The sequence below is a fragment of the Pinus tabuliformis genome, chromosome X (assembly GCF_031772625.1).
Source record: "Pinus tabuliformis cultivar Carrire ecotype Pingquan chromosome X, CPIR1, whole genome shotgun sequence".
Classification (NCBI taxonomy): domain Eukaryota; kingdom Viridiplantae; phylum Streptophyta; class Pinopsida; order Pinales; family Pinaceae; genus Pinus; species Pinus tabuliformis.
In genome coordinates, this window is record NC_142308.1 from 546,729,173 (window position 1) to 546,873,351 (window position 144,179).

The 144,179-nt window shown below is 38.5% G+C and overlaps 1 protein-coding gene and 2 pseudogenes across 3 annotated transcripts; 1 reads left to right on the forward strand and 2 right to left on the reverse strand.

Moving 5' to 3' along the window:
• LOC149141163 (U6 spliceosomal RNA) overlaps window positions 1–61 on the reverse strand; it is a 110-nt pseudogene extending 49 nt beyond the window's left edge.
• A 39,615-nt stretch (window positions 62–39,676) lies between these two features.
• LOC149141164 (nucleotide pyrophosphatase/phosphodiesterase-like) lies at window positions 39,677–118,635 on the reverse strand. Of its 3 annotated transcripts, none has more exons than XM_089447662.1 (13): window positions 118,542–118,635; window positions 116,430–116,664; window positions 111,601–111,692; window positions 110,909–110,981; window positions 110,598–110,720; window positions 98,633–98,725; window positions 82,971–83,103; window positions 58,217–58,298; window positions 57,847–57,979; window positions 57,408–57,613; window positions 57,141–57,266; window positions 40,826–41,135; window positions 39,677–40,396 (listed from the first exon to the last, which is right to left on the reverse strand). In XM_089447662.1, exons 2-13 carry the CDS (start codon window positions 116,616–116,618, stop codon window positions 40,088–40,090), a joined length of 1,869 nt encoding a protein of 622 aa, XP_089303788.1. In that variant the 5' UTR covers window positions 116,619–116,664; window positions 118,542–118,635; the 3' UTR covers window positions 39,677–40,087. The 3 variants fall into 3 exon arrangements, with proteins under 3 accessions (XP_089303788.1, XP_089303785.1, XP_089303787.1); XM_089447659.1 differs by lacking the exon at window positions 118,542–118,635 and adding an exon at window positions 117,024–117,121; XM_089447661.1 differs by lacking the exon at window positions 118,542–118,635 and adding an exon at window positions 116,765–117,017.
• Window positions 118,636–138,084: 19,449 nt separating this feature from the next.
• Window positions 138,085–138,972, forward strand: LOC149141165 (gibberellic acid methyltransferase 2-like; annotated as a pseudogene).
• Window positions 138,973–144,179: the final 5,207 nt, after the last annotated feature.

Below are 144,179 nucleotides of genomic sequence, written 5' to 3' on the forward strand. Positions count from 1 at the left end.
CCATGAAAATATTCTCTATATTGTTCAAACATTAGGCAAATTTTTAGCTAATTAGGTGAATATTATTTTCATAAAATTTCGAAAAGATAGCCAATTAGCAAAATTCCGCCCCCAAAAAAATTCTTGTTTTGAACATAGTCATAGATCTAGAAGATTTTTAATATCTAAAACCTTGGGCACACATCTAGAGTAAAATTGTGCACTAGCTGGTAATAAAGAACAATGTGGGTCATCTACATCTTCATCCAATCATTTATTTGGAGATGATGTAAATTCTAATAGTGTGTCAAAATCTATGAGTCAATTTGAATAATTGTATTAAATATTTTATGTACCTTTTCTCAATATGATGTTTGCATGGTAACTTGAAAGGAGTGCGTTACCTTGAATATCATATTACATGAAGTTATGAATCATTTCTATATTTGTTGGATTATTATTTTTAATTATAAAGAATATGTAACAAAACTTCCTAGCTCAATTGCCTTGAATATCAATAATGCTACAATAACTTTGAGAAATAATTTATGTTTCATTCAATGTAATTACTTCCAAGGCTTTTAGCCCCAAGGGTTAGCTCAAGTGGTCTAGAGTTAGACATGAATTTATTTGATATTGTTGCTAGTTGTTATTAATCATGACTTCGACTCTCATTAATTCCCTTGGGGTTAGGCCCCATAATTAGGGTCAATGGTTTACCTGATTTACCATCCATGAAATGTGGGGAAGTACTCTAGGGTTTCCCATGCCTTAATTCCAAGTAAGAAAGAAGTTCTGAGATTTTGATTAAAAGTAAAAAAAATGAAATTAGTGTTAAAATTTTAAATTATATGGTGATATTTCCATGCCATTACGTATTATCTTATGTTTGGAGTGATAAACAAGCCCTAACATAGTGAACATTTTTAGGGTTGATTTTATGATTTTTATTTAAATCAATGATGATTTTCCACACCATGGTCTAAAACGATGTTGCAATTTCAATCCCCCATTGAAAGGTGCGACTAATTTTATTGCAATTATACAAATTATTCATGTTCATGTTTTAAAGAAAATCTAATTATAAGTTCAAACAATGAGAGGTGCTATTGTTAGTAATGTTTTTCAATTTGATGGTTGATTTTTGAGGTTTTTCTTAGTAATGATATCATTTTTTAACCGATTTATAATGCCATGCTTGAAAAATATTGTAGTTTTAACCCTAAAAAAGGGTGCTACTAGTAGCACCACTTTTTGATACAGGGGTTCATTTTCATGTTTTTTGACATAGAAATGTGAGTTTCAAGGGCTAGAGTTATTGTTTTAAGGTCACAATTCTTGTTAAGTTGATAACGTTATTAAAAATGTATCCTTCACTCAAAACAAAATCATTGGTTAGGCATGTTAAGCCTTTTCTACTATATTATGCTTGGATTAGGCAATTTCATCAAAACTAGGGTGGTGATGACCAATGTCCTTGAGGGATAGAGGTATAGGTAAAGGCTAGACAAGAGGCAAAAGGTGATATTAATTATAAGGATCCTAATATAAGTGATGGTGGAACATTGTTTGTCATTTATGCTTGTAATTTAAATGTTCTTGCTCATTGATTCATTATGCTTTCTTTCAAAATTTCAATAATTCTTTTGAATCATGGCTCAAAATATTTAAAATATATTTTTCATTAAAATTTAAATATATTATGTATTTTTTAGTAGACTGAGTCACCGAAATAAAACTAGTCTAAGTCAATTCGGAGACCTAGTTGATCCCCAACTTATTCTAATTCTAGGTTCAAATTTTAAAACATTGGTGTGAACACACCAAACTAGATTGGGATGCTTTAATTAAAATAATAAACCTTAGAAAGCACCAAAGTATTGCCCTATTAGTGCATAATTGTTATAATTCTCCATTGAGGCTAATTTCTTTAAGTTTTTATTCCTGATTAATCCCTATGGAACACAACTTAGGTATGTGTGATACACAACTCAAGTTAATAATTCCCATTTGTCACACAAGTTGAGGTAACACACTAAAATCCCAATTTACCCTAGCCTAGCATGACCTTGTTCATAAGTGTTAGCCCTATCACATCATTATTTTCATCCTTTCACATGAATTTTCAAGGGCTTGTTGACAATATTTTTAATAAGAATACTCTTATCAATGTAATCTAGGTGTTTTTTGGGCATGAACCAACTTGGTCCAAGTTTTGGGTAAAAGACCCCGCAAAAGAAGGAGCGGACCACATGGAGCTAGTGAAGATACATTCATCACGCAGTATTTTATGGCTTTGGGGATGGAACAAAGCCCTTATTTTGTAACGGGTATCGGGTATTAGTCCTTGTTTTGTGGATCCATGGTATGTGGACCATGGTTTTTGTAAAGATGAAATGTATTTAAGGATGTACCTTAGCGAAGAAGAAGTAGAGCATAATAGAATATCATAAGTGATTGAGCCTTGTTTTGTCCGTAGTTCTGGGGAAGCTCTGCAGCTGAGTGCGCGGAGACCTTGAATATTCTACAATTGAGTGCGGATATCACCTACAGTTGGGTGCGCAAGTCAGAGAAGTGCATGTAGTTAAAGATATTTTTAATAAAGAAGAAAGTTTTTGCGAAGTGCTGCATCTATTTATGTGTTTATTATATATTGTTATGTATTTGGTTATGCATGCTTCTTACTGAATTATGCGATATAAGATTTATTTTTATTTGTTAGAGTTTATGGGTTTAATGCGAATTTGTTAAATTAATCATCTGTGTGAAGTTCTTATGCATGCGAAGTTATAAGATCAATATAAAATAGAAGTAAATACATGGCACCACTGCGCGGATATCCCTTCGGTTGCAAAAGCCTAGTTCTGCAACCTCCCATCACTACTTCGAGCGAGACTGCGATCTGCTTGCAGGTCATTGTCGAAAGGGCCAGTAGTTGAGGGTTTTGTTGGTGCGCAACACACTCTGAACCTGGTTCAAGCCCCCCTCAAAAAAACAAATGGTTCCGTTGTTGGGACCGGGATCTGCTTAAAGGGATATGATTTGGTGTCTGTTGAAGAAAGAACTCAAATAGTGGGTCTAATGGAAAGAAAGAGAATTTGTAGAAAAAAGAGAATAGAAACCCACATTTATCAATGGAGGCTTGGTTGCAGAGATATATCTTCAAAGATCAATACGAGATTTTATTTGGTTCGTTCCACATTGAATTTCTTGAGTGGATATCTAAGTTAGTTTATCATAAGTACTATTTAAAAGGCGATGAACCGAAGGAGTGGAATTCTGATTTCATATAGCAGCTCAAGAGAATCGATAATAGTATCCCAAGGGTTGTTTATTTATGGATCGATAGAATTGTGGGAGGATTTATCACTGAGTTCGTGATGGACGAGATCGTGTCATATAGCGAAGCTAAACAAATATAATTCAAAGGACCATGAGGTAAGTTCTTAAATTATTTGAAGCTCTGGATTAAGAAGTTATTGAGTGAAAAGGGGATTATGCGGATGCAATCAAATTAATGTTTGGGAAAAAAAGAAATAAGTTGAAACTAGGAGCTACGCGAAGTGGGAAGTGATATAGAACAGAGCCAAAGAACTATATTGAGGCTAAATATATCCCTCTGTTAAGATCTGAGACTAAAGAAGAAAGAAGTAACCCTACAACCCTGTGACATTCTCCTCCCCATACTGAAGGTGCATCGAATTTAGGAGTTGAGAAGAATCAGGGTGTACTTGGGATTCTCCATCCATCCACCCCCCTTACATCCCACCCTCCTCCCCATAATTCCCCTACACCTCCACCCCCTCCCCCTCCACCTATCCCCCTAAAAAGAAACATGTCCGACAACATTAAGTTGCCTATTTTTATAGGACCGGGATCAGAGGACCCTGACCAATTTTGGTTCATAGATGATGCAGTATGGACAACGAGACAAATTAATAATGATGATGTAAAGAAGGCGTATCTTGTTACGTTGTTTTAGGAGAGAGCGGTGACATGGTATATGAAACACTCTACGAGTAAGTCAAATTCTAGTTTTAATGAAATTAAGCAAGCATTGGTAGCAGAGTTTAAGAAGCCAAAATCAAAGTCGCAGTGTATCATGGAGCTAAAATAAATCAAACAAGCAGCGACTGAATCTGTGTGGGAGTTGTATCAGGGATTCAAGGTGTTGATGGTTCAAGTGAGCTTTGATATACCCCCGCAACAGCATAAGGAATGGTTCATAGCCACACTACTGCCACAGCAAAATATCATGACTCAATATGAAGCATTGGAGATTGTGATGAAGCTAGAAGCTTCACCGATTGGGGATACTCATGCAAGAGTACAGTAGATAGAGAGTGAGCTATCTAATATGATCTAGGAATTGTAGGATCTTAAGAAAGGAAAGGATGTTAGATCAGAATTATTGTGTACAAAATGCAAAGCATAGGGTCATTATAAGGATCAATGCCCCATGTTCAGAGATTATATTTTAAGTGGAGCTCCTAATCCAGTAAATCCAGGTCTGTGGTGTGAGATTTGTAGAACGAGAAGTCAACATCACTCTAAGGATTTTTACCTATTATAGAAGTATGTACAGACCCCAAAGAATTTTTTTTGTAACTTCTATAGATCATTAGGTCATGATGAGAGAAAATGTCAAAGTTATGACTTAATGATGGAGCGCATTGTTGATAGTTATAGACTGCAAGTTGAAGGACACGCACATGAAGAGACAAACCAACACGCTAGTCGAGGAGAATTTCAAGGACGAGGAGGAGGATTTTCTCAAGGACGTGGCCAGATCATCTGTTATAATTGTGGTCAAGCAACACACTTCACAAGAGACTGTCAGAAGCCCACGACAACCTGTAATTACTGTAAGTCTTTTGATCATGGGATAGAAGAATGTCTCTTCCTTATTGCGAAGATGCAGGAGAAAAGAAACCAGTAGCTTGTAGTAAATTTCCAAATGATGACAGTTGAGCCAAGAGAAGATTGACCGTGAATTGCCATTGTAACAAGAAGTGAAACCAAAACTAGGAATGATAAGGTCGATGGGAAAAAGGAAACTAAAGCTACATGGGTAAGGAAAACTACTGAAAAAGCTCCTACATTTGATATCTTGAAGGAAAAGAAAGAATTCATGGAGGCGAGGCAAATTTTTATGGATGATTGGGCCTCAGCCTCTACCACATAGCCAACTCAGAAGGATAACCGCAAGATAGTACCGGTTGCGACACAAGAGGTGGATCTAAATATCTTGAAGTATTTTCTACAAACCTTCATGAATTTGTTGAGGAATCAGAAGGTTGTGGAGGGATTACAGGAACTGATAGACTCTTATGCTTCTAAGGAGGTACGCAAAGCGAGATGTGCGTAGTGAATAATCTACATAGAAACAAGAAGATAACAGGGAAAGAAATGAGGCTTACAGTGCATATTGGGGAGTATGACATGGATCAGGTAATATTGAAACTAGGATCTGATGCCAATGTCTTGCTAAGGCAAACTTTGGAATCAATGGGTAAGTCAAAGCTACAATGGTCTACTATTCAATTGAAGATGGAAAATCAATAGAAAATCTTACCCCTAGGAAGGTTGTATAATGTCATAGTGGACATTGACGGAGTGCGCACCACCACTAACTTTGAAGTAATTGAGATAGTGGATGATAGTAATCCTTACCCCACATTGCTTGGATTAGATTGGGCGTTTGCTAAAATGGATATAAATAATCTGAATAAAAGGCAAATGATATTCAGAAGCAATAATATGAGGGTTATTGTTCCATTGGATCCATCAGAAGGGGTGAGGTATACAAAGCCTGTCAAAGAAGAATATAGCGCAGATGACATTGACAATATCTATCAGATCACATCGAAGGAAGAATAGTGGATTAATCCCACTATGGATGGAAAACTGACTTGGGAGCAAGATAATTCCTGCACTTTAGATTCCAAGGAGGAATTAGAAAATTGGCAAACATATTGCATGAAGTATCTATAAGGCAATGTGCAACGATCACTAAAGTAGTGCACTGCATGACAACTAAGGTATGTGACTTACCTTTATATGATGGTTTGGGTGACGTTAATATTTTCTTTAGAGATTATGAGAGACAGGTACCAGAAGATTAGAGATTGTTAGATTTGGATCAAGCATTAAGAGCTACTCTTGCTAGATGGTGGGGTACTCACAAGAAAAATATCGGATATTGGAAAAAATGTAGGAGATTGAGGTGGGTAAGATTTGGACAAGTAGAAACAGAGCTCACAGACAAGTATGATGGCCAAAATGATCCTAGATACCACATACAGCTTTGTATGGTAGCTTGGGGAGAAATTCCACAAGAATAATGGGTGCATGGCTTCCTTTGTACCTTGGAGACAATCCCTCAAAATTGGTATCTAGAAACTAATCTTCGACATGGTACTGCTAGCTGGGCAGAGATGGTTGATGGATTCATAATGACTTTCATATTTGAAGATGAATTTCGACATATATATGCAACTTTGAATGCAGGTAAGAAGAAGATTTTTGAAAATGAAGTTCCAGTTATCTGGCAACCTGATTGGGTTGCGCATATTCGTAATGTAATGGAATGTTATAATCTCTCTACAGAAGAGGATGAATATCCTCGCAACATTGACATTAAAGAGTCAGAAGGCCATCGCAAAGTAAATGGACCTGAGATAGAGATGCCTGATATAACAAAGCCATTGAAGACGAAGAAGGTGAATATAGGGTCAGAGGCTTAATCAAATTACGAAACAATAGGGGATTACTAGGATGAAGACATGGTCAAAAAAATAACAGATCTCTTGTATGAATATCAGGAATTGTTCCCCACTAAGGTCTCAAAAATGAAAGACATATTAGGAGATTTAGGATTTATGAGGATTCCTCTAAAGCGTGATGTGAAGCCTATTAAGCAGAGGCCTTATAGACTAAATCCAAAGTATAAGGAAAAGGTAAAATAAGAATTGGACAAGATGTTAGCAGTGGGGATAATTGAACCTGTCAAAGAGTCTGAATGGGTAAGTCCCATGGTAGTTCAGGATAAGAAGGCGAAAGGGGCAATTAGAATCTGTTTTGGCTTAAGGAATTTGAATTATGCATGCCTACATGACCCTTTTCCTACATCATTTACAGACGAAGTCTTGGACAATGTATGAGGAAAAGAGGCTTACTCCTTTACAAATGGCTTCTTAGGGTATCATCATATCAGAATTGCACCAGAAGGCAGACATAAGACAGCGGTTGCCATAGAATGGGGCTCCTATCATTATATAGTGATGACTTTTGGGTTGAAGAATGTGCTTGTTATGTTTTGTAGAGTTGTAATTATAGCTTTCAAGGAGTACATACACAAATTTCTGGAATTTTACTTCGACGATTGGACAGTATTTGAGCTAATAAAGAAGAATGTGGCAAGCTTAAGATTGATGTTGGATACATGTAGGTAGTATCAGATATCGTTGAACTTGAAGAAGTGAATATTTTGTGTGCCATTTGGAATATTGTTGGGACATGTGGTTTGTAAACAAGGATTGATGGTGGATCCGGCGAAGATCACAGTCATTGTGAACTTGTCAGCACCAAAAATAGTAAGACAACTGCGTACTACGCTAGGACACACTGGTTACTACAGGAATTTTATTAAAGGGTATGCGCAGATAACTGCACTAATGGAGAAGTTTCTAAAGAAGGATGTGACCTTCCAGTGGGATGAAGAATGCCAAAAGATCTTGGACGTGCTGAAAGAAAAGATGGTAACTATGTCGATTCTAGTTTTCCTAAATTGGAAGAAAGAGTTTCATGTGCATGTTGATGCATCTTGCATAGCTTTGGGAGTAGTACTAGCACAACCAGGAGCAGGGGATATTGATCATCCCATAGAATTTTCAAGTAGGAAGTTGTCTAAGGTAGAAAATAATTACAACACGACAGAAAGGGAGGGGTTAGCTATGGTGTATGCACTGCAGAAGTTCAGACATTACTTGTTGGGAGAACACTTTAAGATGTTCACATATCATTCCGCGCTGAAGTACTTGGTGAATAAGCCTATTTTAGGAGGGAAGATATGTCGATGGTTTTTATTATTCCAAGAATATGACTTCGAAGTTATAGTGAAGCCAAGAAGATTGAATGTTGGGCCTGATCATCTATCCAGGATAGAGACATGAGAAGAACCCACAAATATCAATGATAACTTGCCTGATGCACTGTTGTTCGCAATTAAAGTCGCAGATGATCACTTCACAGATATTATGCAGTTTTTCTCCACAGGTATGGCGCTCACAAATTACACTACTAAGCAAAAGACGGAATTGGTGGTTCGAGCAGCTGATTTCTCGTTGATTGCGGAACACTTGTATAAATGGGACCGGATGAAGTACTGAGAAGATACGTCCCTTAACATGAAAGATAGAGTATTCTGGTATAATCTCATGGGGGAATCACAAGTGGGAATTATGCAAGAAAATCCACTGCGCAGAAGATTTTGAGAGCCGAATTATGGTGACCTACAGTACATAAGGACATGAAATACTTTTGTCAAGCATGTGATGTATGTTAAAGGATAGGAAAGTCATCTAGAAGAGATGAAATTCCACTAATACCACAGGTGAATTTGCAAGATTTTGATAAATGGGCAATTGACTTTGTTAGACCTATCAGTCCATCAGGGAAAAGGACTGGTGCAAGATATATCATCACCGTGACTGATTATTTGACAAGATGGGTAGAGGCGAAGCCAGTAAAGGATTGTAGAACAGAAACCACTGCAAAGTTCATTTTCAAATATATATTGTCCATATTTGGTTGTCTGTAGATCTTGATGAGCGATCAGGCGACACATTTTTTGAATAAGACAATTGAAGCATTCACTAGGGAATTTTGGGTTTACCATTAGAAGAGCACTCCCTATCATCCTAAGGCAAATAGGAGAATGGAAGATTTCAATAATATTTTAGAGAATTCATTGACCAAGGTGTGCAACGTAAATAGAGATGAGTAGGACTTGAGGATTTCAGCGGTGTTGTGGGCATACAAAATGATATGCAAGAAATTAACAGGAAAGAAACCTTTTATGTTGGTATACAAACAAAAATAAATTATTCCTATGGAATACATTGTGTCGAGTCTGAGAATTGCAGCTGTCACAGATATGGAAAACCCCAACATGATGAAGGAAAGAATGTCGCAGATACTAGCTTTAGAAGAAGACAGATTCATAGCAGGATTCCATTAGCAGGTGCAGAAATAAAGGGAGAAATCCTCGCATGACAGGCATATCAAGAAGATGATATTCTGGGAAGGGGATCGTGTATTATTATATGACAGTAAGTTCGCGAAGTTGCCGGGGAAATTCAAAACACATTGGTTGGGGCCATTTATCATCAAGAACATTTCAGATGGTGGTGCTCTTCAGCTCATGAAGTTGAATGGTAAAATGATTCTAGGATGAGTGAATGGTATTAGATTGAATATATATAGGGACGACTATGTCCCTAGAGATTCGCACTAAAAAATTAAGGGAAGGAAGTCTTACTGCCACCTGCAATTGAAAGTGGGCACATGATTATAAACTACTTTGCAGGAAGATTACTGCGTGACACTCATGAGTATGATGAAGTCCGAGGGAGATGTGAAGAAGAGGTGACTGCACCAAAGGGGAAATCTAACGAAGTTAGCTAGAAATATGACCGTTGGAAGGAAAAAGGGCATCGTTAAAAATAAATTACCGTTGAGGGGCATGGGAGAAAAGAATTTATGAATCATAGTTAGTTGTAGATAGCCCATACATGCATTAAATGAGAAAAATTAAGCCAATCATGACCCTGGGAATTCAAAATTGTTATAAAAACCACATCCCGTGCAAAATTTTACACTTTTCTGCCTAGAGAGATCAGAAATTCTGCCTAAGTGTAGAAGATATATTGCATGTCTGACAGGAGTTGGGAAAAGTTGATTAGGATATTTACAAAGAAAGGGATAGATGGTATCATGGAGTCACAAGTAGAAAAGACCACAGGGGCGAATATACCCATTTCCATGATGCGCTTAAGGTCGCCAAGAAATATTCTTGTACAACCGCAAGCACAACCACAAGCATAGCCACAACAACAATCGCAACCGCAGAAAATTAAGGAGAAGAGACCAACTAATACCTTCGTAGCAGGATTGAGAACATCACCATGAAAGAAGATGCGGAATGAAATGTAGATGAAGAACGCAAAGGATAAAGGAAAAAATCCCATGCATAAAGGAAAGAAATTGGTGCAGCAGGAGGGACCTCAGTAAGTCCACGAAAGTGAGGAAGAAGTCAAGTTTCAGTGGAAGGACACAGAGGATGTGGAGATTCTCTCTGTGCTCCTAGTGTACATGCCACCGAGAAAGTTGGACGCAAATCCAGTTAGGGAGCCAAAGGAAGGGAAATTTGCTCCTATATGCCACTATTGCTAGAAGATGTGCCTTTTGAAGGAGAAGTGTTGGGGAAGATTCCCCAGCTCAAAATGGAACACTGAGATTTCAATGACCGAAGAAAATACCCATAGTTTTAGCCTAGTAGGTACCTGAATAAAGTCTAATACCCAGAGAGCGGAGTTACGAGATTGGAACCACAACAATGGGTTGTGGGTGTGCAGAGAGTAGGGATTTTGAACATGCTAAATTTTCCACACTTCGGTCGAAGCCCATTTAGTAAAATATGTGTGTGGAAGCTTCTCGCACTGGTACATGATGGTTGAATTTGGCTAGGGACGAGGATCCTGATTGATGAGATGATCATCTGGAGAATAACAGCACTGCCATATCAAGGAAAGGACCCAGTGGATGAATTCATGGGTAAAAACAAAGACAAGGAGATGGCCCAGATGATGAAGGAAAAGTTCGGATTATTGAAGAAATCCTGAATATTTGAGATAAACTCTATCGAGGATCAGGGTGTGTGCTTAGTCGCACATATCTTAGTGGGGAAGATCATGAGGAAGTGCATGCCCAATCAGGTGCCTGCAGCAATAGTATCATTAGCTTAGCAGTGCGAGAAAGGAGTCCAGTTCAACTAGGCTTCTTATCTATGTAAAGAGTTTTTGATGGATTGTAGGGAAGCACAAGAAGAAGGCAAGGCCTTCCACTATGCCTGGTTTCTAATTCTTATTGTGCTTGTTGCATGGAAGGAGCCGAAAGATTCTCAATTTCTGACTACTGAGGTAGATGTATATGAGGAAGTGAGGTATGCCTCCCTCTGGTTTACAAAGGAGCCGATGTGTGCAGGGGAAAACAAGATCTTCTTTGTAGTGATGGTGATGGGTCTGCATATGGTCGTGAATCAGTATCCCAGACTGTCACCAATATTGTATAAACAATATTTTCATATTGTGGAGTTCAAGGCATACTTTCACAGGGCATATGTGAAAGAGATGAAGGAAAAATAGAGGCATGGCATCCATTTCCATACCTGGTAACAGAAGATGATCTCCTCGCAGTAGTGCAGGAAGGGCCGGAAGAACGGATGACTCCACCCACTAGAGCAGTTGGAGAAGTTGGAACAAAAAAGGGTACCTCGCAGGGTGCAGGTACGAGTAGAAAAGATGTCGATGAAGAAACAGAGGAAACGGGGTGAGGATAGGAACATGGAGAACACCTCAACAATGCGAGGGTATCAGAAGACTCAAATTTCATTGTAAAAATGAGACCAAAAAAGAAGAAAAAGGGGGATGAGGGTAAGGGAGTGGTGTCGCTTGTCCTCACTAATGGGGACATCGACGAGATAGCGGAAAAGATCCAGGAGATCAACATGAAAACCTGGGACAAGATTGATGATCGTTGCAAAGCGATCTTGGTTGAGGTGAACAAGGGCATCGTGGAGATTAAGGTGTTGCCACAAGCAGTGAAGCGACTAGAGTAGGTAACCTAGTCATTGCAGCTAGAGAAAAGACTGGAAACAACTTTCAGATGTTAGGATGTTACACGTGCTAGTTGTAGCACTGAAGTTTGAAGCAGTAGCAAACAAAGAGAGAGCAAAAGCATGGCGTAGTGTCTAGATGAATTTTGTTGTGCTACCCCTCTAGGTGCTACATGAATTTCACCAAGGTATCATTGCATAATTACAGGAACGAGAGCAACGTATGTCACTGTTAAAATCAAAGGCGGAGTCAAAAAAAGAATTGATGAAGAAGGAACTGGAGAAATTGGCCAAGGATAGGGAGGAAGTAAGGAAGCAACTAGAACAGTTGGAGAAGGCCATTATTGAGACTTGCAGCATAGTTTCAGATGTGTAGGTTCATGAGGATGAAGCACTAGCAGAAAAGGTCATGAAGCTCGCTCTCGTGATCAAGGACTCAAAGGATACTATGGCTAAGTTGAAATCTGAACACGAAGTGCAATATCAGAGTTGTGAATAAGGTTGCAGCCAATGATGCCACTAAGGGTTTGGGAGAAGAGACAAAGGGACCTCAGCGTAGCATTGAAAGGAAAATTTGATACAGTGGCAGAATGGAAAACTACTTGATGATACAATGGAGATTCGGACCTCACTGCAGGAGGATCCAAATTTCTTGAATATTGAGGAGGAACTGTAGGCCAAGAAGAAGCGGTGCGATGATATCCTCGTAGTTGTGAAGACCTTACCAGTCTTACAGAGGCTTGCCAACATTACTAAAGGAAAGAACCTCCAGGCACAAATCGATGAGCTTCGAAGGAAAGCACATATCTTGCAAGAGAGGACTCGTTCCTGGCAAGAGGAAGCCCTACAACTTTTGCAGGCAGTGGATGAAAGGCTAAAGGAATTGAAAATAAGGGAAGAGGAAATACTACAAAAGACTATTGGCCCTACTACAGAAGCTTTGTTGAAGGAGGCACACCAAGAAGAAAATTGATGGCAGAAACAGTCCAGTAGTACAACGCAGTGTACAATGGAATCACATCAAAGATCAAGGGCACCGAAGCTGAATGACTCAGGACAAGTCACAAGTGAGTGTTGGGGGCATGTTGGGCACATCCCAACTTGGTCCAAGTTTTGGGTAAAAGACCCCGTAGAAGGAGCATACCGCGCGTAGCTGGCGAAGATATATTCATTGCATGGTCTTTTAGGGCTTTGGGGATGGGACAAAGCCTTTATTTTGTAACAGGTGTCGGGTATTAGTCTATCTTTTGTAGATTCATGGTATGTGGACCATGGCTTTTGTAAAGATGAAATGTATTTAAGGTTGTACCTTAGCAAAGATGAAGTAGAACATAATAGAATATCATAAGCAATTGAGCCTTGTTTTGTGTGTAGTTTTAGGGAAGGATCCGCAACTCATTGCGTGAAGACCTTGAAGAGTTTGTAGTTGAGTGTGCAGACCACATATAGCTAGGTGTGGAGGTTAGACAAGTGCATGTAATTAAATATCCTTTTAATAAAGAAGAAAGTTTTGGCAAAGTGTTGCATCTCTTTATGTGTTTATTGTCTATTTTTGTGTATCTAGTTATGCATGCTTCTCATTGAATTATGCGAAGAACTGTAAGATATATTGTTATTTGTTAGAGTTTATGGGTTTAATGTGAATAGGTTAAATTAATCATCTGTGTGAAGTTCTTATGCATTCAAATTTATAAGATCAATATAAAGTAGAAGTAAATACACGACGCCACAACATGGATATCCCTTCGGTTGCATAAGCCTGGTTTTGCAACCTCGCATAACTGCTTCGGGTGAGACTATGATCTGCTTGCATGTTGTTGCCAAAAGGGCTAGTAGTCAAGGGTTTTGTTGGTGCACAACACGCTCTGAACCTGGGTCAAGCCCCCTCAACCCAACAGTGTTTAACCTTAAAAATCATCATTTTGTATCATTGCACACCTCCCTTGGCCACTAGTTGGTGCACCCCACTATGAGGACCCATTTACCCTTTTTCACACCATTACACTGACACACATACGAAGTGATTGTCACTAATTTTATCAAATTTTGAGGTCCATTTGCACATATTATGAGGAGATAAAGTGGACATACTTCATAGATTTAAAGGGCGCACTCTATCTTTTGGATCTTTTATAGATTGACTTGTCAAAGATACACACATTCCTAGGGGGCACTTCTTCTCTCTTCAAGGGTAGGCTCGTGCATGGATATTTTAATGATGGTGGAGGTTGTTATGTGGACACAAGGCTCTTGTCTCTAAGGTGCACTTGTTTAAAAAATATTTATCGTTTATGTATAATCAAATGGTCAAAGAGGCACTCTTTTCAAGGGTGCACAACCCGACAGAAGAATTTTTTTGTTTTTCTTAGCCAAGGGGCTTTTATAAGAATGTCTTAACCATGACACATGACATTCAAAATTTTACTATCGAAGAGTTCCCTCATCTTGGAGCTATACAGATGACATTTTTCACATATTTTTGGAAATTCACCCAACCTCTTTGAATTTTCTTATTTATTATGATTTTATAGAGGTGGTTACACTTGAGGAGTGCCTTTGTTCATGGAGAAGACAAGTGTCTCTTTGCATGAGCTAGATTGAGGAAAAAGATGACCTGTGGAACCACATTCATCAAGTCATTTTATTTAATATTTTATATGGGCAATGTAATTCACACATTTTCCAACACTTTCTAGAATAAAGTAAAATATTATTTTATTTGTGAAAGAAATGAGTTGAAATCTATATAAGGATTTTCTCACTCCTCAATTTGGATGTTGGATTTGGGGAAACTCTCTCTCTTAGAGCTTAATGACAAATCTATTTGATGTGTTTGGAGAATCAACATTTATCTTGTGTTTGAGGATGTGTTATCATCTAAATTTTGCTTATGAATACATTTCCTTCAATATCCAAGGATTGGAGTTGATCATACATGGTTCATGATAGTTGTAGTATCCTCGAGTATTGGGTGTTGTCTATATTGTAACACCCTAAGCAATATTTTTACATTATAAGACAATAAGAAAAGAACACTTTTAGCTTGCACATTTCAGTTATATTGCATCTTTCCCATTTTTAGAACAACCTCTTTTTTGAGCTTTTTTATTATCCCAATTTTCCAATGGATCAGGCACTAATGTTTTAATTCATCTAACTGCCTAAGTCACCTTAAGGAGGTGGGGGTTATAAAAAAATTATTTATTTTACTCACTTAAAACCCCACTTCTAAGACCTACATCATTTTCTATTCATAGCAAGCACTATGAAAATATAAAATTTGTCCCATTCTAAATCTAGGAAACCAAGATATGCCCCTTAGAATCTTTTTGTTACAGCGCATTTCCAACATGTTTGTACATCTAACACATGCTAAATGATGTGGCAATCAATGTCATGTGTCATATTGAGGGTTCTACTTGTTAGCACCCAAGGCTACCTGACCCTGTCATGTCATCCCTTACCGTCCTCATGAATTACTTCCTTTTTATTTAATTATTTGGAATTTTTTTACCTTTTTCCCCATAATAGTTTAACATTATTAACTAGGCACAAGATGTTTGTATAAAACCCTTGTAAATATTATTTATATTTGTGGGAGAAATTCCTTATCAAACCATTCCCTCCCCAAATATTTATTCTTTTATAATTCCATGTCCATTTTAAATAGTCTGGTCAAATTCCAAACAAAATTAAGTAATAATTTGTTACCCATTTTTTCAGCTCCATTCATTTCATTATTTACTAATTACATCCAAGTCAAAATATTTTGACCACTTTCCCAAAATAATTAGTATTTTAATATTTCTTTTTGGCCACACCTTATGTGGAGCGGTGGAACTTACACTTTTTTTTATAAGATAACTTTCCATTATATCAAAATGAAATTGAGAGTTCAATCCCTACTTGTTAATGGTCTACCAGTAGGGAAACTAAACAACTAAGAAAACAATAGGGAATCAATATCAAAATAAACTTTATGTTTGAGACCTGAAGTCATAAACTGACAAAGTTGCATTCCATGTAAAATTGAAAATAAACTTTTTCTAGGAATTTTTATAATGAGTCTGATAGACAGGCTTCTTTATTCATAGCTACTATGCATAGATAAGTGAGAAAACCAATAAAAACGAGTAAGAAATTTCATAAGGATTAAGGAGAATTCAAGGCATACACATCAAATGGGTTGGAGTGCCCCTTGTTATATCTACTTGGGATAGGTCTAGGTGGTATCTTCTCTTCATTGTGCTTGAGGTGGAGTCTCATCTCCTTCTAATTTAGGACCACCTTTTCCAACATTAACAATATCTCTTCTTTTGCCTCAATTATTTCTATTATGATTTTTCCCAATAATGGTTTGAGCTTCCAGTAGAGGTAAATGGTGAGGAGACATTGCTTTTATCTTCCCCGGGTCAAGAAACTAGTCTAAAATATTTTTCATGACCTCAGAGTATGAGGTATAGGCCTTGTCTATTGCAACCGCCTCTTCAAACTCTTGCAACATGTCAAAAACCAGTTTTGATATTTGCTTGGCATATGCATGAGTTAAGGCTCCAGCTTGTGAATGAGCTCACAAGCCCCCTTGTCCTCCTGTACAAACACAACATCAATGAACACAAGTGCATTGTATGACCATTGTTGGTTTCCTAAGACACCATATTGCTGAAGAATACTAATGCCTAGAATTTGAATTCTTGGAAATAGAATTGTGCAAACATAGAAGGATGCCATAACCATCAACTTAGGAATATGCTCTCCCTCACTCACTATGAGGAGAGGCAGAGAGAGCTTGCTATCAACTTGGGAAGCCAGTGACCAAGGAAAGAGAAACAACAACACATATTGTGGAACTATATAGAATTCATGGTCTCAAGCAAATATTTTTGCTAGATGCTACAAATCCAAAAAAAAAACATGATCAAGAATGTAGCAGTGCTTCAGAAATGATCGTGGTGAAATGATGGCCATCGCCTTTCCCACTATCCTTCATATGAGCTCCATTAATCTCCTACAAGTTGGTCAGATCCTTAACTACTCTCACTTTCTTTCCTTAACTATCAGATCATTCCACATGTTGCAAGGACTAAATTAGTGCCAACGCATGCCACTCATTGTGATTGCACGGGGTGGAAATGCCCTATTCTCATTGCTCCTAACTCGATGTAGGGCATCCACATTGGCACCTCATTAGGGGAATTTTTTAGGTAAAAAAGGGGCCTCAAAACATAAAAATGTATCAACAAAATCAAATTTAACAATTCAAGATGATGATGTCATCCCCAAGGGTAAATATTTTTGGAGAGAAAAGAAGAAAACTATCCTTTTATTTGCATTTTCAACTTATCTCCTTATAGTTTTATTCAAATGTAAATTATAATAACCCATTGAATATGTAATTTAATTCCACATCCAATGGGTACTCACTCTGTATACTTTTGAGTAGACCCACATAGAAAAAAATGTAAAAACATAAACACATGTTTTTCTTACAAGAAATTCATGTACAAAATTTGTTCTGCACCCACCTTCCATGATAGTTAAACAATTTAATTGTTTGATACCATAAATTATTTGGTGATTGTATAGTACAACGAATGATTGACTAAATAGTACGACGGGGTGTTTCAACTATGACAATATTTCCCAATAATTAATTACACAATGAGGTATGATGGTTGGTGATAGCATGTGGATGGTATGGTGACTAGTAGTGGATGGTGAAATGACTTGATATTTTTTCCTTTAAATTTGAAAAGGAATAATTATGCTTTCATGGAATTTCAAAATATTTTGGTGGCCTTGTTTGAATCCTAGTAGGGGCACCCATAGTAAAATTCTACATTATCTATGGGATTTTGATAAGCATGAAAACTATGTTGGCATGGTGCAGGGCTATGTGATGGGTTGATTACATTTTTATTTTTGGTCACTTTCACATTTCTCAAGGAACTTCCCATATTTCAAGGCATTAGTCACACTCGCCAAGGCATTATGCATCTATTTATGAACACACGGACACCCTATACACATGCTTCATGGAAATCACTTGAACATTGTCCTTATTTATCACTTATCAGTGGACATTTACTTGATTTAGGGGATGACCTACACTTGGAAATATCATGGAAGTGGTTGGGTGTTTCCATGACTTGAAGGGGCCACTTGGAATGTGTCACTTATTTGAGACTCCTTTGATGATATGTAGTAACCTTGGAGCCTTGACATAAAGACTAAGTGAGTTGATTTAGAGGGTAAACCCCTTAGTATCTTGACATCATTTTATTTTTTATGGGTTTTATAACCGATAGCTTGACTTATATAGGCATCTCCCATGCTTCACGGATAGCCTTGACCTAAGGTATAACCATGGGATTTCATTTGAGCTAGTATGTGGGGTTATTAGAGCATTATTTGAGGCCTTTGTTGATTTGCCTTGAAGGAGGTTATTTCTCGACATCATCTTGTTGGCTAGGGGTTTTATGATCCATTCTTTGACTTAAAAAATCATTTTAATTTTTCATGGAAGTCCATTGAACAAAGGTGTAACCATAGGCATTTTTTGGGCCAAAATTTGGAGGATTTGGACCATTATTTTGCACATGTTGTAGTATTGTTTTTATAAAATAATCCCCCCATTTGAATGGTATACACATGTTCTTAAGGTTGTTGCATTAAACAAGGAAGGACATTGAATACTTGTTGACTTGGGAGGACACCTTACTACAAGTTTGCATGGGAATGTTGAATACCTTTGACTTGGAGATCAATTCACCATTGGACGGCCATATTTCATGGAGGATGTTGAGTATTTGCATAATTTTTGGAGCCTTTGGAGGCTATACATGCCACCGTGGACCGACATTTGTTCATTTTTTATGGATCATCCCCCTTTTGTGTGGTTTTCCTCATCCTTCATTGTACATGTGGCTTGACCACTTTATTTTAATGATGTGTTAGTTTACTTGATTTTAGGAGTTAGTTAGAATTAGCCTACTTAAGATATATCTAAGGAATTTTACCAAGTAATGATATCTTATTGTGAAGGAAGCTATATGTCACCATATAAATAGACAAGATCTTCCTCATTTTTATTCATTGTTGGATTTTGAGAGCACTCCTCTCCTTAGAGCTTAATGGAAATATCTTTATTATAGAATTTTTGGTGTTAAGGGCTTAATATCTATGTGGTGAATGTGTTTTACTTAAACATTTTTATATCTTCTATATCATTAAAGGAATCATTATAATTACTCAATATGACCACAAGGCTACTAAAGACTATCCATTTGAAGGGAATTTTTGTCACTTGGAAGGAGGACGTCTAGAGACTATTCTCATATGATGTCCTCTATTGATTTGGGGTAAGTTCTAATTCTCCTTGCTAGGCCATACTCCAAATTTATTTAGTAAGAGTTTTGATTCTATTTCACACCATAGAAATATTTTGGTTGTAAGATTTCCTCTTGGAGGAATCCCTTCTAGTGGAGCCATGATTTAATGATTTTCCTTGATTAGCCAAGGGGTTAACTTAACTTTTGAAGCAAGTTAATTTTGGCAACTCCATATCATTTTTGTAAGGTATGATCAACATCTTTTGAATATTTTTATTTTTCAACCTTACTTTGAAGTTTTACAACTGAAGAAAAAAATATAGCTTCCTCAATGGATAGCACAATGGTATGGTCTGATTGATTTCTCAAAAACCAAAGGTTTTTCCCATAAGCATCCATATGTAGGCTTCAAAGAGATTGCAAGATTCAACAAACATCGTGATTACATCATGCAATATCTACTTGCATTTATGGGATTTATCAACAACAAATCTCTCTTTCATAAGGACACTATGATGAAGTTTGTTGCACTTGGTTTGAAAATAAATTGCAAGGGGTTAGTTCAACAATTTTGGCAAAAGGAATATTTGCCTCATTTGCATATTTTCTAGAAGCGTTTTGTGCACATTGCGGCTATAATTATGAGTAATGGCATTCGTGATGGCCTACCTGTTCTTTGACATACATCACACGCCTTGCAATATGCTTTGACTCCTGATTAAGGGTTGGCCATCACAACCCGGTGCGTAGAATCTTCTGCACGGTTGCTCTCCCTGCATAATGTCCTCCCCCGGCGCCCCCATGAGCGTCCGCAAGGATGCTGCTTCATTCAAACTTAGGTACATATCGTCGCAATATCTCATTAGTCCCCATCTTGTATAGATGCCCAACAATGACAGAGAAATTTGTCGCACATACCACTAATTCCTTTTTTTGTTGGACAGAGTATCCTTCCGATGCAATACCTATTGTTAGGAAGTGTATTATATCCTCGAAATGACCATCCGCGACACGTACTGCAAATAGTTGCGCGTCAGGAAATCCTTCATCCAAGTTAGTAGGTTCCTCCCCTGTTTTGATGCGCGACAAATGGTTTGGTCCCGCGTTCAATCGTCCAGGCTTCACAACAACTTCAAAGTTGTACTCTTGGAACAATAAGAGTCATATGAAAATTCGCCCCCCCCCCCCCCAACACAGGCTTATTGACCAGGTACTTCAGCACAGAGTGATCTGTGTACATCTTAAAGTGGCCTCCTAGCAAGTAGTGTCGGTGCTTTTGGAGCGCATACACCATAGCTAGCCCCTCACCTTCAGTGGTAGAATAGTTCTTCTCTGCTTGGATAATTTGTGGCTTGAGAATGCGATAGGGTGGTCCAAGCCTTCTCCGCCATCATGTGTTAGTATTGACCCCAGCGCTATACATGACGCATCGACATGTACATGAAACTCTTTCTTCCAGTTCAGGAAGACTAGGATTGGTGCGGTAACCATCTTTTCTTTCAATATATCCAAGATTTTCTTATAGTCATCGTTCCAGCAGAACGTGACATCCTTCTTCAACAATTTTTCCATCGGCGTGGTGATCTGGGCATAGCTTTTGATAAACTTCCTGTAATATCTCATATGTCCCAAAGTAGCGCGCAGCTGTTTCACACTCCTCAGCGCTTCCAAGTTCAGTATCACTGCAATCTTCGCAGGGTCTACCATCAGTCCTTGTCTGCAAACCACATGCCCCAATAGGTTCCCAAAAGGAACGCAGAACAGACACTTCTTGAGATTGAGCGCGATCTGGTATCTTTGACAAGTATCCAGCATCAAATGCAAGCTTGCTACATGGCACTTGACCAACCCAAACATAGACCAGTCATCAAAATATGCCTCTAGGAACTTATGAATAAATTCCTTGAATGCCACAACAACCATGCGCGAGAAGATTGCAGGCACATTGTTCAATCCAAACGGCATTATAGTATATTGAAAGCAACCCCACTTAGTCACGAAGGTTGTCTTCCTCCTATCCTCCAGCACAATTTTGATTTGTTGGTACCCAGAGAACCCATCAGTGAAGGAATATGCTTCTTGGCCACCTACATTGTCCAACACTTCATCCGTGAACAAATTCGGGAAAGGATCATGCACACAAGCATCATTCACTTTTCTGAGATCCACACATATCCTTATCTCATCCTTCTGCTTCTTCTCTTGCACCACCATTGGGCTTACCCAATCGGATTCTTCCACAGGCTCAATGATGCCTGCTGCTAGCATTTTGTCTAGCTCTAAGCGAACCTTCTCCTTGTATTTCGGATTTAGGTGGTAAGGCCTCTGCTTAATTGTCTTTGCGTTGGGTTTTAACGTGATCTTCATCACTCCTAGATCTCTTGTTATTCCTTTCAAATATGTAAACTTGGTAGGGAATAAGTCCTGATATTCGCTGAGTAATTCAACGACCTTATCCACTGTCCCGTTGTCCCAGTAGTCTCCAATCTTTGCGAATTTGGGTTCTGCCTTCGTACCAATGTTCACTTGTTTTGTTTTCACCAGCGCAATTATATCAGGGTTCTCAATCGGCGGTCCTTGAACCTCGTTGTGGCCTTCTGTTTCTAGAATGTTAATCTTTCGCAGATCCTTGTCCTCCTCTTCAGCAATTACATTATAACATTCCAGTACGTGACTCAGCTGAGTAGCCCATTCATGCTTAATCAAGTCTAAAGGATCCTGTGGTGTCCTAAAGATGGTTGCTTTCACCTCTTGTAGTGCTTCATCAATACTGTCAAACCCATCCTCAAAACTGAATGTCATCATGAATCCTTCGCGCAGGATATCCCATTCACCTATCCCATGGCGGAGCTCTGTTTCTATATACCAATTCATTGGGATAACATCCAGGGTATGACAGAACAGGTGCACCCACTTAGGTTGTGGCTTTTCTCCATAAGCCTGCGTCCATTTGGCTAGATGCGCACACGGATCATTCTATCCATCGTACTTGTTTTTCAGTCACATCTTAGGCTTCCCAAATCATGTTCTCATCATCCTCCTACACTCGCACCAATTATCAAAGCATCCCTTGTGCGTACCCCACCATCTAGCGAGCATAGCGCGCAGTGCCCAGTCTAAGGCCTAGAAGCACTGCTTTTCTGGTACCTCTCTTTCAAATGCATCCAAAAAGATATCTACCTCATTTAGACCATCATAAGTAGGCAGATTTCTTACCTCCGACGACACACAGCGCAGCGACCGGGTCATCATGTTGCAATTCAGTGTAGTTACTTCATGTAACTAATTCTGCCAATGTTCTATTTCTTCATCAGAGTCCAAAGAGCAAGAACTCTTGTGATCCCACGTAATCCATCCATCCACAATGGTATTCACCCAATCTTGGTCTTGTGTTGTTATCTTATAGATATATTCCAGATCATCATCACTCTCATAATCACGGAGTGATTCCATATAACGCGATCCCTCAGTAGGATCGAGGGGTATTATTACGCGTAGTGGTTTCTTCTCAAAGATCATCTTTCTCTTCTTCAGATTGATTACCCCGTTCATATTAGTAGCCCAGTCAATTCCCAGGAGCGCAGGGTAGGGATTGTTGTCATCCATAGTCTCTATTACTTCAAAATCCGTCGGCACACTCGCTGCCTCAATATCCACGGTCACCCCCTACAGCCACCCCATGGGTATGATTTTCTACTAATTCGCCATCCTCAGCTGAATCGGAGACCATTGCAGCGCAGGTCTCCCCATTCATTCACAAGTTTGCTTTGGCAGAACATTCGCATCTAACCCCAGGTCCAAAATGACCTAATCCATTTCATACTCTCCTATTTGTGAAGTCAGTCTCATCTCTCGTCTCGTCCTTGTTTTATGCTTGTCAATCTTTCACACTACGCGCGGCTCACTTGGCACGGTTCCAGCGCATCTATTGATGAGTTCTTGTAGCCCTTTTATAGCCTTACTGTCACGCAGTAACTTCATACAGGTTTCCAGGAAAGTTGTGAGCATAGAGGGGTCCATCTCCAGCTCAGGCTTATCCTTTCTTTCTGAAGTGGAGGCCTCAGTGAAACTCTTCTTAGATTCCATGAAGGCTTCCTGAGCACACTCCAAATCAAACTCAGCCTCTTTCGTCGAGGTCTTGCAAACCCATGTACTATCTTCTGGTTGTTTCCGCTTGTCATCTCCTGTCATGATTCCACTTCGGAGCACTATATTTACATTTGGATCTTCCTCGCACGGCTCAGACCTCATCATCTGCAGGTTCTAAGTCAGGGGAGGTGGTAGCGCCCCTTTGTCACGTATCCTAGCTATCAGCGTAGGACAATATTTTGTTTCATGATCAAACAGCGTGCAATACTTGCATGACGGACGCGTTGGATTAGTGCAATCGCGGGCATAGTGTCCTGGTCCTCCGAAATTGTAGCAAATCAACTGTCCTCGACCTCTACCAGGTCCTCCTCCACCTCAGCCTCGTCTATGCCCCTGAAATCCTGTCCGTGCCATCCCTGCATTATGGTCAAGGGGCTACGTTTCGGCCTGAACCCTGTAGGTAGGAGTTCTATCCATCATCAATTCATAGCTCCTGCAAGTACGCTCATCATGTCCTACCGACCTACAAAAGTTGCAGAACAACTGTTGCGGTGCTTGCACATACTTCTATAGCAAGTGACAGTTATTCATGGCATGTTTTCCGGCTACCTAACAGATAGAGCACCATAAAGCAGGCGCCACGCTAGGTCCTGCTTGAGCTTCCGGTCTTAAAGGCATCGGTCCTCCTCCTGCAAGGTAATTTTCAAAGACCAAGCAATGGTCTTTGTCATGACCCTGACTCTTGCATTTCAAGCACCATACCTCCTCGCGTACCTCTGGCCGAACCGTCATGTCCTGCTTTAGGATTTGCATCTGAAGGCACAGATTCTTCAGCTGCACATGGATCTACTGGACTCCTAGATTAGGATCCTGCATCGGAGTCTCATGTAGTCTCATGGCAATCTCCAAGGCCTCTGCCTGAGTTGTTATATTTTGTTATGACAGCGCACTCCTTAAGTGTGGTAGTAGTGAAGCCACAAACCACTCATGATGTTGTCCATCTGTCAAGTACATGTTGGCTTCGCGGATCATACATTTCAGCCTCTCATCTAGTTCCCAAGGCGTCTCGCCTGGTTGCATTGCGATCTTTTTGAATCCCACAATCGACTGCGCTTCAGATTTAGGCCTACTAAATTCCCTATTTAGTGTTGCCTGGATGTCTTCTACTCTAGCATTCGGGTTATCATTAGAGTACTTAATATACCAGGTTAGCGCGCGATCTTGTAGAGTGTTGACCAGTGTTGCTTTCTTTATATGATCATCTGTAACACCTTGAGCTTCCCATACAGCCCTCACAACAAACCAGAATTGGTCCAGGTCCTCATTTCCCAAGCCTTTGAACAAAGGCAACTTCACTGTATTTTCCATACTGAATCATAGTGGAGGTGGTACGGGTGAAGTTGGAGGTGATGGTGGTGAAGTCAGAGGTGGTGTGGGCGGAGGTGGTATTTGCGGGAATCCTTGTCTTGTTGATTGAATAGCACTTTGTGGAGAAACCTTCGCTATCCCTTCTTCGTCCCTTCGCGAAGGTGAAATCAAGGGGCTATACTCCGGACCCTTGTTTCCTTCGTTTCTGTAAATTTTTCCGCTTCACGTAGTCCCGAACATCAAGGTCGTTGCATAATCCGTTTTTCGCACAACGGAATTTTAATCCAAGTATTCAAAGATTTTACGTACTTACCTCACGGTCCTTTGAAAAAACTTCGCTCTGCCTCGCTATAGTTGAGTAAGGTGTCGACCGCGAATTCAGTAACAAATCCTCCTATGATGTGATTGAGCCAATGATCAACAACGTGGGCAATCTTATCCTCCGATGCTTCCAACCTTCGCACTAGCTATGGGGTCCACACAATTGGACTGTCAAGTTTCCACCTTCCTTGGATATCTACTAGCTTCACAATCCACTTGTATAGCTCAATAGGGAAAGAACAGAAAAAAATTTCGTGGATCTCTGTATACAGGTATCGGTCCAACCACTGTTCCTTTGACAACCGCGGGTTTCTGTTCTCTTGTGCTGCGAACTCGTGGATCTTTCTATCCAACCCGTCTCCAATCTCCTTCTTAGTTGGATTCCAGTGATACAGCATCACACATCTCTTATGCAGATTCTGGTCCCCGCAACGGAACCATTTGTTGGCTTGAGGGGGCCTGACCTAGGTTCAGCATTAGTTAGCCAAACAAATCCCTACACTACTGGCCCTTTTGGCATCAGTCCGCGAAGCTCAGACCAAAGTCTCACTTGAAGCAGTATGGGGGGATGCTGGAACCAAGTTTCCGCACCCTTGAGATGGTTGTGATGTTGTTTTATCTCTTCTATCCTTGCCTTCGCGCAGGTGATCTCACTCTAGGGCTTGTAAGACAAACCCTCTGTTCTGGCTTTCAATACCTTCACGAAAGTACACAATCGACCTTCGCGTAGCTTTAACCTGTGGCTCAAGTACTTTCGCGCTACTATAGCAGCATGTCGTGCAGATCCCTCTATTATCCTAAGTGATTCACTTATCTTGTCAAATACTTAATGTTATCACTGTGTAAGCATATATTCGTGATTGCATTCAATTATTCAATGTAACTACAGTCATTCGTGCACCATATAAGCATAATAAAGGAAATTCATACACAAGATATTCAAACCTGTTAACAGAACAAATACACATAAATAGTAGAATAACTTCTTTTATTGATATCTTTCAAGTATTACAGGCTCTGTCCACCCTACACACACAGCTGCAGGGGTCCATGCACTCAACTGCAGACTTCTACTCTAGGCCTCTACGCACTCAGTTGCAGAGCCTCTACCTACACTACAACCCAAGACTTCGACTTCTTGCTCTAAGGTTATGACTCTTTACATCATATCTCTTTTTTAACTACTTAGAGCTTAGCTCTTTTAATACAATCCGATGGTCTGCGGACGGTGGGTAGATCTTTTACAACTGACATTACATTTTCAAAATAAGGGCGGACAACCCTATGACTCTTTAACACCTACGCGCTCCGTGACCACAAAATTCGGAGTCTTTACACTTCGATTACAAAATTTGACCAAAATATGGGCTTTTAGCCCCAAAACTACCCTTGGGGGATCCCGCACCCAAAACACACCATCAAAATAAATGACGCACATACCAACGGTGGAATCACGAGTTATGTTCCCACTAATGTCAATCCAAAAAAAATTCAGATTTATCTTGATCATGATATATTCACACGCCCATGTCCTACACCAGGCTCGGTTGAAGATGATAATTACACATTTTAGTTATCCCATAGTATAGACTACTAGATCTAATCAGAAAAAAGGCAAAGCATTTCAAGGAAAGTGCATCCCTTGGAAAGAGGTAATCTAAAAAAATTGGAGTTATGTTTTATTGCGTTGAGAGGTGCTCTACAACCCAGTGTATGGGAGATGTATAGGTGTTATATGTTAGATGCTAGATGTAAGATGTAAACATTTTTAAATTCAATTTTTTTACATTATAATTTTGTGTTTATCAATAAAATTACAAACAATATTTTAGATAAAATAAAATCATAATATACATATCACATTAAAATATATAACATATAAATAGTGGTTATAAATTAAGATTCACTTTATGATATAAGTAAAAATAATGATTCTGTAATGATATTGAGATTTAATTAATAAGCACATAAAAATTTAATACTTATAATATAACAAGCTTCTTAACCATGAATATTCACGCTTATTTTACCATGGATATTATTAACTTCTAAATATGATTTGATACAATACCAGGGACCAATACCCCATGAATCATTTCAAAATCAAAATATTTTATAATTTTTTATTCTAATTTAATTTATAAGATTTTAGCCCCATTGGTCGAGTTCCCGTTGCTAGTAAGGTCAAAATCTCCTCGATTTGATATAGATCCCTTCGGGTGGAGCTTTCTCTATTGGACGTAACTTACCCGTGAACCACACTTTATAAGATTTTTTAAATTAGAACTTAATACTTGCAATAAGCTTACAATGTAGCAAGATTCTTAACCATGGATATTCACCCCCAATTTACCATGGATATTATTAACCTGTAAATAATTTACCATGGATATTAAACCTGTAGGCTTTGTTACAATATCATGGGCCAATATCATAGTTTATTAATACCACTTTCCCAAAAACCATAACTCATTCAAAATAAAAATATTTTATAAATATTTTACTTTAATTTTATTTTATAACATTTTTTAAATTCTCCGAATTGAAACTTTTGTGATCCATATTGTGTATATTGAAATTTTTTTTTTAAGTATGGGGAGATATTGTAGTGGCGTAAATGTTTTGTAACATAAAGTAAAATTTTTTACTTATTAAAATAAAATAAAAATTAAATTAAATTAAAAAATAAAATAAAACAAAATAATTAATAATGATAATTATCAATAAAACATTTTTATTTGGTCAAATTATATAAAACTAAAAATATAGCTTATATGTAAATTAATAATTATAATAATAATTAATAATAAAATCAGTCTTCCCTGATCAGGGTGTGAGCTGGATCCAATGGGTACGTCTCAACCCACTGTCTAATATGAAGATCCCAAGGAAGTTTAAGGCCATCCTCCACATGCATGCAGCGCTTGGAGAGGTGTCGATGCGCATGCGAGGGCTAAATGTCGACCCGAAAGGTGGCAGGGGCATTAAGAAGGTCGTGAAGGTGTCCAAGGTTGGAGTGACCCCTGGCAGTTTCTTGCTCTTGAGTCTAGATTCTGTTAAGGTAGGCTTTTATATATATAGAAAGTCAATTATTCGACTTGTAGGTGCATCAAAATGGTTTGTGCCACCTCTGGTAAAGGAAGGAATGGTCAGGAAGCCCGCAGTCGCGGGAAACAGAGGAAAGTGACCCCTTCTCAGGCCAGTCAACCCAGCTCATCCGGGGGGACTATGCATGGGTGTAAATCGGCATCTAGGATTACCCAGGAAGCAACCCAAGTGTACTATTCGGGCAGTTCAACCTTGGTTAAACAGCTCATAGCTTAATGGGAAGAGGAGATTAAACAGAAAGAGGAAAGTTTGGAAATTGATTTGGATGAGTGGAAAACACTAGTTCCTGATCCTAGACATACTCACAGAAGATCCACCCAATACAAGAAAACGGTCCACTGATAATGATGATTAAGACCCTTCTGGCTAAAGCCCTGGAGCAGTTCCCAGCAAGCATACATATGTCATCCCATGGGCACCCGAATTATACCAAGGAGTTTTAAAAGATCCAATTTCAATTGCGACAGTAAAATGGACACCTCAACCACATCGAGCAGCACATCCCATGTATTCCTCACACAGAGCGGCTAGGCTCTACTGTGAAGGACATTGCTCCTATTGATTTAGTTGATGATGAGTAGAGTGATAGCGCGCCCCTGGTTGTATTTTTTGTATGCAGCGATTTCAAATTTCTAGGAATGTTGTTAGTTATGTTTATAGTTATCTAGATAGTAGGAAGAGCAAAGACACTCAAACATATATAGTGTGGCTAGTAAGACTTATTATTTTTTGTTTCTGGATGGCTTATCATGTTGTTAGGTGGCCAACAGACCTGGTTTCCCACTGGGCAGGTTGAGGCCACCTAATCATATGAAATGTGGATGTAACCTGCTCTTTTGATAGAAAATTAATGGAAAAGACCTACCAAGCATACAAAAAAAATAATAATAAAATCAGCGTAGATCCATCTTAACTCTTGATTTACCAAGCGACGAGAGGGATCAAATCTCTTGAGATGAAAACCTCTTTTAGAGTGAAAAGAAATTTGATCCCTCTTAGTTGTTGGTAGATCTGGAGTTAAGATGGATCTAGGCTAGTTAAATATACAGCTACACATCACAAAACAATTAAATTCAAAAAACATATGAGAGCCTGAGGTGATATTTTTTGTGGGGAAAATTGAATGATGAAAGTTGTTTTGTTTTTGTTTTTTGTTTTTTGTTTTATTTTTAGTATATTTTATCAAATCTTTAATAGAAAGAAATAAATAAATAAATTATTTATAACATCCTCGAAGCTAAAAATAGCTAACAAACAGATTTTTGCATTTCAACCCTTCTCTTATTCAACATAATGATGAATGCCCCCAACTTCTCAACTATGCCCTCACTAAATAAAGTATCCCAAGAGCTCGTTGTTAGGGTATTTGTGTATTTGTCCCTACTATCCTTGAAGGCTTCACATTCTAAAATAAAAATAAAAATTATGTTTCCACCTTTCTATAAGTGCAAGAAGTACATACTCTTTCTTCCCAAGTTTCTTTTTCTCTTTTCCAGCATCCAGTTTCACAATGGAGGTTGTGAGAGTTAGTTATTAACTGGGAAATGATAATTTTGGCTTTCCATGATATATTGGCCCCTATGTATGTTTTTTTTGTGATGATTGCAAGTGGGATTGAACTCTTCAATATAATATTTTTTCTTTCTCCCTATCCCTTTATCCCAAATACGCTTGTGGAACTTATCAATAACAAAAGTTTTTATCTCTTTACCATTTGTGGGACACATGTTTAGGTAAATATCCCATTTACTGAACCATTTGATATTTTTCCACATCCAAGTCTTCTTTCTTTTGCACAAAATGTCATTGAAGACAATCTTAGGTCATCTGTCCTCTACTCTTTTTAAATATCTTCTTAGTTGCACCATAGCAAGTGCTTCAATAGAGACATCCCCCATTTTAATCAGAATGATACTATAAGGGAATGAACTTTTAATTTTGAACTTGTTTGTAATCAAACGCTTTTGGATTTTCTCAATTTGTTTCCACTATAAGTCAAAGGTACTACTGGCCCACAGTGCACACCCATATAGAACAATCAGAATACTAAAAGCCCAAAAAGAGTTTGGGTGGGTTTTGATTCCCATAACTCTACCTCTTTGCACCTATTTTGAAAAGCATAAAACACTTTCCAACCTCTTAAAGTTCTCTTCTTTCTGCAACTTTCCCAACTTAGATTTTTATTGAAGTCAAATCCAAGGTATTTGTAATCTGCTACTTCTTCAAGAGTGCTACCTTCAAAGTAGAACTTATGTTGATTATGATTTCTTTTGTTAGAGAAAATCACCACTTTCATCTTGCTAATATTGACTTGCATCCCCATTTATATACAAAGTAAAAGAAATTGTTATGATTTTCTTTATATATTAAAAAAATTTGGTTTTTTTTTAAATATTTGGATATTTTTAAAAGTATATTTTAAAATTGTAAAAGATGAAAAAATATATATTTTTTTAAAAGAATCTCATATAAAATCTTTATTTATTAGATGTGTTAATAAAAATATCAACTTTTTGTTTTGTGTTTTAGATCTTGTAATTGTGTGTACTCTTTTGAATTTTGGATGTTGCTCATTTTTTTGTGTCAACTGCAATTTAGCATTTAATGCAACACAAATGGAGTTCAAATACAATTAATGTCATTCAAATATAATTAAGCACAAGTAATTACACAACTGTCATTCAGGTTGTAAACCACATTAGCAATGGACAAAACAAATTAATAATGAAATGAGAAGTATATGAACTCAACACATCGTAGAGTATTTGAAGCTCAATTATAACTTGCCAACAAACATTTTTTAAAATTTACTTAATCAAGTTGCATTGCACATGTTGTATAGTTCCTTTTGTAAGTTTCGAATCAAATCAAAATTGAGTTAATTGTATTTATTGGGTGCACTCACAATTGAACTTGATGCCCAAGAGTGATTGAGATAGTTGAGGTTGAAACTCAAACCATTGTAAATATCACTAATTGAGGTTGAAACTCAAACCAAAACCATCGAATGGAATGAAGATCATTCATGGTCGACCAAATACCACCAAATGGAATTCGTTAAGAGTACCCCACATGAAAATGCATGTTGTCTCTCCTTTTAGCTGACAAAGGGGTCAAATGATGATGGTCACCAGACTCCAAGTATTGGCAATAAAAACAACATCAAAATCACTAGATGGGCAAGACAGTTGTCATCAAAATCACCAAATGAGCATCAATAATTTGTAGATGTTAGACTTGGAGACTCAATTAGTTCCAGATGGGGTTCAATATCTTGAAATTGAGTCACACACAAGATATAGGATTGGGATGCTAATTGCTAGAAATATTGTGAACATTATGTTCACCTAGATGGTCATATGACCAAGCAAAGGAAAGGTGGATACTTTTGCATTGTAGCTTTTCTTTTGATTGAGTTGTCGGTATTTTCAAGGATTTTTCAAACTCGCAGTTGATTCACTTCTCTTGGTTATCTCTCATTATATTGGAGTTAAGCATCCATATTTTGTAGTGTTACAGACAATTATTCATTACAGCTCATCTTAGAAGTTTCAACATGAAATTTTGGAGATAATATTGGTGTTTACTTCGTTGTCGATATTATTGTTCAAACTTATGATTGAACAGGGGAATGTTATCATCTTACTGATATACAATCATAAAGTCCTAGCATACATGTACTTCACATTATAGGATATAGTTATCCTAAATGTTTCTAGATTCCTATCTTTTCTCCTACTTTATCTTTTGATGAAGTGTCAAGGTGAGAGCAATTGAGATGGTTTTTCCCATGTATTATATAATTGTATCATTGAAATTAATACAATTGAGAGAGCCAAGAATATGACTTGATGCCCTTTCCACCACTTCTCGTGTCTCATGCACTTTTCATCCTAACATAAAGTAGTTAGTATGGATGTGTATAAATTGGATATTAATGGACCATGGGGGTTTAATATATATTTCCTTTTGTTGAAAATATTGTAGCTTGGGAGGTACTTCCACAAGTCATGGTTACTTGAATTGTGAGGATTTTACCCACCAAAAGGAGTTGGCTAGGAAAACTACCCAAGCCTATGGGTTTTGAACCCAAAGTCATAGGCTTAGAACCCAAATAAATCATTTGTTTAGTCTAATTGTTGTGTAGGACACCTTGGATGGACAAAATGGGCTCTTGAGGCAACATTAAAGAGCCTATAAATTTGAAAGACCAATGGAGAAAATCTCACATGATAGCAACTCATCTTGTAAGAACACCAAGCCAAGAAGGAGTCATAGATGAACAAGTGGAGGATGATTTAGAGGTATTTTTTTTTGTTTTGGAAGTGAATCTTCGCTAGTGAAGGAGGTTGAGTTACTCCTCCAAAGTCTAGTTTAATAGAAGGTGGAAAGGAGGTTGATGTTAAGGGTCCTTGATGTTGTTGAGTTCTATCTAAGGTCCAGGACATGTAGAATGAGGACTATCGACTCTGATTTATTTCTTGAGAGAGGGTCGAAGCCCTACATTTCTATGGATGTAGGTTGAAAGGCCTCAAGTGACTATAGAAGGACCAAAAAGGCATTAGTTGATAAGACAAAGGGCCACAATTGTTTTAAGCTAGGCCGCAAGGAGGAAAGGAGGCTGAGAGACCTCAAGGGCCTGTGAAACAAGGTTGAAGTACCTTAGGCCTAAGAAGAGGCCAAGGTAGGGCTAAAAGGGTTGTTTTTCTAAGGAATATGGGTTGCTGAGTTGTAATGGTGAAGTTTGTTCACTAAAGGAGATGTGAACAACATGCTTAGAAGGTTGGATATGCAATGAATTTGAAGGAATAAATTGACTATGAGTAGTTGTTGGTACAAAGGAAGAAAGGATACTTTCTCTGTGGTTTTAAGAGGCAAAGGACAACTAGGGACATCAAGGGCAGGAGGGAAGAAAGGGTTGGAAGTGAGGGACTGCTATAGCATGTCAAGTATTTGTTATTTGTTGTTTTGGGAAGATTGAAGGTTAAAGGGAGCTTACCTCAAGCCCTAGTTGTATATTGTTGTATACTAGTCTTGTATTAGGTTTCATAAAGGGCCATGATCCTTGGTACGAGAGCCCTATGTTTGTTTTATTGAAGGACAAATAATAACAAGTTTTGGGCCATCTATAAATTTGTGTACTTTATTGTTTCACTATTGTTATATTTCTGTTGTGCAAAGTTGTTTTGGTTGAACACTCCTAGTGTGTTTGTGTTCTACTCTAGCCATAGACCAGACCTTGGGTGTAAGTGAAATTTCAGCACCCTTCATTGTGACTTGTGATATCCTCTAATTATTTTCATGTAAAGATCAAATACACGTTGTTGATGTAATTAATGACAATTCCCTAATTACCCAATCATATAGTTTAAATACAATCTTGCCATATTGTATGTATGGTATTTCAATACGATATTTCGTAAGTTGTAGGAAATGAGGGACCCCCTCTCGTATTGGTCATGTTTCAGTATGGAGACCTCGAAATGTAGTTGAAATGCCCCACACATTTCACTTTCTAGGAACCAAACCCCATGTTTTAGTGTTTGTACATCATGTTTTAGCATCCATACGACATGTGTGGGACAACATGGCATGCTTGTGTGACGCATGTGGGCTGAAAACAAATTATTTAAAAAAAAAATAGTAATTTATGAATGGGGCAACATAATATTCATCCCTAGAGCCCTAGTAATGTTATGCAATTAATGGTAATGTCAAGAATATGTTATGTAATTAATGATAATGTTAAATTATTAAAGTAAAAGGATAAACATGAAACATAAAGAAGTATTTTACTTATGTTTTTATGTTTCTATTAATTGACTCTCAATGTTTGAAAGTGTTTCCAACCTTATTGGGCTTCATATGGAGAAAGAAGAATTGTAGATATCACTCCAAATCTAGCAGACTTAAACAATTTTTACGATTTCAGGATTGAGTGGATTACAATGTTTCTATTGAATTTTGTCATGTATGAAGATATGGAACTAGCATTTAGTCAACGACACCAAGCCCTCTATGTACCTTAATCTTAGTGGCATTGATTGTTGAACTCCTCTAGCATGACCCTAGTAAATGTCATGGCCCTTTTAATAAATCCCCTCTTGTAAATATTGTAAATAATTGATGTACTTAAATTATGGAAATATAAGCACAATTAAATGGCTGAGAGATGGGACACAGATTTCAGAGCTTTGAAGAGGAGGTTGCTTGGGAAATTGGAGGAACATAATTATTTAACTATAGTCATGGGGATGAATGGTAGGATTTAATGGAGATGACTTGCATATTTATGAAATAGAGGAAGTGTATGGGCTTCCCCAACAGGGAGGACAAGCCCATGCTCCAATTGGGAAAAGTCCACAAGCAAAAGGATGAGATCATTTAAGGTAAGGGATTGTGTCGACAGGGAAACTATTGGAAGTAAGAAATCGAATTGACAATGTGGGAAAAAGAAGAGAACAACACACACTTGAGAGGGAAATTTTCTAGGGAAGCATATACTAAATGAAAAAGAGAAGACTCGTGTAGGAAAAACAGGGGCATGCAGAGAAAGGAGCAGGCAACGGTGTGAGAAGAAGCACAAGGGAAAGAGTTGGGAGAGGAATTACAAATAAGAAGAGCAAGCCTTCAAACAATAGTAGGGGAGGGGGCATCATGCCTTTGTTGGATCATGGAAAAGGTGAGCAAGGATTTGCTTGCAGAATGGTGAGGAGTAGTACATTTCTAATTTTGAGCATTGGAAGGATAAAGTGGACATCTCTCAGGTGAAGGGAAAAGGTCCTATGGATTCCCAGTTTGGGTGGAGACCATGTTCCTTTGGATTCCTTGCTACATAGTGTCCAGGGAGTCCTCTTATGCTTGGTCGCATGCTTAATAGTTACTTTCAGTGAGCTCTGGATTCCGGTTTAGGGTGGAGCCACTAGAAGTAGCGTTGTTTGGTTATTCTCAGTGAGCTCTGGACTCCTGGTTTAGGGTGGAGCCATTGAAGGCATTATCATTAGGGTGGAGTATGTATTTTCTTTGGATTACCTATTGCGGCTTGATTCCCTATATTAGCTAGTCGTTGGAGGTGGTATAGTCTCTGGATTCCCTATGTTCAATTGGCATTGATGTTATTTCCCTTGAGCACTCCTCAACCTCTGAATTTGGCTCGGGGGTGATTGACTATAAGAAATATCACAGTGCAGTCAATGTAAGGTTGGGTGGAGAGTTGAAGCCCAACCCTCAATTGTCGGACTTCTAATTATAAGATAAGTGCTTATTTGAGTTCTTGTGTATGTGAACCTTATATAAATACTATACAAATGCTTAATGTGTTGTTATATGTTAATTGTGGGGCATGCTTATTCTTGTATGAATCGCGAGGAATGTTGATTTATTGTGTGACTGATGAGGAATGTTGATTTGTTGTTTGTTTGTTGAGGAATGGCTAACTCTTGTGTTTATTAATGAGCTTGAATCTAGATTATTTTCCAGTAATGTTCCCAATTTTTAATTTTCATGTGAGGAGGTCAGCGGAGATCCTTGAGATGGTGGTAAGCATAGCACAATTTTGAAACTCAGGAATGGGAAGCAATTTTGATATGGGAGGCATGAGGACTTAGGAGAATAGGAGATTTCAGCCCTAGTGGAATGTGGGGGCCACGAAAAGGAGGCAATTCGACCCTTGGGGATAATTCGCACTTATGAAGGAAGAGATAGAAAAAAGGGGTTGTGAGTTAGTGGAAAATGGGGTCCACCAAGAGAGAGAGGACCAAGTTCTATAAATATGGCAAGGAGGCCTCCATTCGGTTTCTTTTGATATCTAAGTTTTGAACACAAGTTTCCTTGAGTTGTTTAGCCAAGTAAACCAGTGTTGTTTAGCACAAGGAATTCCCAAGCGAGAATTCCACCTCTACCTTCGGTGAACTTCAAGTATCACATTAGGAACTTAGTGGGGAGAGATTTGCTAGAGTTTGTGGGACATATCAGTTCTTGCTTCAGCTAGTTCGAACTTTCAAGAGGACGCAGGGGAAAAAATCGTACCACTGAGTTGAGGGAGTTTCAAGGGGAATTATGCCCACTGAACTTAGGAGAAATTTCATTGAGAGTGGACCAACATTTGTGGAGAATTTCGGGGCTGCAATTTACTGCCCCTGGGAGATCCAAGCTCACCATTTTAGAGCATGCACAGAAGTGTTACTGGGTAGAATTTGTGCGGTTGAATTCATCTTATTTGTGTCGGGTTTTGGAAGGAATTTCACTCACATCTTTCGGAGGAAATTTGCAAGGAAATCGTACAATTAATTGAGAAGGAATTTCTGATATATTCAGTAGTTTGAATTGTGGGGGGACACAAAAACTGTCAAGGAGGTCGTAGCACCAAATTTGAGTAATTCCGAGAAGTCGAATTAACCCAAATCATTTTTGGGTTTTGTTGAATTAGCCTCAAGTCTGTTCCTAATTTTGCAGAATTTTTGGAGGAGTTTTGGTGCCCCAAACCAGAAGAATCATTTGGCAGAGAGTTGGGAGGGGTGAGCTTAAATTTTGGATCTCAGGTGGTTAGTAAAACTAGGCCCAACCCTTTCTGGGTCTTTCTGGGTTTATTGAGGAGAGGCAAAGATAAATTTGGCATAATTTTCTGAGCAATCTAGAGGGCTCAAACAGGGGTCTCTTTCCAACCAATAGTGCAGACTTTCAGGGTAGTGCAGAGCATAAAGGAGGAGTCACTTCCCATCATCCGGGCACCTTGTTTTCTCACCTAGGGTTTGTCTACCTTGCCTTTGGCAAGCCCAAGTGCACTTGTTCTTGCCTATTGTACTCCTACCATGATATATAATAAAATGGCTCAATCTCTTTTGCAGTAAATTGTGATGTGCTAATATTTCTACAATGTTTTTTGTATCTTTTGTTGCATGTAAGAAACTTATGGCTATTATCACTTAATATTTCCATTAGAAATATTACAGGAATGGCTAACTCTTGGGTTTATTAATGAGCTTGAATCCAGTTTAATTTCTAGGGCATGAGAGATATGTAAATTTATGTTTACTTGGTCAAGTGCTTGCATCCACTGGAGTAGTGATAGTAGGCTTTGTGTTGTGGGATTCTTTGCAGTAAATCAAACTTTTCTTTTACGCATGACTATATTGGTTATAATGGATGGGATGAGTTTGAATTCCCATTCAAACTCAAGAGGGATGGTTGGGTTATTCTAAGTGTCGAAGGAGATCTTTGAGATATATATATATATATATATATATATATATATATCTTATAAGCTCAGGAGGGATTGGCATGGATTTGTCCAAGTGACGAGAGCGTCATTTGATATATATATATATATATATATATATATATATATATATATAAGCTTAGGATTCACATAATCCCAAGTATCGAGGGCATATGTCCCCTCTTAATAGCACACACACATGTGTGTGTGTGTGTTGGTAGACATGTAATTTGTTCTAAGTGCTGAGGGTATGACGGAGGGGTCGTTTCTGGTATGTGATGGGTGGAATTTCCGGTCTCGCCCTAGTGTGAATAGTTTGTGATGAGGTTGATGAACGGGATTAGGGCGGGGCGAGAGAGACAGCGAACTTTCCATCACGAGACAGGCAAGTCTCCATCTCGGTCTCGGCCTAGAACCAGGCCTCGAACCTTGGGGAACTCATGTGGCGACGGTGTGCATGGCAAGGGGAGAGGCCGAAGTTGGTGAGAAGCCCTCCCGTCAGAAATTGTGAAAGAGTTTGTTCCTCCCCAGGTTGTCTATTACATATATGTGCAGTGGACCGGGAATGGAGCATCGAGGCCAAGAATTATTATAATGTAAAGTGGCCACATGGCAGACTATGGGAATGGGCATGTACACCCCAAACAAAGAATGACATGGCATGTGTCGTTGGTTGCCACAAGAGCTAGGGACTTGGCATGTGATGTGGGTTGCCAAATGGGCACCACGTGGCTGCCATGTGGCAAATGGTTATTGGCTGAATATTTAAATGGCCATATCTACTGATTCGGGAGTCGACTTTCGATAAAAAGTAAATCATCAAAAAGCTATCGATGAATTGGACGTGATGGCGATGTTTATTCTGAGTTTTGAGAAAGTTGAAAAATTAGGAACTTTTAAGACCCAATTTCCATGACAGGACTGAGGAGGTCGAGTCAATGATAGTAATGCCCTCTTCTACCTTTAGGATGGCCTACAGGGTCCACGGGGGTGTTACAATAAAAGTGTACCCATCACTAAAAAAAATCTGGATTTGGCATGTTAAGCTTTTTCTAATCTTATTTTAAAGGTGATAATGATAACGAGGATCCCAATATAGGCAATGATTTCGACGACATGTAGGCATTTGTTGTAGCATATTTTTTTTGGGCCTTGGGCCTTGGCAATTGCTCACTTATTCATGAATTTTTATATGTATTCTAAATTATAATATTAAAACTTAAATGTTTTCTTTCAAATTTTCAATATAATTTTTTGAATGTGTGTTTCCCCATTTCCTGATTTTTTGGGGGTCACGTTTTCAGCGCATTCCCATTTCAGATACGCATTTCTATTTCCCAATACCATACAACTTATGATCTCTTTCAAGTGTTTGGGTAGGGAGTCTTCAAAAGACACATTTAGATGATCACCAAGATTTGGGTTTGTGGTTGATAATGTGTATCGCAAGTGAAAATATAGTTCCCTCTAAGTTCAACGAAAGGATCAAATCATGAAAGACCCTCTATAAGTTGTCCCTTGGTGTTTATCTATCTTTGTATGTGTCTTGGGTAATGGTTTACTTGTCCCTTCATGCCCTCTTTAAAATATAACAAGGATGAGATGCTTCTTGCCAAAACTTGTATCAATGCAAAACTTTTGCTTCCAACTTTGGTATACATTCAATCTTCTTTCAGATGCTTGCAAACCTATTGGGTTGTTATACAACCAATGTCTCTTAACCACAATTTGTTTTTCTTCCACTCTTCTCTCGTCATCCTTTGATTTGGGATCCATGACACCTAAATCATTGGTCTCATTGATACTATAGAGGTTTGGTCACTGTCTCTAGTTCCAAAACACTTGTTGCACTTGTCAAATGGCAAGGTGATTGGAGACAAAATTTGTCACCAATAATGCTTTAATGTTGCATGTCTAAACACAACAATTTTGTTATGCAAATAAAAGTCAGATACAAATGAATTAAGTGCTTATAAGCTCATAATTTTATAATGAAAAATGATAATGTTATGGTCATAGGTTCTAGGGTTATTTTGTTGTATCATTGGTCATTAATGTTTAATAAGAGCTAAAAATAGTTATTAGTATTAATAAGACCTAATTTGCAAAAGCAATTCAATTGGGTGTGCAAGTGCACCCAATACTTTTATGCTTTGATGTGTTTGTCACAAGTATCTCTTTATTTCTATTAACGGCTACTTTACACTATTATTTTCAGATCGATAACAGTAGCTTGCAGCAGTAACATTTGTTACACTACAATCTCTGGGTGCTTGCGTTTCTACAATCATTCAAGAGTTGGTTGTAGACATTATAATAGAACTACTACTTTCACTGGTATTAAGATAAATCGCATTTGAACAAATATTGTACAGTTTCAACTTTGAACATTATAAAATCTCCAATCTAGAGTAGAACTATTTCAAAATTCCAATATTCTTCCAAAGTGTTAGAAAACACTTCAATAAACAAACCTAGGTCGCTAGATAACTACATTCCAAAAGACAGCTTACACTCAAGAAAATATGCTAGAATGGATGTCTTTATTATCATTATAACATCTTATTACAATCTCTGCCCTTAGCCAACAGGACAATCCAGTTGAGAAGAACGGTGTACAACATCTTTTTTTCTTCTTTTGTGAACCCCAAAGTCTGGAAGCCACGCAAGGACAACAAACATATGCAAGCTGCCGAAACAAACTTGAGAATAACAACGGCTACTAACATCCATCAATTTATGTCTTCCATGTGAGAACATTATGATTGCTTTTCGAGTCTATTGAGCTAAAGTAGTAGATGGACAGTTACCAATGGAGTCACAACCAAGAATGTCTTTGTACTCTCTTGTAATCCAGAATTTATCATATACTTTCCCGTCTGAACTTCTCTTGTACTCAAACAACAATGCCGAATGGTTAAACGCAGTCAGCTTCACGAAGCCAAAATCATGATCTTTGAAGATGCTCCAAGTGGTGTTTAGAGAAGTATAGTCAGAAAGATGACTACCTCCGCCACCCGCAACTACATGAATTGTGGCATTAAAGGTTCCTGAATACTGAGACTTTTCTTCACTCACACAATAATTCTGCAATATTTGAACAGAAAAATGAAAGAAAGATAGTTTTTAGATATCTTCCATTTTATATTCAGACTGTAGTATAATTGAAGGAATCTGGATATGAACCATAAATAATTGGAGAGAACCTTAACAGAACCCATCCAGATAACAAATACATGTGAATGTCAAAAAAAACATACCCATCATCTTTATTAGTTCAAATTACACATACAAAACTCCATGGACTCAAGAACCAAAGTCTTGTAAGAATAAAAATGCATTTGAAAATCTAATGTTATGTCTGGAAAATTTTCTTGATAAAAATGTTCAGTAACTTCAGTTATCAGAGAAAAGAGGATGCACAAACAGAAATGATATAATTCCCGATTTCTAGAGACAAACTTTGCATCAACACAATATCAAATAACTCTACACATAAATGAGGGTTCGACTCACTTGATAAATGGGGCATGATCTCTCATAGTTGTGAACATGGCCAAAGAAAGCAATGTCAACCTTGTAATTCTGCCAAAGTTTTTGGTAAGTCTCTCTTCCCATTGGCTCTTCAAAAGCTCCATGAATGGCAAGCCATGAATTTGAGGAATAACCAAGAACTCGATGTGAAATGAAGATAAGCCATGGTTGCTTTTGTCTGTCAGCAGATGCTAAACATTCCTCAATAAATTTGTACTGTTCTGATCCTTCTTGCCAATCAAGTTCTGAATCTGCAATACAGAAATGGAACATGCCATAGTCGGTGGCATACCTGGTGCAAGATTATTCTTTGATAAGTAGACTTTCAAAATAATTTAAAAATAAAACAAAATAAACTGGTTCAGATAGAAGCTGAAATCAAGCAGCTACTTATTACAAGACAAAATGATATATAGATTATGAAATCTAATACATAAACATGAAAATTAGGCTATAGAATTCAACATGATACTAAAAACTAGATATCAGTTGGAATTTAGAATTAAGATTAGCAAAGATTAAAGAAGAATATAATGTTTCACATTTTTTCTTCTTAAAGAAAGATACACTTTCGACACTTGTCCTTTGTTCGGGTATATAAACACTAACAATGTCAAAGGAATTCCTCTTTTTTGAGGATCTTTATTAGTGTTGAATAATTTTCTAAATATTCCTCTGCTCCAGTTTGTCCTTCAATTAATCTTGAAAAACTACGCAAACAGGCATGTTTTCCCCAATTTGGCACTGATCTTGATGTACTAATAGAAATGCAAAACAACCATGCTTATGAATATTGAGTATGTAGGATGGTCTCCCCTTCTTTCCCAGAAGCTCCAAATGTTAGGCCTTTTTTAATTCTGTACGAGCCCTTGATAAACTTAATGTACTAAATATGAATAGAGATGATCAATTTTAGGTGTTATGGATCCAAACTATGAACAAGCATGATTACGATCAAAATTACAAATTAAAATATTTAAATGATCAAATGAAAGGCACAACTTTTTAAAGGCAATCCAAAATTTTAAAATATATAATTTACTGTAACAATGGTCAACAAATATTTATATGATAGCTTCCGTACACAACATCTTTATTTAGAATTATATTTAAAGAAGGTATCAAATGCACCGCTGAACTTATTAGGATGATGTTACCCATCCAGAGACATGGGTAACCCTAGGGAAAAAAAGTCTCCTACTTTGCAGCTTGCCAGCCAGCAGCCCTACCATGATCCACATATAGCGACCATGTTACCCATCCAGAGACATGGGTAACCCTAGGGAAAAAAAGTCTCCTACTTTGCAGCTTGTCAGCCAGCAGCCCTACCATGATCCACATATAGCCAGCCTCAGATGCCTCTCATCCATGATTTGGTCAGTGTATTCATTGATCTAACCTCTTCATTCGATGAAGGTGAGTCATCTGTTGTAAGGTACTTAACCTTTTTTGCATTCAAGTTATTTAATTCAATGTTTAAGGCAATCTACTATCTAGTATGGATCACAGGTTGACATTGGAGTATAGACTGCTGTCGGCTGTGTACATGATCACTTACTTCACCTAGGTGGTTATCAAGTGTCTCTAGTCCAATGTCACTTTCCTTAGGGTCTTTCTTTCACTGCCTAGGAGGTGAACAAATGGGAGGCTCCAATGATAGTAGCGCTTCATGTTATCATAATTAACACTTGTCATCATTCATCAATGTCCATTGTGCCATTTTTTCATTGGTTGTTGTCAGTCACTTGTACTGATTCCCTTTTGACCTTGTGCTATGAGAAGAGGTTGAATATATCCAAGGTTGATGCAACTGAAAGAAAAGAAAAAGCATGAGCCAAATGTTAAAATGCAAAAAAATGGCAAGGGATATAAAGCAAGCAAAGGCCAATTTTAGCTTGAACTCTACCCCCTCTTATATAGTCACTTGTCCTCGAGAGTATCCATGTATATCATGCCTATCAAAGGAAAAGGAACACTCAGTAAACATCCCAACCCTAATGAAGCAATACAAGGGGGATTACATGATCATTATCACTTGATAAATCAATAAATCTTGTTGAACAAACTATATCAAAGCAAGAAAGGAAAAGGCAAATATGCGGGCTTGGGAAAACAAAGGAAAGGGAAGATAACTCAAGCAGCTAAGCACTCCCTTTACAAAGGTGCACATGGACAATGGTTTGCATAACCTAGTATAAGACTCTAGCACCCTTCATTAAGTAAACCCCAAGCCATGACACCTATCATTTGAAAGGCACAACCTAGGAACTATTCCTCCCCTTAGGATTGGAAACACCTAATAAGGTCATATGTCAACCCTCCCATACATAATTGAGGTAAATTATGCACAATCATAAGCTAGTAGCACATTTGAAGATGATACTTGTGTGAATTACTTTGATGGTTTTGGCATTGAATATGGTCCACCTTTACGCTTTTATAGTTCTTGTGCCCATGATGTTGATCTCACTTGATTCGTTGAATATGTGTTACATGATTGTTACAAGTGTAGCCAGGATCCGTTGAGGGATAAGTGATGCATCTCTGAGACTATGTAGAGCCCCTTTAGCCCTATTCCATGATGATGCAGGACACTTGATGGAGGATGTTGGAAACCCTTTGAGGAGTGTTGGCCTTGATGAAGATTTTGCACTAATGATGTGACCCTCCTCCAGCCCCAGGGCCTTGGATGTTGAGCTTTGGTGCTAGGACATCAACTTGAGAGATGGTGCACCCTAAGATGACTAAACAATCCCAAGCTAGCATTGTACCTTATTGATGGACATTGCACTTCTCTTGATGATGATTGATGGTGTTGATCACCTGGGACCTGTTGGAGGGGTAGATGCACCCTATACCTTGATGACATTATGCCCTCCCCTACCTTGATGACATCATCTTAATTCCTCATTTGATGATGATGTGACACATTTTTTAGGATGATGTTGGCTTTGGAGGGTTGCTTTGGTGATATGCCACCTCATTTGGATGGATATCCATGACTTATGGGATAAGATACATCCCTTAAGTTATTCCTTGCACCTTTTCATGGAGAGACATGCCTTGTGGATGATGACATCTCCCTTGGAGGACATTAGACTCACACGTGTGGGTTAGTTGAGACTTAATTTTACATTTTGCTATCTTTGGGGGCCGTCTTGTGACCTATCCACCTAGTACCATGGATTTTACTTCTTTTTAAGGCTTTTAGTCTACTTTGAAGAAAATTGGCTTGGCTACTGTCATATAAATAAGGGGAGTCAATTTTCTTTCGATCATTGTCACACTTGGATTATTACACTTGTCATTTGTTATCTTTCTCTCTAGTGCGCAATGGAGGCCTAGTTAAGCAACTTTCTTGGGTGGATGATGTGATGTGATGTGATCTCGTCATGTACACTTATGGTGGATCTTGGATGTTGCATGGTGAAGTAAGTTAGTTTATTTGCTTTATCTTGGTTTTATGTTCAATGGGATATATGTTCTTGTGCTAAGTTGGTTTATTTGTTATTTGCTTCATTATCTCTTGTTGAGTTAAGCCCTTCCTCCAAGTATTTATAGAATAGAGATAGGTTTTTCTTTCCCTTAATTCGGAAATTTGAGAACCTAAATTGCCCCAAGGTAAGTTGGTTTATTTGTTCTAGGTTATTTTGGATTTAGAATCACTTCAAAAGAAACCCTAGAATAGTTTGTATCTTAGGCTCCATTTGTCCTAAATTGATAAGGCACTAGTCTTTATCATTTGAAGCATTCCTTTTTAAACCTAACTCCTTTTTGTTTCTGTTTTATGGTAAATTAGAGCTATATTACAGCAAAATTTTGTGTTTTTTAGTATCTAATGACTTGTTGATGCATACCCTAGGGTTATGTTTTCTTTAAAGGTGTATTAGAGAAGCTAATTCCAAGTTTTTGATGCATTTTTCAGCCATTTTTGAGAGTTGACATCATACTTTATTTGTTGTTATATGCTATATTAACCATCAATGTTTGTTGTAATTTTGTCCTTAGTTTACTCTTCACTCCATATAATTTTTACACATTTTTAACAGCTAAATTTGTTGTTATAAATTTTTGTTTTGCTGCAATTTTCTATCTTAAAACCCCAGTTTATAGCTTCCTTGAGTTTTTCTTGATTCGTTGTGCTCAAGTACCTATTTGAGACTCTTTAGGCTAACCCTAGCCTTTATATTGACCCATAGGCCTTTTGAACCCGAGTCTTGAATTTACTCTTTCATCCATTGTGAACCCTAGTTTTCCATATTATTATCCAGTGGATTTGTGTTGAAGGACCTTTAGGGAGCATTTAGCTTAAGATACTTGGGTTACTTGATCCCTAAGCCCTACAAAGGAAGCCTCCCTTGTGTTGGATTTTTTCCTTCACCAAAGAGAGGGAAGTAGTTGGTGAGGCAATAGTGGTAACACTATGGTGTTTTGCACATTGTCTAGGTCACTTAGCGAGGCTTTGCACTAGATGCTAGATTCTGTTGTAAAAGACCCTGTGTTCTAGAGTGGCTTGAGAGGCATGCACTAGCCAAAAGATGTGTGCAACTACATAGGTAAAGGATATAGTGATTAAGAAAATTGTTAAAATCACCTCCAAGAATTCGTCATTACATGTGGTTTTTAGGTGAATGCACTGCTATGTGTGGCATCCTATGAATATGTAAAATCCCAATAGTGTACTTCTATCATCCTTGAGAGAGGCCAAGACTTGCTCATATGGGCATCAACCCAATTGTAATGACCATCAGGAAGTACAAAAGTAGAATTTCTATAAAGAAAAGACAACCTAATTGACTTACAAAGGATGACAAACATAGTGACATCACTCCTTGACATTGGTTGAGTTGAATGAGCAACTGTATTTTATGTTATTAAATACTAGCTAACATACCTATGACTTTATCCCGTCGATAATTGGTTCAGTAGAAAGTGAGTCAAGATGCCTTTCATAACTTTCATGTTGAATAAAGTATGAGGCATATTTAAACCACTTGTATAGGTCCTTTATTATTAGAATAAACATCAGTCATATAACATCCATAGTGCAAAAGTAGAATAATGAATAATTAAATAAAAAGAATTATTCAATCCTTGCTAACATGCTTGTGGCTCCATCTTATGTCTAACAAGTCTTGTAATCAACTAGCTGAGAACTGATCTAGTTGAAATGGAGTTGATGATTTCCACAAGTGTTTTTTGAGCAGTAAACAAGGCATATTTAAGCCAATTTATAAAATTCGATGAAATACCAATCATATAAAGTCCATAGTGGAGAAGTTGATCATCGAAATAGGAAATAAATGTGTTGGTGCAATCCATCTACAAAGTCCATAGTGAAAGTTCATTAACTAAATGAAAAGGAAATATACCTATGGAAATACCAAGCTTAATCCATCCTGTTGCCGTAATATCTAACAGGCCTTAGACAGGGGTAGTGGCCCACTGTCACCACAGCCAAAACCCCTTGCTCTTTACAGATTTTCTCCGATGGGAAGAATCCTGATATGTGAATAGGTCACATAATAAGCATTCTAAGTATATGGTATAGGATGACAAAGGGGCTTCCAAGGGAAAAGCTCAACTTAAGCGCAAGGTTTCAATCAATGGTAAGGGATATTCGCTTTCTTTGGAGATGCTTAAAGATGTTTAAGAATGGCAATCTATGACCTAGAGTTTGATTTATTGGTTGAGAATTGGGAAGGCCTAAGGTCAAGATGCTAAGAAAGGGTTTCCAAAAATTATTTTCAACAAGACAAAGGCACATGAAACCCTCAAATAAGCCCCCAAGTTGAAGATAAATCCAAACTAGGGTTAGCTTAGGGCTAGTAACTAGGGCAAAGAAGTTTATGGACAAAATTGAAGTGAATGCCTACCAAGACAAGGGATTTTCTGGCAACCACTATCCTCTTGGCACTTAGACTATCCAACTTCGGAAATTCCTCTTCCCTAGGAATTCACACCAAGCCCTAGCTTGGTCGCTTGGCCTTAAACGGGCTGAATTAGGTCAAGAGGAAGAAAAGAAAATTTTATGGAAAAAAGTTAAAGTGATCAGCAACAAAGGATGGCCAATGCCTTATCCTTGAGTGGATGGAGTTTATGAGTTGATTAAATTAGCTAAAAGTTGTTGAGGAGGAAGGATAATTGATGCCCTAACACCAACAACCCTTGTGATTACCTATGTAATGGATCAAGAAGTTTCATGGGAGAGCTAATAAAAGTTCACCACTAGTATTATCATTCACATATTATTCATGAGTAATGCCCGCAATAATAATATCTAGATTCCATCAAATAGATTTTCAATAAATAAGGACACTTTAGAAAAACCATAGATTCAATATATTCCATATATTAGACAAGGAAATAGACTTCCAACAAAATGCTCACTTACAAGATAGCATGCATGAAATTCCATCCATTGATCCAAGACAATAGCTCCAAAGACAAGCGATTAGCTCCAATATCAAAATGCATTCATTGGTCACATCTCTACCACAAGAAAGAAGGCTGAAATTCAACTAAGAGAGGTCAAAATCTCCAAGTGTGTGATGATGAATTACAAATGAATCCTCTCCTCTACTTATATGAGGAGGACAAACATTAATTTTAGCCTAAAGCCCCTAAAAACAATCAAATGTCACAGTGACAAGTTAGGTCACAAGTCGAACTACTAGCTTAAACAAAATACAAAATATTTGCCCACACGTGTGAGTCGTAGGGCAATTTTTGTTGATTTCACCCATGCGTAGGCCCTTCTAGGACATGCGTTGAGGGCTTAAGGTGACAAGAGTGGTGTAGAAACCCTCTAAAATCATCCTTTGAGGGTTGGCTCCCAGATCTCTGTCAATCTCCCTTTGTGAACCAGTAAATTCATTTTGGGGCAACAAAGGTGGTCTCATGGGTCTCCAAATGCCCATAGTGTTTGTCTCTGCTCTAATGTTGACAGCATCCAAGGTGGTGCTAGCCCTCCCATGTTTCATGGGGTGAGACCATCCTTATCTAGGCCCTAAATCGACTACCATCCCTCGCAAAGTGTTAAGACCGACTGGGTCCAGTGCATCATTCCAAAAGTCATCAAATGTAGGGAAAATCACCAAAACTAAGGGTGTTGGAGGTGCCCAAGGGTGTGTATGATGCTTTATTGCTGCTTGGAGTCCTATGGCTCTCAACGCCTCACCTCTAGGTGTCAATATGCTTCTTTGGAATCTCGGTACCAGCTAAGGTGGCCAGGTCTTAGTTGTGGAACCACCTAACGATCACATCACAAAGTCTACTGAAAGCAACAAATCATCAGGTACAATAATCATTTTTACATCCAAGTGGACCAAACTTGAAAGTAATGGGCTATTTGACACTTCATACAAGGCTTCCCTTCCAAACTTGGGGCTTTGAACTCGCAATGGTGTCACCTCCCTAGGTAGGAGTGGTTAAAGGTCACCCCTATTAAGTGTTTTCTAACCCCCAAAGGAAGTGACATTTTCTCAGTCCACCCTTCAATCCATAGGTTTTATGTGAATAATGATGGTAACGGAGGGGAGAAAACTTCATGGCCAAGTGCCATGGTCAAACATACCAGCGTGGTGGGGATCTATATCCTGAGTGCATAGATGTGAGGACGGAGCAATCATGGATGCATGAGTTACAAACCCAGCCTTTGTTTTTCCACAAGCATAAGCACCCAATTGCAAAATGAATAAAGTACCTTTTAATCGGAAGCCCACCTTCGTTCATGTGGTCCGGCAAGATGGATGAGAAGACATATGATTGATGCAGGTGACGAAGATATGTATGGCACATTGTCGTAAGCTAGTGGTGGTTGTTAGGGGTTGTTGGCTGGCCTACTGGATAAGAAGTGTGGGAAAACAAGTTTTGTCCTATGGGGTCACCCACTTTTGGTGGTTAACACATCCCACTCTAACAGAATGAAAAATGGTGAAACCAATAATACAAGCTTCATTGCCTTGGAGCAATCACATGCGTAAGATCAATATGAAAGACAAGAAAAAGCATGGAGATTTTGCAATGGTTCACAACAATGAGCAACAAATTGCATTCAATTGCTTTAAGATCATGTTCATGATCATAGCACTGTTCTTTTGATGCATATGTTGCTTCTAGGGAAGCTTTGTAGCAATTAAAATTACATTTTCCATGCAATAACAACAATTTAGATTGACAGATTTGATCATGCTTTTTACATGGTTGCTTCCTCCATTGAGTGCAATAGTCCATGAGTTCCTCCTAGTGGTTGTGGGGTTTCACCTCCTTTTGGTATGGAGGATACTTTCTCTTGGCTTGGATGTGCAAAGTCCAACCCTCATTGCAGCATTTCATGAAAGACAAGTGTGTGCTCTTCAAATGGAAAGAATGTCAAATACAGTACTTTGGATTCTTCATGTCTCAGCTCCTGGATAAGGGGAACTAGCTCCAAGAAGATGCAGATTCAAGAAGTTGCATTCCCCACTTTAAGGAAGGTTTTGTGCATGGTCCTATTGGTTTGCAATTTTCTTTGATACTCGCATATTACTCAATTTTGTTTGGCCCTGGGCATGAACGTGAATTCTATTCTTTTCTGTTGCTTGATCTTTTGACTGTTTACAGTGTGTATTGTTCATGATAACTATTCACCAAGAACTCGTATTTTGGGTATTCTAAAGATTTCCAGAATAAGAATTTTGAGTCTCATGTAAGCACAGTTTTATGCATTTTAATTTTTTATAGATTTTTTATAGTTCCACTGTTAATAACTAGCGTGATGAATGGATTTCTATTATGCTTTATTGTGGATAGCTATGTTGCAGGAAACGTGGGGGGGGCCCGTTCCCAGCTAGAAACCGGTACGAAGCGCGGAAACACGTTTGGTACGGCCAAGAAACGCGTTTCTGGCCGTACTACCACGTTTCCCGAAACGGAAACGTGGCAGTACGGCCGGAAACGCGTTTCCCGGCCATACAAGCCACGTTTCCCAGTTGTAATGTGTTTTTTTTTTTTTTTTTTTTTAATTTGTTTTTAAATTTTTTTTAGGTTTCCAGTAAATTCTAGAAGCCTATTCTAAACTTATAAAAGAGAAGTTTGTCTCATTCTCTCATCACACTATTCAGCAAGTCGTTTCTCTTGGAGACTGGCAGTTGTTTCAGCTAGGGTGTTTTGAGCAGTGAGTAAAGTAGATTTCAGTAGCAAGAGAAAGAGATTTCAGCAGCAAGAGAAAGAGATTTCAGCAGGAGATTTCAGTAGCAGCAGATTTGGCTCAGCTACAGCCATATTTCTCTTCTCTTTTCTGGCATTTCGGGGTAGTTTCAGCCACAGAAAATTAATTTGGGTAAGCCACATTCATTTTGTTAGTTTTTTCTTACTATTTCTTCAATTTTTCTAGGGTTTATGCAGCCAAAAATATGAAAAACGTTTTTTATTTATAGATTTGTTTTTTAAATTTATTTTTGCAGCGGATTTGGCTCAGCTACAGCCATATTTCTCCTCTTTTCTGGCATTTTAGGGTAGTTTCAGCCACAGAAAATTAATTTGGGTAAGCCACATTCATTTCTTAGTTTTTTCTTACTATTTCTTCAATTTTTCTAGGGTTTATACAGCCAAAAATATGAAAAACGTTTTTATTATTTAACTTTTTTATTTATAGATTTGTTTTTTAATTTATTTTTGCAGCAATGGCTTCCAGCCAAAGTGCAGCTGCAAGTTCAAGCCCTAGGGCCAACCCAAGGGCTGAATATTATCCTCTTTGGAGGCATGTGACGAAGCTTCAAAGATGTGGAGGTGGTGGCTCATGGGAATGGCGATGCAATCTTTGCAATAATACGTACAAGGGCTCCTACCCAAGAGTGAAGGCACATCTATTGCATGGAGGAGGACAGGGGATTTCAGGTTGCACAAAAACATCAGATCCGTTGGCAAGGAGGGCATATCAAAGAGAGCAAGATGAGGCGGATGGTACTAAGAGAAGGCATGATGACCTTACTCAAGCTCCATCTAACATTGAGCCAAGGATTGTAGCTGAAGCAAGAAAGAGGAGAGCTGGTCAAACTCAACAACATGAACAACCAGCACCCAAAAATACCAGAGGCCCAGGGGCATCCCCTTCAGTTCAGGATAGCAGAATTGCTAGATTGGTGAATGTGCAAGCAAGAGAAGAAACTGATTCCAGAGTGGCTAGGTGCAATTATGCATGTGTTATCCCATTCAATGTTGTTCACTCTCCTTACTGGCAAGATATGATAAGGGCAGTTAACAAAGCTCCTCAAGGGTACAAGGGGCCCAACTATGAGAAAGTTAGAACCCAGCTTCTCAAAAATGAGAAGGACCTTGTGGAGGACATTTTAGCTCCAATTCGTTCTTCCTGGAGTAGCTCTGGGGTTACCATAGTCTCAGATGGTTGGACAGATATAAAGCGCAGACCATTGATGAATATCATTGCCACTTCCCCCAAAGGAGCAATGTTTATCAAGGCAGAAGACTGCTCAGGAGAGGTGAAAGATGCACATTACATTGTTGATGTTATTATAAAAGCTATTGAACAAATAGGGCCTAACAAGGTGGTGCAAGTTATCACGGATAATGCACCGATTTGCAAAGCTGCAGGTTTAGTTATTGAGGGGAGGTATGACCACATCTTTTGGACACCATGCATTGTCCATAATCTGAATCTGATCTTAGAGGAGATCGACAACAAAGTTTCCTGGATAAAGGAACTCACAGGGGAAGCAAGGGAGATTATCAAATTCATCACCAACCACCACCAGTCTCAGGCCATATTTCGAGAGTACTCCAAATTGGAGTTGTTAAAAGTTGCTGAGACAAGATATGCCTCAAACTTCGTGATGTTGCGCCGCCTTGTTGAGGTTAAGCATGCATTAGTTTCTATGGTGGTGAGTCAACTTTGGATTGAGTGGAGACAAGCAGATTCAGAGCGGGGATCTATGGTGCGTAGATTGTGCCTTGATGAGGATTGGTGGAGCAAGGTAGATTTCTTGCTAAAGTTCACAACCCCTGCATTTGAGCTTCTCCGGAGTGCTGACACTGACCAACCTTTCTTGGGAGAGGTATATGATGGCATGGATTCCATGGTTGAGAAAACTATGGAAATCATTTCGCAGGAGTCTCCACAACTTTTGTTTGTTGATGATCATTTTGCTGGTTTGATCAAGAAAATCATTGTTGATAGGTGGAACAATTTCAATACTCCATTGCACACTTTAGCACATGCTTTGAACCCCAAATTTTATGATGAGGAGCTTATTGCTAAAAGCAATGGGAAGAGGAAGGCACCCCATAAGGATAGAGAGGTGGCTACTGGGGTGAAAAAAGCCCTTATGAAAATGTTTCCTTCTCATCTACATAGGGAGGTAAAGGAGGAATTTGCCAGTTTTGCTGCAGGAATAGATGATTATGCAGATATATCAGCTTTGGAGGAGAGAAGCACCATGAATCCAGTTAGGTGGTGGATTTGTCATGGAGCAAATGGTGTACATTTGCAAAACCTTGCCGTTCGTATTCTTTCACAAGTGGCAAGCTCTTCATCAGCAGAAAGGAATTGGAGCATTTATGGTTTTATTCATTCTGTGAAGCGCAATAGGTTGAGCTCACAGAAAGCAGAGGATCTTGTTTATGTGCACTCCAACCTTCACCTTCCATCTCGTAGGGGTCCAAAATACAACAATGGTCCTTCTAAAGAATGGGATGTGGATGCAGAAAATCCTGATTTTGATCTCTCTCTTGCTGCCCTGAATATTGAGGCCGAATCTGGAAGTGGAATTGGTGCATCATCTTCTTCAGCACTACCATCCACTGTTGAGCATTGTGCTGCTTCTATTTTTGATGAGGATTGTTATGATGAGGATTAGTCTTTTGTGACTTGTCTCTATAGTTCTTGCAGCCTTATAGTCTTTATTGTACTTGCAGCCTCATATACTAATATAAATAAAGGCTGATTTTGAGATTTTGCCCTTGGATATATAATAAAGGTTGCTTTTGGATTTTCCTATATTTTTATTTTCATTATGTGATCATTCATGACTCATGAGTAAATGTGATGTAAATTTAATCTTAATGTTTAAATGTAATAAATTATAATGTATCATTAATGCTTTATGATTTCACATATATATAATAATAATTTCTAAATATTTTTTATATATATATATATATATATTCGCGTTTCCCCGTTTCCAAAATTTGGGGAGGTCACGTTTCGTATCGCTTCGAATTTCGGAAACTCGTTTCTGTTTCCCCGTTTCGTGCAACTTAGCTTCTAAGCTCTTCGGCTGATCAACTGCGCTCTGATACCATGTGAAAATTCCAATATGGAATCCTATTGCAGCAACTGGTATTATTTCTCCTAATTGTTAATTAATTTAACAATTTATCTGCTACGACAAATTGTTGATTTGGGGTATAGCATCAGATGTGCTCTAGCCACGAAATTTGGTGGAGAGGTTGGGGCACATGAGGCCTCCAATACCCAGAAAAGGTTTGGGCAGATTCTAAACAGATCAAGAGATATTGAAATAATTAATATTTTTAATGGAGTCCCTAAGTCTAAACTTAAGGAAAATAAAATATTAATGTGTATTAATATGAATCTGTGTTAAAATGGTCCAAAAGACATGGATCAAGCAAGATCTAATCTTAGCCGTTGATTAGGGACTTAATCTCGGTCGTTGAGATGTCAACAGGAAAAGTATAAGAGGAGGCTTGAGGGACACTTGGAGAACACACCAAAGTGATCAGTCATTCTATTCTCTAGAGCGGGGTTTGCTAAGAGAGATAGAATTAGTGATTGGGAGATGCAGTTGAGGGGGATTTGTGTACAGAGAGACAAAGAGGCAGAGATAGTGACGAGAAAGCAGCGCAGTGGCCAAGGAGAGTGACGCAGAGCCAGCCAGGGCTCACGTAGGGCCACGCAGAGGCAACCGGGAGTGTTGTGCAGAGCCTCAGAGAGGCCAGCGTAGCTGACGCAGGGCATCCCAGGGCTGACGCAGACCCATCCGGGGTGACGCAGGGCCAGCGTGAGACAGAGAGGGGCTGACGCAGTCCAGAGAGAGGCTGACGCTGGGGTTTCTAGAGCAAATTTGTGTTGAGTAGCTACCGAAATGATTATCCGGGGTTTCAGCCAGAAAATTTGTCAGAAATTAAGAGGTATTACTGCCAAGGAAATTCTCTGTTGGGTAGGCCAGTTTCGGCACCCAGATTATACTCTGATATTGCTTAATAAGAAAACCCTCAGATAGCTACACCGATTTTCCAACATTGGGTTTTTCAGGGGACATTAGTACAAAAATAATGGTGTCATATGGTGTTTTTTTCTGTTGCTTTTAGTTGTTGATCTGTAATATGTTGAGCATGCACTAGTGTTTATTTTCAGTACTTACATTGTAAATAACTTGTTAAGGAAAATAACAAGTAAGTAGGAATAAATCAGATAAAGTGCATGGAGGGTTTCTAACTAAGTAAACTTAGAAACTTCAACACAAATATCGAAATAAACACTCTACAACCTTCACAAATAAAATACTGCAGAAAAATAATTCGCTAGAAACCGAGAAATGCTACCAAACACACATAAATATGAGAATTATTTTTGGACAAATATCCTCGGAAAAAAACCCAACTTGGGAAAATAGATGCATCAATGAGGGTTTTTATTATTATGTAGCAGCGAAAATCTGAGTACAATATGGATGCCTAAAATTGGCAATCCACAGCAAGAAAATCTAGGCAAAATTATTGAAGGGAATTTACCCTTCCTCCACAAGCAATCCTGGCACAACTTGCCTCTAGAAAACTCGGCCTCCTAAAGCTTTTGCGTCACCCCCTGCGTTGGACTACACAGTCACTATGACATCTAGCCTCTAACTGGTCTTTGATGAAGGTGTTCTACCTTCTGCTGCCGAGAAATTCGTCTCTTCGACCCTCTGGAACCTCTGCCCGGCCTCTGCATCCAAGAACAATTTTCTCTCTAGCAAATCAAACTGCCTCTCTGAAGCTACTGCGCTGCCTCACTAGGATAACTCAACCCTCTTGTTGCTACCTCTCTGGATCTGAAAAACTTTCTCCGGATCACTGTCCCTACCCCTCACTCACTGCTTCGATCTCTGGCTCTCTCCGACAACTGACTGTTGCTACTCTGGAAATCGATCTGCCAAGAAATCGAACTACTCAAGTGTATTCTCCATCACCACATCGACCTCCTCTTATAATCCACTGTTGGAGCACCAACGACCAAGATTAAAACATAATCGATGGCTAGGATCATCTCTAGATCGATCTATGTGAGTTTCTAGATCATTCTCCTTATCTCAATTAATGTTGATTAATTAACCATATTCTCTAAGTTTAGACTTAGGAAATATTTTAAAAATGGTTAATAATCTAATTGAGATACTTCTAGGCGGAATTTCCAGAAACAATTTATGGGTTTTTGAAATCTCATGTATTCTAGCCTCTCCACCAAATTTTGTGGCTAGAACACACCCGATGCTACAAAAACTAACATTAGATGGATCTAAGCAATTAAATCAAATTTTGATATTTTATTGTAAAGGAAGTTAGATCTCACACCCGATGCTACAAAAACTAACATTAGATAGATCTAAGCAATTAAATCAAATTTTGATATTTTATTGTAAAGGAAGTTAGATCTCACTCTATAAACAGAGGAGAGCTTCCTCATTTGTACTCATGGTTGGATTCTGAGGGCACTGCCCTTCTTGGTAGTTAAAGGATATATCTTTAATGAAGCATTTTTTGTTTTAAGGGCTTATCTATGTGGTGAATTTTTTTGACTTAGAAGCTATTCTTTCTTGGTTATTTCTTCTACATCATTAAAGGCATTATTGTGATTACTCAAGACTACCACAAGGCTACTAAGGTCAATCCATTTGAAGGGAAACTTTGTCACTTGGAGGGAGGACGTCTAGAGGCTCTTCTCACATGCTCTCCTTTGTTGGTTTGGGGTAAGTTTTAATCCTTCTTGCTATTCCATATTCTAAAGTTTCTTAGTAAGGGTTTTAATTCTATTCTGTGCCATGGTCGATCTTGTGGTTGAAGGCTTTCCCCCTTGAGAGATCCCTTCTAGTGGGGCCATGATTTCATGATTTTCCTTTATTAGCAGAGAGGTTAATTTAGCTATCAGATTTTAACCTCTTGCCCTAATCCACAAAACACAGGATAACTGACCTAAGAAGGTTTTCATCTTGATCTCATCTTGCCACTTGATTCCTCTTGACTCCATAGCCCTAAAAGGATATTAGCACTGATCTTCATATCCCTCCACGATTTTTCTAATTTTTTCAAAAAACCCTAAAAACTCTCCAAAAAAATGTTTTGTTGAGGCTACCACTGACATCACCTTGTACTGTTTTGACTATGCCTTAGTGATTCTAGTAGGGAAGCCCCCCTTGAGTCGGAGAAGAGCTGGCCCAAAGTGAGAGGATAGGTCATTGAGGTGACAGCGAGTGACCTTCCTAAAAGGATCCCATCAGGTTGTACATTGTGGATTGGGGCTTTTATCACACAGATACAATTTGGGTAGTAACATGGCATACCAAACAGCAACTTCAAATGCGGGTAGTGGCAACATGGATAACCCAAGAGAGTGTAGATATTAAATGCTGTGTGAAAGGTTTCTCCTTTGTGGTCTTTTCAAGCAAATAGGAGAATTTGTTTTGAGGGAGAACCATTTTTCTTTAATACAGCACGACTCTGTAAGTGACTTTGTAATGTGGTTTTTTAATCTCATCCAGATGATTACTCATTGGAACAGTCCATGTACGACTTTACTCCCTACCCTTAGAGTTCTTGAATGAAGAGCTTTTTTGAAAGTATAGGAAATCTACTGGGAAAGTACTTAAAATATTCAGAAATAATCAGGGAGATCACTTATGCAAGTTTTGATGCTTATTTGGATTTAACTAAACCCATACCAGAATCAATCATCCCACAAAATGAAGGGTCTGAATGGAAGCAGCAAATAGATTACAAAACATGGTCATGTGCAAAGGGATTTTCCAGTTTTACAAAAAATTATGAGAGAAACTCAGAGGCAACCCAACTCACAGGGAACAATCACACACATGGTTGGTAAGAAAAGTGCAAGGACAGTCACCAGAAGAGAAAAAATTTGAAGCTATGAATCAGGAGCAGAAAGATATGGGCACAGAGCAAGCATATATTTCATTCATGAGCCACCCATAAGAAAAAATGAAAAACTTTAGCAGATAACTAATTCAAATTCAAGGTCATGAAGCCACTACAGACTTTTGCAACAGAATGCACTCATGCATACCATATCTTAGCATCATTAGTTGTTGGCAGATGAAATGTGGTTTTAGCTGGCACACCACATTCTCCACCTGAATCTGTGTTCTTATAAAATGAACTTGAATTAGGCCAATCACGCTCATGGTTTCCACTACAAAAGAACAGTACTAGTTAGAACTTCGAAAACTCCATAAGAATATCTCAACAATGTTTTGAAATTTTCTTAGAAATATAAAAGAAAAAAACATGGAAAGTAGAACACTTGGAGTATAAAATTTAACAATAGTAATACCTGGCTACCATGTATGGAACATGTGAAGCAATAGGCTCCACTTGTGCTGTGAACTGATCCCATTGTGACAGGTAGCCATTTGCATAAGATAAATCTCCAATATGAAACACTATGTCAATATTTTCCAAGTCCTCTATGAGACGATCAGTAGTATTTAGAGTGCCTGGTTGGTAGTTGCTATATGCATTAGAACCGTCACGCTCTGCCTGGAAGCAAGGAATTAGCTGATGAAATATGCTTCAATGCTTAACATTTCCGTTGGTCAGTATATTTAAAAAAATGCCTCTTCCCTTTTGTTAGAAGGACTCAACTACCAAATAAAACATTAGAGATTCTTGATCGGAAACTTCTAAGCAGAATTAAAATAAAAACAACATTGCATATATCTTTCAGACAAGAGCGCAGGAAAAAAATTGCAGATAATAACAAAGGAGCTCACTTTCCCCATGTCACCAAAAATGATTACACGTTGCAAAGAGTCCTGGCCAGGATATGGAGACGCTTTAAAATAATTCAGTTGCCCCCAAATGTATGACCCATTGACTAGCCTATGTCCAATCTTGTAGTAGTATCTGTACCATTATTGTTGAAATTAGTAGCAACACTAGGACAACCACATCAATCAGTTAAGGATTCACATAATTTAGATTTAAGATTTATGTTTAATGCTTTCCTATCCTTTGAAAAGTTTAGAATTGCACTGAAATAGAAAGGAGTGCCCCGCAAAATTTTAAGGTTCAACTTTTACAACAATCGTCAAGATGATTTCTGCAAATTACATTTGCAATGCTACTGCAAAGAAGACTTACTTGGCGTTTGGCCATAAATCCTTCAACATACTTGTGTGTGTGAAACCAGGGTCTCGCCAGCCAACGGTACGTGCAGGTTGACCTACAAAAGGAGAATGAAAATGCTAGGTTTTTACGGGAAAATATATCTTTCTTTCAAAATCTTTTCCAACACAAATGAAAAGGCATGGCAAAGAATCGCTTAAGTAGATATCTTTTAAAAACTAATGACTCCTAGAAGGCTGGAAGTTACGAAACGAGAAGCCACTATTGTGTGTAACCTTGAATTCAAAATCATAAAAATAATCATTTCCATTATATAAATGTTTTCTTAGGCACTCATCTATGGCACGAATATTTAGATTTTCTCCATTTCTTTGACAGTCAATCTCAACAAAATTTTCCCATTTCTTCATCACTTTAAAATGTTTTAGTTGTCTTTGCAAACAAAAAAGAAACTGAACTTGATGGACTCACCCAATTTCCTAACATCAGTACAAGGTAAATAATTAGAAGAAACATTAGGTACTTGGTTTGTAAGACTCAATTACAGAAAACAATTACAATATCCAGTGATGGAGCGCAGCCTATGATAAAAGTATGCCAGGATCTTGATGTAATTCTGTAATTTATGCACCCATGAAAGTCAGGATTAAGAAAATATGTGACACAGCAATCTATCAGGGAGATATGTAACACATCACTTCAGGAATAGCTATTTATTCTCTCATTCTGCAGGAACGAATCAGCACCCTGATAGAGTTGGTATTTATTCGTGGTCATATCATCATGTATTAGACTATAACTTGAATGGGCTTGTTACCACACAATCTAGGAAGGCCCCAAGGAAGGGAAACCTAAGGGACAACTACTAGATTAAATCACAACAATGGGACAATGACCATTGTCACCTCAGTCAAGGTCCCCTGCTCTTTACGGACTTTCACCAATGGGAGGAGTCCCGGTAAGAAGGGAATCACTTAGGATGGATAGATTAATGAAGTGATTCTGCCAAGCCCATACAAGAAGAGACACAACAATCGCTTAATGCTTCAAGAAAGTTAACACACTCTCCAAGAAAAGTTTTAAGATGAAGAGATCAAGACCTAAGGTTTTAGATATTATGATAATAGTAGGTATGCCTAAGATCAAGACTCTAGGAGATGAGGTAGGAACTCTCAAAGAAGCTTTAGGTGATGATTTGACACTTCCAAAAGGCTCTTCGCTCTCTTTGAAAGACCTAAGAAAAACTTGCGCTAGACCTAGGGTTTTATGAATAATCGTGGGAAGAAATGCTTCCAAGGTACTCACTAGGTCAAGGCAAGGGAGGAGAAAGGGTTTCTTGAGATTTATTCCAACGAATACTATGCTCATACAACCCTCAAGAAAGCCACCTATCCAAGGAAATACAAGCTAGGTTTCCCTTCTAGGGCACACCTAGGGCACAAGAATTTATGGATGGATAACTGTGAGAAATCCACCAAAATTGGAGATCCTCTAGACAAAACCTCAAAGAAGGGTCTTGTCCAAGCGGAATGTGGAAATTCACTCTCTAATAGATTTCGCTTGATGCCCTAGCTAGTCGTCCTAGGAAAAGAGGTTGAAAATTTTGGGAGGAGAAAAGGAGGAAAGAGAAGTTGATCCCCAAACGGCTTAGGCCAGTGCCTTCTTCCTTGGGTTTATGGAGTCCTAAATAAGTTATATAAGCCAAATTTGTCCAAAAGGAGGTCAAAAGATGATGCCCTAGCTAACACCTTTCAACAATTACCTACTATTAGAATATGGAATTTCATGAAGAAAAATAACATTTCATCACTAGGAACATTCATTGCATGCTATACCATGAATAACATATGCAAGAGCCAACCAAATAGCTTTCAAAATTATCTTCAACGAAATTAGGGCACAATAGCATTTACTCTAGTTGCAGCGATTGCGTACATTAGACAATTTGCAAAAAAAGATTTCATCAACAAGAGCACTTACAAAATAGTCATGCAACATATCCATCCACATTCAAGAAGTAGCTCCAAGACAACATCAAAAATCAGCTCCAAATATCATAGTGCATCCAAGATACTCCAAAAGATCCAAGAGAAAAAGTGCGAAGTTGCCTAAGAGGGTTGAAAATCCCAAGTGATGATGATGAGTTCTCACAAATGAGACTCTTTTATATTTATATGAGTCTCTCCTAATCGAATTAGCCTAATGAGCCCCCAAAATTATAAAATAATGTGCAAGAACAAGCCTTGGTCACAAGCCGACCAACTAGTTGTCACAAGTTATGAAATAGTCGTTCATAAGTAAGCCGAATTAATGACATCATGATGAAGAAGAGTCGTTGGAGGGCCATGTTGAGTCCTCTAAGTGCTATGATGAGAGAGAAGGTACCAATAAAGATTAATTAGGGCATGGCCCCTAGTTTTCCATGCAAGTCATCATGTGGGGCCCCATAGTGGGTTTGGGGCACATCTGTTGGTCTCATGGGTCTCCAAATGAAAAAAAATCCTATACAATGCTCCAAATGAGGGCTCTGATGATGGTGCATTCCCTCCCACTCCTCAAGGGTGAGACAAACCTCCTCTGTGCCTTGGATCAGCTACCCTGACCATGCTAAGTTGGTTGGGTCATGTTGTTCCAAGTGCATCATCTTGCGAATAATGTGGGGCAATGAAAAAACTACTGAAGGTGTTGAGAATGCCCATGGCATGAGATGATGCTCAGACACATGATGGAGTCCCATGGCTCTCAACGCATCCCCTATAAATGTCAATATGATCCTCTAGTGGGCTTGGTGTTAATTTGGCGGCTCAGTGACAAATTCCAACCATGGGACAAGATTCCTCTTTTTGAGAGGACCAATTTTGACTATTGAAGCGCTCAATTTGGACAAGGGAAAGTGCATTTTTGAATTAAAGTCGACATGTGCATATTTGATCCAGTCAGCCCTAAAGCAAATTGGACACCCTTGGAAGTCTATAAATACAAGTGACCTCAACCTCATTTGAACATCATCATGAAGCATTCTTCTATTCTCTTCTTTGGTTTTGGTTCACACAGGTTGAGACAGTTCGCGAAGATTAGCTCGCACATGTGTCTAGGGTTTTGGGTCACAAACGCAAGCTTATAACAGGCAATTTTTGGTCACAACCACAGGCACGCAGGCTCATGCATGCGGTTGGAGGGTTTCAGCTGCATGCACATCACTCTCTCCGTGTGATTGAGACCTAGGGTTTGAATTTTCAATTGACCAAAGATTTCGCCAATTGACCGTAGAGTTTGGCAGTTGACTGCAAACAGTGATAGTTGACTGCAGGCTTCTGAATCAAGGTTTTGGATTATTATCATTGTTGGGTTCATCTCATGGATATTGTTTAGTTGATTTTGCCAGATAGGTCTATGGTTGTTGATGTGGATCATTGTACTCTCTTTTGCTGAATCATTCAATGACAATCTAATAAGAAGAAGAATTTGAAAGGGTTTTCCCCGTATTGGGTTTTGCCCTGGTCTCCGACCAATCCTGTGTGAAAATTCAAGAATCCCATCCAAATGTACGACTGCAGCAACTGATTAAACTTCTCCTATTTGTTAATAATTGAAACAAATTATTTATTGCTTCCTACAGCATATATCGAAGCTAACACACTGCAACCTACACCAATTAAATAATTTGCCCAAAACAAGTACAGAACAATAGAGAAAAATCCACAAGTGACACAGTATTTTTTTGGACAAATGTCCCTGGAGAAACCCAATGCGGGAAAACCAGTGCAGCAGCTCTGGGGGATTTTATTATTATGCAATTGTTTCTGAATACAATCCAGTTACAGAGAAAATAAACTGGCAGAAAAACTTAGTGAGATTACCTCACTCTACTCGGCAAGTCCCCGCTGTTCCCGCAGCTTAACCAATTGTCCCTAGTATCTCTGTGTTGGCCCTGCGTAGGCCCTGAGTCAGCCTCAAAAGGCTCTGCATCAGCTCAACTGGGAAACATTTGCCCTCTGGAGCAGTTTCCAGCCCTCCCAGCTCAGAAATGTCAACTCCCTCAGCAAACTCGGACTTCTGCTGGAAGACTACGCTACTTCTACGTGAGCCCTCCTTGCTCAGCGTCAAGCTCTGCGTGGGCCCTTCTGGCCCGATGTCAATCCCTTCTAGGCCTGCATTGCCTCCTCCTAGTGTCTCTCTGCCTCACTGCTGCTTATCTTGGGTCCTGGAGAAGATACTCCAACCCAACTATCCTTGCCCCTCACTACAATAGCCCACTATCGAAAATCTCCCGGCAGCTCCTCTGCTCTACTTTAGAAAATCGAACTTCTAAACTCTCTATTTGTTTTTCCAAGTGACCCTCAAGCCTCCTTAAATAATCTCCTTGTTGACATTCAACGGCCCAGATTAGAAGTTAAACAATGGCTAAGATCATTACTACTTGATCCTCGTCTTCTTCTAGAAGTTACACCCACAGTTTATATTAATACCCTTTAATTATTTTATTTTCCTAAGTTTAGACTTAGGGCCCCTTTAAGAATAGTTAATTATTTTAATAAAACTATTTCTGGGTGGAAGTTCCCAAAACGCTTTCTGGGTTCTTTGAAATACATGTGGCCAAGCATCCCTGCAAAATTTGAGACTTAGAGCACATCCGATGCTACCAGAAATCAACACTCCCTCTTTGCGAGGAATGTGCTCTAGCAATGCCTCCCACTGAAGCATCACCCTGTTCTATAACATCTCCCTCTCCGCAACTGATGTCTGACATGTTGTCCACCAACCACTGTGCAAATGTTGCATCTGTACTGCTACTAACCCTGCCACTATCAACACTGCATCTGTACTGCAACTCCCTCTGAAATTCTGCATCCGTGTTGTTGTCGACACTGCCACTGCACTGTAAACTGCTACTCCATCACCAACGGAAAAAACATCCCAAATTATTGAACTAACTGTGTTCAGTATGATACCACATGAATGTTGGAGCCTCACTGTTGCTAGTCTCTACACTAACCCTCTAAATTTACTGCATTATTGCTGACTACTGCTCTGTGCCATCTATACTGCTGCCAACTTTGCTTTGCGCTGCTCAGTCTTTGGCACTCCTAGCCACTGCACTGTCTCTCTGACACTCCTTGGCACCATCCGACACTAGTCCATCCTACTATTTCTGATATGGGCTCCCGTAGCAAGGAATTGATCCAAGAGGTGGGCTCCTCAAGGATCCTGCCTATCTGTAGCTCTTTCGAACTATAGCTCCAAATCAACCCATCTCCCTCCTGGAGGTATCTCGGTTGTCATGGCGAACTCCTCGATCTTCGCGAGTGCAACCTTCAGATCGTGCTTCTCATTCTTGTCCCTCTTCCTGAGAGGACACTGAGTTGCATAGTGACCCATCTCACCACACCTGAAGCACTTTATCTTCGAGACGTCCTTCTTATGTCTCCGTTGCTCCTGTTGTCCCTTCGATGCAAGGGATGCATTATCCTCCTCCTTGGGCTTCGACCCACCGTTGCTGCTTCCGTTAAGCTTACACTTGACCAAGTCTCTTCTCAGCTTCTCTTACTTGAGAGCTGCCCACATCTCATCCCAATTCGGCAAAGTTACCCTGCCTAGGATACTCTGGACAAAGACTTTCCATTCATCTAGGATAGAATTGAGGGTCAGTCTAACCAAATTTGACTCTTGAGGTGTAGACCCCACAGCAAATAACTCATCACGGTCTCCTAAAGCTTCGTGAGGAATGGATCCACATGCTCCCCCTTCTGCATCTAAGCAGATCTCAGCGTCTGCTCCAAGTAGATCTTCCGCTGCTCGGAAGATCCCTAATACAACATAGACAATGCATCCCACATCTCCTTAGCAGTCCCTCTGCTAGCGATGTCACAAACCACATGATCCTTCACTCCGTCGAGGATCATTATTTTTGCCTTCGCCATTTCAGCTTGGTACTTCTTCAATGGATTTGCATCTGCAAGCACATCCACCACAATGTCGACATGTTTTGAGGGCATGCTCCATCCAATCTATCCTGATCCCGCAAGCCACTGGTTGCCATCAACGCCACAAAAGTCGAAAATCTCCTCTCTGGTTCTTACTGTTGCTGCTCAGCCAATAAGAAAACGGACTTCTTAGCAGGAAGTCTTATGAGGAAAAATTCCCTCAACCGTGCTTCTTCCTTCTCTTTTGAAGTCTTTCTACCCAGCAAAACAACTTGCAAAAAACTACGTCCCACCAGCTTCTCCTCGCGCTGAGGATTCAGCGTTGCTCCCTCTGCCACGACAAGATCTCGATCCCAATATAGGCTTATGATTGAAGACTTGGATGCCACTCATTCTTCAAATGAGGATGATCAAGATGATGATTCTAATGATGACATTGACAATTAGCACTTGTAGGCTTAGTTGTAGTATTGTAGACTGTAGTATCATACTATCATATTATTTTGGACTATAAAGGCCTTTTAGAGCCTGCTTCTTGATGTTTTTTGGTTCAGCGATGTTTTCCACTAAGCGTTATTTTGGTTATATGCACTATTACTTGTTGTATAAATGAGAATTTTTGCATATTTGTGTATAAATGGTTTTGGACTCATATGGATGCACATGAATATATATGTTTTTCTTTAAAATATGATTTTTTGTGTTTTTGGTAAACCGGTTTTTTACCAGTTTCGGTCTGGCTTCGGTCGGTTCCCGGCCCACAAAGTTTTTCGGTTCAGTCACCAGTTCGGTTCTGATAACATTGACCTTTGGATCTGTATGGGGTTTGACCCTAACCCCAACCCCAGGTGCAGGTTGGCCCAACCAAGATGGAGAGTAGTATTTTGGCATAAGGATATACGCCAAGGCATGTAGTGGAACATTAAGTTTATTCCACCGTGTACACACACAATTGTGAATTAGTGTATACAAGTTGGGATCATCTTTCTGAACAATATCTTTTATTTGCCCCAACATGGTATCCATCTGCTCATACACCTCCCTAATCACTGGTTTATCTATATCTGCAAAACGAATCATGTTATAAATGGGCTTGGTGAATTCCAATACTTGCCTCACACGTGCCCAAAATAGACCATCAAGAGCGGTCTCCTCCACCTGTTCAAAACCTTGCTTGTCAGTTGCATTTGTAGCCCTGTCCTTTAATACCTGCCAGTGTGGACTTGATACCATGCTAGCCAATGACTCTCTTACCTTCAAAAGGCACCTGAAGGTGAGGTAATAGCTAGCAAGTCTAGTCTTCGCAATCTTCAACAGCTCCAATCTTGAGTGACTGCGGAAAAGACCATAGGTATTGCTATGATTTGTAATAAATTTTATCATTTGTTTGCCTCTCTTATACAAATCACCAATCCATTTGCATTGTTGGTTTTTGTTCTTAATAATATCATGCATCAAAAGGTTCATTGTGTGAACCAAACACCCAGACCAAAATATGTTGGGGTATTTATCCTCAATAATTACTCTCGTTGCCTAACAATTAGTAGCATTATCAGTGATGACTTGGATGACATTGTATGGCCCAATAAGTTCAATTGTTTCAAGTAATGGTTCTGCAATGTTGATATTGGCCTTGAACTTCTCTGAGTAATCATATGCTGAAAGAAAGATGGCACCACTAACAGACACAGCAAGAACACTTATCAATGGCTTACCTTTTACATTTGTCCATCCATCAGATACAATGGACACCCCATGCTCAATCCAAGAATTTGTCATTCTACTCGAACAATGTGATATTTTTGCTTTTTCATGATCAAGTCCAACGGTTCTAGCCTTGTCATACCCAGGGTTCTTGTATCCTTTAGGGGCATCATATATGGCAGAAACCATTTCATGCCAATAAGGTGAGCGAAGAACATTGAATGGTATCCCACATGCATAGAGAAACTGGTAAATTTTTTAATCCACCTCATTCCTACACCCTTCGTCAAGGAAATCTAATATGGTTCTATGCCTTAAAGAGATGTTTGTTCCTGTGCCTCCATATCCACTGCCATGGGAGGATGTTGAAGGAGTTCTTTGTGCATGTTGATGTGATTGTGAGCTATGTTTAAAAAAACCTTTTGATCTTTTGGATTTGTATTCGGCTTCCTCCTCTTCCCTTATGTATTTGGCTCTATCTGTTGATGACACACTTGCACAAGTTTTGATTCCTATTGGTTTATCTTCATCCCATGGCCTTTTCCCAGAGAGGTGCCTTCTGGCATGGGTGTATGAACCTGTGTAAGTTCTGTTACAATGGGATCATGCAAATTTAGTGGTTCCGTCACTTCCAGCCCCTTTCCCTCCTTCAAGCCTAGAAACATATTTCCACAATGGGGTTTGGTCTTGTTTAGTTTTTGTGGGCCTCATCATGTTCACTCTCTTCCTCCTCACCAAGGTACTCCTCTTCGGGGTTCTCATCAAATCCAATATAACCCACTTCTTCATCCTCTTCTTCATCATGATCAACCCTCCTTCTACTCTCCAACACCATAATAACCAAAAAATGAACCAAGAAGAAGAAAATGCCAAGCCATATAACCATGATGTTTGAACTTTAAAGTTTTGAGTCTGCAAAAAAATGGAGGAATGGGAATGGGAATGGGAAATAGAGATTTTTTTTTTTTAGCAATGAACATAAAAAAATAAATGCTAGATTAGAGTGTAGATCTGTAATATTCCTAATTAGCCCTAGCTAATTGGAATATTCGATTTTGCCAAATTTTGCCTCCTATAGTTATTTTGTAAATAAAAAAGTGAGAAAGAGGAACATAACTCACTTTTAGAATAAAAGTCACTTCCTAGTAGCACAACGTTGTGACTTAAAGGGAGACCCAAGGGGGCCAAAAGGGGGACGCAGAAATGGAGCCCACGTAGACACATGGAGGGACTGCGCAGGAGGGGAGGAACACGTGGCAAAAGGGGAATCACGCAGGAGAAGGTGAGCATTGGGATTGAGAGAGGCAAAAGCTATAAAAGAGAGAGGAGCCCCCTCATTTTGATCATTCAGTTATGTGCATTTTGAGCTAGTTGTTTCGAATTCTAAGCACGCTGGTTGTTTAGCTAGTCTGCAACACTGTTTAGTGCATTAAGTGTCTCTGTTCGAAGATCTCACCCTTAGCCCCGGGGGACTTTGAGTGCCTGCTCGAGCAAGGTATTTCCATTGGCATTTCAGCAGCAGTTTATCAGCATTTTGGAGGACTGTGCAGCACTGAGAGAGGGATGCAGTTCTGGAGGACTGCGCATCACTGAGAGGGACGCAGTTCTGGTTTGGTGCTGGGAGGTAGAGCAGGGGATCAGCCCTTGCAGTTGGTGTTAGTGTCAGTCTTTCCAGCCTTCCTCCAGTGATCAAATATGCTCTTACAAAGTGATTTTGAAGTGTCAAGGTCAAATTTTGTCATTTCAGTGAGTCTTCAAGCAAAATTTGGTCACTAGGCATTAGGTCTAGGGTTTGCTTTCACTCCTTTCAAAATTGCCCAAATGCCAATCCATGTCATCATTCTGCTGAGTCTATCATCATTCATAGGGTTGTCATTATCATGTCAATGTCTAATGAGTCATTTTACATCTTGTTCATGCTTCAGTTGCGCCTAGGTAAGTTCATTTCCCTCTCCTAGGGTTTTGAAGGCAATCTCTCTTGGATGGTCAAATCATTAGCAAAACTTGTATCCAGATGTTCATACACCTTCCCCTATCCTTCATGTACCTTATCAAATGCTTCCCATCACTGAAATCCCCCAAATTCCTCGTTTTCGCACAAACCCTAGTTTCTTGCTACAACTTGGCAATTTTCTAGGTTGGACCTGCGTTTTGCCCTTTTGGACCCCTTCCCCTCACTGGATTTCTGAGATTCCACTTTCCCCTGCTTCAGAACATCCTTCCCCACTCCCAAAAATTTCCTTAAGAATTTACAAGCCCCTCATCCCCTTCATTGCGCTCCATTTCCACAAAGTTCCTTGTTTCACACATCGGGATAAGTTTTACTCAAAAGATGTTTCAGAGCAATCAAAGATGAATTTTGGAAAACTGAGAGAGGTTTTTGTCCACAACATGCCAAAGAAGGAAAACCTCCTTCACTTTTTACACAGGTGTCATGGTTTTAGAGAAATGTCAAAAATACCGTTGCCTCAGGAGAAATGAATGCACCTCTGAAGTGACCTTGGGAAAATCAAGTTTTCCCCTAGCTTGGTTGGCCAAATGACTTTCTTGATGAGTCAAATGATAACTAGACACAAAGAGCTTTCCAATGAGCTATCATGAGCTCAATTTGGAGTTGAGGAAGGCATTCAAAAGTTGACTACAACAGCACTCTGCCTTGAGGCAGCCTCATTTGGCACATTTTGACCAGTCTTGGGAGATTTGATTTTTGACAGGGAAAATGAACTCCAAATTGAAAAATTCCAGTTGTGTTGGAAAGTAGACTCAAAGACCTTTCCAACGAGCTATCCTGCACCCAATTTGGACACCGGGAAGGCCTCCAAAAAGCATCTGAAAGTCGCGCTACGCATCAGGGTTTTGGCTCAACGCGTAGCGCACCGCACGCTACCCTTAAGTTGGGGAGGTCCATTTCACAAAAACTCAGCATTTTTGGATTTGTCATGACAAATTACACTTGCTCAGCCACTGCCAAGACATTTCATTGAGGTTTGGGCCCTCAAAAGGTCAAAAAACAAGCAAAAAATGACTTTCTGCCACTTTTTGGACACACAGGAAGCAGTCTTGGGAGATTGCATTTTTGGAGGGGCAAATGGCCACCAAATTGAGAAATTCCACTTGGGCTGGAAAGTAGACATCCAAACCTTTCCAACAAGCCCACTTGTGCCTCATTTGGATGTCGGGAAGTGCCCCAAAAGTGGGCTGAAAGGCGCGCTACGCGTTGAGAAATGGCGCGCTACGCATCAGGGAAATTTGCCAGTTTTGCACCTTCAGCTCAGGAAAACGCAGCATTTGACCAGTTTTGACTTTTTGGTGGGATTTTTCATCCTCCTTGATGTAATTGATGTAATTTTATGTTGACATGACACTTTTTTACCTATTCTAGAAGATTCATTCATAAAATAGCAAAAATTAATGAATGAATTGGTTTCCTAGCTTATAGAGGCAAGTTGTTTTGATTGCCTAGATTGTAGTGCTTTGTTTAGAATTGGTTGAAACAGCTCCTAGGATGATGAGCTCGACCCCTAGAGGCAAGGGAATGTGTTAGCTTGCCTATATTATGTATTTTCTTAGTCATTTTCATGGTTGGACTCTTGAGGGATAAGCTTAGACTGTTTTACACTTTGTATCTCTGCAATTTTGGCAAAGGAAAGACCAGGGTTTTGCAGCACTATTTGGGATTCCTGTGGTTATTTGTGTTGATGGTGTGTTTCTCTCATGTACTTGTAAGTTTGTTATGTGCATCATTTTCTTACTATTCTCTTCTGCAAATTAAGTAAATGAAGTGTTAAGGTAGAATTCATGGTTTCTATGCTCTGCCTTTAAGTTTGCTTAATATCAATGTTTTCATCTGTTTAAGGAGAACTCTCGATGGTTTCTTGCTCTCCTTAGCTCCTCACCGGTCATATCCATCCATTCACTTATTTCAAAGGCATCAAGACAATCTCCTACCTTGCCCCAAAAAGACCTCTGCAAAAATTGTCTCATCCCCGCACCCAAAATTGTCGTGCTCAGTTTTCCAACAAAACCCTAAAAATTTAAAATCAAACTTTCCCCATCAGTTTACTAGCCTAAAATCAGTGTTCTTTATTGGTCATCTCAGCCCTTTGAAGACTTTTTGCCGAGATAGACCCGGAGAGAGCCCTCTCCTGTCCCCGTAGGGCTAGCTACGAAGCTAAGTGGTTTGATGTTGCCTTGGATTTTGTCTTTTTCAGCCTGAGGCCAAATTCAAGCGCTAACAGTTGGAAAGTTTATGGCATGAGTTTCAGGCATATTTCTGGAGGGTTGCATTTAGTGGCAGCGCAGAGCACTAAGAGACTGCGCAGAACCCCAAGGGGGTGATTTTCAAAGGTCAGCCATTCCAGGAGCTTTCTGGGTTTTTTTGGGTTTCTTGAGTAGAGTCTGATTCCAGAGTTTCAACGTTTTTTGAGGAGGGAAGCAGCCCCAAATCCTCATTTGATTTCTAGCAGTAGTAGCAGCATAGCAGTTTCCCAGCAGCTTGGACGCAGATCAGAGAGGGGCCATTCCTTCGCTATTCTGAGTGTATTTCTTCACTTGCCTAGTGCAAGTAGAGGTGCCATCTTCCTGATCACCTCCTGTACTCATTTTATTACTCAGTATAATAAAATGGCTTAGCATTCTCTCTGCATTTCTTGTGTATCTGCTTATGGTTTATTTGATATATATCGTATCATTGTTATTTGTATCTCTTTGAGCATTCTCGGCTATTATACCACTTGTGTGTTTCTATTATACTCTTAGACAAAGTCTGGAAAGGGCCAGGTAGCCTCTGGATCTCGTCCTCTTTTTAGAGGTGACATATCTGGTAAATGCCCTCCCAGTCCATCTCTGGTTGGAGTTTGCTTGTGTTTGAGGTATATTCTTGATAAGGGATATTACAGTGGTATCAAAGCATAGATCTGGCTCAGCCTGTGGAGCTAGCAATCTATGACACCGAGGGAGAAACCCTATATCTGTTACAGAGGTCGGAGATACAAAGACACTGGGCGTAGGTTGGAGAATTCCTACGGAGAGGGAGACTGTGTTCCGGTAATGGACGCAGAACAGGAGGAGCCTATGGTGGACGCAGAAAAGAGGGAGCCAGTGGTGGACGCAGAGCGGGAGGCTCCAATGGCAGATGATGACGGGAAGAGATTTGCGGATATGCTCCTCAAATCAGTGCAGGATCTGTCGAGGCAGATTGAGGTGATGGGGCAGAGATTCACGGCAGTAGAGGCCAAACAACATGAGAGCCCACGGGTTTTCCAGGTTGGTGAGGGATCAGGTGCATCCCACCATTTTCCAAAGCAGCGTGATATTGCGCAGCAGGTGGCCTCACATGCCCCTACACGCTCTACCATGCCCACTTTCTTAGGAACAAACACGAGGGTCGTAGCCCAGCAGGAGGCAGAGCCTGGACACATGGGTGATTATTTTGTAGAGTACCAGGCCTATGGGCAGGAGTTCAGGGAAGCCCTCTCATTCCGTGATTTTGTTCAGCTCCAGCGGGATAGTAGACCCCGCGACCATCATAGAGGGTACCGACATTATCATGATGGTGACACCCACCGTGCAGCGAGTAGATTCCACTTGCCTACGTTTGATGGCTCATCAAACAGTTCGGCAAGGTCTTGGGTGGAGAAGCTAGACATTTATTTCCAGCTTAACCAGATGTTGGAGATAGAGGCCATCAAGGTGGCGACATTGCATTTGGATGGTGAGGCCCAGGATTGGTGGTTTCATGGGATGGTTACACTAGGAGATTGATGGAGCGATTTGATCGGAGGGATCCAGAGCAGCATTTTGTTGAGCTGACAAGGCTCAAACAGACAGGGAGCCTAGAGACCTACATTGCAGATTTCTTGAGGGTCTCAGTGATGGTGCCAGATCTATCCACGACACGGAGGATCTATATGTATGTTGAGGGGTTAGCAGAGCCACTTCAGGGTCTAGTCAAATCCGCTAGACCGACCACCCTTCAGGATGTTATCAGCAGGACCCAGGACCTGGACACCTTACCCCCAGAGACAGACTTTCCAGTCTAAGGGGAAGGATGTGAGGATTCCATCTCCAAAGGGGAATCCAGGACGAGTGCAGATGGACGATGATGTCAAGAGGGAGCTGAAGAAGAAGCGGTTGTGCTTCACATGTCAAGAGCCATGGGCACCAGGACATAGATGCGCTGCTGGCAAGGCACATTTCGTTGAGGTTTTCTCCGAGAGCAGTGGAGAAAAGGATAACGAGGATGGTGTGGAGGCAGGAGATAGCCATGATGGATAGGGACCTTTGCCACCTCCACCGCCAGCAGCAGGTGGTGCATCTTTTGCACCCACCGGAGGGGCCCTTGCCGCATTGCGAGGAGTTCCCAAGTATTTGACGCTACGTGTACGAGGGACGGTACGTGGCCAGCGAGTGTCAGTTTTGGTTGACAGTGGGGTGACCCACAACTTCATCGATACACAGATGGTTGAGTGAAGAGGCATATAGAGTCTAGACAGAGAGCTTCGATGGGTTTTCAGTCTTGGTCCCAGGAGATCAAACCATGACATGTGCTTGATATGTTCCAGAGCTTTCAGTGACGATGGGCACCTACACATTGACTGACCACTTTTTCGTGGTCGATATTCCGGACACCAACATGATACTGGGTGTTCAATGGCTCATCACTCTAGGGAAGGTCATGACAGATTGGAAGACCCTAGAGATGGAGTGGGATGATGAGAAGATAAGGAGGCATGAGAAGATATGGGGACAGCATACGTATCCGCCTCAGACTGTTTCAGCTCATCGGATGGAGGCAGTCTTCAGCTGCGTGCATCAGAGGCAGGGACTACAGGGCAGACGGTGCACCCGGAGATACAGTCCATCCTTGACCGGTATGCCATAGTATTTGGGGAGATTCCGCCGGGTCAACCACCGGACCGGGGGTTTGAGCACACTATTGAGCTTGAGCAGGGCATACAGGCAGTGATTACTACCCCCTATAGGCATCCCAAGGCCTATCAGGACAAGATAGAGCGGGCCATTCAGGAGTTGCTGGCTCTTGGGCACATCCGACCGAGCACGAGTCCTTTTGCTTCTTCTGTGGTGTTGGTGAAGAAGAAGGACGGTACATTGAGGATGTGCATTGACTACAAGGCCCTGAACAAGAGGACACTGAAGAACAGGTACCCCATACCCAGGATCGATGAGTTGATGGATGAGTTGAGAGGAGCACGGTTCTTCTCAAAGATTGATTTGAGATCAGGGTACCATCAGATTCATGTGAGGGAGCAAGACATTCCCAAGACCTTCTTCAGATGTCACTATGGGCACTTTGAGTTTTTTGTGATGCCCTTTGGGCTAACCAACGCCCCAACCACATTCCAGTCTTGCATGAATCACATCTTCCGTAGTCACTTGAGGAAATTTGTGTTGGTGTTCTTTGATGATATACTCATTTACAGCAGGACGTGGGAGGAGCATCTCCAGCATATTGAGACAGTATTACGCATCTTGGAGGAGCAGCAGTTCTATGCCAAGCTCTCCAAATGTGAGTTCGGGTTGACGGAGATGTTATACTTGGGACACATCATTGGAGTGGACGGAGTGAGGGTCCACGAGGAGAAGATTAGGGCCATCAGAGATTGGTCGGAGCCAAGAAACGTGACGGAACTTCGAGGATTCATTGGCATTTGTACTTACTACCGGAAGTTCGTCAAAGGTTTCTCACAGCTTGCTGCACCCCTAACAGATTTGACGAGGAAGGGGGCATTCAGTTGGTCGGATACAGCGCAGCGAGCCTTTGACAGGCTCAAGGAGGTTATGAGCAGCTGCCCAGTGCTTGCATTGCCAGATTTTACGCAACCATTTGTTTTGGAGTGTGATGCGTCGGGAGAGGGGATCGGCGCAGTATTGATGCAGGGAGGTCACCCTATAGCCTTTGAGAGCCGGAAGCTCCTTCCGCATGACAGGTTGTTTTCTATATACAACAAGGAGATGCTGGCCATCATGCATGTATTGGCTAAGTACCGGCAATATTTGGCGGGGAACAGGTTCAGGGTGAGGACTGATCACAACAGCCTCAAGTTCTTTTTGGAGCAGAAGCAGTTGCAGGAGAGGCAGCAGAAGTGGATCAGTAAGATCCAAGCATATGATTTTGACATTGAGTATGTCAAGGGTAAGAACAATGTGGTAGCAGATGCCCTTTCACGTAGACCAGCCACGTTGTCTCTTATGAGCTTGGATACAGACTAGAGGGCTCGACTCTTAGTAGAGTACTCCAAGGACAGGTTTGCATGTGAGATTCTGGACGGGCAGGTGGCAGATGACAGGTTCAGGGTGATCGATGAGATCATCTATTACAGGGATCGGATCTTCTTGACTGAGGGGTCTCAGCTCAAGAAGAAGATACTCCAGGCATCATATGATTCACCATTGGCAGGCCATCAGGGGTTTACCAAAACCTACAGGGCCATTAGAGAGAGGTTCTCCTGGAAGGGCCTCAAGGAGGACGTACTCCGGCATATCAGGGAGTGCGATGTTCACCAGTGGAACAAGGGAGAGATGAGCCATCCCGCGGGTTTATTGCAGCCGCTACCCATTCCGGAGGGAAAATGGGAGAGCATTTCGATGGACTTCATCACAAGATTGCCCACGGTACAGGGCAAGGATTGTATCTTTGTCATCGTTGACCAACTGACAAAGCACATGCATCTCTTTGCTATATCCGCACACTACACAGCAGCACAAGTGGCCGAGCTGTTCTTCAGGGAGATCTTTAGGCTACATGGTCTTCCTAAGACCATCGTCAGTGACAGGGATAGTCGTTTCATGGGTGGGTTTTGGCAGGAGCTTTTCCGATTGGTGGGGACAGAGTTGACTCCAAGTACCAGTTATCACCCACAGACGGATGGGCAGACAGAGATAGTTAACAAGTGGCTGGAGGGCTACTTGCGTAACTATGTCAGTGGGCAACAGCGAGCATGGCTGAAGTCGCTGCATCTGGGCGAGTATTGCTACAATACTTCACATCACATATCCATTGGTATGTCACCATTCTATGCCTTATATGGGTATCATCCTTTATCTTTTGTTGACGTGATGTTTGGTGACAGCAGGGCTCCTAGAGCCAAGATTTAGATCCAAGAGAGTCAGGGTATCCTCCGAGCTCTCAAGGATAACATGGCTACAACGCAGAACTAGCAGAAGCTGTATGCCGACAGGGGTCGGGTAGAGAGGCAGTTTGAGGTGGGGGACATGGTCTACCTACGATTATAGCCATACCGACAATCATCACTGAAGCAGAAGGGGGCTGAAAAGCTCAAGCCCTACTTTTATGGGCCATACAGGGTGATACGCAAGATTGGACAGGTTGCATATGAGTTGGAGCTGCCCCAAGGCAACAAGATTCATAACATTTTTCATGTATCATGCCTGAAAAAGGCATTGGGGCAGTAGGTAATAGTGACAGATGAGCTACCACCTATGGATAATGAGGGGCATTTGGTATTGCAGCCGGAGGCTATCATTGATACCAGGGAGACGCAGCTGCGGAGCAGGACGGTCCGGGAATTCTTGGTGAGGTGGAAGAATTTGCCGGATGAGGATGCCATTTGGGATAATGAGAAGATCTTACAGCATCCATCACTTCAGTTGCTTGAGGACAAGCAACATTTTGCCGAGGGAGACTGTAATATTCCTAATTAGCCCCAGCTAATTGGAATATTCAATTTTGCCAAAATTTGCCTTCTATAGTTATTTTGTAAATAAAAAAGTGAGAGGGGGACATAACTCACTTTTAGAATAAAAGTCACTTCCTAGTAGCACAACGTTGTGACTTAAAGGGAGACCCAAGGGGGCCAAAAGGGGGACGCAGAAATGGAGCCCACGCAGACACATGGAGGGACTGCACAGGAGGGGAGGAACACGTGGCAAAAGGGGAATCACGCAGGAGAAGGTGAGCATTGGGATTGAGAGAGGCAGAAGCTATAAAAGAGAGAGGATCCCCCTCATTTTGATCATTCAATTATGTGCATTTTGAGCTAGTCGTTTCGACTTTTGAGCACGCTGGTTGTTTAGCTAGTCTGCAACACTGTTTAGTGCATTGAGTGTCTCCGTTCGGAGATCTCACCCTTAGCCCCGGGGGACTTCGAGTGCCTGCTCGGGCAAGGTATTTCCATTGGCATTTCAGCAATAGATACTTCAGCATTTCAGCAGCAGTTTATCAGCATTTTGGAGGACTGCGCAACACTGAGAGAGGGATGCAGTTCTGGAGGACTGCGCAGCACTGAGAGAGGGACACAGTTCTGGTTTGGTGCTGGGAGGTAGAGCAGGGGATCAGCCCTTGCAATTGGAGAGTTTTTGGCAGGGGTTTCAGGCATATTTCTGGAGGGTTGCATTCAATGGCAGCGCAGAGCACTGAGAGACTGCGCAGAACCCCAAGGGGGTGATTTTCAAAGGTCAGCCATTCTGGGAGACCTTTCTGGGTTTTTTTGGGTTTCTTGAGTAGAGTCTGATTCCAGAGATTCAGCTTTTTTTGAGGAAGGGAGAAGCCCCAAATCGTCATTTGATTTCTAGCAGCAGCAACAACATAGCAGTTTCCCAGCAACTTGGACGCAAATCAGAGAGGGGCCATTCCTTCGCTATTCTGAGCGTATTTCTTCACTTGCCTAGTGCAAGTAGAGGTGCCATCTTCCTTATCACCTCCTGTACTCATTTTATTACTCAGTATAATAAAATGGCTTAGCATTCTCTCTGCATTTCTTGTGTATCTGCTTATGGTTTATTTGATATATATCGTATCATTATTATTTGTACCTATTTGAGCATTCTCGGCTATTATACCACTTGTGTGTTTCTATTATACTCTTAGACAGAGTCTGGAAAGGGCCAGGTAGCCTCCGGATCTCTTCCTCTTTTTAGAGGCAACATATCTGGAAAATGCCCTCCCAGTCCATCTCTGGTTGGAGTTTGCTTGTGTTTGAGGTATATTCTTGATAAGGGATATTACAGTAGATCCTACCTCTGTGGCCTTCAATCCCAAGCTCCAATCTCCCCTTACAAGCTCCTCAAGCTCCTCTCTCCAAGCTCCAAACTCTCTTGTTCTCCAATGGATGAAGTGAATAATGGGAGGGGAGAGGGTCCTGACTCCTTTTATCCTTTCCCCCTCCCCTTTCCCTCCATTTCCTCTCCCTCTCCATCATCGATCGTCGCCCCTCTCTCTCGGTTGCGTGGCCTTCTTTTTCGGCGCCGGACGAGAGCGCTTTTTAAGAGGGGGAGCAATCGCTCCCTGACCGCTCCCCCTCTTAACAATCACTCTCGGAGCATAGGGGACTAGTCAAGGAGCAACCACTCCCCTAATTGCTCCCAAAAAACCAAGGAGCGTTTCTTTTTAAAGGGAGCGCACTCCCGACTAGCTCCTGAGTGAGTGTGTGCAGTTGGAGGGTTTCAGCGGCATGCACATCACTCTTTGCATGCGGTTAAGACCTAGGGTTTGAATTTTCAGTTGACCGAAGATTTCTCCAGTTGACCGCAAAGTTCAGCAGTTGACCGCAGATAGTGACAGTTGATCGCAGGCTTCTGAATCAAGGTTTTGGATTATTAGCATTGTCGGGTTCATCTCATGGATAGTGTTTAGTTGATTTTGCTAGATAGGTCTATGGTTGTTGATATGGATCATTGTACTCTCTTTTGTTGAATCATTCAATGACAATCTAATAAGAAGAATAATTTTAAAGGGTTTTCCCCGTAGTGGGTTTTTCCCTAGTCTCCGACCAATCCTAGTGTCTCTATGTCTGAATGTTTTTCTTCTATAGCTCCTTTATGTTCTGCTGCATTAATGATGATGTTGTTCTTTCTATATAATTGCATATGTTGCTAAATAATGTTGTAAATATGAATAATGATATGATGTTATGGGGTGAATTTAATGTGTAAATGAAGAAATGAAATTATCTAAAGCAAAGAACAATATAGCCGTAATAAAAAATTAACACTTGGGCCCTGGTTAAGTTGCCTAGCCCATGATGAAACCACCTTCCAATTACATATAAGATCCAATATGCTTCCTCGCCATCATGTACAAGAATTCATTAGTGCATCTAAGTGAACCAAGCTTGTTAATCAAGGGCACAAATGAGACTTCATAATGGGCTTCCCTTCCAAATTTTGGGCTTTAAGCATGTAATAGTGTTACCTCCCTAGGTAGGAGTGGCTAATAAACAACCCTATTAGGTGTTCCCATCCCCTAAGGGGAAAGACATGTCCAAGGTACATCCTTCAATTGATAGGGTTCATGTGAATAATGATGAGGTGGATAGGGACACAAGGGTCTCAAAGCCAAATGCCATGGGTTCAAGGATGGTAATGATGAGGGATGTCCACATATTTAGGTGTATAGATGTAGGAGGGAGCAATCATGGATACATGAGTTACCCTAGCCTTTGTTTTTCCACCCTTCTTCATTCACCTTTTGCCTTTTCTTAATTTTTTTCTTTATATAACTGCTCGGGAACCAGGAGATGAGAGCATGTTGTGTATGATATAAGCAGTTATTACCCCCTTAAGGTGGGGCAGTTCATCACCCACCAGGTGTTGGGATGTGCATGGGTTCCTTAATGATGTGAGGGCACTCATGGGGCCCTAGGAACCAGGGTGATGGCCATAATGAAGGGGTAGAGCTCATGTTTTGGCCTTTTTCCACGCGCTAATATAATGTCCCAACCATCGTTTGTGTTTTATAATATTTTTTTCTTTTGTTTCTTGCTTGTGGCCATGATATGCTTTTAACCTTTTTTCGCTACATCAACCTTCGAGGCAACATTTCCAAGGTCGACCCAAACATGTGGACAAGGGGAGGGGATGTACTAGTGCCTTGTGCACCTAGCGGTCATGTGGACCTAGAGAGGGAAGATGATGAAATCGAGCTTGTAATATGTAGAGGGCGGTGAAAAGAAAATGGGACCGCGTTTTCAAAATTGGGGTTTCCCAAGTAGTACCCTTCCTAAAGCTATAGGCCAATAGGGAGATCCCACAAGACTAGGATATAGGATTAACCCCCCAATTAAGGTGAGGGAACAAGACTATAGTCAAAACCCGTCCTTCTTCCAAATCGCCCAATAATCCATGCCCAAAGTGCCCAAGGAAAAACAAACATAAGCACCCAATTTAGGATTGGATGGCCTACCTTCAAACATATGCTCTTGACAAATGGGCGAGGGGACATATGACTGGCTCAAGGGTTGTCAAGGGTTGTTGGCTGCTGACTAAAGACAATTCTAGGAGAAAAAAACTCCTATGGGGTCACCCACTTTTGGTGGGTAACAGGGCCAATTGCCTTTCAATCCCCAAACTCATCCTCAACAACCAATTTCGACATTTCTTTACATCATCATCCTCTCTAGATCAATATTGAGTACTTTTTGCTTTCATTACTCTAGCTTATCCATATCTCTTTAAGTACCTGGGTCCTGTACTTCACTTCCCATGTTTTTGTATTAGCTTTATTAGATTTACTAGCTAGGTCTTTCACGGTTAGTTATAAACATAGATCTTCTAATTTTGCATCTTAATAGAAGTTGCTTTGCACTCCCAAATTGTACTTTAAATTCCTGAATGCACACTTTAAGTCTCATTGACCTACTTTTGTGATCTTTTGTTGGACATTAATAAAACTATATTATCTTATTATCTTATCTATAAAAGTAGCAAGGAAGCATACCTTTTATAGAAGAAGCATATGTTCATTTAAGCATTGAAGACCATACCTTATTTTGTTAAGGTTAATCCCTAATCATATCAAGACTAGTGATTCCAAATGTCACTGTAGCATCTCCAAAGCAGAGGAAAGGAGAATTATATTTGTAGGTGTCAAAAATTGGCAGCTAAGGGATGAATTTCCTTGAACAAAATTTCATTATGACTATTCTAGAGTGACTTTCTAAAAATAGAAATTCATGTCTATCATTGCGACCATAACTTTCCAAAATGTGTAACCTTGTTTCAATTGGTAATCATATATATATGATGGAAAATCGCTTAACTTATCCTAATCAATCTCAATTGTTTAATTTCCATTTAATCATCAATATATATTTAAAATTATTATTATTATCTTTATGATACTATAATATTATTATTAAAATGAAATTCCATGTCACCTCTCTTACTCGGCACTAAATCATGCCACTTCACATCTCTCTCTCCTTGATGGTGAATCGAACTCTCTCCTTCAGTGATATGTTACTCTCTCTTCCTCTCTCTCTTAAATGCTCTTACGCACCTCTTACACTCTCTTAAACACTTTAATGACTCATCATAAAAAATTCCTCTTACACCTCTTTAATGCATATGTTACACTTCTCCTTAATGGCTTAAATTACTAAGGCATGCGTACTCCCTCTTGATGGCATAAATTACTAAGGCATGCGTACTCCCTCTTGATGGCATGAGTTGCTAAAGCAAAGCATACCTCCTTGAAAGAAGAGGATGAACATGAGAAAGAGAGAGTTAGAGAGACTAGAGAAGGATTGTGAGAGAGAGAATCCTGAAGAGCAGATCTTGGTGAGCCAAAGTAATTCAGTGTTTGCATCAACTACAGCTATCAAAGATCTTCTTCAGATTTGGGTAAAATTCTTCTTTCTCTCATTGTGTTATGTATCTCTGCTGAACAATTGATTTCTAATAGAAGAAGAATCTGGTTGGGTATTCCCCTTGTGGGTTTTGCCCTAGTCATTGGACCTAAATTCTCAGTGTCTACTTGTGTTATTGGTTGTCTTCTATTTTGCATGTGGTTTATATGGTGTATGTTCTATCTACAATTTCTTAATTAATATTTCAGAAGAAAAAAGTTTTGGAATAAGTAATTATTGCAGCATAGAATGTCAAAATTTCAACAGCAGGGGCACAATTTGACTTTTGCAGCAAAGAGATTGAATAATATCAAATGATAAAAGGAAAATATTTCATGAGGATTTCAAAGGGAAATACTCCTTCATGAAATGTTTGTATTATCAATGATCATGCTATATATAGAAGCGATTACAACCAAACAATCACAAACATTCATGCAGATTTGCAAACCTTTTATGGAGGAAAATCACATGAACATTTGATTGCCACATAAGAGGTGGAAATCATAAGAACCTTCAATTATAGGCCAGATTAGGTCTCTCACTACAGTGAAATAACAGGAAAATTAACAAAAGAAAGTTGTTAAAAGATGAGAAAACTTGTGGATGAATCCCCTTGGTAATTTTGGATTCAGACATTATCCTATTGCAGAAGGAGACGGCATCAGCCAAGGAATCACTGCTACCTCTATATTTATGAAACATAACAAGTTAGAGGAAGTCAACATCAGAGCAGGATTAATTTTAAAGTAGACTGTGTTTGGTTCAATTTGATTTCACACAATCAGCCTCCAGAAGGCATATGCTTATATACAAAAGACATGATGCATTGTCTTTGACATTCATTTTTAAAATTGCATGTTATTTCTCATATATTTCCTACTAGATGGTTCCTCCAGGATTTTGTTGGTGCAGTCTGAGTCTAGGGAGGTTCAGCTTTCTTCTTGAATGTTTGGTTTATAGCTATTGCAGTAACTGAAAAAAATTAGTGGTCATTTATGGCTCTTTTACACTCTCAAGAAGTTAATCTTATGACAGAGTACACTCATCCATATGGTGATAAATTACGTTGTAGCATTAGGTATTGCAAACAAGGAATGCAACTTACAAGAAACAACAGATAGCTCACAGAACAGGGTGTTACTCAGACGGTTGCTATAGGGTATTACTAGAACAAATTGGTCACCTATGTTACAGTATCCATCCTCCCACCAATTTGGATCCATATATATCCCCATCTGGTATAGATACAGCTTAGATACATGTCCATTGTCCACTAAGAAATTTGAACACAAAAAGGGAAAAAACAATAAAAACCCTAAAACAAAAGTGGACATCAGCTTTTCAAATACACCTAGGGCATTTATATATCCAAAATTTAGCAAATATCCTTGATAGCCTTGATTATGATATAGTTGTAGATAGTACATATACATTCCTGGATAGTCCATGGTTAAAAATATGAAGAGGTCACCAGCTCACTCAATAGCTAACCAATTGGTTAATCGTTATACTCAATTTTAAACATCAGTATATAAATTTCTATAGGCTTAAAAATTATGATTTCAAGGATTACAAAAATTCTGTTGTTTACAATAGCTGAATTCATAATAATCTGTCCGTTAACTGCAACATGTTTAGCCTCCCAAATATAAGATTTTGCTTCAACATTGCATTCTTGAATGTTATTCCTGCAAAAATTTTAATATGGTTGTCTATTCTTATTCCATAGTGGTAATTAATAAGATATGCTACTAATTTTCTGCATTCTACAATGTAGCTTCATAGCAACAATGTAACTTGCAATGAATTCTGCATATTTATAGGGGCTGATGAGGACATGTATCTTCTGAACAAGGTTAGCGGAGTGCAGAAAGTTTGCTGAGCATCTTTTCTAGGTGAATGTAAATTTCTCGACACTCAGAGGACTTGCTTTATGACTTGAAGGAACTAGATGCTTCGGACAGTAAATGCATGCACTGCATTCCAGTCAAGGTTTTGAGTATCAAGCATGCACAATATGGTGGAAACTTACATGATCAGGCAACAAAAGATACAATACTGTGGTTGTGGGTTTACATATGGGATCATGGGCTTTTTCATCTGGTTGCAACTTGTGCCAGCTTTAGAGGGCTCATAGAATACATTGTTAACAGAATACTAAGACTTGTGACAGAAGAAAGCAGGTTCAGGGCAACTTGATGCGTAAAGCTATAGTCCGTGATGAAATGTTAACAAAGTACAATAGAGGTGCAGGTTTGCAGCCAAGTTGTTCTACACTACATATCTCAAAAGATCATTGAGAGACAAAGTATACTTCTATTTCTATCTAGAATTACTTCTGGTCTATCCTTTTGTTCATAACAACATTCAAAAATGAAGAGAACAAACAGACAGTCTATACTACAGTACATGTTGTGAAAAGTATTGAGGGACAATACACTTCTCTTTCTATCTAGATCACCTTCCATTCTATCCTTTTCTTAGCAACAACATTAAAAAAACGAAAAGAGCAAAGAGAGAAACTATTTATACCACACATCATGTTGCGGGTGTATGTCAATGTTCCAGCTGGTGACAGGAACTTTGACACTTCTCCCTCAAAACCCCACTCAACAACAGGTGTTGCTTCCTCAATCCCATATCCACTTGTCCATGTAACTGCCATCTGTATATAATGATTACTGAGTTATTGGAGCAAAGAGAAAGAAAAAAAAAATAGCCTTGTAAAAGCCCAAAATTTTACCTTCAACCAAGTAAATTCGATGCCTGGTTTTGGAAAAGTAGATTCTTTTCAAAATTGGCACTAAATATCTCATACTAGATGCTTATTACTTCAAAGCATGAAACTTAACCTAAATTTTAATATAGAATTAAAATCGTTTTTAGTTGATAGCTTTAATAAGAGACAATGAACAGAATCTGTATCCATGTTATAGAATTTGCAAAAACAGGCTGCTGTAACCAGAGATCTTCTGTATTTGCTCATTTACTTGAGATGCATTCCCTGAATATACTATAAATTAAATGCTAGGCATGTTTCCCAGGGAAACCTGGAAAAGATTCAGTATCTTCAAATGATGTCAATAATATTTCCTTAAAAGTAACTTTATAAACAAAAGCAATAATAAAAAATCTACTATAAGAAACTACCAGTATTTTATCAATAATTAGGCTCCAGCATGGTCAAAAAGTGCATTAAACAAATGTATCTTTAACACAAACTATGACATACAGTCCAAGGGGATACTCAATTAATAGCTTGTAGCATATTTGTAGAGTATGTCAAAAATCATGTCTAAGACCCAAATTCTGCTTTTCCTAATTGCCTATACAACAACAATAGTTATTGTTCTTTTCTACAATGTTTCTTGAATACCATCGAAGATCAATCTGCATATGGATTTTGTTGTCTCACATCTGTTTATTCTTTGGCACTTCCTTTCTGAATATTTGGTGGCATGGCACCTTAAATGTTGTTGACACTTCACTTTTCCTGAGTTACTATCAAAGAAAAACACTGATGAGGCAGGAACACAGCGAAGAGACATGAAATATTTTGCAAACTCAGGCTTTATTTGTTCACTCATTTATATTCTCTGGAACTTGCATTCTGAATATTTGGTGCATTGCATATAGTGAGTCTTGTTGAAGAAAAGTGTAACTAGGTTCGGTATTTGTCAATATAATTTTGATCTTTGTACTTGTCAAGAAAAAAAAATATTGTTTTTATAAATTATATGAATGAGTTTCTTGTTCATTCCATAGATCTAGGAAAGTCAAAGAGTCAAAATTATGTTAAAGAGCTCTTCTTGAGCATTTATGTAATGTACATGGGTCAACCTAGTGTCAAGTAGCCCTCCAAGACAAGAACCATCCTTCAAAGAAGAAGACTGCAAGCAAAACAATGAAGAGAACATCATGTCGGCCTCAAAATATGTATATTAATGTAATGCCGGCTCATATAAAGACACAACGATTCACCTGGACACATCGGCTAATTATGGAGGACGAATTACTATGAATACCCAGCTAGGGTATCCGCAAAACTGCACAAAAAGAATCTCGGATGGGTGCAGGTCAGAATCTCGGATGACACAGTGGGTGCAGGAGAAACAGAATCTCGGACAAGACTCTGTAATCTCGGATAAGTTCAGATAGCTCGGACAAGAGTACAGTGGACAGTATTCAGATGGATAAGGTGTTACAGGTATCTCGGAGAAGGAGCAGTATAACGACTCGTGTGGGAGAAGGGTCATGTCTCGACTCTCAGCATACATATGAAGAGAAGAGTCAAGGAGAGACATTCTTTATCTCGGCCTACTCTACACAGACTCGGCATCATCATAAGGAGAAAGATTACCGTGATCTCAAAATAGTAAACTATGTCTCAAGAACACAGTCATAACCTCGGCATAATTGCAGTCATGATCCTAATGAAGACAAAGTCAAGACAGTGATGAAGAAGGTGTAGTCATCGTGCAGCAGTGATCTAGCTGAAGAAACAGTCATGGCACAACAACGATGATGATGATCTCAGCAGTGACAAAGAAAAGGATTGGTGTCTTGGTCTTGGAGTGGCATAGTAGGTCAAGGGTCACAGTCTTGGTATTCGTCAATTGGAATCTCTATAAGAAGAATTACATGCGGGTTTTCCTCTCCAAGAGGGAGAGGTTTTGGCCCTGGCAAAATGCCAACTTCTTGAGTTCTTGTCTCTTTGTTTTTGGTAGCAGTTTGATGAAGTAAACACTCACACTAATAATAAGAAGAAGATCAAGCTAAGATAAATTGTAAAAGAACTTCACAAATTGTTATCAAGTCTAGAAGAATCTTACTAATGCTAACTGCCCTAGATTCTTCAAGAAGTCTTACATAGTTGTCTACACTATTTTTGTGTAACTATTAAAGAAAGCACTGATGAGTAGCAACAACTAGGGAAAGAGACGTATGGAGTATTTAGTAAACTACCAATGAGACATATTCCAAGCATTTTTTTAGCATTTTGCAGGTTGAAGAAAGACAGTTGCTCATAAAGAGCTAAGTAAGACTGCCGATAAAAGTTGTGACCTAATTATTTTATATAGAATGAGACTGCTCTGCTTTTACAAGAGTTCCATCATAAATACACTAGTACCATGCAAGAATATATATTCATAATTGAAGCACAACAGTAAAGAAGAGTGTTTCTCTACTTCACGATGCTCAAAGATCCATGTAATGCACTATATATGCTCTTGCATCAGATATAAAATGAGAGTAAAGTTGAAAATAAGTTAGTGGGTATATATAGTACTACCCTGCCTTTAGGCACCCTAAACGAAGACAGCTGTATGGGTTTAGGCCCCCAATATGGGATATTGCTAACATGGAGCCATAATGTGAATGCCCACAATAAGACTGGCATGCTTGGAGGCTCAAAAGCATACAAGGGGTACCTTCTAAGAGTAACGTGGCATCTTTTTCCTTTATCAAAATCTTCAATAATAATTTTAAATACCAGATCAACTACTTGTACATTATGTTCTCTCTGTTCATAATAACATGGCTGTAACATTCAAAGAGAAATGCTCTGGAAGAAGTGATCTAGAAATTATCTATCCTATGAAAAAACAAATCTCACAAAGTTTATATACTTAAAAATAGTTATTTTTGTCAACAGTGCTACAAGCTTGGGTTATATATGATCTTTAATGCAGTAAAATTATGTACGGAGTCACAGACAACATTTATCATGACCAATATATATACTGGTTATCCTCCGATGTCTTTATTTAATTTCCAGAAAGCCATTAACTTTGTTAGAATGTTGTATGCATGCTTCCTGTTACACCTTGTTACCCCTCAGTTTCACTTTAGTAGTACCTCATTTTCTTTGCTAGATATGTTCCAGCATATGAGCAGATCCTGTGCCTATCTTGATGATGTGAAAGCCCAGAGTACCGTTCTCAGATGTGATATCATGATGATTTGTATTATTGTATCATGATCAGCCAAAAGTGTGACCATTGTATCTTATGTATTGTACTAAAGCATGCTTAGTGATATATGTAAAATGTTTTTTCATGTAGGTGGTTGCTCTAGATTCTTTTTTGTTTGTCATGGCCCATCATCTTAGTCCCCATTTCAAGATAGTCTCTGCCGTTACGGCTCATACTAACCATCACATCAAGGTCATTTATGGCCAAGGTGGGTGTGCAGTGTCTTGGAGTAAATCTACTAGGACTCGTGACTTATGGAACCCCGAGGGTTTTTTTACTTTACCCTTATGTAAAAGTATTGCTCACGTATCGTAAAGGTTGTTATGCCTTGAAAGCACACTTATCTTATGTCTAAGCATGGATCTCCTTATGTATTTGTCATGCTTTGGCCTAGCTGGTCATATCCCTAGCACTTTGGGGAATCATGACATGTCACTATCATGTTAGGTTGCTTTACATATTTTCATACGAAGGCACGGCTCTCAAGGCACCTTCACAGGTCCCAAGGTAGTTCACAATGCCCTAGGCACTTTCATGCTACTCTTCATGTACTTGGACCACCCATGCCATACCACATCACAAAACTTGGAATGTTCAGCCTTTTCACACACTTGAAGGCACGTGTCACATAGTTTGAAGAGATGTCTACCTTGGAGGATGCATTACTTAGTCGTTAGGGCTTCTATTTGGCACATGTGGACCTTCTTGGGCCTCTCTTGACTTCCGAATGTTGTTGCCATGGTTTAAAGATGAGATATGCTTTGGAAACCTCCCATTTGACAATTGGAGCTGATTTTAGGAAAGTTGTCCCTTCATTGAGCCTCCCTTGTGCCCCACTTGCACATATTCCTCATTTTGACCATAGACGTTGGCATATCTTGTGGATCCTTCTTCACTAGAGAGGAATATTGAGAAGTTTATCTTGCATTATGGAGGGACATTGGACTCCCTTGACTTCACCTTGTGGGATGCCTCCCTCTCTTGGTGTAATATTGTACATGTGGCACATCTACTTTTGTATTTTATGTATTATTTGACTTTGTCTTCATAGTTAGTTGGAAGACAAGTCTTATTATGAGATCTCCTAGGCTAGATCCAAAGGAGATGAAAATAATATCGTAATAAGAGGGTTGTTAAAACCTTCTCTATAAAAGAGGTTCCCCCTCTCATTTTTATTTGTGAATGATCGGCTACTAAGAATGCTAATTCGTTGATTATCTACCTTTTGAGGTGTTTGGCATCAATTCTTGAAGCTTTATATCTTGGTGCATAAATGCTTATTGTGAATACTCAAGTTTTCTACAAGTTAGTGAGATCAATTGTTGGAGGGTAAAGTCTACCACTTGGAAGTAAAGCATTTTGTGGTAACTGGTCTCCTTCGTCCTTTGTTAATTTGGTAAGCATTAAACTCCTTGCTTGGTTTATCTATTTTAGGAACGCTGGCAAGGGTATTCATTACATTTATCAAACTATAGTTGATCTTGTTGCTGAAGGTGCTCCCTTGAGGACCCATTCTTGTAGGGCTCTAGTCTTCATTTTTTATCTTAACTAGATAGGATACTATTGCGTCCTTTGGCCCTGGTCTCCTCATCCTAATCCTTAGATAAAATAGACCACTTGTCTTCTCCCATTAACCAACAAAAATTAGAAAATACCAAAATCCTTTTCTTCTTTTGTTCATAAATAAATCTAAGAATAATATTGAAAATCCTAAGATAGATTGCCTTCCTAGTCTAGTATTAAGTTAATTGCCTGTTTCATTTTCTTTACTAGCTTAAGTTAGGATTTTATCCTAAATCTTTATTCTTAAAACTGTAAGAAGCAAATCAGCTCCAAGGATGTGTATTTAAAGTTTATTTTTCATTCCTTGGGTTGTTTTCATTGCTTATCCAAATCTAGGAATTGCACATAGAAGGATAAAATTCAGATTTATATAAATCCTAAGTCTAGGTTTAGTGCATCTGAAGAATATCTAGTCCTAGACTCGGAACTAATTGATGTACTAGAAGGTTTTGTCAAGCTTTATCTTCTTTTCTAGTTGTGAAATCATCTTGAAGTTGATGTTACTTGCATATCCCAACTTAAAGATATTCTTGGTAAATACCAAGTTACTCTTGGTAAATCCTAAGGTAAATTTACGTTGTGATTCTTGTTATTTACATTGGTTTATTTATTGTGGACTTGATTCAAAGCAATTTGGGTTGTTATTTACTAGATATCAATAAACCCTAATTCATAATGCAAGACGTCTTGCATTAAGGGTGATAATCTATCTTCTTGGGTTGATTCTTATCTATATTTCAAATCTAGAATTCTGCAATTAATCACTCATAAAACAGAATCAAAGATTAAGGACTTGCCCTCAACTAAGCAAACAATTGACTTGCACTTAAAATCATATCACCTAAGATCATTTGGTGTTAAATGATTGCATATCTTGTTGTATCATTTGGCTTAGAGTTGTTTTTTTCATAAGAGATTTCTTCTAAGCAGTTATTGGCTTGGGATGTTAAACAAAATATGGAAAATCTGGGTCCTCTTTACTGCATACTTCATAAATCGAATTTGGAACTAATTTACTGGTTTTCTAACTCACAATATACCTAAGTGGATCATTGTGGTTTATGCTCTTTATCTTGAAGTCTTATCTTAAAGCATTGAGTCACTTATTTGGGGAATCCTATGCTATATATATCTTGTGGGATTCATATATTGAAGTAAACCCTTGCTCTAATTGATTAAATAATTAAGATTACTTAAGCTCTAATATTAATAGATTAGGGATAACCCCCTTGGCCTATGAGAGCTAGCCGAAATTGAATGGGGAATTGTCTTGATGAGACAGTGGCACAATTCCCATCCATTACCCCAAGGTGGTATTTGTGGTTTCTTTCCACTTGGATGCTAGTTTAGGTAGTAACACATCTCATATTGTATGAGGTTCCACATTGTGATTTTCATCATATTGATGGAGATTCATTGTTGGTATCTTGGAGCATTGGACTGACTTGGGGTGATACATCTTCATGGAACCCCTTCTCTTCATGGCATTGGATCATTTGATGGAGGTCTTTGGTTTGGGTGAGTCTCACTTCTCCTTGGTTGGATGATTGTGCTTGTTGGTTTGGTGGTCTTCTCACATGTGTTTGCCTTGTTGATCACCCCTTGGTTGCATATTTGATGGTTTTGGAACATGCTATCTCATTATAGTGTGGTTTGGATATACTTGCTTATCTTGGATGTGCTACATCTTGTTCATGGATGATGGTTCTAGTCCCCCCAAGGGGTTAGATGATGATGGTATTAGGAGGTAATGTTTCATGATATTGTTGGAGTTTCCTAGTGACTTTTAAATGGTGATGTTCTATTATTTGTGTCACTATGAGGGGTGTTCTCCATGGTCCTATTGTGTTGGATGTGTGGTGGGGGCATACTTGACGATTGGATGGGTTCGCAATGCTATTGTCCCCTTCTCTTTGTGATGTTGATGTTGTTGGATGATGTGTGGTGTGGTAATGTACTTTGCCTTGGAGGGATTTCCTTGGGTGATATGACTTAGCATTGTAACATTTGCAAGATATCACCTAGGTGGAATGAGTTTTATGACATTAGCACCCTTGTGGATGTTCCGATGTACTTTTTCCTAAATTTGAATGAGATGAGGAGGGAATACTACATACATCTTTGGTCATCAAGCCTTTTTCAAGGTTTGATGAGGTAAAATCATGTTATAGTCCTTTGGTAGTGCACCCTTGGTTCAAGCCTAAGTTGAGATTTTATTTTATCATTGTGTTGTTATCATGGTGGTTTTTGCTAGGAGATATAACTTGTTTGCATGGTACAATACTTGTTGCAATGCACCCCTCTCATTCGTTCACATGTTCATGTTGATTTAAATAGTTAGTATAACTATTGGGAGGTGTTCCTATGGTTTTATTAGAGAATTAAAGTTTATGTGCAACGTTAAGGTTGATTTAATCTATTTTATTCATGTTAAGATTATTTGCTTGAGCACCCTACTTCACTTGGTAGTTGTTCACACTCTGAGGGGTTTAATTGGAGGAAACTTAAGGTTTTGGATGCAACACTCCTCTCTTGGGCACAATTATATGCACAATTTATGTAATTGTTAGAGAGGTTGGCACATTTCTCTACAGTGCACTTTGTCTTGTGCACATGATTTGGTGGAAATGAGTGGATGATATTAGGAAACAACACATAGTATGAGAGCTAACCACTTTGGCACTTCTTCCTAGGGCACATTTCATATGGAGATATTTTATTACTTGTTTAGTGGTTGAGGTAGTTAGATGGCATAGTTTTCTAGGGTGCACCTCTCCTAGGTGCTCTCTCATCTTTATTGCATGAATATTTCAGTTACACTCGTCATCTTTTGACCTTCATTGGAAAATGCTCTCACCTCTTTGACTTGGTATATATATTGTTTTATTTGAGGTGGTTATGGAGGGTCTTTTTTGAGAGGCATGTGGCATACTTGGAGGGCCACACGTGACGCATTGTATGCTCTTGCTTGGTCTTATTTCTATTATTGGAGCATGATCTTGGAGAAGACACTTGTGGAGATGGTCTACTTGCTATTGTGGGATTTGATGACATTTCTTGTGGAGCGCTCTATCTACTTGTGTTAAAATTGGCAACTAGGGCCAAACTCCATGTGGGTCATCTTATTAATGGAAGCTGATATTTTTCTTGGATCCCTCTCATCGAGAGGTGTAGGATTGATCTAAAGATCATCCGATTCCGATAAGTATTCAAGGAGATATGAATTTATTTGTGTTATGGGACAATTCATGAAGGTCGCCCAACAACCAAATAAACCCCACTTGTGCTCAACGTTTTAGTATAAATAGAGGTGACCTTCAAGTCATTTCAACACACTTGGGATCTCTTTCTCTCTACTTGTCTTTGGGTTTTAGTAGGAGAGATCCTAAGCGATAACGCTGCCCTAATCCAGAGAGCAGAAGTTGGAACTGTCGGGAACTGTCGGAACAGCCGGGAAAGCTGACGCAGAGGGCAAACGCCGGAACTGCCAGAACTGCTGGGAACTGCCGAGAACTATCGGAACTGTCGGGAACTGCAGGTACTGCCGGAACTGCTGGGACTGCCAGGAACTGTCGGGACTGCCAGAACTGTTGGGAACTGCCGGGAACAACCGAAACTGCCGGGAACAACCGAAACTGCCGGAACTGCCGGGAACTGTCGGAGCATCTGTCTCCAAAGGAGAGCAGCATGCAAGGGATAGCTAACTAACATTGGGACAATTGTATGGTACTTAGCAGCAAATACACCAAGCATGCAATGTTACAGCAAGCAAGCAAGGGACAACAAGCAAGCAAGGTGCGGCCAACACATAGGTCAATATGGAAACATGGTGCAACAATGGCACATTATGCAGTACAGTGATGGATACAATGATGATTAATGAAGCATGATGAGATGCAGCATAGTGATGATGGGTACAGCACGGTGAGGTGCAGCATGATGACGAAATGCAGCACAACGATAGGTGAAGGAGTCACCTTGGAGAATCAGTTGAAGGAGCATGTCTTCAACTGATCTCATGTATCATCTTCTTAAAGATGATCTATGCTCTTATCTAGATAAGTCAAAGTGTTGACTTTTGTTGTAAACGTACTATCTCTCTCTCTCTCTCTCTCTCTCTGCTGAACTATTGAAGAACATATAAGAAGAATTGATCAAGGGTTTCCCCACATTGGGGTTTGTCCCTGGCTAGCACCACATCTTGTGTCCTCTTGTCTTGGCTTGTCTTCTGTGATTTATATTTATGTTCTATCTGCAGTTTACTTTAATGTTGATGTGATTGCTAATCTGGAAAAGATATTTAGCTAACTATGAAAATTGAAATAAATTTCTCTAGCATAGAACATACCTAAAATTTAACATGGTATCAGAGCTGAGGTGAAGACAACACCCAAGCAAGAGTGAAAGAGCAATCACCGAAGACAGTTGGGAAAGGACAAAAGGATCAGTGGATTCCTCATCCCTCTTCAGATTCACCGAGGGTGAAGTCGAAGCAGAGAATATTATCAGAATAGCACAGCAGAAGTTTTTGATGGCCTACCTAAAGATCACTTCATTGGGAAGTCCGGATCTAAGGGTGGAAGGAAAGGCAGATGCCTTGTTTGCAATAAGTTCGACCATTATGCGAAGGAGTGTCTGAATGGCAGAGACACATCTCTTGATGAAGATAACAATCATTCCAGGGACATCTTCAATGATCAAATGAATGACAGGTAATGCAAGTCATCAAGGAAATGGCCGACTCTTCAAAGAAAGCAAGGAACCCCAAGAATGAAGAATCAAATGTTGTTTTTGATAAGAAAAAGAAGCGTTATCTTGTATTGGCCCTCTCCTTCAAATTCTTTGGGAATCTGGCTTATTGATTGTAGTGCTTCAAGGCACTTCATCGGATAGAAGGGTGCACTCTCTAATTTGGTAGAGATGGAAACAATCGTGGGATTATACTTGGAGCCGATGCCACCTATCCCAAAAAGGGTGTAGGGAATGTTACCCCTCAATTGAATGAGGGTAACTCGATTCATTTACAGAATCTCTTTTATGTACCTAATCGCAAGAAGAACCTGGTGTCCATTTCAGCAATGGAAGTCAAAGGTTACAGGGTGGCACTCATCGATGGAAAGGTACGTGTTTGAAAATAGAATTTTCAAAGATGTTTTTGAGTTCAGGGTTGTATCAAGTTGCAGGAAGTCCACTGGGGACCATGTCCATTGACACATAGCACCGGAGGTCTGTGAGTCAGATGGTGACAGGGATGCCTGAATTCAAAAAGAGCATGAAAGTACATGTCTGAGATGTACCGAAGGAAAATCTTACAAGGGGACCATTCCCCTCATGTAGCAGGTCCACAGGTTTGGAACAACCCAAGGGATTTGAGATTGATGATTAGGAATCTCATGTATGCAGGTGGAAGAAATCCCTCTATGGTTTGAAGCAAAACTCCCCGGGTATAGTATGAGAGGATTGATAGTTGTCAGATGAAGCTAAGATTCACTAAGAGTGAAGCCGATCCAAACCATTGTTTGAAGGTTGTGGATGCTAGACCTCTCAATCTCATACCAGCACCTTCTGAGAAACGACCTATTTCTGACAAGTGCAGGCCCTCTCACTTGCAGAAGTAAGAGGGAGTTGGATTCCGGATGTGGAATGGTAAACTGCAAGCCCGTGACTACCTCGAGGATCTTAACTTTCAGAAGTTATATGGTGATGACGTCGGATTAGATTTGGGAAATGCCTCTGAGTTCCATAAACTCATTTGCATTGATGTTCTTGGTGAACTTTCGTCCGAACATATGTTTTGCAGTTAGCATGGTGAGCTCATATTTGGTTGAGCTTCACTGGATTGGTGCTAAGAATCTTCTGAATATCTTCGGGGCACAAGCTCTCATGGATTGAGATACACTGTCAAAAATATGAAGCTGCATGATTATTCGAATGTTGACTGGGCAGGCAGTGTGGAGGATCATTAGAGCACTTCTCAGCGCTAGTTCTCTTTGGGTTCTGCTTCGATATCATGGATGAGCAAGACGTAGAAGTCGGTTGCTATAAGCACCACCGAGACCAAATACATAGCTACAAGTATGATCTCGTGTGAAGATACCTAGTTGTGGAAGCTCTTAAGTGAGTTGTTTGTACACATGATGAATACCACTGTGATTCTCTGTGACAACCAGAGGGGGGATTCGATTATTAAGGAATCCCGTATTCGATGATTGCTCCAGTAGATAGACATCAGATACTGCCTTATCTGGGATATGGTAAGTCGATGAGCGAGGAGGCTCCACTGCATTGAGACTGATGTACAGGTCACAAACATTTTGTCAAAGCCCCGGGGAAAGATCAAATCTGTGACTTTCCCGAACGACTTGGAGTCGTTGAGAGACCTTCTTATAAGGGTCCTGCATGTTGCATGCATTGAGCTCTGGGAGCTCTAAGGGGCTTGGGGTACTTACTAGAGCAACATACGACCACAGGGCGACTCACCCTCCCCTAGTGGTGCACTATGTACAAGATGACAGGTTCAACCTTCCCCTGTGATACCCCGTGGCGACTGTGGAACAGGATGATTAGTTCTCCTGTGGGTCGGGATGATTAGTTCTCCCGTGGCAACTGTGAAACAGGATGATTAGTTCTCCTGTGGGCCGGGATGATTAGTTCTCCCGTGGCAACTGTGAAACAGGATGATTAGTTCTCCTGTGGCCCAGAATGATTAGTTCTCCTGTGGCTACTGTGGAACAGGATTATTAGTTCTCCTGTGGGCCGGGATGATTAGTTCTCCCATGGCAACTATGAAACAGGATGATTAGTTCTCCTGTGGGTCGAGATGATTAGTTCTCCCGTGGCAACTGTGGAACAGGATGATTAGTTCTCCCGTGGCAACAGTGGAACAGGATGATTAGTTCCCCCGTGGGCCAGGATGATTAGTTCTCCCGTGGCGACTATGGGGCGAGATGATTCATTCTCCTGTGGACAAGATGATTAGTTCTCCTGTCAAGGCACCCTACCCATGCAGTTTGGGACTCATGGGAAGTACCTCTCATCTGATCAATGAGCAGGGAAATGGGGTTAGGGACCATAGTAGTACTATCGATAGACGCATCGTTGTATGTACCGTACTCCCTATGCTAGGATGACCTCCATCGATCTAGGATCAGTATGAGTGGTTTGAGATACTCTCTTGTGATATTGATCTGGGATCAATAAAATTGACTTCGGGTCAGTAAGAGTGATGTGACACACTCTCTTCAGATGAAATTGACTTCGGGTCAGTAAGAGTGATGTGACACACTCTCTTCAGATGAAATTGACTTCGGGTCAGTAGAGAATGGTATGAGACATTCTCGATCAATTCTTCTTCTTCATGGTTCAACAGTGCAGGGCACTGATGGCAGAGATAGTACAGTTAGACATATGGATCAGGGGATGGAGTTCTCCCTAGTTGAGAGGGAGTGTTAAAAATGGCAACTAGGGCCAAACTCCATGTGGGTCATCTTATTAATGGAAGCTGATATTTTTCTTGGATCCCTCTCATCGAGAGGTGTAGGATTGATCTAAAGATCATCCGATTCCGCTAAGTATTCATGGAGATATGAATTTATTTGTGTTATGGGACAATTCGTCAAAGTCGGCCAGCAACCAAATAAACCCCACTTGTGCTCAACGTTTTAGTATAAATAGAGGAGGCTTTCAAATCATTTCAACACACTTGGGATCTCTTCCTCTCTACTTGTCTTTGGGTTTTAGTAGGAGGAGAGATCCTAAGCGATAACACTGCCCTAATCCAGAGGGCAAAAGCCAGAACTGTCGAGAACTGTCGGAACAACGGGGAAAGTTGACACAGAAGGCAGAAGCCACAATTGCCGGAAACTGCCAAAACTGTCGGAACTACCGGGAATTGTCGGGAACTGCCGGAACAGCCGAAACAGCCAGAACTGTCGGAACTGTCGGGCACTGTTAGGAACTGCCGAAACTGCCGGAACTGTCAGGAACTGCCGGAATTGTCGGGACTGTCGGGACTGTTGGGAACAGTCGGAACTGTCGGGACTGTCAGGAACTGTCGGAACTGCCGGAACTGTCGGGAATTGCCGGAACTGTCGGGAACTGCCGAAACTATCGAGAACTGCCAGGAACAGCCGGAACTGCCGGAACTGCTGGGAACTGTCAGAGCATCTGTCTCCGAAGGAAAGCAGCATGCAAGGGACAGCGAACTAACATTGGGACAGTTGTATGGTACTTAGCAGCAAATACACCAAGCATGCAATGTTACAGCAAGCAAGCAAGGGACAATAAACTAATATTGGGACAACCAACATGCTAGGGACAACAAGCAAGCAAGGTGCGGCCAACACATAGGTCAGTATGGAAACATGGTGCACCAATGGCACATAATGCAGTATAGTGATGGGTACAATCATGATTAATGAAGCATGATGAGATGCAGCATAGTGATGATGGGTGCAGCATGGTGCAGCACGGTGAGGTGCAGCATGATGACGAAATGCAGCACAACGATAGGTGAAGGAGTCACCTTGGAGAATCAGTTGAAAGAGCATGTCTTCAATTGATCTCATGTATCATCTTCTTAGAGATGATCTATGCTCTTATCTAGATAAGTCAAAGTGTTGACTTCTGTTGTAAATGTACTATCTCTCTCTCTCTCTGCTGAACTATTGAAGAACATATAAGAAGAATTAATCAAGGGTTTCCCCACATTGGGGTTTGTCCCTGGCTAGCGCCACATCTTGTGTCCTCTTGTCTTGACTTGTCTTCTGCGATTTATATTTATGTTCTATCTGCGGTTTACTTTAATGCTGATGTGATTGCTAATCTGGAAAAGATACTGAGCTAACTGTGATAATTGAAATAAATTTCTCTAGCATAGAACATACCTAAAATTTAACAACTTGGCACCTTACAGATTCATCCATGGAGTTGGTTGTCTTGGGATTCACACATTGATTGCTTGCATCTTGTGGAACACTTGCTATTTTTGGGTGGTCGTTACGGAGCCTTCTCCTAGGAGGATTATTTTATTGTTTTATCTCTCATGCACCTAGGAGTGCACGTTTTGTGAACTTTTCTAGGGGGGCCCTTGAGCACATTCTCCTAGGTTGAAGATTCTATTATTATATTTTACATGCATCCATCTTGGAGGACAAGTTCTCCTTGAGAGGAATGTGTCCACATATTATGACACAGTTGAGCTTTTCTAGATGGACCCTTAGGCACATCCTCCTAGGTTGAAGATTATTTTATTATATTTTGCATGCATCCATCTTAGAGGGCAAGTTCTCCTTGAGAGGTTTGTGTCAACTGTGACATGGTCAGCCATGGATTGAGGAAGGATCTAACTACTCCAATTTTATAATATTTGTTTGACTCGTCATAGGGTTGGATAGCAAAAAATGTTTTTTTATTGTATGAGAAGAAAACCCTCTATAAAGAAGTGCTCTCTCTCCATTATGGTGGTTGAAACTTGAGACTTTGGGGACAAAGGAGCTCTTCCTTTGGAATTTGTTTTTTACATCATATGCTTGCAGCCTTATGGAGAATTGGAGGTATAATATCATTTTTAGGTGAGGCCTTCACTATGCACTTTAATTACATATGTTGATTTTTGTAGGAGGAGATTCTTGTAGTATGATACAAATGGCTTGTAATGAACCATGCTTCATTTGGAATCTGGATAGAGTAATGTGAAGATGTTATCCCCCTTATTGCTATTGTGGCTGTGTACACCTTTCATATAATAAATCCAATTTTTGCTGGATTAACATAACCAAACTTTCATGACAATGCTTAAGTATGGCACCTCTAGCCTTCCAAGATAATTTTCTGTTATAAAAATCAGCAAGGTAAGGCTGATTTGTGGCATACATTGCAGCCCCCTAGTGCCTCACATCTTCATGCATTCAACCTCTTTCATCTTTGTTTCCTTGACTCCATTTTCCCAAGGTATAATAAGGCACTTGATCTTGGGGTTTTCATTCGTCTTTCTCTTCTCACGTCATTCATTCTTCAATTATACTACTACCACGCATCTTGCTTAGGCTAACTCTTCAATAAATCACTTTTGATCTCTACTCTAAAGCATTAGAAGTTAGCAATCCTATTCTTAGGGAAGCCTCCATTAAGTTGGAGAAGAACCAACCAAAAGTGAGAGGAAGAGCTCTTGTGGTGACAGTGGATAGACTTTTTAAGCTGCACAAGACTAGACCTTTGATGCTTGGGACTTTATATCATATGGGGCTGCTAGATTTTGTTGTAACAAATCCTATTGATTAGGTATCTTCTTTTCATAGAATTGAACATAAAAGATATTATCAATGGTACAATTTCCTTTAGATACTAGAAAGAGCTAAAGAGCTTTATTCATAGATCATAAACTTGTAAGATGTTTGCAACCAGTAAAGTGAAGCACAAATATAATTTATATTAGTCAGTCCATCCCAGGTATGAAGCTCTTGGTATAAATGTATATGATTCAATTACTGTTTCTTGCTATGATTTTAAAAGGCAAAAAGAATTTCAGAATAACATGAAGATAAACATAATTCATCAAACACTTGATTATTTAATGGAAGATTTTCCAAACTGTGGAATAAATGCTACTCATAATGGTCTAGAACTCAGTCAAGAGCAGATAGACTTGTCACATACCTCATTCCACAACTTTCCCTGAGAAAGACGTGGATACAGAGGTGCTTTTGGATTTGCAAAACTGATCGTGTTGGAAATCACCAACAATTTTGGCTGTACAGAGAAAAAATAAAAATAGTCTGTCAGCACTCTAAATCAAACGTATGTGCTATGTCTATAGCCTGCAATATTAGTTTTTTTCTCATAAATTGTACAAATCAAAAGATGATAAGGCCAGAAATAAATTTGAATCAGACTTATTTGTTTTCCTTTTAGTTAAAGAACAATATCATATTTCTTCCCGATATCTCTTTTATAGTACATCTCATATATTGTATAGAATGGGATATTCCCTACGTAGTCCCCTATGCCATAAATTTGAAAACAGATGTTCTTGCTAGTCCCACTAAATATTTGGGGCCTCCACAAACACAAACACAGTTTGTTTCTTTACTTTAATAAAATAAGGAAAGCATAACTTAAGACACAAAGAATATTAAAGCTTAGAGCACAACAGAGAACCCAAGTTGTGGAGGGAAAGGAGACAAGATGCTGTAAATGTGAGGTTTAATTTCTTCAACTATCAACCATTTTTATAGGTAGATTTTACATTACAACTTTGAGTCCAAGGGACTATGAGATTTTATCCTTTCTTAAGTTGATTTGCTATAATGGTGTTGGTTTAGTTTTAAATGTAATCCAGAACCCCATAGCTGGCTCTAGATTTATATGGTTTCAAAATCTTTCAAGTTTCTAAATCAATTGTGAGAAATTTGTATCAACTAAACTTCACCAATTTAGGTGGAAACAGAACCCAAGCTTCAATGCAATATCCAAACTCATACCATGTCATCTAAATAGGTAAACACAAGTATCCTTAATGGAGAAGATAACTGTGCAATCACAATGCACATGGAATTCAAAATACACCAACAATTTTCAGCCTGAAGGTAGGATGCAAGGGTTTGACAAATGTGCAGTTCTGTAGCTAAACTTGCAGGGAGGTTTGGATTTGGAAAGGCTCTCCTAATTTCTGGATATTAAAAAAGATCCATGTCCCTAGTTGGATCATGTTATTAACAACCTAAATACACCTTAGTTCCTCCCATTCAGACCCTCTTGATCATTGGCCTCAAGTCCATAGTCCAACTGGGTAAACAGTGGTAGACTATTCCAGAAATAAAGAAAAATGATAAAATCAGAAGATTAGTATGGCGACTCTACTTGAAGGAAGTTCAAGAAAGAGATAACCTATAAGAAGTTTCTCACAAAATCATGTTCCACTGCTAGCCGAACCTGACACATATTATAGAAGAAGGCAAGTGAACAATTCACCCAGGATATCATAAGGCTCAAGTACTCAAGCATTGAATTCTCTTGAAGATACAAGGTACTTGTTGCCTCACAATCCAAGTCAATCTATTATGGCAAGAACCATGGCTACACCTTCATTGACTTATCTTTATAATCCATTGAATTACTATCGTTGTTGGAATTCCTCATGATCTACTGATAAGGCCATGAAAAATCTTCCCATCATTAGAGTGCTAACTATGTTGAATGTTCAACATGTTGATGTTGTTTTGAAGTTGCTTGCGTTGTCATTAGAAGATGCACTTCAATGGTTTCTAAATCTTGATGATGATGACATTAGCACTCTATAGGCAGTGAACCAATTCAACCACAACATGGAACCAACTACCACAAAAAACAAACAAGTATTGAAGATTGGTCATTGGAATGAGAATAAAGGTGATTGCTGGGATGATGCTTAAGGCATAGATAATAGATGGATGGGATAGTTATAATGGCCATGGTTAGAAATCCCTTTTCTAGAAGGTCACTCATTAGAGAAATTTTGAGGTAAAAAATGGGCCTCAAAACAAAAAATGTGATATCAACATCAACTTTAAAAGAACCAATAGGATTCAAGATGATGATGTCAACCATAAGGGTAAATAATTTTGGAGGGACAGAGAAAAACAATTTTTTTAATCATATTCTCAACTTATTTTCTTATAGGTTTACTCAAATTTCGAATGTAGGCACTCATTGGATGCAGAATGCAGAATTAAATTCTGCATCCAATGAATACCTACAATTGAAATTTGAGTAAATCTATAACAAGATAAGCCGATATTGCTATTAAAAAGTGTAGTTTTTTAATTCATAAATTTTATTTTATTGTTTTCCTTAGGAGGCCCATTTAAGCCTCAATTTCTCAAATGGATCTCCACGCCATTATTCATTTATTGTCATATGTACATGCCTTTATTGCAATTACTCAATCATTAATATAAAATATGTTACCCCTTATTTTGTCCAGGGATAATACCAATAAATTTCTCCACTATCCTAGTCATTTCTATCACTAAGAGAAAAGGATATTGGGGGCATTTATTTGGTTTCATGGATTATGATGAACTAGAGGACTTGATGACATATTGATTGATCATATGATGTGGCACATGAGGTTCCCTTCAGGCATTGGAATCATCTTGATTTTTTGGCATCTTCACATATTCATGATTCCCAAGGCATTGGTCAAAACAATTTGGAGCTATTTTTCATCTACCAAGACTTCTCATGGCATGCCACGTGCTAGGTTTTGGAGCTCTCACCTTGTTTGCACATTTTGAGGCTTGTGTCACATCATTTGATGGAATGTCGACCTTGGAGGTTGCATTGGGTCTTTTGTTTGGCACATGTGGGCTTACTAGGCTCTCCAATGAGTTGAGGAGATGATTGGGATGATTTGAGGAGAGCCATGCACCTTGAACACCTCACACATGACATCTTGGAGCTGATTTTGAGGAGCCATCCACTCTTGAGGGGTTTTACTTGTGATTTATGAAGATTTTTTTACCTTGGAGACCCATGCATCCATTTTGGAGGAGACTTGGGAGTCTTTCATTGCACAATTTGAGGAGATTGGCTGAGGATCTACCTAATTAGAGGGCTTTAGAGGCTATACGTTGGACATTTGACTCACTTTCTTCCCTTATTAATGGAGACATCCCTCTTCCTTGGGGTTATTTCACTTGGATTATTGTATATGTGGCTTGAACACCTCATTATTTCATGTACTTTTGATTAAATAATTGGAGAAAATGATCTTTTATTCCTCCCTAGGCTAGATCTAAGGATCTTACATGAGATAATATTATGCTATTGTAAAGAAAGTTGAGCAACACTCTATATAAAGAGTTGGCCTTCCTCATTCACCCTCACGTTTGGATTCTTGGAGCTTCCATTCCTTGGAGTTTTATTGACATATCTATATTGGTGCATATGGTTATGTAAAGGTTTCTTTCTTTGTGGATGATTGTTGTCAACTCTTGTTGCTTCTCTATGTTGGTTATTATCTGGTGCATAAAGATTGACGATGAGATGTTCAAGTCTTCTACAAGCTAACTAGATCAATCCATTGAAAGGATTTTTCTATTGTTAGATGGAAGATGTTCTAGGGTAAATGCTTTTTCATTTGCTAGTTTGATATTTATCTAAAGCCTTGCTTTGTCTATCCATCTTGGAAGCCTGGTAAGAGGTGTTGGGTAAGTTCATCAAGCTACAGTTGATCTTATTGGTGAAGGTTGTTCCCTTAAGGACCCCGTCTCATGGGGCCATGATCCCTATTGTTAATTTCTATTGGATGGGGGATTACTCTTCCTATTTGGTTCTAATCTTTTATCCTAATCCTTAGATTAAATAGACCAATTGTTAAGAGGGGTTCTTCTTGGAATCATAATCCTCCTTGATTCACCGTGACTCCATTGCCCTTGTTGGACTTGGCACTAATCTATACATCCTTCCATCACCTATTTTAAAACCCAAAAAAACCTAAAATATTGTTTTACTAAAGCTACTCCCACTTCACTTTGTGCCTTGTTACCCACCCAAGTGGTAAACCCTAGAAGAAAAAATTTCTCTCGTTTGTTTAGCTTGCCAGCCAGCAACCCTATGATGATCCATAGATGGTTAGCCTCAAATGCCTCCCATCTGTGCTCCAGTCAATGCTTTATTCCATCTAATCTACTCATCCAATGAAGGTGGATCATCAAATATGAGGTATATTAACCATTTTTGTCATCAAGTGCTTTCATTTAATGTTTAAGCCCATTCTAGTATTGATCACAGGTTGAATTGGATGATTGACCACTTTTCGCTAAATTCTTGTTCCCATGCTTCACCTTGGTGGTCATCACTTGCCCTAGTCCAATGTGACCTTCCTTGAGGCCTTTCTTTGTACTGTCTCGAAGGGGCACAAATAGGAGGCTTTGATTGATGTTGTATGTCCATAGTAACCCACACTTAACATTTTTCATCTCTCCTTCGTATTCACGTCCCAGCTTGGGGTTGATTGCTATCTGTCACTAGTATTGGTTCCCTATTTTCCCTCATCCTTGAGTAGGGGCCTAGAAAATTTACCCTAAAAGGTTGATGCAGCAAAAAGAAAGGAAAAAGCATGTGCATAATAATAAAATGCAAAATATTGGCAAGGATAAATGAAAGTGCATGGACAAAACCTAGCCTGAGATCTACCTCTGTCATTAGCCCTCAGCGAGTTCCTAGATAATGCATGAGCTACTTAAATGAAGGGAAATTTGATTATCCTGGCCTCGACAAGCAATGAACACTTCATCCTTAACGGGTCAATGATGAATCAATTAAAGCTTGTAACCCAAGCTAAATCCGCAAAAGAAAAAGAAAATCAATGAAGAAAGAGGTGCACAAAAGGGGTGGTAAAAATAAGTCGAGAAAAGAGGTAACTCAGGTCCCATGCTTGCCCCCCCTTTACATCATGATGTTCAAGGATGATGGAATTTCATAACTGATACAAAGACTGTAGCATCCTCCACAAAGTCAACCCATACCATGTCATTGACCACTTGCACCTTTTGATTGATGGGTCAACATAGGAATTGTTACTCCCCTTAGGGTTGGAAGCATCGAATAGGGCCTTGTGATAATCCTCCCATATTTAAGCATGGTAACTTGTTTACAAATCATAAGCTAAAAACACATTTGAAGATGATGCTTGTGTGAAGTACTTTGATGAATTTCAAATTAAACATGGCCCACTTTGATACTCTTATGGTTCTTGCAACTATGGTGTTGATCTCACTTGATTCCCTAATAATGTTTTAGATGCTTGTTCCCAGGTATAGTTGTTATCCCTTAAGGGATGGCATGATGCTTCTCCAACACTTCAAAGAGGACCTTCAACCCATTTAATGACTACTCTAGCCACCAGCGCAAGGACGTTGACCACCTAAGAAACATTGACCTTGGGATATATCCAGCATAGTTGATGGCACTCTCCTCTCCCTACAGGACCTGAAACATTGCACAATTGAGCCAAGGCATTTCTTAGAGAGTTGATGTACCCAGAGATGACAGGACACCCCTAGACTAGCATTGCACCTTTATGGATGTTGCCCCTATTCCTAGGATGATCAATGATGATGATTACTTGAGACCCCTCTAGAGTGGATGATACACTTCTCTTAATGATGTTGTCATGCCCTAGCATCATGACATCCCCTTCATGAAGCTTGGAGTGATAATGTAGGCCTTATTTGATGGTGACATCTTGTTGAGGGAGCCTTTGCTTAATGGTTAGATACTTTTCTATGAGGAGATGTGGCTTTTGGAGTGAGGAGCACCCTTTTGAGTCATCCGTGGCATATTTTGATGAGAGATGCACCTTTTGGAGGATGACTTCAACCTTGTATTTCTTTTAGCTCACATGTGTAGGTCAAAATAGGCTTGTTTTTATGTTTATTCATTGAGATAGCTATCTTTTAGGGTCTGTTTGTGACCTAGCTGACTTGTAATCACATATATTATTATTTTTAGGTTTTTAGTCTATTCTTACCCTAATCAACTTGGTTACACTCATGTAAATAGAGGGAAGTCAATTTAGAGTTGGATCATTGTCACACTCACACTTGAGAGAGTGCACACTAGCTTGTCTCTTTTCTCTAGGTTTCTATGGAGCATTAAATGAGCAAATTGTCAGGGGGAGGATATTGTGATTGGATGTGATTTTCTCTTGGATGAGAATGATGATAACGGTGAGGATATTGTGATTGGATGTGATTTTGTGCAAATTTATAGTAAATATCTTCTTCCATCTTATCTTTGTTATAGAATTAGGGTTTCATTGAAATTTATATTAAGTGTATTGAATATTTTATGGCCCTAACGACTCCTTTACAAAATTTTCGTCGAGTTTCCATCAAGGAACCTTAGTATAATTTCCTTGCAATTTCTCTAATTTGATTGAAAATTCCCAAGGTTTTTGGAGTGGAGAAACATCATTGTAGCCTTTTTCTCTCCCACAAATCACTCCCATCAATGCTCTTCCATAGACCTTGCCTTAGACTCCATAAACCCCTTTCATTGAGAAAGGCACTAGTCTACTATTGTGTCGATCTCTTTAACTTGTAAAAATTAAAACCCTAAGTTGTATTTTATTTTTGTATGTTTTCTAGAGTACATCAGGGTTAGGTTACAGCAAAACCTGCATTTTACAGCATTATTTACCTTGGACATCATAGTCCTAGGGTTAGGCTTTGCATTTACAAAATTGAAAAAGCATAAATATCATTTTTCATGCATTTTTTAGCCATTAGTTAGGGCTGACGTCTAGGGTTTTCTTTTTGTTTTATGTGTTTTCAGCCATTGAAAATTTGCTATAATTTATTTCCTAGTTTATTCGTCAAATAGCCTTTGTTTCTTAGTTGTCTCTTATCAATTTTAGGCTATTTTGTCATTGCTATCATGATTTCTTGCATACTGTAATCGCATTCATCATAAACCCTAGTTTATAGCAGCAATTTGTAATTTTAAGATAACATGTGTTTGGGAACCTATTTAAACCTCTCCAAGACTTGCTAAGCCCTCTAGATTTAGCCATCAGATCCTTTGAACTCTGTCTTGGAATTGCATCTTATCTCACTTGGAACCCCAATTGTTGAACATTTATCCTTGGCTGTATTTTATAGTAGAAGCCTTGGGGAGGTATTTAGCCTAGGAGCATTTGAGTTATCTAATCCCTAAAATTTTATGGGGAAGCCTCCTTTGTGGGGACAGTATCCAACCACAAAACAACAGGGAAGCAATTGCTAAGATGACAGTGGTGACTGATCTCATTGTTGCTCCTAATCTAGAGTGCTTAGTGAGGCTTTGCACTAAGGTGATAGATTTTGTACTAGCATGCCTTATTGGCTAGCTTTAGTAATTCTACTAGGGATACCCGCTTGAGCTGGAGGAGAGCTAGCCTAAAGTGAAGGGGATAACTTGTTGAGGTAATAGCCTTGAGTTGTAACTTGTGGATTAGGGATTTTATCCTTAAGCACAATTTGGGAGGTAACATTTTTGGCATCGTTTCCAGGGATAAAGTCCACTCTTGCAAAAATTTGAAAACTATGCTTTGTGACACATTTGTGAGATTGTTGTAGTCCAGATCTCCTCACATGGAAACTTTAGAAAGGGGATAAAGCCCTTGTTCCATACAGATTTTGAAGACATTGTTGGATGCAGAGGAGAGCACATCCATCAACTTTTTAAGGCTCTTAGAAGAAAATCTCATCTTGACAACTCCACCTTGGTATTGGTATGAGGTACCCATGTTCATTTTCAACCCAAGAGTGATGGAGATTCCAACCTACAAACACTCGGAGTTCGACGTTGCTTTGTTTTGGAGGTTGACCAACATAGAGGAAAGGGCCACTATATTGATGAGGTGCTAAGGTGGCTACATTGACTCCCTAATTTCACCTAGCACCTTCATCTTGCACATGCTATAGTAAGGCAGGAAAGGAGAAGCTCCTTAAGCATTAGAGTAACATGAATAAGCTACCTTGAGCATTAGATTTGATTTCATGTCGTCATAGGCATTGATGGCATATGCCTTGCTTTGTAAGAGCCAAATTTAGATGTAAGTGCGGTATTTTTGCTACAAATGGAGGTCATTCTCATGTGTACATGACAAGATTATGAGCTTCTCATGCACTCACAGGAAGAGCACATGTCTCTAAGCTAGAGCTAGTTGTTACCCCTTATTTTGCACAGGGGTAATACTAGTGAATTTCTTCACTATGCTAGTGATTTTTATAATTAAGAGCCTTGAATATTTGGGGCATTCATTAGATTTCATAGATTATGATGAACTAGAGGGTTTGAGGACATATTGATTAATCATATGGTGTGGTGCTTGAGGTTACTTTTGGGCATTGGATTCCTCTTCATAATTCCTAAGACAATTCACAAGGAATTTTCACGTATCTCAAGGTAGTTAAGAGTTCACAAGGCATTGATCAAAACAATTTGGAGCTATTTTCATGTACCATGGCTTCTGATGCCAACCACGTCCTAGATTTTGGAGCTTTCACCTCGTTTGCACATTTTAATTTTTGAGACTTGTGTCACATCATTTCATGAAATGTCTACCTTGGAAGTTGCATTGGGGCTTCTACTTGGCATGTGTGGGCTTACTAGGCTCTCCTGTGATGTGAGGAGATGAACCATGATTTGAGGAGGATTGTGCACCTTGACACCTCACACATGACATTTTGGGGTTGATATTGAGGAGTCATCCACTCTTGATGGGTATAACATGTGATTTATGGATTTTTTTTTTCATGTTGGATACCCATGCGTCCACTTTAGAGGAGACTTGGGAGTTCTTGGCACACATTGTGGAGATTGGTTGAGATCTACCTACTTGGAGGACTTTGGAGGCTAGATTTTGGACATTTGACTCACCTTCTTCCCCTATTGGTGAAGATGTCCCTCATTCTTAGGGATATTTCACTTGGATTACTGAACATGTGGCTTAACCATCTCATTATTTCATGTATTTTTAACTAAATAGTTGGACGAAATGAATTTTATCCCTCCCTGAGCTAGATGTAAGGATCTCGCATGAGATATTATTATTCTATTGTAAAGGAAGTTGAGCGACACTCTATCTAAACAATCGCCCTTCCTCATTTTCACTCATGGTTGGAGTTTTGGAGCTTCTACTCCTTGTAGCTTAATTGACATATCTTTCTTGGAGCATATGGTCGTGTAAAGATTTCTTTCATTGTGGATGATTGTTGTCAATTCTGGAAGCTTCTCTATCTTGGTTATCATTTGGTGCATAAAGAAAAATGGTGAAATATTAAATTCTTCTACAAGGTAACTAGATCAATCCATTGAAGTGATTTTTCTACCATTGAAGGGAAGACATTCTAGGGTAAATCCTTCTTCCTTTGTTAATTTAATATTTATTCAGTGCCTTGCTTTTTTATCCATCTCGGAACCCTAGCAAGAAGTATTGAGTAAGTTTATGAAGCTATAGTTGGCCTTGTTGGTGAAAGTTTCTCCCTTAAGCACTGCTTCTCATAGGTCCTTGATCTCCATTGTTAATCTTGATTGGATGGGTGGTTACTCTTCCTCTTTGGTTTTAATTACTTTATTCTAATCCTTAGATGAAATAGACAAATTGTTAAGAGGGGTTCTTGTTGGCTCCACAAGCCTATTTAATTCACCTTGACTCCATTTCCCTTATTGGATTTGGTACTGATATCCACTTCCTTCCATCACCTAGATTAAAACCCTAAAACATTGTTTTACTATAACTATTCTTGCTTCACCTTGTGCCTCATTGCCTAGCATCAGTAATCATACTAGGGATACCCCACTTGAGCTAGAGGATTGACCTAAAGTGAAGAGAATAAGTTGATGACATCACAGTGGTGACTATCTTAAAAGTTGCCCCTTGAGTTGTACCTTGTGGATTAGGGATTTTATCATTAAGTAGAATTTGGGTGGTAAAAAGAACAATTAGCGATTATAAACTGTGGAGACAATGGGCTACAAAAGTTTTAATATTTATTGCTCAAAGGCATGGTTTTGCATTTAACCCACCTAATGTGGTAGATGACATAGCCTAATCACCAAGCACTTGCCTAGAGAAAGCTTGGTTTTCTATTCTAAACAGCATTGCATTATATTGCCAATTTGATCATAGAATAGTTAATTTCAATAAAATGGATCAATTGAATCAAGATCAAGGTGAACATCTAAATCAACAAAATCAACTAGAAGGGACACCATTGGTTATTGTTCTAGAGGATATGAAACTAGGTGAACTGAAGCTGCTATTAGTTCAACTAGATCACTAACTTAACTTACTCAACATAATCAACAACATTAATTGGCTCTACCCTACCCTTCTCTGTGTTTCTTTGTTGGAGGATCTAAAATTGAATAATATGTTATCGGTTTTGGGTAAACTAGTCAAGGTCAATGCCTTGATCTCAATCTATCGTTAATCACTTTTCTCCTACTAATGATACTAGTAGTTCTACGTTTTCTTTAGTTGCTTCTAGGTAAACTAACTCATTGGCTAAATCAATGTGATCAATGATGTAATCTTCTAGAATGGTTGGGGTTGGTAGCTCTGTAGGTATTGCTACCTATGCATTTGAATCATTAGAAATTAGGTCTCGCACTCAATCAACTGAGTAAACAACAAAATCTTCAGCAATGACAAAGGCATTCATGGGTGCAATAGGTAGGAGGAAGGGTGGTACATGCACTATGTTTAGTCCTACATCATTCACTCATCATAGCATGGACCACAACGCACTGGGTCATTGAGAAATGGGTAGCTATTGTAAACCAACCAAATCAACCTCCTTTCCTACTACTCTTGGCTATGCATCTTGATCTCTAACCCAAAGGGATGCTTACTATGATGTCATTGTTTCTAATACCTATGTCTTCATTGTATTCACCTCTATTATCTCTAGCCACTTCTCTAGTCTTTTCTCTAGGCCTTCAACTTAACCTAGGATTGGATCTCGAGCATCAGAACCACAAGCATTAGACTCACAATCATAAAGATATACTGCAAGTTACGCAGATGGAATTGATCGAAGAGAAACCGATCTTTCAACATGTGCATCAAGTACTTCTTCAACTAATGGTGCACCCACCCCTACTTATGAACACCTAATAGAATTGCTTACCATGGGAATCCCACGATATGATAGTTACCCTATGGACCCAAATGGACCTAGTAGACAAGGGTTTGACAACCTCAGAATGGGTAGTACATGTAGTAGTATGGGCAAGAATGGAGCATCTAGCTCTTCACCTGGAGAATCTAAAGCTCGATCACGAGGGTCATAATCAGGATCATGAACATTAGAATCTTGACCACAAAAGCCATAATCTGGGTTTGGAACATCTAGTTCTTAGGTTGGATCACGATCACAAAGATCAAAATTTGATGCTTCAATGGGAACTAGAGATGCATCTATAACTGGCTTTCCTGGCTACGGTAGTAGTAGCTTTCTGCTGGCTTGGCCTAACTTCTAGCTTTATCTATATGGCTTTCTGTCTTGGTTATCTATCTAGCTCTCAAACCAGATCTTGATCACGAATTGTTTCACGCCCTTGTTCTATAAAATCTCCATCTATATCAAGAAGGTCAAATGCTCAATCTCATCCTGGATGTCTATCTCCAACATCAGACTCGGAATCACGAGCATCTAGTTAGGGAAGTCATGTGAACCCGTGCCTGGAACTGAGCAAAGAGATGCCAGTAAGGATGGAACTTAAAAAACTTCTTCTCTTGGTGGTGCTTCTAGTTCTAGAAATTATTCATCCCTAAAATATGATTCTTATTGTTTGCTGTAAAAAAATTATTTTAATCAAATCTGGATTATTAGCCCTAACTGTAGCTGGCAAAGAGGAATTGAAATAAAATGCTAATAGGATACATGGAACATATCAAGCAGAAGTGATCATAAGTCTTCAGAGGAAGTAAGCTAACAACTGTAAGTATCATCTATCTAGGGCATTTTCTGAAAAAAAATTATCAAATTTCATCTTCAAAAAAGTTCTTAAGATTCTACATTGCTAAAATAAAATATAATATTAGTATTATTCTAGCTGCCAATATGATGAAGCAGAAATACCATACATTAGACAATCCGCCTGCAAACAATGCAAAGGCAAAGTCTGCTCGCTGATTGATCAATCGAAGCTTCAATGATCCTTTTCCTGTCTTTGAGTAACTGACCGTTGAATAATTTGCATATTGGAACTGTAGAAGAAAGAATTTTGACAATTCCAATGAGAAACCATTTCTGGGAAAAAGTCATTTTCTTCAATAAAGCCTCCTAAAAGCCCACTATTCCAACAGATATATTTCCTTTTTCTATATAACTTTTGATCTGATATTCCAAAGAAAAACTAAAAAGTTTTTTAAAAGGTTAGAAATATACTGAATACCTTTATAGGTGCAGAGCACAATAATGGGGTCTGATCTTTGTTTGGCCCACTTTCTGGGGTGCAGGTTGAGGAACTGAAAGCCATCCAGATGAGTTTCTTAGTTCTATATATTTAACCATATCAACGTCACATTTATGCACAATCGTAATTTGTACCAAATACATTAACTTTGGCAGAAACTTTGGTAACAAAATCAATCGTTCAACTCATCCTGTTATAATTGCTTTTATTTGAATGATTTTCCAAGATAGACCAACAAAAATATTGACAGACATGACAACTGGGGGAAAACAAAGATAGTAGAACAAAACTCAAAAGTCCAAGAAATCAGAAGTTTACTTATGCACAATAACATCCTTATTTGTGAGCAGACCATTTTCTGCTGTGCAGTATAAGCACTAACAAGTAACATGTTATTGAGATGGAATTTCCGGTAAATATTTGTCCTTACAAGCAGTTCGATGAAATAGCATAAAATCATAAAATACATGATTAGAGTGAAAAGAAACTTCGATTTCAAAGAATTTTAATTTTTTCCCTTAGCTGCTCTTGATGGTCTGATAAATTTCTTGATTGCTTCAATTACTAACCAAGTGTAAAACATTGAAATGAAGACCATGATAAAAATTTCCAACTCCTAATCTTCATTCATATATTCCTAGCTTACGAACGAAGATGAGATCTATTATTACTTGAAATTTGCCGGAGAAAAGACAGCAATCCAATCAGTTGACGCTGGAGAAGGGTGGCTGTATTTCACTGTCACCCATTCATAAGTTTCACCCTGCAGAAAGAATGATCAATTGTAATATGAATATTGGTAAGCCAGAGCTTCGTCACAAAACATGCTAAGATTTTCTTAGCATATGAAATATCAATCCAATGCTAAGAGTTTTGTAAATAAGATGGGTTACATGTTCACATCAAAGAAACAAGGGGAGAACACATCAATGCAACAAGAGAAGGGGGGATAAAATAAGATAATTTTACTAATGTACAGCAAATAACCAAAAGAATAGAACTGGAAAGTGCCATTAGTACTAAGCTAAGCTATTGGAAAAGAAATCCTCACAAGCAGTTCATGCATTCCCACACATAAGGAGAAGATAACATAGAAATCAAATGGCATGTTGAGGAGGATAAGACAATTTTATTAATGTCCAATAAATAACCAAAAGAATAGAACCAGAAAGTGCACATCAGTACTAAGCTATGCAATTGGGAAAAGAAACATTCACAAACAACTCATGAATTACCACACACAGGGAGAAGATAAATAGAAATCAAGGGGTATGTTGAAAGCTAGTAATAGAGCCAAAGAGACTTCCTCAAGAGATATACCTATGAAGATGATCAATAGCCTAAGAACTCATGTAAAGTGTCAAGTTATCAACTATCCAAATAAATGTCAATGGAAGTTATGGAAACAAAAGAAGTTACATGCTGAAGTTTGCAAGATAAATGCAGAATTCAGTAAATCAAAGAAAATACTGGGAAAATTTGAATGGTCAGCAAGCAACTATAAGATCAATAAATCTTGGTGGAAAAATGATCTTTTACAAATAGATGAGCATCATGCTGAAGTTTGCACTCCTTTGATATCCTATATGTGATGTATTCTTTCAAGCAGTGACTCGTCAAAACAGTGACATGATAGTTAACTTCTCAAGTGTTATGTTTACAATGACTTCAAAAACATTCAAAGATGCCAATGGAGCCCTGGTTCACTACTAAGGTGGACTATTAAGACCCTAACAGGGGTATATAAGGGGTCAGATGTATAACTAACTAGTAGTTCATCACAGTAATAGGCCTACATGAGTAATGAGTGAAAACGAGTATACATAGAGAGGTTGATAGTGTCATTATTATACACATTAGAATATACTCATTGTACATCGATGTACTTGAGCTATTTGGAGTGTTTTTCCGAATGTCTTAGAATTACTGCGTAAATTGTCATGATAATATTCTTGGGAGTTGTCCACTGCATCTAAATGGTATGTATTAAGTGTTTCTCACAATACAATAATAGGTATTTGGATCATAACATTTGGTATCAAAGTAATCAATTCTCGGAATGACACCTTCAAGGAACAATAATGTTACTTGGAGGAATACATCGTTAAGGGTCTGGAAAGAAATTTATACTAAAAATCGAGGAAAATATCAACAAGCATACGTTTGGACCCAAAAACTCAGGAAAGCTAAAAAAAATGGAAATATAGGGCCAAATCGAAGATATTTGTAACACCGTCATGAACTACCCTTCACTATTAGAGCCATAGCTTTTGACAGCGACATCTAATTTGATGTGTTTCTTGAATTTTTTACAAGACATCCGTGACTATATCTAATCGAAATGTTATCTTAATTGGTAGAAGAATCTAGGAAGTACAATGTGTTCAAGCTAGGGTTCCTACCCAATCGCAAAACCTTTCTAAAACTACCAAGGTCAGTAAATTTCTCATGTCTAAAGATTCTGGGATCCAATTTTAGTGAGACCAGATTCATCTCAAAGTAGACATCTAAGTGTTACAAGATAAAATTCAAATCAACTGGTATGAAATTCTAGGAGATATGTTTTGCGCAAGTTAGAGTTCCTATCCAGTGATAAATCATAAATCTTCGTAAAGTAGTGAAGTACATTAAGCTTGGCATATCTAAAGAAACACAGATCAAAATTCAAAGCTACCTAAATGAAAGAAGAAATCCAGAAGTGTTACAACTTACATGTTGGAACAAGTCATTTCGTGTGAAATTCACGGAGATACATTCTATACAAATTTGCCCTCCCATGAGAATCTATAAAACAGTAGGGTTTGGCAAATTGTACATAACTCTACTTTGGAAGATCCAAACTAAGTGAAACCAGTTGCATTCAGAAGCAGACATTTCAGGTTGTACAAGTTGAAATTTCAGCGATACTGGAGCAGAAATCTCAAAGGTATAGGAAATATAAGGTTGGTTTAAAGACCGGTCCCCACAAGAGGATATCAAACAAGAAATTAGATTAAATATGGCCATAACTTTTGACTGGAGTATCCAGACTCCAAGTTAGGTAATTCGGACACTATATATATATGTGTGTGGGGGACAACTATTGTAGAGATATTGGATTTGGAGGTTAGGGATCTTCAAAAGAACCCTATTTTGTTAAGAAGGTATATATATAGCTGTCGTTTTCATCTAATTGGAAGGAATTTGTTCGTGGAGATCCATGGGGAAAGCTTCTAGTTTGTGGTTTTCTTTTGAATTAAAGGGAGTTCAAACTTGCGACAACGCATTCAAAACGTATGATTAGATAGATGGTCAGAAGACCTAAATCAAGATAGTGAAGTACAGAAATATCATTGAAAGGAATTTAGAAGAGAGAAAATTGAATTGCATGAAGGAAAGTGAAGAGAATAATGTGTAAGTATCCAAGTTGCAAAAGGACAAAGACAATGATTAGTTTTCCATGTTGTAGGCCCTTAATCAAGTGCTTATTAAGGAGATGCAGAGATTAAAAGAAGGAAAGAAAAGCAAGAGGACAACAATACAAAGGATGAAGTGAAAAGAAAAGAAAAAGAAATAAAGTTTCTTTTATCATCATTAAACTTCTTTTTAATAATGTTAATAATACAAAACAGCTTCTCAAAGAGGCAAAATCAAAGATCGCAGATGAAGAAATGACAAAGAGAGTTGACGAGGAAATCTGTTAGAAGGCTAAAGAAGTCCTAAATAACAATGAAGTCAAATTAGAAATGCAAACAAGAATTGAAATGACAAAAGAAAATGGTGGAGAGCATCACCCTTAACTATAAGAAGTAGAAGTAAGAGAAGATACAAGGTCATTAGAGGATATACCTAAAGAAGTTAGGATTTAGCTAAAGGAGGTAAAAGCCAAAATTGGAAACATTATGAAATTATTTAACAACAATATTTCCTAAGCAAACACAGTCCAAGATCAACAACAAAAACTAGAATTTTTTACACCACTAGAAAGAAGACAAATGCACAGTTGATAGAATGTAAACGATAACCATCAAAAGTGGTACAATATTGACAGCCTCATTACCAAGAAAATCTACAAGAAAGGCGAAAAAGTACAGAACAACATTCTCACTGCCAAAGAAAAAGATGGCAAAATTAATAGCATTCATGGAACTAGAAATCGAGGAAGAATTATTCAATAAGACCAACACACAGAACAAATTGGCAAAGTTACAATAATGCATTGAACCAAAAGAAAAGAAACCATGCAACATCAAACTATCAAGTATCGTCACAAATAAGTCAAATATAATTGGATATTTTTAATCAATAGTCACATCAGGAAAGCAAAAAATATCTATTACTGTGTTTCATCCTATGCAAAATCCTTAACCATAAAGCTTTGAAGACAACTTTTTGATAGAATATTATGCTATGACAATATAAGGGGTTATATTTAAAAGTAAATAATAAGCTATCCTGGGAGTTGGTCTACATGAGTAATGGGTGAGAACACGTAAATATAGAGGTTAATAGAGTCATGATTATACACATTAGTAGATGAACATTGTGTGGGGATGCATTTGGGCTATCTGGAATTTCTAATATGTTACAGTTATTTTGTAACACGTCACTGCAGAATGCGAACCTAGGTGCACTCTACATCCAGGTGAATAAGATGTATCATCTCCATCCAAATATGATTCTTATAAATAAATAAAAGTGAGGTTTGCCATTATTAAAAGAAATTGAAAATAGAAAAAATTCAATGTTGATTATCATAATGTTACAAGTCTATCTCAATGCCTGAACTTTTCAGCACAGATAGGTTTGCACCTTAGTTTGTTTGTTAGGTTTGCACCTTAGTTTGTTTGTTAGTTAGTTAGTTTGTTTGTTTTTTTTTGTTTTTTTTTTAATCCCAAATGTTTAAGAGATTCAGATTAAAATCCATGAGAAATGTTTAAGAGATTCAGATTAAAATCCATGAGATGTGGGTGAGCAGGATTTAGCCCTACTAGTTCTTAGGTTAAAACGTTACAAGAGAGGTCGAGGACAAAAGCTACTTTAAAGAATTTAACCTATTTCAAAGAGCATCCAAGCTATTCGCACAATCCTAATGATAACACCCCAATAGTAAATACATTATTCTTCCATACCATCAAAAAAAAGCTGCACCAGCCTAGGTTTAGCCGAGTTACCGGAAGGAAGGAAAGAAAGAAAAAAAAAAGCGTAATAATATTCCTGGGAACATGGACATCTACATTATTTTTGTTTCAGGTTTATCATATAGTATTGAGTATTTGACATAGGACGGAGTATTAAACCTAAATCGTCGAGCAGAGTTTCATTGTTCCTATGGTTTGCCCTACTCCTCCTTAATGGCATGCTCTAAAAAGGGATGAGGTTGGTGGAATGTTTACCCCTACGAACTGGCGCCTAAGCTGAACAAAGTTTGTATTATCCAGTCTGCCCCCAATCGTAAGGTGTGTTTCTAGAGAGTTATTCAAAGGAGACACACAGAAAGGTAGAAAGAATAGAATAGTACCCGAACACCAAGAATACTGGGAGTGGCTTCGATCTGAGCAGAGCTGTCTATTTCAACAGATGCCTTATCAAGTTGAATTTCTGCAAATGGGTGATCAGTGTGGGGCCTAAATCCTCGAATGTCCTCTGCCTCCAACCCTGAAAAGAGTAAGCTCAGCAGTCCAGCAACTACGCACCACATATTCCCCATTGTAACCTGCTCCTCCTGTCTTCCAGCGCTCTGCGAATTCCCTTCCCTGAATGCAAGAAACAGCCATGACGATCAGTCACAGAAGAAGCCATTTACTCAGTCCCTAAAACAAATTCAAATTCAGAGTTTTACTGCGAATTTCGAACCTTGCATCGTTTGAATCCTAAAAGCAAATGCTCATAGATTCCCGATGATATTAAAAAGCTGAAGTCAAACATTTCAAGCTCACGCGTGACCAGGTCCATTCCAAGCAGGTTAATTGACAGACTTTAAATTCGAATGACAATATTGCAGTGACACTCTGAATACTACTCTGAATCGAATCATAAAATTCTACATCGAGCGCTTAATTCCCTGTAACTTATTATTGGTTGTTTTGCTTTGTTGGGTTACGGTGCACATTACATTTTAATGTTCATGTGAAGGACAACTACAAGTATGAGTATCAGTAGTTTCTGAATTAATTGTTGGTTGGAAATGCGTTCGCCGAAAACAAATTTTTGTAATTTTTACCATATATATTATAAAAATTATAATAATAATGTTTGAATTAATTTAATAATTTAATTAAAAAAAATTATATAAATATGATTTTTATAATTTTAAATTATAATAAAACACACCATCAGTCCATACCACAGTGATTACATATGGGATGGTATGCAGCTACCTTCCATTTTTCATTATATGGACTATTTGGAGGTTTAAAAACTCTAAAAATTTTGAGATGAAAGAGCCAGTGGTCAGGGAAGTCACTCTTCAATCAGTGGCATACTATGAAGAATGTGGAATCAAGACAAAAACCACTCTTAATCAATGGTATACTACGACGAATGTGGAATCGTGGAATCGAGACAAAAAACACCCAGAAAAGAATGCCCAAAATCAAGAATATTAACAAAAAATTCCCCTTATGTTTTTTTGATGGGGCATGCCAGCAGAGGAAACGTTGTTGTGGTGCATACATTATAATTGAAACTGACCATTTCTACCACTATTGGTGGGAGGGGGATACAGGGACAAATGGCAAGGCTGAAATCATTGTACTATGGGGCATCCTTTTGATGGCAAAATGGTTGGATCTGGATCATTTACAAATTTATGGTGACCCAAAGGGCATTATAGACTGGGTAAAGGATTATACAGAGTTTAACCCTCCAATTCTGTCAAAGTGGATGTCAAGCATCACAACATCTCTTTCCAGTACATATATACATCAACATTGGTAAGCACCTTCCAAGACATCTCTTTCCAGCACATGTATAGAGAACACTAGTAAGCACCTTCCAGGACATCTCTTTCCAGCAGATATATATGCTCGCAGCATAGATTATTACTAGAAGACAGAGACAGGACAAGTTTCCAAAATGATGAAAAAATTGTAATGTTTTTTTTGTTACATTTCTAAATGTAAATGAAGGTATTGTGTTGGACATAGAAATTTATGTAAAAAAGAAAAACTCAAAGGGATAAAAAACAAGATAGTAATTTCTATGTTTATAACATGAATGATGTAACTCACTTATATTTCATAATATAAAATTTGTGTTTTTTTCCTCTTAAAAAAAAAAAGAGAAAAAGTTATTCGTTGAAAAAAAAACATTTAGAAATATAGATTATAATTAGTCAATAGATAGTATAGATTAATTTTAATTATAGATTTATCAAACATTTAGAAACATCAAATTTTTTGAAATATATATATATTAAACTCTTTTAAATAACCAATCTTGAAAATAAATTTAATTTAATTATGAATTTATCAATCGTTCAAAAACATCAACATAGAAAATTTTCTGTGAAAAACACTTCTAAATGGCAAACCTAGGAAAAAAATATATATTTCTAAAAACTTATCCATCTATACTAAATTGAAAGCTAGACCTGGTCACTGGAATATAATCTGGGTGTGAGGAAGCTCACAAAATGCAATCAATCTTCAAGCAAGCTCGCGGACGAACTCAACCAGTCAATCCAAACCAGTCGACTGGAATGGTTTTTCACATATGAACAGACCCGAAGGAGCATGCATTTATAGAAACTACTCACACCAATAAATGACTGATACTGAAGCAAAATGATAATAAGGATGTGTTAACGTTATTATAATATAGTGCACGTTTCACATGGCATTTGCTTTTACAGACAGCAAGTTGCAGAAACATGTGTGGGAACGATCGATGATGGCTCTAGGTCTTGACAGAGTTTTCTCAACGTTGTTGTTACTGCACGTAATGGTTGATTCAGCAGCAGAAAATCAATTTTGTATCATGTGCCTAATGAAAAGCACTGTGCAGTGATTTATTAAATGTACTACCAGATAACAGGGTATGCCAGGATATGCTCTGGACCTGTGAAGTATATATTTTTGTATGTAACATGTGACCATGCATGGTTGTTGTTAGTCTTATCTAGTGGCCTTTTCCCATAATAATGTTATGATTACTTCTATCAATGCCAAAATTATCAGTGAAAGTGATGTGATGATGTTTCCCTCATTAAATATTATCAGTGAAAGTGATGTGACGCTGTTTCTCTCTTCATCCTGTCCCACAATGTTCATGGAGAACAGGATAGTACAAAACTGGTTCAAAGATACTCTGAAGCAAGAATCACGTTTTTGGATAGAGATGGGAAATATAAAAAGGATGGGCTTTTTTATTTTTTTAAACGCGTTTTACATCAAAATGGGAAATATAAATATTTATGTTTTTATTTTCCAAATCAAGTTTTACATAGAAATGGAAAATATTAAAAACTTTTTTTTTTTAATTTTCTAAATCACTTTTTATATGGAAGTTGGAAATATAAAAAAGAAAAATCTCTTTCTGTTTTAAATGGAAATTAGAAATGTAAAAAAATTATCCTCTTTTTCTTTTTTTTCTAAAGATAACCAATAGAACAATATAAGAAATAAGAAATCAGCTTATGTGAGTTATAAGAAATCAGTGTTTCTGTCAATTTGATAGTTAGAATGAAGTTGTTGGGTCCGAGTTAGCCAACAAGATAGTCACTTTAAAGTCAATACAACAATATTCATATGCACAAAAATATTAAAGTAATCTTTATCAAGTTATTGTAGCTCATCATGTCACCATAAACACCCAAGATAACTCCAATTAACAATTATGATGATGATGGTGGTTAACGTCCACTGAGACCAAATTGGTCTATAATTTCTTAATTTCTGATTGTCTGGCTCCTCGTCTTTCTTGGTGAGATTAGTGATGCAGCGTTCTTTTTCTTCTCTACGGTCTTCCAACTTTCTTTATCTTGCATCTCCTTCATATCTTCTAGTTCTTGGGACATTGGTGTCTATAAAAATATATATAGAAATATAAAAATATTATATATATAGGTAGGTTGAAATATAAAAAATATATAGAATTTTTTATATCTTGAAAAAAAAAATGTTTTTTATTTTTAAATCAGATTTTACATATCATGTGTGTGCATGTTGAAATTTTAATGTATTAGATAGGATTAGGTTAATTTAATTATAGTGTGGTATTTTAGCTAGTTTCAAATACCATATATATAAATATTTAAATATGTGTATCAAAAGATTAGTCATCATATAGAAGTCACAAAAATATATCTTACTTATATTGGTTTTCTGTAACCTTTTATATATATATATATACATATATATATATATTTAGTTTGTTTTCATAAAAGTCACAAAATTTATAAGTGTTAAGATAAACCCTAAAGAAGTTAAAATCAAGGTTAATAAAGATAAGTATATTGTCATTCATGGGATTCAAGGATCTCTTAAGTTCCTTCTTAGAGCTTCAACCTTTCTTTTCAAAGCCTATGTGCTTGTGTCTTTTTGTCCCTATATGTAATGTACCTCATTTGCACACTCAAAAAAATCCACTAACGTTCAAGGATATCTTCGTGATAAAATTTGAGCATTAACCATATTCCTCCTTTGAGTTCATAAGTGTTATGTTACACTTAACATCTTTACAGTGATTTTCTTATCAATACCTAGAGGTTCATTGTTTAAACTTAGTTATTGTATATCCATATCTATATTTTTAACTCGAGACACAATAATAGGTAAAGTCCATAAGACTACTATAGTCCTCTTGCTTGCTAACATGTTTACCTTTACAAGTTGCTTTGCAATAATAATTCTTGCCATTCATAATACTTTTGGATCACTTAACTCATAGAGAATAGACTTTATAATATGTATAGGTTATGTTTCATATATCTTGTACCATAGGTTTTTGATCCCCTTTTGGTATCATCATGAGGGTTATGTTATGTATGCGTGTTCCATCCTTTTACACTAACAAGGAATTTATACCCTGCCCCGCCCCCTCCCCCTCTCCTATGATATACCTTTTAATTTGTCATTACACTCATATGTCTCCCTCATGAGCTTGGGGTCTTTGGATTTTTCGCCATCCATGTGGTTGTTACCACTTGGTGTTTTGTGTATGGGCCAGAACGACTTATTCACATGTCAATCAAGCTCTACGACTGTGATGAAACAAGGTATTCCAATGGTTGAGGGTGAAGAAGAAACACATGACTAGGGTAAAGTCACTTTCCTTTGTTCACTTGCATTTTGTTGTGTTTTCCATTGTTGTTAGGGTTTTTGTTCTGCAAGGGTTGAATGAAGGTTTTGAACCCTGACCTTTACACACAACAGGTGTTCTTGACGCCCTTAGCCATATGTAGATTCAGTTAACTTCCATCTAGTTGGAAGTTCTTCTCCCACACGGCTAACTTTTCCATAATATGCAGAGGTAAAACACAATCTCCTCTTTTTATTTCAAAAAAGTTTTGATTTCAGCTCTCTTGATTCGTTATTATACCTTCTAACTATTACATTGCTTCCTCTTGTAGGATATGTGAGGATTTACGACTTCTATGCCAGTGAGGAACCATTTCGAGGATCTATTTGATTTTCAAAGGATTGTTACAAAATTTTCAAAGGGGTTCAAGGGTTTTACTTTGCCATTTACCTCTCAGGTAATTTCCCTCGGCTTTTGCTCTTATATTTCTATTGCTGGCAATTTAGACTTGTCTTACGCTCCTCCTTCTCCTCTATATGTGTTCGTAGTTGAAACTATCATTCTTATGGTTTCTCATTTCAAATTCTGGAGAAGAATAAGGAACCAATCCCCTCAAGATGTTTGGCATAAATTTCATAGGTAATCCTTTTTAATTTCTCTATACATTTTACTTGTTTTCTACCATATTCTCTTGGGATAACAATTTCCCCTCTTAATTTATAATGGAGTTATCTATAATGCGACTTTTTGGAGATTCCGGTGACGGAATCCGGCTGAAGAAATTGAGGCTAAATCTTGATTTGTTGCAGTTAAAATGGTTTTTTAACTGCATATTTGGATTCAGCACCCTCGAAAACTCCTGGGACGCTTTCATTGTGCAGAAACTAACTATCAAACTTGCGATTCCAATAAATTCCTGCTGGATTTCGACCGGAAAAACCCGCCGGAAAGGCTTTCAAAAAGTCGCGTTATAGACAACTGCATTTATAATGGTTTGAACTCCAACCTTTATGGGTTCTCTTTGAGAAATTTGTCCTACTTAAGTTTAGTGGCTTGGCCTAGCACCTAGCCTGAATGAGATTAAATTTTTTTAATTTATTGAACTAGGTTTTTAACCCTTTACCATGGTTTTAAGAACTAACCCTGAGATCTTGTCTTCAGGTTTTTCTTTTTAGCCTACATAGACATTCATTGAGAAGGACCTTTTTTGTAGTAGTTTCTATATATATATATATATATATATATATTTTTAAATTCTTGCCTCTGAAAATTTGTTAATATATTTTGGAAATGATATCTTTTTGCAGAGGTTATCTGTAACTTCTCTGGCTTTTGGCTTTTCTCTTATACCATGTATACTTTGTGTACATAGATATCACCACATGGTAGAACTCTTATTATTTTTATAATATTTCCCCTTCTTTTATTAATAGTTTCCCTTTATTATTTACAAGTAATAGTTACCTTCGTTCAACTATGGTTCATTTCACTATTGCTTCATAAGGAATAATGCAAGGCTTGACCCCTCGAAATCTCCTTATACAATTTGGAACATGTGCACTTGCCAAGCTCTTCTTTATTTTCTAATGCTAGCCCAATTGTAAAATGGGTATTTTGTGGCACTAGACCACATTTTCAAATTTTGGCATAACTTATGTATCTTAATGTTAAGATGTTTTAAGGGACCTTCATGTCCTTAATTCTTTTTTACTTTTTTGTTGAGTAGGAAATGGCCACTCACACCTATAAATGAACTTTGAACAAACTCTTTTTCCTCTGATAAAAGTTCTCTTTATTTAAAATCGATATTAGATAGATGATCCTTGCTATATATTTGCAACAATTTAAATATATGGTCACTAAACCTATATACTTATATTGTATTATTTCAATTGTACATGTATTTCAAATTCATCAACTCGCATCAATACCTTTTATGCATACTATGTTTGGCTACAATTTATTTCATTAGTTTAAGTATGAAGTCAAAATGCACTTTTAATCTTTTTACTAGTATCCATATTCCTATGTCTTTTGTAATTTTGGACTTGAGAGGAATGCATTAATTGTTGTGTAATTTTCTGTTACATATACATGTTGTGGCGAGTTTTTCAACTTACCAAAGGCATCATACTCAGGTTACCCCCTACTACTTAGCTACTTTGTTTTTATTTTACTTGAAGTTTATACTCTAAACCCTTCTATTGACCGTATACATCAGGGCTAGGCAAACATTACTATTTGTCCTAGATTTATTTGCTAAATGTTATGTGTATCCATATTGAACAACTCTATAATTGGTTACAACCTATTCCTTGATATCTACTCTTGCTTCAGTGATAATTTACTTCTATTGATCAACTTACTAGTGTATTGATCTAATATGGGGAAAAGCCCCTAAACATTTTGCAAACAATTATTTAGTAATGTTAAATACATATCTTTTCTATTCCATGTTTCCTTACTCATCACTGAGTAATTGTTTGACTTATCGACCAATAATATTGGTTATATTTAATGGGATTTTGAGTAAATTGATTACATACCCATCTTCTGTTGAGTTATCATTCTAATCATCAATTTATTTTTGATATTAATGTAGTCTAAATATATCGTTTGATTCGATCAATAACATATTTAATTCCTTTCATTCTTTCACTAACTTCCCTCATAACTTGGTGATAGATCTTCACTGAATAGGCAATTTATTGGAATTTAATCCTAGAAGATTAATACAAAACTTTTCACAATTGTTATATATCCATACATATATTCTTTCTACATCTAATTTCTTGTGATTCAATATGCCTCTAATACACAGACAGTAATTGTGTGTTTTCTCTAGAATTTCGAGTTATATATATATATATATATATATATATATATATATATATATATATATATATATAGATCCATTAACACATCTATTATACAGACATGTCATAATTTTATCAAATCGGGATCAAGTACGAAAACATATATCTCCTTTTTTGTTTTAACCCCCCACACACACGCACACACATATAATACAAGAAGATGTCACACAACCTTCACAAATATTCAATAACATAATTAAACTTATCTTACTAGAATAGTTTGATAAGAAACCTATGGGAGAGCACGTTCTTCCCAACCAACGAGCTTCCACTAGCAACTCCCCTTCAAGGCTAGAGTTCTTGCCTACATGAATAACAACTCTTATGTATTCTTGAGTGGCATTTTATAGTTTCTTCTCAACGGATTTTTTTTAGTAGCATCATGCTTTTAGGGTTTGTACCCCTTTAATTTGGAAAAAGACTTTCCTTTTTCCTTAAAGCATATCTTTCTCTCTCATTGTGCTTTTCTCAAATTTTTACCTAAACTTAGCATTTTATAATATTTCTCTCCAATTATGTTATTTTCTAAATATTAATTTCTCCTAGGATTTTTAGGAGAAATATTTGGGAAGGTCCACCATGTGGACTTGACCACTTAACAACTTTCTAGAATATCAAGAAGTCTTTATTTACTCATACGCTCTTTCCCATACAATTCCCAACAAACATGTATTCATAATATAAAACAATTCCAATCCTAGCCTCCATAGCCAGTAAACTCAACTAAGAATCAAAATAATCTAAAAATAGTCATGACTTTAAAAAGCACAGCACCAAGGATATCACACTATAAATGTGTGTGAAGGGCCAGTGAGTGAAGGTTGTTTGCAAATTCTTGTTGTTTTGAAATAATGGTTGAATCATAAAACTCCTCAAGGTGAAGTCTCCTTTAATCTATTGAATGACTAAAAATGGGTCTCCCACAATTTGGATTCATGTAACACATTTTTCCAGTGCTAGAAGGGGCGCCAATTTAAGAGCCAAAAGTTCATTGAAGTTGTTTGTGGCCTATCTAATTCCAACTTTGTATGAGATGGTGTGATTTTGGGGATCTCCCAACCATATCTCTCGATGGAGTGCCTTGAGAGGCTCTATCAAAGTAAGCATAGGAAATTTCTTCATTTATATGGACTATTAAAACCTGATTATGAGGAGCAAAGGAGGATAATTGAGGATAAACACTTATAATTTTAAAGATTTGAGTGATACATATGATAGGAAAAGTTTCCATGCCGTCAAATAATTCAATGTTCCTATCCAATTAGATTTCTCAGGCATAAGAGAGATGGAGAGCTTTATACCTCTTTATGTCCTTATTTTGACACCATTTTCCTTAGTGCTTCTTCAATAGTATTCCCTTCTTGTGTGTTGTGAAGTCCTATTAAGCCTTCAATTTCCTTCGAAATGTATTTCAAGTAGGGGCATGAGATTATGAGATTGTTGTTAATTTTAAGGTTTGCTTGACAAAGAAAACATCAACCTAGACCTTCAAAACTTCTTTTTTGTAGAATATCCTAGGTGGGAGATCTATTATTGAGGAGAATCCACATAAAGATATTATAATTGGTGAGCATTTAAACTTCGAGATGGGTTTCCACTACCAAAGTAGTAGGTTCTCTATTTCTTCTAACTTCAAGGCCATGTATCCAACTTTTGGTTAGTATCTCCCAAAGGGGTTTAAAGACCAGATAAGTTAGTCTTCCTCACTGTTCATATTAATACAACACTTCTTAAGCTTATTTGTGTAGGCCTTTAAAACATTGGAAAATTTCTCCCTAAGGTCCAATTCCTCCATGAGAGCCATTGTTGCTAACAATTATTTACCTATGGTCCACTTGCCACAAGTTGTAGAGTGTAATATCCTTTGATCCTGAGATCCTAGATGAGTGAGACCAACAACCTGTAAGAGCCCTTGCTTCCATTCCAAGAATTAAAGATTACCTAGACCTTATCCCCCTTGCCTACTCACCAAAAAAACCATTTCCTGATTAGTGGGAAGGATGAGTTAGTTGCTTTCCAAATGATCGAAGTATTGTGTACTTTTTTAATAGGGGTCCTGACTTAATCGTTAAAGGAATTAGGGTCTAGTATTTGTCCTTTATATCTTGCACCCATAGGCCTTGACCTTGTAGTAGCATCCATAAGTTCTTGGCAATAAAAAATTTTGAGAACATGAAAATATTTTTAAGCCCCCACCCTCCCTAGCATTTTGGGATCGCAAGTTTCTTCCAATAGAAAAAAGAAATGTCCTTTTCTTGCCTTGCCCCAAACCAAAGAATTTGTAGCATAATTCCCTAATTCACCCAAGGACTCCTTCCAAGGTATGGGATAAGGACATCCAATAAACTAGGATGGCCTTAAGGATATATTTAACCAAGGTCTACCTTCCACCACTAGAAAGACATATATTACATTGTGTTAATATTTTTTTTTTCAAAATTGGTAATAAGCCATTTCTAGTCACTCTTGAGATAAAGGCTATCCTTTAAATGAAATCCTAAATATTTGAAAATTGTGTCAAAATTTGTAACAAGAAAGGATAAGAGTTTAAAACGTGAAGTCTCTTTGCCTCTAAGAGGCCCTAGTAGGAAATCATCTATTTGATTGGATCAATATTCATGCCAATGGCTACACAAAACATATCCATGAATTCTTTGAGTTTGTCTACCATTCTTTTGGAACCATTGTAGAAGATAAGAATGTTATTAACAAAAAGTAAATGAAAAATGAGGCAAGAGTTGTTTATTATAGTATATCTTTAAAGGTGTCATTAGTTGAGGTTACCTTGAGAAATATACTAATCCCTTCTATGAATAAAAGAAATAGGAGTGGGAATAGTGGGCATCCCTGACTAATTTCTCTTTCAAGCTTAAAAAGGAGTGGAGCCTCTCCATTGATTAGTATAATGAAGGAGACTGAGCTAACACAACCCATTACCCACGATACCAAATCAGGGTTGAATTCTAAATGGATGAGGATGAGACATAAGAATAGCTGACTAACTCTATCCAAGGCTCCTCAGAGTGCCACCTTGGTTGTGGTTTAATCTTTATCAAATTAAGGCTTTTCTAGGTAACCCCTATAGCTTCATGGAGTTGTTTCCATGTTAATAAAGAAGTATGATATTGATCCAAGAAGATCCTCACAATCAGCAATTTGAAGTTGGTCTTAATTTCTGTTTAAAATCTACTCAGGTTGAAGAGCTTGTCGAAAGCTTTCCAACACAATTTGGATAGAGTCAAACAGACAAGTTATGGCATGTTGAAGTTTAAGCCAAACAGGGAAAATATCACAAGAAGGTACAACATTGACGTCACCATGCTTACTAGACCTGTACATATTTGACACATAGCCAATCCAAACATGACATGTGGCATAATAAGTAGACCAGGAAAAAGCTGACAAATGTACCACTTCTATGCTAACATATGGGAAAATGAAGTGGCAAGGCTGACATATGGCATAACACATCAGTAAACTAGTCAACAGGTCAATAACAAACATTGACACATGGTTGCCACATAGACCAATCAAAGGCTTCCACATGGACCAACCATAGACTGCCACATGAACCAACTAGAGGATGCCACCTAAACTAACAACAAGATGCCACATGGACCAACTAGAGGTTACCACATAAACCAACCCAAGCTAACACACAAACCAATCAGAGGCTACCACATGAACCAACTGAAGGCTGCCACATGGACCAACCAAGAGTTGCCACGTGGATCTTCTAGAAATCTTATGCAGGGTTAGTTGGCAGATCAAAATTACACTGCAAAAAATCTACAACAATGAGGCTCAAATTTGTGACATGTGCTCCAAGCTCCAATAGATTTTACCAATGCACTGCATGTAAAACATGTGGTAGAGAAGGCATAATATTATTTATATTGTCCTTTTTTGTTCTAAAAATAAAAAAGGGCTTAGATTTGTAGTGATTTAAACCTATGATCTAGTCTACACAAGCACAATACATTTATCACCATACCACAAGTCATAGTTGGGATATGACATGAAAAATATTATATTTATTCAAATAGAAAAAATCCATTTTATTTAGAGATTTAAATCCCAACATATTTGAGATAAGATTTTGGCATTCAATACCAAACCAATTATTCATAGCCTATAAAAACATGGATTTCGTAAAAAGGGGGGGATGTACATTTTGTAATCTTTTTAAAGAGCATTTTATAAAATCTTTAAAGAAGAATAAGCAAGTAATAGTCTTGCTTATGAATTGAAGCATCTTAATTGGGAGAGAATTTTTGTGAGACCCTCATGGAGAATGAGTCACTTCATGTGATAAGCTTAGCCCTTTGTGTAAAGGAGAACCAACCCCTTATTGGGAGAAGATTTCAGCCCTTTTTGTAGAAGGAGAAGCCCTCCTTGAAGGAGAACTAATGAAGCAATTCTACATTTGTGTGAACTCGGAGACGTAGCCAATGCTTGGTGAACTCTGTTATCATATCGGTTTACATATTATTTTTGTGAGTTTAATTGTTTAATTTCAATTTAATGTCGATTTTTAAAAATTATGTCAATTTTCACGTTAATTATGGTAAGTTGAGAATTATAGAGTTCATTCATAAATGAAGAAAAATTGAGTCACTTTTATTATGCCTGATTTCAGATCAAAGACATTGATATTTTATATTTAATATAATGATTAATTAGTTGTGAAATCGTATTTTTTTGCTCAACTTTCTTTTATTTTCTTCAATATCACATTTTTTTTAAAGTCAACCACAAATAAAAAAGAAATCTATAATGCCCCCATAACACCTCTTTAATGTCTTCTCATAAAACATTAATAAAATATATCACTAGATTAATATCCATACCACATAATATCTTTAGTGATACATAATACAATTTCATTTTACTAACTTCCATATGGAAAATTAATGGTGATAAATAGTATTGAAGACTCATTTCTATTTTTTAAAGAAAATAATTCAATTTCTATTCCATTATTTAACGAAAATTATATTTTTCTAAAATTTATTTTCATGTTTTTGAAAGAAGAGCCATGGTGACTAAAGAAGATAGGAAATTGGAATTCTTAGAAGAAACCAATTCCCCATCTGATTCATTTCTATATATAATGTGTGTAAAATGAAGACCTTGATTGTTGATAACTAAGTTATAATAGGTTTTGCCACCAGCAAGGGGGGTGATTTACTAGGGTATTTAATACAATAGGTTTTCTATAAGTTGTTTTCCTCACAAAACTCAATGTAGAAGGATAGGTGTCCTCCACTATTGTCCGATATGATGCAAAACTAGATTTCTCTATGTACGACTAGACAATGTCATATATTTTTATTCAAACTATAGGGGAAATTAATGTGGGGATAAAAGGATACATCATGACTTTGTCTACAAGTTTCGATCCCAGTCTTCATACAGGGTATTGAGAAGGCCCACAAGAAAGGATGAAGAAGATCTGGGTAGAAGTCCCAAGTAGGGATAGTAGCTTTCAGCTTGTATTTGTCATATCAGACACAAAAAATGGTTAATTCCAGATGGGAAGGTAGTTCCCTTATTGGTTTAGAAGTAGGGAAGTGTTGTCATCAAGCTAGGGGATCCGTTAAAGGATGTAATTTGGAAACCACCAGGTAAGGGCTCTTAAATGGCTATTATGACTCATTAAACATTTCATCATAGTATGATCAATACCTTTCCCATCCTCTTCCTACATTGAAGTCTCTTGGGCCTCAAAGGGGAATGATGGTGTTATAGTAGACACCTTTCTCCGAAACCTAAACCAAGAGGGAAGATATCTATGAGGCTTTGGATATTGGTGACAATGGTCGCTTTTTTCTTATAATTAACAAAATATAGAGCTCCTTTCCGGCAAGGTTGTGTATGATGTGGATACAAGGGACCCATGACCCAAGGCAAAGGCACAAAGGTTGATAACTATGTAGAGGGTTTTAATCTTGAAGTACTAAATTGTGACAAAATCCATGGTCTAAAGTATCAAACTGGAGATGGGCTTATTCCAGGACATAGGAATGGGATGGGAGCCATTACTAAAAATAAAAGAAGATGATGTGTGAAAACAAAAGGAAATTGTCCTTGATTAGTTCTTGGTGACGACATGAAATTAAAAGAAGTGGTCAGTATAGTTGAGCTAACTTTAGTTAGAAGAATTCATGGAAGACAATATAATGGGGTCAACATAGTTGTTGGATGTAAAATATTTGGATGCCTTTACTTTGTTATGCCTGATTTTTTATTTCCTTGTAAGAGGTTGGATGAATTTTACATCTAGAATTGGTATAGATGTTGATTAAAGGAGAAATTGCCATAAGACAATTTCCCTTTCATTTCTAATTTATCGATCGTGGACCTGTGGTTTATGGGTCTACATTTCTTTTGGAAGCGTTATTGGTGCTTTTGCCTTAAAAACCGGGACAACACAAATCATCATAATACACTGGAAACCTGCAATCGGATGTTGATTCTACTTGACGCATAAAGACTGGACTTCAAAAGAACTAAATTCGCGTCCATAAACTTCTCGGGTTCGTCTCTTCACCCGAGCTCTATTGGATTCAATCTCCACCGTCCATCTTACTCTCCGATCCAACAGCTCATGCTTCATCGCAATATCACAATTTTCCACCATCCGCCAGCACTTGACTTCTGCGAAATGCGATTTGCGATCAAATCTCGACTGTCGATCTGATTCTCAATCCGACGGTTGATGTCTTTCCCCAATCAACTGACTTGTTCGGTGATCCTCCATTATCGATCAAACTCCATTTGATCTGACGGTCCACAATGATATTGGGTGGATCACATACGCGATGTTTAACGCCTTCACGGAGCCGATGAGGTTTATAAGTCCTCAATTTATAAAAGTTCGGGTCCGTATTTTTCCACGTGCTTATTTCCTTTGGAAAGAACCGATGGGAATATTAAATTGTGATTTAATCGATATCGGGTCCGGTTTTTGAATTAACTGGCGTGCATCTTCTGACCCGATATCTGTCGATTTCACCCATCTGCAGATTTGACGATCTAGATCAGTTCTCGTCTTCACTTCGCCTTCCGCCATTGATCGTCAATGCTAACCGTCGATCTATAAGATCCGACGGCTCCTGTGCATTACTCTGTCTATTCCTTCTTTGACTTAATCTCGTTCGTTATTGATGGAATCTGCGTTAAAACACAATTCCTCTGCCATACTCTATTTTCACACATGACACACATAGAACAATAATTCGATTAACATTTGATTGCCATCGATCCTTCTAATGATCGATGGTCGATCAACACTCCAACAACATAGAATAACTCAACAACATTTATATACACAGCATAACTTGAAAAGGCATAAATACACATGTACACGGAATTCACACACACACGCAAACTTATATTATACAGAACTTGATTACATTCTAAGGCATTTCAGCCTTAGTCACACTTCCCCTCTTGACTACATTGAATCCACACCTTGTTTACACAAATCTCTATCTGTCGCTCTACTTCTCACCTCCTTACACAGACTCTCTTATATAAGAAGTTACAAAAGGGAGGGATCGTTTACGATCCATGAATTTCTCCCACAATCGCTCAACAACCCTCTAAATCTCTCTATATGCATACGTGGCAAATTAAATTGCATTAAATAAGTCTTCTAGAGACTTTATCCATTCCATCATTTTAGCCTTGTTTTAATAGAATTTGCCTCCTGGTTTGCACGTTTGTCCATGTCTCCTCCTTCTTAGCTTTGGATTCCTCTTTTAATGAAGAGTGCTCGGATGCTCTTGCATCAGACTCCCGAGGCACAAAAATTTATGACCTCCTGGTCATATGCTTCTCCTTAATCCCATAGCAATTCTACCCACTTCCTTAGTGGAACTGCCTTCATGATCTTCTGTGAGCTGCAACCAAACCTCTGCAGTAACAGTCTTCTCTGCTACATGATACCTCACCAAGCTTTCTCCTCTGAGCTTAGTCTTTCGGCATCCTTCTGGTTCTCTCCTCTAGAACCAATTGAGCACTCCTTGCTCTAGGTTGCTGCAAGTCTTCTCACCTTCTGCTGCCGCTATCTGTATGATAGTAAAGACCATAAACTCGCCAAGCTTTAACACAATTGTACCTCCTTCTCTTTCTGCTTTCACTCCTTCTTCTACATGAAATCTCTTTTACGCAGGAAACCTTTCCCTGCTTTGATAACACTTGATGAAAGGAGAAATTTCCATAAGACAATTTCCCTTCCATTTTTAATTTATCGATCGTGCACTTGTGGTTTATGGGCCCACGTTTCTTTCGGAAGCATTATTGGTGCTTTTGCCTTAAAAACCGGGACAACATAAATCATCGGAATACATTGGAACCTTGCAATCAGATGTCGATTCTACTTGATGCATAAATACCGGACTTCAAAAGAACTAAATCCATGTCCATAAACTTCTCAGGTCCGTTTCTTCACCCAAGCTCTATCGGATTCAATCTTCGCCATCCATCTTACTCTCCGATCCAACGACTCACACTTCATCGCAATTTTCCACCATCTGCCAGCACTTGACTTCTGCGAAATGCGATTTGTGATTAAATCTCGTCCGTCAATCTAATTCTCGATCCAACGGTTGATGTCTTTCCCCGACCAATTGAATTGTTCGGTGATCCTCCACTGTAGATCAAACTCCATTTGATCCGACGGTCCACAATGATATCTGGTGGATCACATACGCGATGTTTAATGCCTTCACGAAGCCGATGAGGTTTATAAGTCCTCAATTTATAAAAGTTTAGGTCCGACTTTTTCCACGTGCTTATTTCCTTTGGACGAAACCGATGGGAATATTAAACTATTATTTAATCGATATCGGGTCCGGTTTTTGAATTAATCGGCTTACATCTCCTAACCCGATATCCGTCGATTTCACCCATCTGCAGATCTGACGATCCAGATCAGTTCTCATCTTCACTTCACCTTTTACCATTGATCATCAATGCTAACTGTCGATCTATAAGATCCAACGGCTCCTGTGCATTACTCCATCTATTCCTTCTTTGACTTAATCTCGTTCATTGTTGATGGAATTTGCGTTAAAACACAGTTCCTCTACCATACTCTGTTTTCATACACAACACACATATAACAATAATTCGATTAACATTTGGTTGCCATCGACCCTTCTAATGATCGATGGTCGATCAACACTCCAACAACACAGAATAACTCAACAACGTTTATATACACAACGTAACTTGAAAAGGCATAAATACACAGATACACGGAATTCACACACACATGCAGATTTATATTATACAGAACTTGATTACATTCTAAGGCATTTCAGCCTTAGTCACACTTTCCCCTCTCGACTACATTGAATCCACACCCTATTTACACAAATCTCTATCTGTTGCTCTACTTCTCACCTCCTTACATAAACTCTCTTATATAAGAAGTTACAAAAGGGAGGGATCGTTTACGATCCATGAATTTCTCCCACAATCGCTCAACAACCCTCTAAATCTCTCTATACGCATACATGGCAGATTAAATTACATTAAATAAGTCTTCTAGAGACTTTATCAATTCCATCATTTTAGCCCCGTTTTAACAGAATTTGCCTCCTGGTTTGCACATTTGTCCACGTCTCCTCCTTCTCAGCTTTGGATTCTTCTTTTAATGAAGAGTGCTCGGATGCTCTTGCATCAGTTGTTGAAAAGATCTTGTCAATAGTCTAGATATGAAATCAATCTTCTAAATGCTTAAGAAATCGTCACCATCATTTGATGTCTGATTTGAAAAGATAGATAAAATCCCACTTTGGGTGAAGCTTCTAGGCTCACCCATTGAAGATTGTTATGAAGCCATTTTTAAAAGAATAGAAAATTCCTCATGACATTTTTCAGAGGTGGACAAGAGTTTAAAAAAAAACTAGAGTTATGACTATCACTAAGATATTTGTTGAGGAAATTTGGGATAATGTAATATCTAAGATTGTCATATAAAGAGGTATTTTATCCTTCTAACAAACCCTTAATAATTTTGTGAAGGATAATAATCTTCCTTGCAATAATCTATGTTGGGTAAAGAAATTCTCCATAATGGGCTCACAAAAAGAGATGGTGCAAGAAGAAATGACAATTTCACATGATTCAAGGGATTGTAATATTAGTATCTAAGACTCCCAAAGCATTATAAAGGTGAAGGTCTTAGAGGATTAGGTTGTTGAAAAGAGAAATGTCTTTCTAGTGATTTCTCAAGATCCCAAACTTAAAGAAAATGGTCAACCCTGGACATTTTTAGTGGAGAAAGGTATGTTTATCTTTGAGATTGCTCCCCCAATTTTTTGTTCAAAATATGTCTGTGGTATGAAGAGTCCATGTATCCAATGCAATGAGCCTTTGTTAGATCTTACAAGTGAGGAAACTATTTACTATCTTGGCACAAGAGTAAAGGTGTCCTCTTAGCCCACAATACTTCATATCCTATGAAATCAACTGCTCTTATCGAGGGCAAAGATTTTATGGGTGACCTTATGCCATATCCAATTACTTGTGAATTGGTGAATACAAGATCCGCCTCAAAGGATGAGCACCGTTACAACCTGAGAAATCCAAATCCTATTCAGATGGAAGGAAAGGTAAATGGTGGTATTGCTTGAACCCTAGGAAGGTGGGTAGATTTGGTTAAGGAAGGTGTTCTTACATATTTAGGGCAAAAAATAATCAACCACTAAATTTATGTTAAACAATCAATCTGTAGAAATTATGGTGTAGATGTGCAACTGATCATGAAGTTTTAATCAAAATCACAAGACACAAACCTACTCTACTGCTCTACGAATTAAATTCACAATTTAGAACATCAATCACAAACATGCAATGAGAAATAACACACATGCACACAATATTTTTCCAGGGGAAAGAAATCTACTAAAAACCATTATGTCTGCTTGCATTAATCTGATTAATAGAGATGTATTACAATTGCTTTGCTCAACTAAGCACAACATGTAAGTGAATAACATATCTCTCTTCTCACTGAGAAGCTCTAGCCAGACTTAGTCAATTATTGTCTCTGCTTGAGCCCTTATTTCCTTTCGTAATTCCTTGAGAAATAAGGGCCCTATTATTTAGGAAATTCCTCAAAATTATTGTGCAATTCCCAAGGCTGATCATCTTACTACATGCAACACATGTACACTCAAGACTAATCTACAATTGATGTTACATTGTCTTGGAATCTCCACCATAGCTAGGGAACTCAAATTGTTTGTATGCACTAGCTATTTTGGGTTGATTGATCAGTTAATTGGATGATCACTGAGTTAGACTTAAGTATCACTAAACAATTGACCTTCCACTAGTTCCTCCAATTGTTGGAACTAGTTTAACTGAAAACAACTTGAAATAATTGACCTTGATTCAAATTAGCAATCACACATGCTTAATTGAACTCTAAGCCCTCTAACTCAAATTTACTAAGTAAACTGGGTGAAACAAGCCATGTCGCACAAGTTAACTACATCCAAGTTGTTTGTAGATATGGAAATTCGAATTTTCTGAATTTAATCAAGGAAAAATCAAATTAAGAATTTCTTGCTGCTTTTTTCAACACTCCCTCTCAGCGAGAAAAGGATTATCAACCACCCCTATCCTGCAATTGTGGAACTTGAAATTCCTCTTGACAAAGCCTTTGTCAAAATGCAAGCATCTTGTTCCTCTGTGGGAATGTATTGTAGCAACATTATCCACCTCTACCCTTAGTCATGTAAATGGTGATACCATATATCTATATGCTTAGATCGATCGTGAAATAAATGATTCTTAGAGAGCTTGATGCAACTTTGATTATCACAATAGACCATAATTAGATCCATCATCTGACCAAACAATCCTAAAAGTATCTTTCTCATCCATATCGAATCACATGATGCTTGACTTGCAACCATGTATTCTACTTCTGACGAGCTGAGTACCATAGATCTTTGCTTCTTATTGTACCAAGAAACCGTTGCAGACCCAGCATTAAAAATTCCACCTGATGTACTCTTTCATTTGGATGGATTCCCTACCCAATTTTCACCCGTGAAGCCACACAGCTTCACTCCCTCTATCCGTCTGTACCATAGTCCAAACTGGGTAGTGCCTTTGACATACCATAAAACATGCTTAGTTTCCTTCCAAAATAATTTGGTTGGCCTAACCATAGCTTGGCTCAGCTAGTTGACTGCATAGCACATATCTAGTCATGTGTTCACAAGATACATTAGTGAATCACTAGCTCTCGATAAATGGTAGCATCCACTTCCTCACTTGAAGTGGCATCCTCCTTCCTCCAGTTGGTCACTAGAGGTCACCTCTGAAGGGTTCTTAATGGTAGTCACTCACACCTAAGGTCAATTTCAATATACAAACTGACCTCCAAGAGCAACAATAACAATAAAATAGAGCAAAACCCTAAACCTGCAAAAATCCAAGAGAAAAATAACAAAACTTCCAACAAGAAGGTGAGGTGTTGAAAAACACAGAAGGTGAGGTGTTGAAAAACACAATGGGGCAATGGCTGGTAGGATTTTTCCTACTGGACAGATGTAGAAGCGATGTCCAAGCGTCTTTCATGTCGAAACCTTCTCCAGAGCTCGCCAGACCTGCAACCAACTTGGAAAACATGGAAAAATAGGAAATTAGGCAATGGCATAAATATTAAAGACAATGTGAAACAAAAATCATCAAAAACCTGTAAATTTACCTGTAACCTCGAACTAGATAGAGATTGGCACTGGCTCCTTCCCAAACAACATGCCGCGCGAATGAAACAACCACCAAGGTATGTGTAAACCCTCGACGGTCTAGAACAAAGAAGACTAGCAGGCAAAATGAAACAAGAACAACAGAAACCCTGTACAGATAACGAGCGCGTGCACACAATTAAGTAGGGTTAGCAGGCCAACAATGGCAGACAAGCTGCACAGGAAATGGACCCGTCCCGCGCCACCGTCGGCGAAGTGCTTCACCCAAACACCAGACCCGAACATAAATACATAGAGCAAAGCAGACATCGTGGCAAATAGGCGGAAACCGGAGGCGGAAAAGGTTAAAATTAGGTTATAAACCTTGACACCCACCACAACAAGTGGCACAACACGTCGGGTAGGTGTCGTACGAGCGCCTATGGGAGCCACGTGCCAGTAGCTGAGGTGGAGGGGAGGGTGCACAGGTAATGGTGTCCCTCCCCTAATCCCTGGAATAAATATCCCAAGCGAAACTGTGAACTATGAAGTGACTTGAGTTAATAATCCATATGCAAAACTTGTAAGGGCAGCCAAAGCAACATTACTGGCACCACTGATTTTTACACGGTGGATATTCTTTTACTTTATTATGATCACAATAAAATGGGCAGCGCCAACGTTGGATGATCAATGATCAATATCAATGCTGAGTTGCTTGTTGGGCAACATTGAATATAATAGTACGAATACCCATAGTGATTGGCAACCAATATTGGCCTATTAATACATTGTCCTTAACAACATGCACATACATCCATCCCCTTCTCATCCATGCGTGTGCATCTGGTACTCTCGTACTTGCCCACCACTACAACAAAATGGAGTAGTCTACCCAACGGTAAAGTTGCCCGGATGTTGGCGTCGGCCCAATTTTTTGTTTGTTTACGATGACGGAGAACGACCAGGAAAGGGTCGGTCACGAGAATGTGTTTCCGTCCACCTGGGGATGAGCACTAACGCAGATAATTAGTTATGTACCTTTTTCCGCAATCCGTCGTTTGACTCGTTACTCCCAACACAAATCATGAGGTTGTGCGATTCATCGATTTGAATTTGAATTGATTTATCGCGCCAGTTTCATTTTCATTTGCAGTCAATATCCGGGAATTGAATTGTGGAGTTTGGGTTGTTTTGTTACAGTGTCATGGAATCAGGTCTGTTTGAGCTTAAGGGATGGGCTGGCATGGACAAAACCTCTATGGGGCGTCGGTCCTCTTCTTCCTCAATCACTTTGGACTGGTAAGAAGGGTAATTCACATGTTGGAAGTTGCTTGGTATGGCTGGATCGCCAAGCTCATTATTGCAGGTGCCTCAGGATGTTGTGCTGAAGGGTTTGCTCCATTATATAATAATGGAAGAGTTTGTATCAACAAATGTGGGTAGGATATTGCAGAGGCGTATTCAAAGTAATCTGACAACGATCTCAACGTTTTCATAAAGTGCAGAGCTCAGGAGATGGCCGCGAGAAGCATGCTCTTCTTGTGTATGATGGGAGGCCAGACACTTGGCCTCCTACAGAACAAGTCTCTGTGGGAGGAGAATTTTGTGACCAATACTTTGAAGTAGGTCTCTGTGGGAGGAGAATTTTGTGGCCAGGACTTTGAAGATGCATGAGATGAATTGGTGACACAGGCAAGATGACAAAAAATAAGTCTTAAATTCTTATCAAATCATTTATAGTTAACAATGTGGATCTGAGAATGCAGATATTAATGGTATTAATCTTTTGGTGTTGTGATATCGATTGCAGGGGATTATCGGAAGAGATTTGAGAGACTTTTAAAATCTTCCATGGTATTTTCCGAATGCAGATAAGCTTAGAAAAGCAGTAAAGAAGTGTGGAGCTGTTGAGATTGAGAGTCTGCAAGTGTGCGAGAGGGTGCCGAGCATGGGTGAGGAAGATTTTGAAGAGTATATTGAGAACCAAAAAATGTTTGGCTGTGTGAAATCCAATCTGTTGAAGAGCTTTGTGGGTAGTTTGGTTGAAGCCTACATTGGCAAGGAATCTACAGAGATTTTTTCAGGTTTTTTTCTTGAGAAGGCCTCAGCGCTTCTGCTGTGCAATCCACCTTCTAGAGTGTCACCTGCACAGTCGCTTATGTTAAGCTCCCTTTACGGCTCCCAATGGCCGCCGATTTATTACAGAAACCAAATCTGCCACTGATTCCATTAACCATCTACCGCCCATTCCAAAAATTATGGAAACCATCTGCTATTGATTAATTTCTTGTTGGGAGCACCTGGAGAGGTCCATTACTCCCTCTGTAGTTCTCTACCATGTTCTGTGGAACACTTGACACATAGCCAACAAAAGCTTGATGGAAGCTTGGCTATAAATACTTCTGTTTGGTCCCCAATCTCACTGACTCAACCCCTTCAACCTTACACCATCAAATTAGAGTGCGCAGAGCTTGGAAGTGCTACGCAGATTGATTGGAGTGAATGGGAACGTTTTGAGCGTAAGGAATCCATGTGATACGTGACGGGTTCTAACCTGGTCAAGCATGACTCAAAGCTTTCTTTGCACTGAGCTTTTCAGCTTGTTTCAGAAATATGCTTGTGTTAATCTATTTTGTGGGCGGATGCGCGTCGAATGCTTCCATGAGTTTTTTCTGCATGTGATTTATGAATGCGTAAAGTTTTATCCTCATCTTCGGCAATATTGTGCCCTTGAACTATCAATTTTGTCACGAATAGAACTAGAATATCAAGTTGTTGTTGATCAAAAAAGCAGCTCATTACAAAAACACATCAGCAATTCTACTGGTTTAATCGAGCCAACGCCTTCGTAAACACATTAGTAAGTCTGGTATTGGAGTGTGATTAGCATCAATGGCCGGAGGTATGATTTATTGGGTATTAAAATTTTTCGATTTTTTTAAGTGTTTATTCCACATTATAGAATTGTTTTTATGCTTTCATTTGGTATCGGAGCCAAGTTTTATCTCTGCGTTGGTGTTTATAGACATGCTCTGTCTGGGTCAATGCCATATTTGAGAATTTTCTGAATTAAGGCATTTATTTGGAAATATGTCTAATTTTTTCACAATTTTTATGCTTATAATATTCATTTGGTTTAATTATATGCAATCTGTATAATTGTTGTGCAAATTTATAACTATGCTCATATTTAATTTGCATGAATTAATTATTTCTGCTCTAATTAATACATGCTATTTTGGATGAGTGTACTCGCTGAATGTTATGCGTGAATATTATAGTTTTATTTATGCAATTTATAATTATTCACATATCAAGTTAATTTTAATGCATAAAAGAAATAATGTCTAAGTGATCCATATAATTTTTTAATTGATTAGAAAATAGCCACAACATCTCTAATTAAATAATATTATATATTATGATTGATTAGGATCACATAAAGAATATTTAGACATTAATTGTAATTAATTATACTAAATATAATAAATTTTATCCCACAAGAATCTTTATTATATTTATATAATTAATTAGGATAAAATATTCATAACTTACCCACAGGAATTATGAATTAATAGTTTTATCATAAAGTTCAAATCTAAGATAGAATTTATATCGAATTATAATCATAATATACCCTTTAGGATTATGAATTAAGTGAATAATTTGATCAATTCTATCATAAAGATCTGTTTGAATTGGAAATTTAGCCCACAGGCAATTTTTATGTCATTAGATTCAATTTTAAGCATGATTTACATTGGTAAAGCATGAAATTTTATTTTTAGGCCTCAATTTTAACATAAGAATGTGATCTTTAATTTTATGCAGTTGTACAAGCTGCAAATTTCTCTGATATTCGTTGTGATATCCCTGAACTTAAGGGAGATGACTATAAGGTTTGGAAGGAGAGAGTTCTCCTTCATTTGGGGTGGATGGACATAGACTATGTTATTAGGAAAGATGAACCACCAACACTCACTAATACCAGCACTGCAGCGGACATCATGCTTTATGAACGATGGGAGCGATCTAATCGTCTAAGCATGATGTTCATTAAGACTAAAATTTCAGTTGGTATTCGTGGTTCCATTGATCAGCATAAAAAGGTCCGAGACTTGCTAAAAGCCATTGATGATCAATTCGTCACTTCAGACAAAGCACTAGAAAGCACCCTAATCATGAAATTCTCATCCCTAAGGCTCACCAGTGTGAAAGGTGTATGCGAGCACATCATGCAAATGAGGGACACTGTGGCTCAATTGAAGAAACTCGAGGTTGAAATATCGGAGTCTTTCCTGGTGCACTACATCCTGAACACCCTTCCACACCAATACAGACCCTTCAAAATCTCATATAACACACATAAGGATAAATGGTCAAGTAATGAACTCATGACCATGTGTGTTCAAGAGTAAGGGAGACTGGTGATGGAACTGGGAGAAAGTGCAATGCTAGCAACGTGAGCAAAGGGAAAATCTCAAGCCAATCATAAAGGGAAAGGTAAAGTACCTCCCAAAGCCGATATCAAGAAGGATTCCAAGTGTTTCTTTTGTAAAAATAAGGGACACATGAAGAAGGAATGCGCCAAATTTAAGAAATGGCTTGCGGACAAAGGTAATCCAATCTCGTTTATTTGTTATGAATCTAATATGGTTAATGTCAATATTAACACATGGTGGATTGATTCTGGATCAACAATCCACATTTCGAATTCCTTGTAGGGTTTGCAAAACCTAAGGAAGCCAGTGGGAAGTGAGCAAAGCATCTTATCAGGAAACAAGATGGGCTCGCATGTGGAAGCTATAGGAACATGCTATTTAACTTTAAGTAGTGGTTTTGTTTTAGAATTAGAAAAGACCTTTTATGTTCCAAGTTTTTCTAGAAACTTGATTTCAGTTTCAAGACTTGTACATTTTGGATATTCCTTCAACTTTTCAGAAATATCTTTCAGTTTATTTTATAAATCTGATTGTGTTGGGAATGGTATTTTGTCTAATGGTCTTTACTGCATTAATTTACAAAACAATGTCACTTATGATTCAATGCATGTTCACATTGGCACTAAAAGATGTGTTATTAATGAAGATTCCTCTAAATTATGGCACCGGAGATTAGGTCATATCTCCATAGAAAGAATTAAAAGATTAGTAAATGAAGGGGTACTTAATACTCTGGATTTTACTGATTTTGAGACTTGTGTGGACTACATAAAAGGAAAGCAGACCAACAAGTCAAAGAAAGGTGCCAATAGGAGTTCGGACATATTAGAGATCATACATACTGATATATGTAGTCCAGACATGGACTCACATGGTCAGAGATACTTCATCTCTTTTATAGATGATTACTCATGATATATGTATCTCTACATGCTTCATAAAAAGAACGAAGCATTAGATGCCTTTAAGATCTTTAAGGCTGAAGTAGAGAAACAATGCGGCAAGCAAATTAAGATTGTGAGATCAGATAGAGGTGGAGAATATTATGGTAGATACACAGAAGATGGACAAGCACCTGGACCATTTGAAAAATTTCTTCAAGAGCATGGGATTGTTGCCCAATACACCATGCCTGGTTCACCCGACCAGAATGGTGTAGCAGAAAGAAGAAACCGAACATTATTGGACATGGTGCAGAGTATGCTTAGCAGCTCCAATCTTCCTAAATCCTTGTGGACTGAAGCACTTAAGATGACAGTGTATATATTAAACAGGGTTCCAACCAAGGCTGTTCCTAAAACACCATTTGAATTATGGAAAGGTTGGAAACCAAGTTTGCGACATATGCACGTTCGGGGATGCCCATCTGAAGTGAGAATTTATAATCCACAAGAGAAGAAGTTGGACCCAAGGACCATTAGTGGGTATTTCATTGGATATGCTGAAAGGTTTAAAGGTTACAGATTTTATTGTCCATCTCACAGCACTAGGATTGTGGAATTAAGAAATGCAAAGTTTCTTGAAAATGACTTGATCAGTGGGAGCGATAAAACCAGGAACATAGTTTCTGAGAAGGATCATTAAGAATCTCAACCTTCCACCTCAAGTGATAGATTAGTTATTGTTCACAGCACCCCTCCAGTAGAAACTGGTGTTGAACAACCAATTGTAGAAGTTCCACAAGTTGTTGATGGCATTCCAGTAGATCAGGTAGTTCAAGAGTTGCCAAGAACTTTTGAACAACGAGTTGAACCACATACTTCTCAGGAAGATGATGGTACAACATTAAGAAGATCTACTAGACCAAAGAGATCAACAATTCCTGATGATTATGTTGTGTATTTGCAAGAATTTGACTACAACATTGGAGCCGAAAATGATCTCGAGTCTTTTTCACAAGCCATGAGTTGCAAAGAATCAGAATTATGGTACGATGCCATGAAGGAAGAGATGAATTCTATAAAGAGTAATGAAGTCTGGGATCTTGTTGAGTTGCCTAATGGTGCAAAAGCCATTGGATGTAAATGGGTCTTTAAGACAAAGAAAGACTCATTGGGCAACATTGAGAGATACAAGGCAAGACTTGTTGCTAAGGGATTCACTCAGAAAGAAGGAATCGACTACACGGAGACTTTTTCTCCTGTATCTAAGAAAGATTCCTTGCGCGTTATTATGGCATTAGTAGCCCATTTTGACTTGGAGTTGCAAAAAATGGATGTGAAAACGACATTTCTCAATGGAGATCTAGAGGAGGAGGTTTACATGAAACAACCTGAAGGATTCCCCTCTAGTGATGGTGAGAAATTGGTTTGCAAGCTCAAGAAATCCTTATACGGTTTAAAACAAGCATCTCGCCAATGGTATTTGAAATTCCATAATGTAATTTCTTCTTTCGGTTTTGTAGAAAACATTATGGATCAATGTATGTACCTGAAAGTCAGTGGGAGAAAAATCTGTTTTCTTGTTTTATATGTGGATGACATTTTGCTAGCAACCAATGATAAGGGTTTGCTGCATGAGGTAAAACAATTCCTCTCTAAAAATTTCGATATGAAGGATATGGGTGAGGCATCTTATGTCATTGGCATTAAGATCCATAGAGACAGATTTCGAGGCATCTTGGGTCTGTCTCAGGAAACCTATATTAATAAAATTTTAGAGAGATTTCGGATGAAGGATTGTTCACCAAGTGTAGCTCCCATTGTGAAGGGTGATAGGTTCAATTTGAACCAATGCCCGAAGAAGGACTTTGTAAGGGAACAAATGAAGAACATTCCATATGCTTCTGCTATCAGAAGCCTAATGTATGCTCAGGTCTACACAAGACCTGACATTGCATTTGTTGTGGGAATGTTGGGACGATATCAGAGTGATCCAGGTTTAGACCACTGGAGAGCTGCAAAGAAAGTAATGAGGTACCTTCAAGGAACCAAAAACTACATGCTTATGTATAGACGGACGGACAATTTGGAAGTAATTGGCTACTCAG

What these genes read in the sequence shown, in the direction of transcription:
- LOC149141164 (XM_089447659.1), bottom strand. An exon ending in TTTTCTCCGGCAAATTTCAA is followed by an intron (nt 110,982 to 111,600) that starts GTAATAATAGAT and finishes GATGGCTTTCAG; the next exon opens with TTCCTCAACCTGCACCCCAG. An exon ending in GATTTATGGCCAAACGCCAA is followed by an intron (nt 57,980 to 58,216) that starts GTAAGTCTTCTT and finishes ATAATGGTACAG; the next exon opens with ATACTACTACAAGATTGGAC.